Below are 144,179 nucleotides of genomic sequence, written 5' to 3'. Positions count from 1 at the left end.
TTTAGATCCCTTTTAACTGCTACATCTTTTCTCAATGTAAAACAGTCAGGGTTCAGACCAGGTCATAGCACCATCTCTGCTACCTCTATGGTTTTAAAGGATGTCATAAATTGTTTAGATACAAATGAACACTGTGCTGCCCTCTTAATTGACCTGTCCTATGTGTGGATCACACCTTACTTACTCAGAAACTCTCTACGATTGGCTTAGATCGGGCTGCATGAAGCTTGTTTGAAAATGATTTAAAAGACAGAACACAGTGTGTACTTAAATTAGGATTTCTAGATATTACAAAAGGTGTCCCACAGGGTTAAATTCTTGGTCCAGATCTTTTCACTATTTACAGTTGAAGACAGAAGTTTACACACACCTTAGCCAAATACATTTAAACTCAGTTTTTCACAATTCCTGACATTTAATCCTAGTAAAAATTCCCTGTCTTAGGTCCGTCATGATCACCACTTTATTTTAAGAATGTGTAATGTCAGAATGATTTATTTCAGCTTTAATTTCTTCCCATCACATTCCCAGGGAGGGGGGGGGGCGCGTGTGACCCCGGGGAACAGATAACAAACAGATAACAAACCCTTAAAAATGTTGGCAGAAGACTGCATGAAGCCAAATAGATTAAGGCGTCACTTAAAGACATTGCACCCCAATCACGCTGATAAGCCGCTTGAAAACATGCGGGGTCATACAATCCAGATGCCCAGATATTTATAGGCGGGAACAAGATCAATGCGGGCACCATCTAACGTACTTATGCACAAATCACATTACATTATTACATGATTTGGAAAATAACATGTTCTTGGTTTTACCAGCATTAGGTACCAACTTCAGATCAACCAAGGCTTACTACAAGGTATTAACAACAGATTGAAGATTCAGAGCCTGAGCTGCCGTAGGGGCAGTAGCGTATACAACAGAGTCATCTGGGTACAGATGAAAGTTACAGTTTTACACAGATAGACCAATGCTGCTTCTTGTGGCTGGGAGCAGTATTGAGTATCTTGGATGAATAAGGTGCCCAGAGGTGCCCAGAGTAAACTGCCTGCTACTCAGTCCCAGTTGCTAATATATGCATCTCCATTCCCATGGAGCGCTGGATGGGTGCTCTATTGGCACAGTCACCGACACTATGTTTCCCATTAACCTGAGAGTGTCAGGTAATCACAGTGAGTCTATGCAGTTCCTGCCCATTGAATCCCCTCATGCACCTGTGGTTTTTGGGTTTTCATGGCTCCAGAGACACAATCCTCTGATTAACTGGGCTACTGGTTCGATCATGGTTTGGAGCCAGTTCTGCCATGCGCATTGTCAGGGCGGCTTTATTCCCCGTCGGGTCCGGAGATGAAGAGCATGGAGAGGTACATTGAAGATTCTCTTGCTGCAGGGGGTATTCGTCCATCTGCCTAAACCCACCGGCGCAGGGTTTTTCTTTGTGGAGAAGAAAGACAAAACCCTGTGCCAGTGTATCGTCTACCAGGGCCTAAATGACAACACGGTTAAAAACTGTTTCCCTCTATCACTCATCTCCTCTGCTTTCGAGCCTCTCCAGGGGGCAACGAAGTTGGACCTTCGCAATGCCTACAATCTGGTTCAGATACGGGAAGGAGACGAATGGAAGACAGCTTTTAACACGGCTAGCGGGCACTGCCATTTGAAATGACCAATGCTCCTGCAGTGTTCCAGGACCTGGTCAACGATTGTCATGTTTTGTCTTATATTGTCTTGTCATTTTGCTTTTCCTTCTGTTCGTTTTCCCCCTGCTGGTCTTTTTAGGTTCGTTCCCCTTTTTCTCTCTCCCTTCCTCTCTCTCTTCTCTCTATCGTTCCGTTCCTGCTCCCAGCTGTTCCTATTCCCCTAATCAATCATTTAGTCTTCCCACACCTGTTCCCTATCTTTTCCCCTGATTAGAGTCCCTATTTCTCCCCTTGTTTTCCGTTTCTGCCCTGTCGGATCCTTGTCTATTGTTCACCGTGCTGTGTCTGTGTATCGCCCTGTCGTGTCGTGTTTCCCTCAGATGCTGCGTGGTGAGCAGGTGTCTGAGTCTGCTACGTTCAAGTGCCTTCCCGAGGCAACCTGCAGTTCATGATCGAGTCTCCAGTCTGTTCTCGTCATTACGAGTGGAATTGTGCTTTATTATTGTATATTTACTTTACTGGATTAAAGACTCTGTTTTCGCCAAGTCGCTTTTGGGTCCTCATTCACCTGCATAACAGAAGGATCCGACCAAAGAATGGACCCAGCGACTACAGACGCTCGTAACACTGCCGTCGAGATCCAAGGAGCCATGCTCGGCAGACACGAGCAGGAATTGTCTGCTGCTCGCCATGCCGTGGAGAACCTGGCCGCTCAGGTTTCCGACCTCTCTGGACAGTTCCAGAGTCTTCGTCTCGTGCCACCTGTTACTTCCTGGCCTGCCGAGCCTCCGGAACCTAGGGTTAATAACCCACCTTGCTACTCCGGGCAGCCCACGGAGTGCCGCTCCTTTCTCACCCAGTGTGATATTGTGTTCTCTCTCCAACCCAACACATACTCTAGAGAGAGAGCTCGGGTTGCTTACGTCATTTCACTCCTTACTGGCCGGGCTCGAGAGTGGGGCACAGCTATCTGGGAGGCAAGGGCTGATTGCTCTAACAATTACCAGAACTTTAAAGAGGAGATGATTCGGGTTTTTGACCGTTCAGTTTTTGGTAGGGAGGCTTCTAGGGCCCTGGCTTCCCTATGCCAAGGTGATCGATCTATAACGGATTACTCTATTGAGTTTCGCACTCTTGCTGCCTCTAGTGAGTGGAACGAGCCGGCGCTGCTCGCTCGTTTTCTGGAGGGACTCCACGCAGTGGTTAAAGATGAGATTCTCTCCCGGGAGGTTCCTTCAAGTGTGGACTCTTTGATTGCTCTCGCCATCCGCATAGAACGACGGGTAGATCTTCGTCACCAGGCTCGTGGAAGAGAGCTCGCGTCAACGGTGTTTCCCTGCTCCGCATCGCAACCATCTCCCTCCTCTGGCTCAGAGACTGAGCCCATGCAGCTGGGAGGTATTCGCATCTCGACTAAGGAGAGGGAACGGAGGATCACCAACCGCCTGTGCCTCTATTGCGGACTTGCTGGACATTTTGTTAATTCATGTCCAGTAAAGCCAGAGCTCATCAGTAAGCGGAGGGCTACTGGTGAGCGCTACTACTCAGGTCTCTCCATCTAGATCCTGTACTACTTTGTCGGTCCATCTACGCTGGACCGGTTCGGGTGCTACATGCAGTGCCTTGATAGACTCTGGGGCTGAGGGTTGTTTCATGGACGAAGCATGGGCTCGGAAACATGACATTCCTTTCAGAGAGTTAGACAAGCCTACGCCCATGTTCGCCTTAGATGGTAGTCATCTTCCCAGTATCAGATTTGAGACACTACCTTTAACCCTCACAGTATCTGGTAACCACAGTGAGACTATTTCTTTTTTGATTTTTCGTTCACCTTTTACACCTGTTGTTTTGGGTCATCCCTGGCTAGTATGTCATAATCCTTCTATTAATTGGTCTAGTAATTCTATCCTATCCTAGAACGTTTCTTGTCATGTGAAGTGTTTAATGTCTGCCATCCCTCCCATTTCTTCTGTCCCCACTTCTCAGGAGGAACCTGGCGATTTGACAGGAGTGCCGGAGGAATATCATGATCTGCGCACGGTCTTCAGTCGGTCCCGAGCCAACTCCCTTCCTCCTCACCGGTCGTATGATTGTAGTATTGATCTCCTTCCGGGGACCACTCCTCCTCGGGGTAGACTATACTCTCTGTCGGCTCCCGAACGTAAGGCTCTCGAGGATTATTTGTCTGTGTCTCTTGACGCCGGTACCATAGTACCTTCTTCCTCTCCGGCCGGGGCGGGGTTCTTTTTTGTTAAGAAAAAGGACGGTACTCTGCGCCCCTGCGTGGATTATCGAGGGCTGAATGACATAACGGTTAAGAATCGTTATCCGCTTCCCCTTATGTCATCAGCCTTCGAGATTCTGCAGGGAGCCAGGTGCTTTACTAAGTTGGACCTTCGTAACGCTTACCATCTCGTGCGCATCAGAGAGGGGGACGAGTGGAAAACGGCGTTTAACACTCCGTTAGGGCATTTTGAGTACCGGGTTCTGCCGTTTGGTCTCGCCAATGCGCCAGCTGTTTTTCAGGCATTAGTTAATGATGTTCTGAGAGACATGCTGAACATCTTTGTTTTTGTCTATCTTGACGATATCCTGATTTTTTCACCGTCACTCGAGATTCATGTTCAGCACGTTCGACGTGTTCTACAGCGCCTTTTAGAGAATTGTCTCTACGTGAAGGCTGAGAAGTGCTCTTTTCATGTCTCCTCCGTTACTTTTCTCGGTTCCGTTATTTCCGCTGAAGGCATTCAGATGGATTCCGCTAAGGTCCAAGCTGTCAGTGATTGGCCCGTTCCAAGGTCACGTGTCGAGTTGCAGCGCTTTCTAGGTTTCGCTAATTTCTATCGGCGTTTCATTCGTAATTTCGGTCAAGTTGCTGCCCCTCTCACAGCTCTTACTTCTGTCAAGACGTGTTTTAAGTGGTCCGGTTCCGCCCAGGGAGCTTTTGATCTTCTAAAAGAACGTTTTACGTCCGCTCCTATCCTCGTTACTCCTGACGTCACTAGACAATTCATTGTCGAGGTTGACGCTTCAGAGGTAGGCGTGGGAGCCATTCTATCCCAGCGCTTCCAGTCTGACGATAAGGTTCATCCTTGCGCTTATTTTTCTCATCGCCTGTCGCCATCTGAACGCAACTATGATGTGGGTAACCGCGAACTGCTCGCCATCCGCTTAGCCCTAGGCGAATGGCGACAGTGGTTGGAGGGGGCGACCGTTCCTTTTGTCGTTTGGACAGACCATAAGAACCTTGAGTACATCCGTTCTGCCAAACGACTTAATGCTCGTCAAGCTCGTTGGGCGTTGTTTTTCGCTCGTTTCGAGTTTGTGATTTCTTACCGTCCGGGTAGCAAGAACACCAAGCCTGATGCCTTATCCCGTCTTTTTAGTTCTTCTGTGGCTTCTACTGATCCCGAGGGGATTCTTCCTTATGGGCGTGTTGTCGGGTTGACAGTCTGGGGAATTGAAAGACAGGTTAAGCAAGCACTCACGCACACTGCGTCGCCGCGCGCTTGTCCTAGTAACCTTCTTTTCGTTCCTGTTTCCACTCGTCTGGCTGTTCTTCAGTGGGCTCACTCTGCCAAGTTAGCTGGTCATCCCGGTGTTCGAGGCACTCTTGCGTCTATTCGCCAGCGCTTTTGGTGGCCGACTCAGGAGCGTGACACGCGCCGTTTCGTGGCTGCTTGTTCGGACTGCGCGCAGACTAAGTCAGGTAACTCTCCTCCTGCCGGTCGTCTCAGACCGCTCCCCATTCCTTCTCGACCATGGTCTCACATCGCCCTAGACTTCATTACCGGTCTGCCTTTGTCTGCGGGGAAGACTGTGATTCTTACGGTTGTCGATAGGTTCTCTAAGGTTCTCTCATTCCCCTCGCTAAACTTCCTTCCGCTAAGGAGACGGCACAAATCATCATCGAGAATGTGTTCAGAATTCATGGCCTCCCGTTAGACGCCGTTTCAGACAGAGGCCCGCAATTCACGTCACAGTTTTGGAGGGAGTTCTGTTGTTTGATTGGTGCGTCCGTCAGTCTCTCTTCCGGGTTTCATCCCCAGTCTAACGGTCAAGCAGAGAGGGCCAATCAGACGATTGGTCGCATACTACGCAGCCTTTCTTTCAGAAACCCTGCGTCTTGGGCAGAACAGCTCCCCTGGGCAGAATACGCTCACAACTCGCTTCCTTCGTCTGCTACCGGGTTATCTCCGTTTCAGAGTAGTCTGGGTTACCAGCCTCCTCTGTTCTCATCCCAGCTTGCCGAGTCCAGCGTTCCCTCCGCTCAAGCGTTTGTCCAACGTTGTGAGCGCACCTGGAGGAGGGTGAGGTCTGCACTTTGCCGTTACAGGGCACAGACTGTGAGAGCCGCCAATAAACGTAGGATTAAGAGTCCAAGGTATTGTTGCGGCCAGAGAGTGTGGCTTTCCACTCGCAACCTTCCTCTTACGACAGCTTCTCGTAAGTTGACTCCGCGGTTCATTGGTCCGTTCCGTGTCTCCCAGGTCGTCAATCCTGTCGCTGTGCGACTGCTTCTTCCGCGACATCTTCGTCGCGTCCATCCTGTCTTCCATGTCTCCTGTGTCAAGCCCTTTCTTCGCACCCCCGTTCGTCTTCCCTCCCCCTCCCGTCCTTGTCGAGAGCGCACCTATTTACAAGGTACGTAGGATCATGGACATGCGTTCTCGGGGACGGGGTCACCAATACTTAGTGGATTGGGAGGGTTACGGTCCTGAGGAGAGGAGTTGGGTTCCGTCTCGGGACGTGCTGGACCGTTCACTTATTGATGATTTCCTCCGTTGCCGCCAGGATTTCTCCTCGAGTGCGCCAGGAGGCGCTCGGTGAGTGGGGGGGTACTGTCATGTTTTGTCTTATATTGTCTTGTCATTTTGCTTTTCCTTCTGTTCGTTTTCCCCCTGCTGGTCTTTTTAGGTTCGTTCCCCTTTTTCTCTCTCCCTTCCTCTCTCTCTTCTCTCTATCGTTCCGTTCCTGCTCCCAGCTGTTCCTATTCCCCTAATCAATCATTTAGTCTTCCCACACCTGTTCCCTATCTTTTCCCCTGATTAGAGTCCCTATTTCTCCCCTTGTTTTCCGTTTCTGCCCTGTCGGATCCTTGTCTATTGTTCACCGTGCTGTGTCTGTGTATCGCCCTGTCGTGTCGTGTTTCCCTCAGATGCTGCGTGGTGAGCAGGTGTCTGAGTCTGCTACGTTCAAGTGCCTTCCCGAGGCAACCTGCAGTTCATGATCGAGTCTCCAGTCTGTTCTCGTCATTACGAGTGGAATTGTGCTTTATTATTGTATATTTACTTTACTGGATTAAAGACTCTGTTTTCGCCAAGTCGCTTTTGGGTCCTCATTCACCTGCATAACAACGATGTGCTCTGTGATATCTTGAACCGGTTGTTGTTTGTCTACCTTGATAGCATCCTTGTTTTTTCCCGGTCAGCTCAAGAACATGTCCCCCACGTCCGACAGGTCCTTCAGCGTCTCCTGGAGAACCAGCTTTTTGTCAAAGCAGAAAAATGTGTATTCCATCGCTCCACCATCTCCTTCCTGCTGAAGACCACTTGAACGGATCCTTGGGAGAGGTGAGTGCTGAGAGGGGTGAAGCCAGGGTGCTGCAAAGTTTCCTGGGGTTTGCAACTTTCTACCACCACTTCATCCGGGGTTACAGCACCCTGGCTTCCCCCCTCACAGCAGTCACCTCTGCCAATGTTCCATTCACGTGGTCTTCAGCAGCTGACCGGGCATTCTCTGACTTCAAGCATCAGTTCACCACAGCTTCCATCTTAGTCCATCTGGACACGTCCCATCAGTTTGTGTTGGAGGTCGATGCCTCGGACGTTGGAGTGGGAGCCGTACTATCCCAGCGTTCTGCCCAGGACCAAAAGTTGCATCCCTGCACTTTCCCATTGCCTAAACCCTGCTGAGAGGAACTACGATATGGGAAATTGAGAACTGCTCGCGGGCAAGATAACATTGGAGGAGTGGAGGAACTAGTTAGAGGGGGCAGAACATCCATTCAATGTGTGGACTGATCACTAGAACACAACAATCCTTACGGTGGTGGAGAGATTATCCAAAGCCGCCCATTCCCCTTCCCAATTCCCCTTAGCCAAGGAGATGGCCCAGCTCATGGTGTAGCACATCTTCCGGATCCATGGACTTCCGTTGGACATGGTCTCTGATCGCGGTCCTCAGTTCCCGTTCTGGAAGGAGTTCTGCACCCTCATTGGGTCGGTGGCCAGCCTGTCCTCCGGTTTTCACCCACAGTCTAACGGCCAGTATCGGCGAGCAAGCCAATCAGGACCTGGAGACAGCTCTTCATTGCCTCGTCTCCACCAACCCCACTACCTGGAGCCAGCAACTTGTGTGGGTGGGATACGCCCGCAACACCCTTCCAGGCTCGGCCACGGGTCTCTCGCCTTCCGAGTGTTCCATGGGATATCAGCTCCGCTCTTCCCTGAGCAGCATACCCTTCCCTAAGGTCAGCATACCCTCAGTCCAGATGTTTGTCTGCCTTTGTCGCCATACCTGGAAGAAAGCCTGGTTTGCTCTTCTCAAGACCACTTCCAGGTATCGGCGACAGGCGGACTGCCACCAGACCCCTGCTCCCCATCTATCGACTCGGGCAGAAGGTATGGCTGTCCACTCGGAACCTCCCCCTCCGGGTGGAGTCTCGTAAACTTTCCCCCCATTTCATTGACCCTTTCCCCATCTCTAAAATCCTTAGCCCCTCTGCTGTTTATCTTCTGTTGCCCACCACCCTCCGCATACATCCCACTTTTCATATATCTAGAATTAAACCCTTGCCTCACAGCTCTTTATCTCCTGTTTCCAGGCCCACCCCTCTCCCCGGTCTCATTGACGGCCATCTGGCATATACCGTGAGGCGCCTCCTGAATGTTCGACCTCGAGGTAGGGGATTCCAGTACCTGGTTGATTGGGAGGGTTATGGCCCAGAGGAGAGGTGCTGGGTCCCCGCTAGGAACTTCCTGGACCCAGCCCTCATCGCTGAGTTCCGCCGCCAGTACCCTGGTCAATCAGTTATGTGCCCAGGTAGGACACCAGGTGGCGTCCCTAGTGAGAGGGGGTACTGTCACACCTGATCCTTTTTTTAACGGCCTTGACTTACTTTTTGCCTGCCCCTGGTACACAGCTCTTTATCTGCCTCTTGTGTCTGCGTCTGGGTCTTAGCAGGAGTCCTGATAACTGCATTCTTTATCATAAAGTTGGTTCGATCTCGATAAAAACAAGTAGGTCACTTCATTATTCTGTTTTTGTTAATAAAGCCTTACTCAATAAACTACCAATTTAATGAACATCATTTTTTAAAATATTTTTTTTTTCTCCCCCCATTTTTCTCCCCAATTGGTAGTTACAGTCTTGTCCCATCGCTGCAAAGGTCGAGAGCCGTGCGTCCTCTGAAACACAACCCCACCAAGACGCACTGCTTCTTGACACAACGCAAGATTAACCTGGAAGCTGCCGCACCAATGTGTCGTTGGAAACACCTGGCGACAGCATGCCCCTGGCCTGCCACAGGTGTCACTAGAGCGTGATGGGACAAGGACATCCCGGCCGGACCCCCCTCCTAACCTGGACGACGCTGTGCCAATTGTGCATCGCCTCATGGGTCTCCTGGTTGTGGCCGGCTGCGATACAGACCGGGATCGAACCAGGATCTGTAGGAACACAGCTAGCACTGTGAAGCAGTGCCATAGACCGCTGCGCCACTCGGGAGGCCTAACATCATTTATGAAATATATAAACTGAGATTACAACACTAGATCTCAGGGTTGGCTAGGCGTCCCGCTAGTGGGACAACTCCTGGTGAAGCCGGAGGGCATGCAATTCAAATAAATAATCATAAAAATTATGGATATTAAACATTTATGTACATACAAGTGTCTTATATCGGTTAAAATATTAAATTCTTGTTAATCTAACTGCACTGTCCTATTTACAGTAGGCTTTACAGCAAAATCATGCCATAAGATTGTTTGAGGACGTTGCCCCACATCAAAATATTTCTCAACCAGCACAGGTTTCATAAATTCACAAATAGCGATTAAATATTCACTTACTTTTTGAAAATCTTCCTCTGATTTTTCATCCAAACCGTCCCAGCTACAACATGTAGTGTCGTTTTGTTAGATAAAATCCTTCTTTATATCCCAAAAGTCTGTTTAGTTGGCACCATTGATTTGAGTAATCCACTCATTCAACGTGCAGAGAAAGGAATCCAAAAAGCTACAACTAAACTTTGTTAAAACAAGTCAAAATACCTTTCTAGTTAATCCACAGATACCCTAAAATGTAATTAAACTTTAATACATACAGAAAGAAGTATGTTCAATAGGAAAACGATATTAGCAGGTGCGTGTCCTATTCATTGCGTGCGCATACGCTGATTTCTAAGTCTGTGTCCCTGTATCAAAACTCTTATTCTTCCTTGTTTGGGAATAAACAAGGCTGAAACCTTGAACAAAGACCACTGACATCCAGTGGAAGCCATAGGAATAGCATACTGGGAGCTAAGATTATTTTTTTTACCTATACTAAAAAAATATATATTTCCGGTTGGTTTCTCTTTGGATTTTCTCCTACCACATCTATTGTGTTATAGTCTACAAACTTAAGAGTGTTTTCTTTCCAATGTTACCAATTATATGCATATCCTGGCTTCAGGGCCTGAGCAACAGGCAGTTTACTTTGGGCACATCAGTCAGGCAGAAATTGAGAAAAATAGACCCTACATTTGCAAATGAGACCTAGGTCTCAATGTGTTTTTCCCTGGTTAAATAAAATGTAGCAGACCAGGGGGGTTGGGTTAAAACGTTTACACAGATCAGACATGAACAGAGTATTAAAGTAATAGCTCAAAAGAAAAGAATAGGTCTCCCCCATGAGACCCTCTCCGGGATACCGTCTTCTTGGCTCCGGGTCTTGCTCTATCTTGTGGGGATCAAAAAACTGAACTCACTCCTGTCACCTCTGCAACCGTCTATACGGGAGTCCTTTCTTCTCCCACTCTCTCTCCTGTGTGCTGCCCTTCTGGCAGCTTTTTGGGATAGCTGGTGAGCAATCAGCCCTCGATTACTCACCAACTCCCAATCAGCCCTAATTAGTCCTGGCCGGAGAGCTGTCGAGTCTTGGCACGTCCAGCAGATGGAGCCATCGCCTCGTGATGTATACTCCGTCTGTCACCAGGCCTCGACAAGTCTCCCTCTGGTGGCTGACCTGCTGTATGCCACAAAAAGTTTATAAAAAATTAAGAATGTAGGGCTGAGTAAGATACTTTAAATGCCACATAGCATCCCAACTTATTCCCATCCTACCACTTCACCCTACAAACCATGCACTGCCCCAAAATATCAGGTCCCACAAAGAGTTTAAAAGCTGTGTGGATTCAAAATCAAATTATATAGGTTGCATACTCGTAATAGCATATTTTATTGCGGGTGTAGCGAAATGCTTGTGTTCCTAGTTCCAGCAGTGCAGTAATATCTAACAATTCACAACAATACACAGAGCTAAAAGTAAAATAATGGAAATAAAAATATAAATATTAGGATGAGCAATGTCAGAGTCCGGAATATAAATATACAGTACCAGTCAAAATTTGGACACACCTACTCATTCAAGGGTTTTTATTTATTTGTACTATTTTCTACATTGTAGAATTATAGAGAAGACATCAACACTATGAAATAACACATATGGAATCATGTAGTAACCAAAAAGATTGTTAAACAAATCAAAATATATTTTATATTTGAGATTCTTCAAAGTAGCCACCCTTTGCCTTGATGGCAGCTTTGCACATGCTTTACCATCCTCCAGGCGTGATGCTTGGCATTCAGGCCAAAGAGTTCAATCTTGGTTTCACCAGACCAGATACTCTTGTTTCTCATGGCCTTGGAGTCTTCAGGTTTCTTTTGGCTAACTCCAAGCGGGCTGTCATGTACCTTTTTTTAGGCCAATCAAGGAGTTGGATTAATGGTGCCTTGTGATGTCATCGGCCTCCCCCCTTGCTTGCAGAAACAATAAAGAAGAATTAGAGAACAAAAGAGGAAATGCCCACTTCCCCACTTGTGCCATGTCTTGAGGATACCTGGTCCACCTATTGAGATGTGCCTTTTGTTAAAGGGGAATTTCACCCTTTCTCTGCCCCAGCATATAGTCATTACTATGTTAAATGTTGTTATCATAAATATCACAATTATCCAAACCACAAGCTAAAACACTGGTAGAGCCAGGAAGTTTCATCTCCCTGTATATTTGTCTGCTCGTAGTGAACCACAAAATCCAGTATTCATAGCGAATGCTGATACCACCCGCAAGGTAGAGGAAACAGGAACTAGAGAAAGACAGGAGCACGGAAAATACGCTGGTAGGCTTGATGAAACTGGCAACAGACAAACTGAAAACACAGGTATAAATACACTGGGGATAATGGGGAAGATGGGCGACACCTGGAGGGGGGTGGAGACAAACAGTCTGGTTTGCGTAATATTAGGAATTTGAAATGATTTATACTTTTACTTTTGATACTTAAGTATATTTTAGCAATTACATTTACTTTTGATGCTTAAGTGTATTTAAAACCAAATACTTTTAGACGTTTACTAAAGTAGAATTTTACTGGGTGACTTTCACTTTTACTTGAGTCATTTTCTATTAAGGTAACTTTACTTTTACTCAAGTATGACAATTGGGTCATTTTTTCACCACTGGCTACAGACAACGAACACAATTGCCTTTTATCAATGGCAATTTTAATGCACAGAGATACCGTCATGAGATTCTGAGGTCCATTGTCGTGCCATTCCTCTGCCGCCATCACCTCATGTTTCAGTGTGATAATGCACGGCCCCATGCCGTAAGGATCTGTACACAATTCCAGGAAACTGAAAAAGTCCCATTCTTCCATGGCCTGCATACTCACCAGACATGTCATCCAGTGAGCTTGTTTGGGATGCTATGGATCGACATGTACAACATCGTGTTCCAGTTCCAGCCAATATCCAGCAACTTCTCACATCCACTGAAGAGGAGTGGGACAACATTCCACAGGCCACAATCAACAGCCTGATCAAGCTGCAAACCCTACCTTTTTTTAAAGGTACTGTATCTGTGACCAACAGATGTATATCTGTATTCCCAGTCATGTGAAATTCGTAGATTAGGGCCTCATGTATTTATTTAAATTGATTGATTTCTTTATGTGAACTGTAAGTCAGTAAAATCTTTCAAATTGTTGCATGTTGCGTTTATATTTTTGTTCAGTATAGTTGATTTAAAAACCAGTTAATCCAAAAATGGAAGATACATGTTGCAAAATTGCCATTTGAATGTAATATTCTATAGTCCTGTTTTCACATTAGGCAATACACTTGCACTACCCATCAAAATTGACCCATAAAAAATGTAGAAATCAAATTTCCATAATTTCTCTCCCATGTGTGATCAGATGTGTGATCATTGAAAACAGCTTTCACATTCATTGATGCAAAAACATATTATTCAGATGTAATTTCAACATAGGTTGCTTGATGTCCTCCTCCATAGAGAGTCCTAATAAAGATCTGCAATTCATTCACACCTGATGTTCTGTGTGTGTTAGGTAGGGGATGGACATTGGAAGACCTGGAGGGGAGGAATCATCACATGCCTGTTCACCATCATCAGTGGCCTGGGCTTTCTCTACCTGCTCCCTCAAAGAAACCTCAGGAGTCAGGATACCCTAGAGACCCACTTATCCACTCCCACGTCATCACACCGCACTTGACCTTTCTTAAGGCACCAATAGCAAAACATTTCAGATTTTGCCATCTGGCAAGCGGTAGCGGAGCTCCAAGTCTAGGACCAAAAGGCTCCTTAACAGCTTCTACCCCCAAGCCACAAGACTGCTGAACAATTAATAAAATGGCCACCCGGACTATTTAAATTGACTTGCTCTCCCCCTTCCTTTCTTTTTACACTGCTGCTACTCGCTGTTTATTATCTATGCATAGTCACTTTACCCCTACCTACATGTGCAAAATAACTTGACTAAACTGTACCCCGCACATTGACCTTGTTATTACTATTTTTATTGTGTTACTTTCTATTTTAATTTGACTATTTTAATTTTAGTTTATTAAGTAATTAAAAAATATATATCTTTCTTGAACTGCATTGTTGATTAAGGGCTTGTAAGTAAGCATTTCAAGGTAAGGCTGTACACCTGTTGTATTCGGAGCATTTGACAAATAACAATTTGATTTGATTTACACCTAGCATACATTTTGTTATTGTTAACATGTTTCATGTAGAACTTCAACTGCTATTTAAAAAAATCTCCATATATCATTCAAATGCTTGTTTTCCGGAGCATATCGTTAGCTACTCCATACATGGCTATATCTTTTGTAGACCTAGTGCTTCATGCTGAAAGATGAGTAATTTCCTGACATCTGATTGGTTACTGGCATTTAAAGGCCCTTTCCAGCAACCTGATAAGTTAAAATGCCTCACGTGTCGCGCAGCACTTCCTTGTTTGAAAATAACTCCCCATGAAGAATCAATGTAAAGAGAGACAAAATTAGAAAATCTCAAAGAATATACCTAGTTTGTGAATAAGAATAGGCTACCTCAGTAAGTCAATGTGAGAAAAGCAGTGAAAGAAAGAAAATAAACTCAGCAAAAAAAGAAACGTCCCTTTTTGAGGACCCTGTCTTTCAAAGATAATTATTAAAAATCCAAATAACTTCAAAGATCTTCATTGTAAAGGGCTTAAACACTGTTTCCCATGCTTGCTCAATGAACCATAAACAATTAATGAACATGCACCTGTGGAACGGTTGTTAAGACACTACTGGCGGTAGGCAATTGTCTAAGGTTTTTTCTATGTTTAAATGTAATGTAATGCAATTAAGGTCACAGTTATGAAAACTAAAGAGGCCTATCTACTGACTCCACTGACTCTGACAAACACCAAAAGAAAGATGCCCAGGGTCCCTGCTCATCTGTGTGAACGTGCCTTAGGCATGCTGCAAGGAGGCATGAGGACTGTAGATGTGGCCAGGGCAATAAATTGCAATGTCCGTACTGTGAGACGCCTAAGACAGTGCTACAAGGAGACAGGATGGACAGCTGATCGTCCTCGCAGTGGCAGACCACATGTAACAACACCTGCACAGGATCGGTACATCCGAACATCACACCTGCGGGACAGGTACAGGATGGCAACAACAACTGCCTGAGTTACACCAGGAACACACAATCCCTCCATCAGTGCTCATACTGTCCGCAATAGGCTGAGAGAGGCTGGACTGAGGGCTTGTAGGCCTGCTGTAAGGCAGGTCCTCACCAGAAATCACCGGCAACAACGTCGCCTATGGGAACAAACCCACCGTCACTGGACCAGACAGGACTGGCAAAAAGTGCTCTTCACAGACAAATCGCGGTATTGTCTCACCAGGGGTGATGGTCGGATTCGCGTTTATCATCGATGTAATGAGCGTTACACCAAGGCGTGTACTCTGGAGCAGGATCGAGCTGGAGGGTCTGTCATGGTCTGGGGCGGTATGTCAGCATCATCGGACTGGGCTTGTTGTCATTGCATGCAATCTCAATGCTGTGCGTTACAGGGCAGACACTGAACACTGGACTGACAATCACCATAGACCCCACCAACCAGGGATTCTGTAATTCTGTTATGATAGAATGTGCACACTGTGATGGTTATTGTGATGCCTTTAGGAGGAGTGTTTACTCTTCCTCCAGGCTGCAGGAGTGCTCCAGGGTAGATGTGGCGTTTTATATAAATGTGAGGATGCTTCTTTTAGCCCACGAACTTGGACTTTGTTATGCAACGCAAAAGAAAATAAGCAAAGTCCTAGGGATTCCTTCCTTGCATCTCTGCTCATATCAGAGACATGTCAGGAGAGTGATAGGTAAATAAAGAGGGAGGGAATTATTGTCATTATTGTCAGGTGACTTGCTGTGTATAAATATTTTCCCTTGTTCCAGCAAATGTAATCAAAGTGAATCAACAGAGTGATAGGAAAACATAACTATACAATGAGACTTTCACATAGGCCTATAGTGTCATAGGGGTGTAGCCTACTGTGATTATTTAGAAATTAGCTTTAAATAAAGTAAATACATGCTGATGTGCTACTATTTACATAGGGTAACATGCTGATATTTAGTCCTGCAGTTCTGACTATAATGTCGACAGACATAATAAGTACTTTTCCCCTCCATATTAGTTGCATAGATTCAGAGAGGGCTACATTCAATGGGAGTGCTACAAAGCTAATTAGAAAAGCATAAGCAGATATAGACCCAGACATAGCAGAATTGCTGAAGGAGGATGAGGATGCCATCGTGGAAATTCTTACACACTTACTCGAAGTCAATCTTAAATTAATAATTGTTTATTTGTCAGTGCACTGGAAAGGTTCCAACAAACTTAATGTGCCATAGTGAATGTCTGGCAGAAGCTCTGCCTGGGCAGTCCAGCGGTTGTGTCATGCCCTGACCTTAGTTATCTTTGTTTTCTTTATTATTTTGGTTAGGTCAGGGTGGTTTGTGTAGTTTTTGTATTGTCTAAGGTTTTTTCTATGTTTATGGTTTTTTCTAGTCTAGGTGTTTTTATGTCTATGGTTGCCTAGATTGGTTCTCAATCAGAGGCAGCTGTTTATCGTTGTCTCTGATTGGGGACCATATTTAGGTAGCCATATTCCTTGGATTGTTTGTGGTTTATTATGCCTATGTGTAGTTGCATGACACAACTAGTGGTTATAGCATTATGGTCATTTTCTTAGTTTGTGTAAGTGTTCTTCGTTTTAATAAAATAATGTATTAATCTCAAGCTGCACCTTGGTCTCATTGTTATGACGACTGTGACAGGTTGTATTATATACGGCTATACACAGACAAGTTATATTTGCATAATTATTGAATCATTACCGTTTTGTTTCATCCATGTGACAAGACCAATGCTGGTTCATAACATGTGACAGACCAATACCTCACGAGGGTTCTTTCGCTAAGCTGAGACCTTGAAACTGAGATCTTTCGTTCTTTCTCAAAACAAGATCTGGGTGTACTGAAATTGCAGCTACTGATAGTGAGGATTTGTATGGTCAGCCACTTGCATGAACACAGAAATTGGTTATTTAGAACAGCACATAAACAGAACACAGAAATTAGTTATAAGAATAGCACAATCATTAACATTTCCCTTACAATGCCATTATAGTGTCACACCCTGATCTGTTTCACCTGTCTCTGTGCTTGTCTCCACCCCCCACCAGGTGGCTCCCATCTCCCCTCATTGTCCCCTATGTATTTATACCTGTGTTTTCTGTGTCTGTTGCCAGTTTGCTTTGTTTGTCAAGCCTACCAGCAGTTTTCCCCTTGCGCCGGTCTTTAAAAAAAAAAAAAGTTTTTGTTTTCTAGTTTTCCTGGTTTTGACTGTTCTGTCTGTCCTGAGCCTGCCTGCCATCCTGTACCTTGCCCCTACCCTGAGACTGCTTGTCGTTCTGTACCTTTTGGACTCTGATCTGGATTATGGACCTCTGCCTGCCCTTAACCTGTCGTTTTGCCTGCCCGTTGTTCTAGTAATAAAATGTTTCTTTTACACTGTCTGCAACTGTGTCTTCCCTAAAATGTGGTACAAAGACATTAATGTGTCTTTTGATGGCACTTGGCACGAGAGGATTCACTTCCCAGTAAGGGATAGATGTGTGCATTGGTGCTGGTACCAGCGAGCTCTAGAAAATGGTGAAGATCCACCCAGTCACAAAAACCACAGAGGCCATATATTTTTAAGTGGTTGCACAGAAAGTGGTGCATGTATATCATAGGATGTCAAATGATAACCTTCTCAAAATAATGTTGCACGGAGGAACGCAGAATGCAAATGAATGTCTAAACTCTGTAGTATGGTCGCAATGCTCCAAAACTGTCTTCATGGGCAAAAGCCGCATTGAGGGAGCCACTGCTATATCAAATCTGATGGACAAATTGTGGTTTGACAGCACTTTGGTGACACTAGAAGCAATCCAAGAGAAGGATGAGGTGTGTTGTGAGTGCTGATGCTGCTTCAACGGAGTGTGCCAAGGGTAGGCACAGGTCTCATGACAAGGTCAAGAAAGTAAAGCGGCACCAGCAACCACTCAGAGGGCCTTACATATGGGGCAGGCATAGCTGATTAATGTTCTGCACATTTAAACAGCCAAACAAAAGCATTGTATGTGACATTGAGCAAAGTTATATTAGAATTTGCCCAAAACTGCAGATTTTCTCAACAGACCAGCATTCAAAGCATATTTTATGCTCTATTGCTTGAAACAAATGTATTAAAGGTGCTCATGAATTTGTAAAAGGTTTATTGATGTTTATTTGTCAGTTTAGAAGTGATAAATGAATAAGATATTAATGTGAGAAATTGTCTATGCTCTATTTATGGCCAGTACATTTAAATTGCATTAGCTTATCTTTAATACAGTTCTCTCTATTCCTACAAAATTTCATGAGGCATTCATGATTTGATTTCCTTTATTTATTTGATTGTTTATTGATTTAGTTGACATTGCCAATATGTGAAATAGAGTAAAAGACATGCATTCACTCTTACAATACTAATACTTGACAATGTCGGCTGGTGTCCCGCCCTGGCCTTGGTTATCTTTGTTTTCTTTATTATTTTGGTTTAGGTCAGGGTGTGACATGGGTGAAACTTGTCTAGTGGTTTTTGTATGTTTATGGGGCTGTGTCCCTTCTAGGTTTATTGTATGTCTATGGTTGCCTAGATTGGTTCTCAATTAGAGACAGCTGTCTATCGTTGTCTCTGATTGGGAACCATATTTAGGCAGCCATATTCTGTGGGTACTTTGTGGGTGATTGTTTCCTGTCTTTGTGTTCTCTGCACCAAATAGGACAGTTTCGGTTTTGCCACGTTTGTGCGTTTGTGCGTTTGTGCGTTTGTGCAGTGTTCACGTTTTCGTCTTTCATTAAAACATGTTGAGCACGAACTACGCTGCGTATTGGTCCGATCCCTGCTACACCTCCTCTTCAGAAGAAGAGGAAATCAGCCGTGACAGCTGGTTACTTTGAGGGGCTTGTTGACAGTACTTACTGTGGAAATGGCTCCACCTAGTGGGTTTTAATGGTGTCTGACGCTACTTATTTCAATGGGCCAAAATCTGGAGTGGAAAAATTTGTGCTGTAGCTCCACTCAGGATTTTGGTCACTTTAAAATCCACAAGGTCAAACAATTGATTAACTCCTACTGTGATTTATTTGGGATATATGTGCTTTGGTTAAATAGATTCTAGCTAAGTATTCTATCGGATGAATATCCCAGCCTGTACTAGCTAAACAGTCTTGTAGCTTCATGTTTGAATCCGAAAGTTCACTGGTTTGAATCCCTGAGCTGGCAAAGTGGAAAAATCTACTGTTCTGCCCTTGAGCAAGGCAGTTAACCCCCAACAAAATCTGCTCCCTGGGTGCCAATGACATGGATGTTGGTCATGATCAAGAGCGTGTGTGTGTGTGTGCAACTGGGGCTGAAGTTTTATAAAATATAATTTATGGTTCAGCTGCTATTGGCATAGAGAGACACCCACACCCTATAAGGGCTGGCAAAATCTGGCAGAGAGAGGGGAACAGGACAGGGGGCAGGACAGGGCCTGGAATCAGACTGAGTAATGACACAGTGAAATGTACCCGGATTCTCTCAGTACGCCAAGACACTTTAAATACACTATGTGACTAAAAGTATGTGGGCACCTGCTCGTCGAACATTGCATTCCAATGTCATGGGCGTTAATATGGAGTTGGTCCCCCCTTTACTGCTATAACAGCCTTCACTCTTCTTGGAAGGCTTTCCATTAGATGTTAGAACATTGCTGCAGGGACTTCCTTCCATTCAGTCATGAGCATTAGTGAGGTTGGACACTGATGAACCATGAAAAACAGCCCCAGACCGCTATTCCTCCTCCTACAGTTGGTACTATGCAATCGGCAGTGGTGGAAAAAGTTCTCAATTGTCATACTTGAGTAAAAGTAAAGATACCTTATTAGAAATGGACTCAAGTAAAAGTGAAAGTCCCCCAGTAAAATACTACTTGAGTAAAAGTCCAAAAGTATTTGGTTTTAAATATATTTAAGTATCAAAAGTAAAAGTATAAATCATTTAAATTTCCTTATATTAAGCAAGCCAGACGACACTATTTCTTTTTTTTTTATTGACGGATAGCCAGGGGCACACTCCAACCCTCAGACATAATTTACAAATTAAGCATTTGTGTTTCGTGAGTCTGCCAGATCAGAGACAGTAGAGATGACCAGGGATGTTCTCTTGATAAGTGTAAGAAGTACTTTTGGGTGTCAGGGAAATTGTATGGAGTAAAAACTACATGATTTTCTTTGGGAATGTGGTGAAGTAAAACTAAAAGTTGGCAAAAAACGACTTAAGTAGTACTTTAAAGTATTTTTACTTAAGTGCTTTACACCACTGGCATTCGGGCAGGTAGCGTTCACCTAGCATCCACCTAACCAGTATTCGTTGGTCAGACTGCCTGATAGTAAAGCGTGATTCATCACTCTAGAAAACACGTTTCCATTGCTTCATTGTTCAATACTGGTTAGCTTTACACCACTCCAGCTGACTCTTACCATTGCACATGGTGATCTTAGGCTTGTGAGCTGGTGCTTGGCCATGGAAAACCATTTCATGAAGCTCCCGACGAACAGTTATTATGCCGACGTTGCTTCCTGAGGCAGTTTGGAACTCAGCAGTGAGTGTTGCAGCCGAGGGCAGGCAATTTTTATGCGCTACGCGCATAGTTCCTGTTCTTTGAGCTTGTGTGGCCTATCACTTTGTGGCTGAGCCGTTGTTGCTCCTAGACGTTTCCCGTTAACAATAACAGCACTTACATTTGACCGGAGCAGCTTTAGTAGGGCAGAAATTTCACGAACTGACTTGTTGGAAATGTTGTGGCTCGTTGAATGTCACTGAGCTCTTCAGTAAGGCCATTCTACTGCCAATGGGCTGGTGGCTTTGTAGCATGCATTTTTATGCCGAGTAGAACCTACATGATACAGTATACTGTGGTCAATTGAATAACATTTTTGCTGAACATAGGCTTTCTGGGACTGGTTAGCCTGGACTAGATATTAGGGGTAGAAAACAAACAAGACAGTTTAGGTAGGTGGGGGGGGAGTGTTTGGGTTTAATGGTGGACACCCAACCCCTGTGATAAATATAGCCTCCACCTGACCACACAGTACACATGACTGGGCAGGCTCTGGTTTCAATGGGGGTTGACCAACCAGCGATACCCACCACCATGCAAACAAGCACTCCTCTCCCTCCTCACTGTCAACCATATAATAGCACTGATCTTTAAATAGAACTGCGTTCACTAGATGTCTTAGTAGTCGGTTTATTGGTCTGTTTTCAAAATACAGGTTGGCAAGTTTTGTGGGATTTTATACATAATTTCCCCAAAATGTCATACAGCAGTTAACATGGTGGTGAATAAAATTGTGATCATAAAGATTGTATTTATTGCGGTTTAAAAAAAAGCTGAAACAACTTGATATGATGTTCAGGATGAGTTGAAGACAGATCTTATTTATTTCTCAAAGGCCCTGTCAAAAGTGTGATTTTCCTGTTTTATATATATATATATATATATATATATATATATATATATATATATATATATATATATATATATATATATATATATATATATATATATACACACACACATAGAGTTGAAGGGGAAAGTTTACATACACCTTAGCCAAATACATTTAAACTCAGTTTTTCACAATTCCTGACATTTAATCATAGTACAAATTCCCTGTTTTAGGTCAGTTTTGATTACCACTTTATTTTAAGAATGTAGAGAGAATGATTTATTTCAGCTTTTATTTATTTCATCACATTCCCAGTGGGTCAGAAGTTTACATACACTCAATTAGTATTTGGTAGCATTGATTTTAAATTGTTTAACTTCGGTCAAACGTTTCGGGTAGCCTTCCACAATAAGTTGTTGTGAATTTTGGCCCATTCCTCCTGACAGAGCTAGTGTAACTGAGTCAGGTTTGTAGGCCTCCTTGCTCGCACATACGTTTTCAGTTCTGCCCACACGTTTTCTATGGGATTGAGGTCAGGGCTTTGTGATGGCCACTCCATTACCTTGACTTTGTTGTCCTTAAGCCATTTTGCCACAACTGGCCAAACAGCTCTATTTTTGTTTCAGCAGACCAGAGGACATTTCTCCAAAAAGTATGATCTTTGTCCCTATGTGCAGTTGCACACCGTATTCTGGCTTTTTTATGGCGGTTTTGGAGCAGTGGCTTCTTCCTTGCTGAGCAGCCTTTCAGGTTATGTCAATATAAGACTCGCTTTACTGTGGATATAGATACTTTTGTACCTGTTTCCTCCAGCATCTTCACAAGGTCCTTTGCTGTTGTTCTGGGATTGATTTTCACTTTTTCCACCAAAGTACGTTCATCTCTAGGAGACAAAACGCATCTCCTTCCTTAGCGGTTTGATGGCTGCGTGGTCCCATGGTGTTTATACTTGCGTACTATTGTTTGTACAGATGAACGTGGTACCTTCAGGCATTTAGAAATTTGTTTTTCTGAGGTCTTGGCTGATTTCTTTTGATTTTCGCATGATGTCAAGCAAAGAGGCACTGGATTTGTATGTAAGCCTTGAAATACATCCACAGGTACACCTCCAATTGACTCAAATGATGTCAATTAGCCTCCCAGAAGCTTCTAAAGCCATGACATCATTTTCTGGAATTTCCCAAGCTGTTTAAAGGCACAGTCAACTTAGTGTATGTAAACTTCTGACCCACTGGAATTGTGATACACTGAATTATAATTGAAATAATCTGTCTGTAAACAATTTTTGGGAAAATTGCTTGTGTCATGCACAAAGTAGATGTCCTATCTGACTTGCCAAAACTATAGTTTGTTGTGGAGTGGTTGAAAAACTAGTTTTAATGACTCCAACCTAAGTGTATGTAAACTTCCGACTTCAACTGTATATAGGTCCTGGATGGCAGGAAGCTTTGCCCCAGTGATGTACTGGGCCGTACGCACTACCCTTTGTAGTGATTTATGGTCAGATGCCAAGCAGTTGCCATAACAGGCGGTGATGCCAGGTGGTACATTTGCTAAAAGATCAATAATAAGAGATTTCAAAAACTCTCTGCCAATAACAGCTATTTTTCAGTTTTCCCCTTCCCACAGACCGTTCCCCGAAAGTCCACGTTAAATTATTGCTTGAGAAATGTAAGTAATTCCACAAGAGGAAGGATCAGGGTAGGATTATGCTATTGGAAATGTTATGGGGAATCATAATGGAGCTCTCTTTGTTGGATGAGTAACCCCCTCCACAAACCTGCTCCTTTGTCTCCCACCTTAAGCACTGAGCCAGAAGTTGAAACACCTTATGTTATGTTCAGTCGTGGCCAAAAGTTTTGAGAATGACACAAATAATAATTTTCACAAAGTCTGCTGCCTCAGTGTCTTTAGATATTTTTGTCAGATGTTACTATGGAATACTGAAGTATAGTTACAAGCATTTCATAAGTGTCAAAGGCTTTTATTGACAATTACATGAAGTTGATGCCAAGAGTCAATATTTGACCCTTCTTTTTCAAGACCTCTGCAATCCGCCCTGGCATGCTGTCAATTAACTTCTGTGTCACATCCTGACTGATGGCAGCCCATTCTTGCATAATCAATGCTTGGAGTTTGTCAGAATTTGTTGGTTTTTGTTTGTCCACCTGCCTCTTGAGGATTGACCACAAGTTCTCAATGGGATTAAGGTCCGGGGAGTTTCCTGGCTATGGACCCAAAATATCAATGTTTTGTTCCCTGAGCCACCTAGTTATCACTTTTGCCATATGGCAAGGTGCTCCATCATGTTGGAAAATGAATTGTTTGTCACCAAACTGTTCCTGGATGGTTGGGAGAAGTTGCTCTCGGAGGTTGTGTTGGTACCATTCTTTATCCATGGCTGTGTTCGCAAAATTGTGAGTGAGCCCATTCCCTTGGCTGAGAAGCAACACCATACATGAATGGTCTCAGGATGATTTACTGTTGGCATGACACAGGACTGATGGTAGGGCTCACCTTGTCTTCTCCGGGCAAGCTTTTTTCCTGATGCCCCATACAATCGGAAAGGGGATTCATCAGAGAAAATGACTTTACCCCAGTCCTCAGCAGTCCAATCCCTATACCTTTTGCAGAATATCAGTCTGTCCCAGATGTTTTTCCTGGAGAGAAGTGACTTCTATGCTGCCCTTCTTGACACCAGGCCATCCTCCAAAAGTCTTCGCCTCACTGTGCGTGCAGATGGACTCACACCTGCCTGCTGCCATTTCTGAGCAAGCTCTGTACTGGTGGTGCCCCGATCTCGCAGCTGAACTAACTTTAGGAGATGGTCCTGGCACTTGCTGGACTTTCTTGGGCTCCCTGAAGCCTTCTTCACAACAATTGAACTGCTCTCCTTGAAGTTCTTGATGATCCAATAAATAGTTGATTTAAGTGCAATCTTACTGGCAGCAATGTCCTAGCCTGTGCCTTGCCTTTTTGTTACATTTACATTTAAGTCATTTAGCAGACGCTCTTATCCAGAGCAACTTACAAATTGGTGCATTCACCTTATGACATCCAGTGGAACAGTCACTTTACAATAGTGCATCTAAATCTTAAGGGGGGGGTGAGAGGGATTACTTATCCTATCCTAGGTATTCCTTAAAGAGGTGGGGTTTCAGGTGTCTCCAGAAGGTGGTGATTGACTCCGCTGTCCTGGCGTCGTGAGGGAGTTTGTTCCACCATTGGGGGGCCAGGGCAGCGAACAGTCTTGACTGGGCTGAGCGGGAGCTGTACTTCCTCAGTGGTAGGGAGGCGAGCAGGCCAGAGGTGGATGAACGCAGTGCCCTTGTTTGGGTGTAGGGCCTGATCAGAGCCTGGAGGTACTGAGGTGCCGTTCCCCTCACAGCTCCGTAGGCAAGCACCATGGTCTTGTAGCGGATGCGAGCTTCAACTGGAAGCCAGTGGAGAGAACGGAGGAGCGGGGTGACGTGAGAGAACTTGGGAAGGTTGAACACCAGACGGGCTGCGGCGTTCTGGATGAGTTGAAGGGGTTTAATGGCACAGGCAGGGAGCCCAGCCAACAGCGAGTTGCAGTAATCCAGACGGGAGATGACAAGTGCCTGGATTAGGACCTGCGCCGCTTCCTGTGTGAGGCAGGGTCGTACTCTGCGGATGTTGTAGAGCATGAACCTACAGGAACGGGCCACCGCCTTGATGTTGGTTGAGAACGACAGGGTGTTGTCCAGGATCACGCCAAGGTTCTTGGCGCTCTGGGAGGAGGACACAATGGAGTTGTCAACCGTGATGGCGAGATCATGGAACGGGCAGTCCTTCCCGGGAGGAAGAGCAGCTCCGTCTTGCCGAGGTTCAGCTTGAGGTGGTGATCCGTCATCCACACTGATATGTCTGCCAGACATGCAGAGATGCGATTCGCCACCTGGTCATCAGAAGGGGAAAGGAGAAGATTAATTGTGTGTCGTCTGCATAGCAATGATAAGAGAGACCATGTGAGGTTATGACAGAGCCAAGTGACTTGGTGTATAGCGAGAATAGGAGAGGGCCAAGAACAGAGCCCTGGGGGACACCAGTGGTGAGAGCGCGTGGTGAGGAGACAGATTCTCGCCACGCCACCTGGTAGGAGCGACCTGTCAGGTAGGACGCAATCCAAGCGTGGGCCGCGCCGGAGATGCCCAACTCGGAGAGGGTGGAGAGGAGGATCTGATGGTTCACAGTATCGAAGGCAGCCGATAGATCTAGAAGGATGAGAGCAGAGGAGAGAGAGTTAGCTTTAGCAGTGCGAAGCGCCTCCGTGATACAGAGGAGAGCAGTCTCAGTTGAATGACTAGTCTTGAAACCTGACTGATTTGTGCAAAGCAATGATGACGGCACGTGTTTCCTTGTTTCCTTGTTTCCTTCCTAACCATGGTTGACAGAGGAAGAATAATGATTCCAAGCACCACCATCCTTTTGAAGCTTCCAGTCTGTTATTCAAACTCAATCAGCATGACAGAGTGATCTCCAGCCTTGTCCTTGTCAACACTCACACCTGTGTTAACGAGAGAATCACTGACATGATGTCAGCTGGTCCTTTTGTGGCAGGGCTGAAATGCAGTGGGAATGTTTTTGGGGGATTCAGTTCATTTGCATGGCAAAGAGGGACTTTGCAATTCATTTCAATTAATCTGATCACTCTTCATAACATTCTGGAGTATATGCAAATTGCCATCATACAAACTGAGGCAGCAGACTTTGAAAATTAATATTTTTGTCATTCTCAAAACTTTTGGACATGACTGTATGCCTATGTAGTGTTCAGAATCAGGTTTCAAAAGGCTAGAAGTATTTTTGGCAGCTGCAGCTTGGCGCCATGCTGTTCTGACATGGGTTGTAAAGTTGACATGGCTACCTCCTCTAAAGGGTCAAGTTGTACGGATTCCAAGCCTCTCGGCCTTTGTCAGAGCTTCTGTGATATGTTTTATTTTTCACCCTTTAGTAGAGTCACAACGTTTGATCAAACATAACAATGTGGATTTAATATAGTACATTACAGTAATTTAGTACATTTAAGGCGGCAGGTATCCTAGTGGTTAGAGCGTAGGACTAGTAACTGGAAGGTTGCAAGTTCAAACCCCCGAGCTGACAAGGTTAAAATTCTGTTGTTCTGCTCCTGAACAGGCAGTTAACCCACTGTTCCTAGGCTGTCATTGAAAATAAGAATTTGTTCTTAAATGACTTGCCTAGTTAAATGAAGGTACAATTTTAAAACATTGTTTAAAGTGTACTGTCACATCTACTCCCGTTACTCTCCTTCGGCGTTCGACGTCGCTGGTTTACTAAAAAACGGTCCTGGCATTCATCAGAGTGGGAGCTGTCACCTCTCACTGCTTGCCCTGTAAGAAGCTGAGCCTGTTATGCAGGTGAATGAGGACCCAAAAGCGACTTGGCGAAAACAGAGTTTTTAATCCAGTAAAGTTACTTTACAAACAAAAGGCATAATACTACTCGTAATGACGAGAACAGACTGGAGACTTGATCAAGAACTGCAGGTTGCCTCGGGAAGGCACTTGAACGTAGCAGACTCAGACACCTGCTCACCACGCAGCATCTGAGGGAAACACGACACGACAGGGCAATACATAGACACAGCACGGTGAACAATAGACAAGGATCCGACAGGACAGGAACGGAAAACAAGGGAAGAAATAGGGACTCTAATCAGGGGAAAAGATAAGGAACAGGTGTGGGAAGACTAAATGATGATTAGGGGAATAGGAACAGCTGGGAGCAGGAACGGAACGATAGAGAGAGGAGAGAGAGGGAGGGGGAGAGAGAGGGATAGAAAAAGGGAACGAACCTAATAAGACCAGCAGGGGGAAACGAACAGAAGGGAAAGCATAATGACAAGACAATCTAAGACAAAACATGACAGAGCCCCTGGTTTGTAGGGTTGTTCGAGTTTCTCCGGAGGGTCAACGAGGTGACGTATAGGTCACATTAACTCCCGTTCCTCCCCTCCGTCAGTCGACATTGCCTGTTTACTAACCATCGGTCCTGGCATTCATCATTCATCATTAGGTACACCAAGACTCCATCACTTCACTGATTACCTCCCCTACATTGGTCACTCCCTTCGTTCTATGCCCCAGGCAGTATTGACTATGTGTTTCATGTCTATGCGCTACTCACGTTTGTTATATTGTTCTACATTCCGTTTTATTTTTATTAAACTCACCACCTGCACTTGCTTTCCTACTCCCGGCATATACTGTACGTAACATGTACATAGATGACAGTAACATGTTTCAGGTATTTCCTAACAGGGAATATTATTGTATGTGACATTAATGGAACTCATGTCCATACTTGGGCCACTACCGTTCCTGATATACAGTGCATTCGGAAAGTATTCAGACCCCTTGACTTTTTTCACATATTGTTACAATACAGCCTTATTCTAAAAAATATATATTTTTTAAACCCTCAACAATCTACACACTATACCCAATAATGACAAAGCAAAAACAGGTTTTTGACATGTTGCAAATTTATAAATAATAAAATACGGAAATATCATATTTACATAAGTATTCAGACCCTTTACTCAGTACTTTGTTGAAGCACCTTCAGCAGCGATTACAGCCTCGAGTCTTCTTGGGTATATGCTACAAGCTTGGCACACCTGTATTTGCGGAGTTTCTCCCATTCTTCTCTGAAGATCCTCTCAAGCTTTTGTCAGGTTGGTTGGGGAGCGTCGTTGCTCAGCTATTTTCAGGGATGCCCAGAGATGTTTGATCGGGTTCAAGCCTGTGGCTGGGTCACTCAAGGACATTCAGAGCCCTGTCCCGAAGCCACTCCTGTGTTGTCTTGGCTGTGTGCTTAGGGTTGATGTCTTGCTGGAAGCTGAACCTTTGCCCCAGTGTGAGGTCCTGATCGCTCTAGAACAGGTTTTCATCAAGGATCTCTCTGTACTTTGATCCATTCATCTTTCCCTTGATCCTGACTAGTCTCCCAGAAAAACATCCCAACGCATGGTGCTGCTACCACCGTGCTTCACTGTAGGGATGGCTCTGCATCTGTCCTCGTGCTCCTAGACCTGAGTGCTGCTTTTGATACCATTGATCACCACACTCTTTGAGAGATTGGAAACCAAAATTGGTCTACACAGACAAGTTCTGGCCTGGTTTAGATCTTATCTGTCGGAAAGATATCAGTTTGTCTCTGTAGATGGTTTGTCCTCTGACAAATCAACTGTAAATGTCGGTGTTCCTCAAGGCTCCGTTTTAGGACCACTATTGTTTTCACCCAATATTTGACCTCTTGGTGATGTCATCGGAAACATAATGTTAACTTTCACTGCTATGTGGACGACGCACAGCTGTACATTTCGATGAAACATGGTGAAGCCCCAAAATTGTCTTCCTTGTAAGCCTGTGTTTCAGACATAAGGAAGTGGATGGTGGAAAATGTTCTACTTTTAAAGTCGGACAAAACAGAGATGCTTGTTCTAGGTTCAAAGACACAAAGATATCTTCTGTTGAATCTGACAATTAATCTTGATGGTTGTACTGTCACGGCTGTTGAAGGATGAGGACCAGCGTTGTGAGTGTACATTTTCTTTATTAACTTGTTATGGCTGCAATCCCGATATCAGGATAAGTATCATCAACAACCGCTGAATAGCATAGCGCTACATTCAATAAATATTACGACAAATATTTATATTCATGAAATCACAAGTGCAATATAAGAAACACAGTTTAGCCTTTTGTTAATCCACCTGTCGTGTCAGATTTTGAAATTATGCTTTTCAGCGAAAGCAATCCAAGCGTTTGTGTAAGTTTATCGATCGCACTACAAAACATTAAGTACACTTAGCATCAGGAAGCTTGGTCACGAAAATCAGAAAAGCAATCAAATTAATCGTTTACCTTTGATCTTCAGATGTTTTCACTCACGAGACTCCCAGGTACACAACAAATGTTCCATTTGTTCCATAAAGATGATTTTTATATCCAAAATACCTCAATTTGTTGGCCGCGTTATGTTCAGAAATCCACAGGAAAGAGCAGTCATGACAACGCAGACGAAAATTACATATAGTTTCCATAATGTTCACAGAAACATGTCAAACGTTTTTTATAATCAATCCTCAGGTTGTTTTTAAAATATATAATCAATAATATATCAACCGCAAATGTCTTTCACAGTAGGGGAGGGGAAAACAATGGCTGTCCAAATTCTGTTGCAAAACTCATTTGACCACTTGACGTGATGTTATCGTTCTGGATCATTAAAAAAAATAAAAATAAAAGCCTGAAACTATGTCTGAAGACTGTTGACACCTTGAGGAAGCGATGGGAAAAGGAATCTGGTTCATATCCCTTTAAATCCAGCAAAGGGAGGCTATGGAACATGGAGTTTTCAAAATAGAAGCTACTTCCTGTTTTGATTTTCCTCAGGGTTTCGCCTGCAATATCAGTTCTGTTATACTCACAGACAATATTTTGACAGTTTTAGAAACTTTAGAGTGTTTTCTATCCAATACTAATAATATGCATATATTAGCAACTGAGACTAAGGAGCTGGCCCTTTACAAAGGGCACCTTTTCATCCAAACTACTCAATACTGCCCCTGCAGCCATATAAAGTTAACTCAAAATGATGCCAAACAAAACAACACTACAAAACCAAACACTACAAAACCAAACCGTGAAGCTCAAAGGCTAGGGACATAAAAAGGATCTCTGAGGTCAGGGCGTGACAGTACCCCCCCCCCCCCCCAAAAAGAAATGTGCGGACTCCGGCCGCAAAACCTGAACCTGAGGGTCTGGCTGGGCATCTATCCGCGGCGGCGGCTCAGGTGGGAGACACAGACCCCGATCCACCGCTGGCTCACCCCACTTTGGTGGCACCTCTGGTGCGGAGATCCTCTCTGCCGACCCCGGACTGGGGACCCTCGTAGCGGGCCCCGGACTGGGCGCCCTCGTAGCGGGCCCAGGACTGGAGGCCGTCGTCTCTGGAGGCTCCGGACTGGAGAGCGTCGCTGGAAGCTCCGGACTGAAGGGCGCCTCCGAACTGGAGGGCGACTCTGGAGGGACCGGGCTGGAAGCCGTCTCTGGAGGCTCCGGGCTGGGCACAGGCACAGGCACAGGACTCACCAGGCTGGGGAGACACACAGGAGACCTGGCTCTGGGAGCAGGCACAGGACTCACCAGGCTGGGGAGACATACAGGAGGCCTCTTCCTTGGCCGAGGCACCGGATACACTGGGCCATGGAGGCGCACTGGTGGTCTCGTGCGCAGAGCTGGCACCACCCGTTCTGGCTGGATGCCCGCTTCCACCCGGCAAATGCGGGACGCTGGCACTGAGCACACCGGCCCGTGAATGCTCATCCTCGGCACAGTGAGCATCACCCTATAGCACGTGGCCTGACCAGTCACATGCTCGCCACGGTAAACACGGGGAGTTGGCTCAGGTCTCCAACCTGACTCCGCCACACTCCCCTTGTGCTCCCCCCCAAAATATTCTGGGGGTTGCCTCTCGGGCTTCCTTGCCAGCCGCGTTCCCTCATAATGTTGCCGCTCCACCTTAGCTGCCTCCAGTTCCTCCCGTGGACGGCGATACTCCCCAGCCTGCCTCCAGGGTCCCTTACCATCCAGGATCTCCTCCCATGTCCAGGAGTCCTCTTTACCGCGCAGTTTGGTCCTTTCATGGTGGGAGGTTCTGTTACGGCTGTTGAAGGATGAGGACCAAGGTGCAGAGTGGTGAGCGCACATTTCGATTATTAACTCAAAATGAAGCCAAACAAAACAATAAACACTACAAAACCAAACCGTGAAGCTCAAAGGCTATGTGCCATAAACAAAGTCAACTTCCCACAAACACAGGTGGGAAGAAGGGTACCTAAGTATGGTTCCCAATCAGCGACAACAATAGACAGCTGTCCCTGATTGAGAACCATACCCAGCCAAAACATAGAAATAGAAAATCATAGAAACACAAAACATAGAATGCCCACCCCAACTCACGCCCTGACCAAACCAAAATAGACATAAAAAGGATCTCTAAGGTCAGGGCGTGACATGTACAGTCATCTCAAATAAAACTGTGAAGGACCTTGGCATTACTCTGGGACCTGATGTTTTTTTTGACGCACATATCAAGACTGTTTCAAGGACAGCTTTTTTCCATCTATGTAACATTGCAAAAATCAAAAGGGTGTGGGCTGGGGTGAATTTAAGTATGCTTTCTCTAATTCTCTCCCTCTCTTTTTCTCTCTCTCTTTTTCTCTCTGAGGGCCTGAGCCCTAGGACCATGGCTCAGGACTACCTGGCCTGATGACTCCTTGCTGCCCCCAGTCCACCTGGTCGTGCTGCTGCTCCAGTTTCAACTGTTCTGCCTGCGGCTATGGAACCCTGACCTGTTCACCAGACGTGCTACCTTGTTCCAGACCTGCTGTTTTAAACTCTCTAGAGACAGCAGGAGTGGAAGAGATACTCTGAATGATCGGCTTTGAAAAGCCAACTGACATCTACTCCTGGTGTTGACCTGTTGCACCGTCTACAACCACTGTGATTATTATTATCTGACCCTGCTTGTCATCTATGAACATTTGAACATCTTGGCCATGTTCTGTTATAATCTCCACCCGGCCCAGCCAGAAGAGGACTGGCCACCCCTCATAGCCTGGTTCCTCTCTAGGTTTCTTCCTAGGTTCCGGCCTCTCGAGGGAGTTTTTCCTTGCCACTGTGCTTCTACACCTGCATTGCTTGCTATTTGGGGTTTTAGGCTGGGTTTCTGAACAGCAAGTTGTGACATCAGCTGATGTAAATAAATTTGATTGATTGATTGATACTGTATCTACAACATTACATGAAATAACATTTCTAAACAAATTTGGCTATTCACATCCCTTGGTCAGTTTACCTTGCACTAGCTTCTATAGGATAGGGGGCAGCATTTGGAATTTTGGATGAAAAGCATACCCAATTTCAACTGCCTGCTACTCATCCCCAGAAGATAAGATATGCATATTATTAGTAGATTTGGGCCGGAAGTTGAACAGAATTTTGACAACATTCAAGTTTGTGCTCAAATGAGAGGGACCGTTAGCCAACGTTAGCCAGTTAGTTTGGGTGATTGACTGCCGTTGTGTGGTCAGAACACTCGGATCCTTGGCGAAAGTTTCCCATGTGCGCTCTGAATATTTCCCGACAGCGAAACGCTCAAAAATGTACAAACAGACAATCTGACAACGCTCTGTAAAATTATGAATGCCCAGAACGCACTCTGAGCGCACTCCAGATTGAATTTAGGAACACACCCTTTATGACCATATTATGACAGGTTATGACAGATTATGTCAGCTGTTGTGTGAGACATATTATTGTCATAACGTGTTATGACACTGGGTGTCAACTAAAGTGTTGCCAAAGTATCTGCAGTCTATGTGTTGAGGTGGTTGGAATATGAGTTGAGAGGGTTTCCATATCCTGTGTAGTCATAGTGCTTTCGTAGCTTATGGAGTGTAAAGTTCTGTCGGTTCACATGCATCGTACAGTATATAACGGCCCTCCATTGCATAGCTGTTCCAGCTCAGACCTGGGCAGCTGTAGTGTGTGAAGAGAGAAGAGAGACATTCTCAGACACTGCTACTTGCCTCGACCTACAGCTCGACTAATGATTATGGGGAAGAAACACACTCAAAAAACACAGGCCCATTACTGCACTGTTGATATTATCACTATATCAAGTTGTAAGTTAAGTGTTGTCTGCCCATGCCAGCCCAGTAGACTCATTCCAATTTCATAATGCAACAACATCTTTAATTTAGAAAGTATATCCATTGCAAAAATCTGGATGGTCAGCTTTAATCAGAGCGACATTTAAAGATGCAGTAAGTCATGTCAGAAGGTAGCAGATTCTTTACTTAGCATCAACAGCTGCAAATTCCAATGAACCTACATCACGTTTTGAATTTCACTTTCCTTACTTTGTCTGACAACACTACTATGAGCATAGCAAATACGTTTTGTGGGTCAGAGTGCAGTATTTATTTAGTTTCATACACCAAACGTTTGCATGTTTTGCTCACTGGGTTTAGCCACAGAGGGAGCAAGGTTGCCCTGGCAAGTTCAGGGGGTTGTGTAGCAACCCGTGCCTCAGAGGGAGTCAACTTCTGCATTGCACGACAAAATCCCATGATTGGTGAATCTGTTCGGAATTAACAGCTAGAGCGACAGCTAAAATGGCTTGAAAAAATACGATTTCAGATAATAAGGAGAAGTATCTAACAAAATAACAACATTATGACATTCACTAATCATAAACTATTTACATATAATAGACATTTCGGTACATATAATTTACAATTTGTGGACAAAATTCTTACTTACTCAGTCTATAAGAGTGCTGATGAGTGATGACTGTTTAGGAATGTGTGGGAATGGGCATGGGGAGGCCAGCAAGGGGTGGGTGGCGGCAACTGGGAAAGAGCCCAATTTGGTCATCCGCTGTTGATGGTGAACATGCAGGAGACGACTGTGTAACAAGAGAAAGGGTTTTGATTCAGGGCAAGAGCATCGTGACCAGCCCACACCCTCCATATCCGCTCACGGTGGTAGTGGAGGGAGGGGTAGAAAACATGCGAACGCAATCATTTAAGCACACTTCAACAAAACAACACCGAGCTGTGCATGAGGGCCTCCGCTGACCCGCTGACCCACTGCTAAATAGCTAACAAAATGGATACCCAGACTATTTGCATTGACGTTTCAATTGTATTTTTGGACTGACTCTACAAACACTCACACACTCCCACTCCATCACACACCCACATAACACATTCATACTGAGTCTACACACATGCACACATACAATCATCACATACACTGCTGCTACTCTGATTATCATATACTCTGATGCCTTACCCCTATACATATAGTATATAGGGGTCTATTTTAACAAACCTAACGCAATGGTAAATCTATGCGCCGGCGGTTTCGCTATAGGTTATGGGGTGTGTCAGAAATATTTGTAATATTTTCACTATCACAATTATCAGCCCAATTGCTGCCGTTGGCTCGAAAGGGCTGTGAGTGTGTCCCTCACTGGCCCATCAGAATCTCAGGCATGAGTGGAATAGTGTGAGACATTTAAGAGAAAGACTGACCTTGGTTCAAATAGTATTTGTTTTCTTTCAATTACTTTAAAACTGTTGCATCACAATATTGTTATGACGATTCTCTTGAGCACTCCTGCCCGACTGAGCATTTTACTTAAATCATTTTCAGTTTGTGCTGATAAAGATTTAGTCCAAAGTTCATCATAGTGGCTTGGAAACATGATGCCATTTCAAAAGGAGGCAAATAATTAGCAGGAAAACCTTTTGTCATCATTGTGATTGACTTTAGACGCACTATAAGTTTTTCTAGCTACAGTAGCTAAGATTGAGGGGACAGCACCATATTTTAGCTAGCTAATGTTAGCATTTCTAGCTATTTTTGACAAACTTTGCAAGCTAATGGCAACATGAACATTGCATCTCTAGAGTACATTTTACAATATCATAATGATAGCAGTTATGTAGAAATGTAAATGTTTTTCCACACCACTATAGTTTAATTTAGATTAAACAGTTATCAGCCACCATTTAGAATGACTGGGAACCACTAATTCTCCGGCAAAACTATGGCTGAGGCATCTTTAGAACATTCATAATAATGGCATGAAGTGAACAAGTGACAGAGTTGCAACCCATGAATAGCCCCAAAAGCGATCTGGCCCTCCAGATAGGCGCAATCAAACACTCTTTGCTGGAAAGAAAACCAATACTAATTGAACGCAGGTCTATTTCCAACATAATGAATTTAGCATTTAGGATCATCAGCGATAGGCCTGCCTCCGTCCCTCAACAGACACATGTCCCCGCCCCCATGATTTGCTTCCAACGCTGCCAAAATGTTCTTTATGCAGATACTCTGTCTGGATGAAAACCTAACGATGAGCAAACTAGATATGCTGTTCAAAGTGTCTGCATGCGAATAGGAAAGACTAGCCACACGCACGCACACGCACACGAGAGGCCTGCATTGATATAAGGTGGTAATAAAGAGAACCAAATTCATATCATTCACTTGACATGTAAATAACATGCATTACTAATTCACATGTAATAAGCTAAACACGTTAGAAGAGAAACCTACATAAGGAAAAACAGTAGCGTTCATGGGGTAACTAACACCCTTGCATTTCGTGTAACACCCGTACTTAACTTTTTTTTACCTGCATTGGCTTTGCTGATAGCTACTTTATTGGAGACAAATGTACTTACCATGACTGAGATATGGGGTTGTCCCACCTAGCTATCTTAAGATAAATGTACTAACTCTAAGTAGCTCTAGATAAGAGTGTGTGCTAAATGACTAAAATGTAAACGTATAGGACGCCATGTGAAAAGGGAAAAGAATACCAGCTTTTTGAAACCCTTAGGCTACTCCTGACAAGGAAGGACCCCTGCTATTCATGGCATGGCTGGCAAAAGCGTTGCTCAGTTTTTTGTTGTTGTTACTTACTACTCCCAGTCCACTCCATTCAAATAAACCCTCCCACCATCATGATGTCCCATGAAAAGACTATCGCAAAAGAGTCGATTCCTCATCTCCTTGACTTTTTACTCGACTAGTCTACTCCCATTTTATAAAAAATTAATAAATTGCCGCTAAAATCAATTATTCTAGGATTGTGTTAGATACATACATCTACGATACAATAGCATGTTTCTGAATTAAAGAGCAGCTACCAGCTGTCCTTTTATTGTGTTTTAATCTTTTCATGCTTGTGTTCCAAATATCTCTAATGGTCCCCCTACATGAATTATTTATGCACTTGATATCAGAGTGCACTCACTGTTCCAAAATGGGATTTTTACGCAACAGGACAGTTCATCCACGCTAACCTCCTTCCCCAAGCACTTCCCAATTGTTTCTGCAAATCAAGTCTGCATAAATTTGCACATCTCCTGTCAAAACAGGACCTGCACACAAGTGTTCACATTTTCCATCTGGTGACCGTATCGCATTCATTGTTGTTTTCATTATTACATGATAATAACTTTGGAAATGTGTGCGTTTATGTCAAAGTAAGTGCCTTATTACATTATAATAGTTTCTGTATGTCGTGTTATGCCATTTCTACTGTAGCCCACTGTATGTATGGAGTATAATATATTTGTGTGTATTCCTTATAACCGCAGACACTCGAGGTAACGTTACTAATTTCATATAACCTTTATGGCATTATATTCAATCGTGCTTATGTAGCTATCTACATTCTTCTATTAGCTCTGTAAAACAATGCTAATTGCATCAGAGAAGTATTAGCTTGTGTTTTATTTTGAAGCTACCTTGGCCTTATGACCATGGTTTGTTTTCATTTGGCCTATTTAGCATAGCTTTGTTCTGCCCTGCACTGCCCTTGTGGAGCTCAACAGTTACTGTTTCTTACTGTTATAACTCATTAGTGATTTTGTCAATGCTATATATTATTTTTTATAGCAGTTATGTTATAAAACAAAGTTTTTTGTAATCTTGTTTTATTGCTATATCCTGATATTGTATTCTAATTACTAATAATTCCTCTTTATTCTGTACTTTCAGAAACCATACACACAAACAGTATTTGCCAATATCATAACTGGAGCAGGACACCTTTTGAGCTGAAGATTGAGGCCAACTGTAATAAAGCCTGTGTGTAGCTGGTGTAGAGGAGTCAGGCGTATTTACTCAAAATTGCACAAATACAACACAAAAATGTCAGAGCCCACAATAACGTGACGTATTACAAAACAAACAATCACTCACAAACAAACAGAGGGTTAAATAATGAACAAGTAATTGGGGAATTGAAACAGGGTGTGCAAGACAAAGACAAAACAAATGGAAAATGAAAAGTAGATCTGCGATGGCTAGAAGGCCGGTGAAGTCGACCACCAAATCCTGCCCGAACAAGTTTGGTAGCGTACACTCCTTAACTGTTGTACTGGATGAAAACACAGCAATAAAACACATAGGCCGATAGGTAATAGTCATCTATTTATTGAAGTATTGATGATGGTTGAACAACAACAACAAAAACTTGTTTTACTAGAGAGAAAAAATTGAATATGCAAAACCCATATTTCATATTCATGCAGTGATTGAACAACAACTGCATTTCCACCCCCCCACCTATAAAGGCATAGTATCATTGCAGATCACCTGTCAAGTCAGTCAGTAATTGCTACAGATAAGTTCAATAGCGCTGGAGCATATGATACTCCCCAAAGCATGGTGAAACACATAGAGGTGTGTCATAAGCTAAACACATGTACTTTGTCAACCTCCTCTGCTTCCTTTTCCTGGTGCCATTTAGGCAGACTTTGCAGTGCCTCCGTGTGCGACTACCTTGAGCCGCAGTTTGAGGGACTTTGCAGGGAAAATGCCGTGCAGTGAGGCGTAGGCGCCCTGCTACTCATGCCAGTAATATAGTATATGCATATGATTAGTATGTGTGGATAGAAAACACTCAGACGTTTATAAAACTGGTTAAATCACGGCTGTGACTATAACAGAACGTGCGTTTCATCGAAAAGTGCAGGAAAATCTGATCACTGAAAATTGGAAAATATATCCATGCGCCACTTCAACCCATTGTTAAACGTGAACCACATTAAATGGGGCCGAGGTTGCAATACCTACAGCTTCCACACGATGTCAACAGTCTTGTCATTTGCCTACGATTTGTTTCTTGGTCAAACAGACACAAGGCAGCGCAGTTCTTCTGGTCTCCGACCCGATATTTTGGTTGAGATTTACCCGGACATTATTTCCAGACGTACAGCTATAGAATATACATTGCCTCGCGATCAATTTGATCGCTTATTAACGTTTACTAATACCTAAAGTTGCACTACAAAAGTATTTCGAAGTGTTTTGTGAAAGTTTATCGTCGACTTTTTTAATTAAAAAAAATGACGTTACGTTATAAAACGCTATTTTTTTCCTTGATCACACAGTCTTCATCGATCGATATCTAGGCTATATATGGACCGATTTAATCGAAAAAAAGACCCAATAGTGATGTTTATGGGACATCTAGGAGTGCCAACAAAGAAGATGGTCAAAGGTAATGAATGTTTTACATTTTATTTGTGCGTTTTGTGTAACGCCGACTATGCTAATTATTTTGTTTATGTCCCCTGCGGGTCTTTTGGGGTGTTACATGCTATCAGATAATAGCTTCTCATGCTTTCGCCGAAAAGCATTTTAAAAATCTGACTTGTTGCCTGGATTCACAACGAGTGTAGCTTTAATTCAATACCCTGCACGTGTATTTTAATGAACGTTTGAGTTTTAACGAGTGCTATTAGCATTTAGCGTAGTGCATTTGCATTTACAGATGTCTAGATGGGATGCCTGCGTGTCGGGTAGGAGCAAGAGGTTAAAGGCACAGGCAGCTTAGTGTATGTAAACTTCTGATCCACTGGAATTGTGAAACAGTGAATTATAAGTGAAATAATCTGTCAGTAAACAATTGTTGTAAAATTTACTTGTGTCACACAAAGTAGATGTCCTAACCGACTTGCCAAAACTATAGTTTGTTAAAACTTCTCTGGGATAGGTGGCAGTATTTTCACGTCCAGATGAAAAGCGTGTCCAAAGTAAACTGCCTGCTACTCAGACCCAGAAGCTAAGATGTGCATATTATTAGTAGATTTGGATAAAACTGTTCGTTTCTAAAGTTTCTAAAACTGTTCGAATCATATCTGGGAGTATAACAACTTATTTGGCAGGCGAAATCCCGAGGACAAACCGTTCAGATTAGTTTTTTTAGGTCACTCTCTTTTCAAAGTTTTCATTGGGAATCCAGATTTCTAAGAGACTTGCAGTTCCTATCGCTTCCACTGGATGTCAACAGTCTTTAGAAATTGTCTGAGGTTTTTCCTTTCAGAAATGAAGAAGTAGCACTGTTCAGAACGAGGGTAGAGAGAAGTGTACTTTTTGTTTGAGGCACGTGACCTGAAAAGCACACTCCACTTTGTTTTCCTCCGGTATTGAACACAGTTAATACAGTCTTAAATTGTATTGATTATTTACTTTAAAAATACCTAAAGTTGTATTAGGAAAGTAGTTTGAAATGTTTGGACAAAGCTTACAGGTAATTTATGATACATTTTGTAGTCATGTTGCGCGAGTTGGAACCAGTGTTTTTCTGGATCAAATGCGCCAAATAGATGGACATTTTGGATATATATCGATGGAATTAATCGAACAAAAGGACCATTTGTGATGATTATGGGATATATTGGAGTGCCAACAGAAGAAGCTCGTCAAAGGTAATGTCACGCCTTGGTCATTGTATTTTGTGTTTTTGTTATATGTTTGGGTAGGCCAGGGTGTGACATATGTTGTTTTCATATTGGGGTTTGTATTATTTGGGATCGCGGCTGATTAGGGGTGTTGTTAGGCTTGGCTGCCTGAGGCGATTCTCAATCAGAGTCAGGTGCTTATCGTTGTCTCTGATTGGGAACCGTATTTAGGGAGCCATAGTTTCGCTTTGTATTTCGTGGGTGATTGTTCCTGTCTTCATGTAGTATTCACCAGATAGGCTGTAATAAGTTTCACGTTCCGTTCTGTTGTTTTTGTATTTAGTATTCAGTTATTTCATGTACCGCGATTCATTTCATTAAAGTCATGAGTAACCAACACACTGCATTTCGGTCCGACAGACGAAAACCGTTACAGGTAAGGCATGAATTATATCTTTATTTCTGCGTTTTGTGTCGCGCCTTGAGGGTTGAAATATGATTGTCTGTGCTTGTTTGCTGGGGTGCTGTCCTCAGATAATAGCATTGTTTGCTTTCGCCGTAAAGCCTTTTTGAAATCTGACATGTTGGCTGGATTCACAACAAGTGTAGCTTTAATCTGATTTATTGCATTTGTGATTTCATGAAAGTTTAATTTTTATCGTAATTTATTTGAATTTGGCGCTCTGCATTTTCACTGGATGTTGGCCAGGGAGGTTTAACATATCCCAGAGAGGTTTAACAAGAAATTTGTGGAGTGGTTGAAAAACAAGTGTGATGACCCTCCCACTCTGTCTGCCATATTCTCTCTTTGTTCTTGTTTCCTTATTAGGATGCTGGTGGGCGGAGTTGGGAGGGTCGTCAGCTACATGGGAAACACCTGGGCCCGGTGTGTCCCAGGATAAATACACCACTCCCCATTCATGGAGGAGACTCTCTCCATGCAGACACCTTTCTAGATTTTCTTGTGTTTCTTGGTGGCCTTTTGGTTGTTTGCTTTGGCACCTTTCAACACCCTGCATTATCACATTCATGCATGCAAAACAATCACTTACACTACTGATTACTGATTACACACACCAGTGTATATAGTACTTAGTTACTTATTTAATACATATATATATTTTGTTACTCCTTATCTCCATGTCGTCTCCCTTTTGTTACGGGCTTTAAGCCGGTTCGAGACACAAGTTTTAATGACTCCAACATAAGTGTATGTAAACTTCCGACTTCAACTGTACATACCGTATTTTATACCATCTATTGCATCTTGCCTATGCCGCTCTGTCATTGCTCATCCATATATTTCTATGTATATATTCTTATTCCATTCCTTTACTTAGACTTGTGTGTATTGGGTAGTTGTTGTGGAATGTTTAGATTATATGTTAGATATTGCTGCACTGTCGGAACTAGAAGCACAAGCATTTTCGCTACACTCGCAATAACATCTGCTAACCATGTGCGTGACCAATAAAATTGGATTTGATTTGAACAACATTTTCAGTCTGAAAGATGAGTGGATAAACAGGTTTATGTCAATCCCTGCATGTTTTTTTCAAGTCTCATTGAATGTAAGCCTACATTGAACACCACACATTGGCTGCTACTGTAGGTGTAACCGATGTGAAATGGCTAGCTAGTTAGCGGTGGTGCGCGCTAATAGCGTTTCAATCGGTGACATCACTCGCTCTGAGACCTTGAAGTAGTGGTTCTCCTTGCAGATGGGTAATGATGCTTCGTGGGTGACTGTTGTTGATGTGTGCAGAGGGTCCCTAGTTTGAGCCGGGTAGGGGCGAGGGGACGGACTAAAGTTATACTGTTACATTGATGCTGTTGACCCGGGTTCACTGGTTGCTGCAGAAAAGGAGGAGGTCAAAAGGGGGGTGAGTGTAACCAATGTGAAATGGCTAGCTAGTTAGCGGTGGTGCGCGCTAATAGCGTTTTTTAATCGGTGATGTCACTCGCTCTGAGACCTTGAAGTAGTGGTTCCCCTTGCTCTGCAATGGCTGGGTCTTTTGTGGAGTGGTGGGTAACGATGCTTCCTGGGTGACTGTTGTTGATGTGTGCAGAGGGTCCCCGGGTAGGGGCGAGGGGATGGACTAAAGTTATACTGTTTCATAGGCTGAATGATATAGCAGCAATTTCCATGTTAAAATATTATGAGATGCATTTCTTCAATTGTTTTTGATGGTAGGCCACTCTGTTAGGCCTACATTAAGATCAAATAGCAATAGCCTACTTGACCACTGTTAAAACTATCTTAAAGTGGATGCAGCTTTAGTGTTCACTGTAAATGCGAGCTGGAAGTTGGACAGAAATTTCACAACTGTTCAAGTTTACACTCAGCAGACCTGAAATTTGCTCAGTGATGAAAACATTTGAGGGAATGTTAGCCAATGTTAGCCAGTTAGCTTGGATGCTTGAATGCTGTTTTGTGGTCAGAACGCTCGGATCAACCCTACTCCTCGGCCAGGGTGTCCAGTGTATGCTCTGAACGCACTCTGGCACTCCAAATTACATTTTGAAACCCCTTTATGACCATATTATGACAGGTTATAACAAGTTATGTCACCTGTTATAACATATTATGACATGGTTATGACCATGCCATAATATGTTATGACACTGGGTGTCAACTAAAGTGTTACCAAAGTATCTGCAGTCTATGTATTGAGGTGGTCGGACTATGATGTGAGAATATTTGCAGCCTGAGCTGAGGGGTTTCTATATCCTGTGTACAGTGCTTTCGTAGCTTCTGTAGCGTGAAGGTCTGTCGGTTCACATGCATCGTACAGTATAACGGCCCTCCATTGCATAGCTGTTCCAGCTCAGATCTGGGCGGCTGTAGTGTGTGAAATGTTTGCAGCTGCAATACCAGGAGACCGAGAGACATTCTCAGACACTGCTACTTGCCTCGACCTACAGCTCGACTAATGATTATGGGGAAGAAACTCACTCAAAACACACAGGCCTATTACTGCACTGCTGAGATTATCACTATCAAGTTGTAAGTTAACAGTGTTGTCTGCCCATGCCAGCCCAGTAGACTCATTCCAATTTCATAATGCAACAACAACACAATCTTTAATTTAGAAACTGCAAAAATCTGGATGGTCAGCTTTAATCAGAGCGACATTTAAAGATGCAGTAAGTCATGTCAGAAGCTGCAAATTCCAATAAATTCCAGCTTCCAGCTGCAAATTCCAGCTGCAAATTCCAATAAAACTACATCATGTTTTGAATTTCACTTTCCTTTCTTTGTCTAACATTACCTTTAATCTAGCAAATACGTTTTGTGTATCAGAGTGCAGAATTTATTTAGCTTCATTGTACAGACGTTTGCATGTTTCTATCACGTTTTAAGTAAGACCAAAATGCAGACTGTGTCGAATTAACAATATTTATTTGTCACGTGATTTGGGTGGGCAGTCTATGTTCAGTTTTCTAGGTTTTTGTGTTTCCATGTTTTGGCTGGGTATGGTTCTCAATCAGGGACAGCTGTCTATCATTGTCTCTGATTGAGAATCATACTTAGGCAGCCTTCTTTCCCTGTTGTATTTGTGGGTAGGTGACTTTGTTAGAGGAATTATAGCCAAAGTTAAACTTCACGGTCGTTTCCTTGTTTTGTTGGCTACATTTTCTATAAATAACAGGAACATGCACGCTCTCCACGCTGCATTTTGGTCCACTTCTTACGATGCCCGTGACATTATTACAGCAAAAGGAGCAGGCAAACGACAGGTCAAGGCAGGCAGGGGTCGATAATCCAGAGTCGTGGGGGACACTACGGCAGGCAGGCTCATGGTCAGGGTAGGCAGAAAGGTAAAAACCAGGAAAACTAGAAAACAGGAACAAACAAGAGACAGGAGCAGAGGGAAAAATTTTGGTAGGCTTGACGAAACAAAACCAGCTGGCAACAGACAAACAGAGAACACAGGTATAAATACACAGGGGATAATGGGGAAGATGGACGACACCTGGAGGGGGGTGGAGACAAGCACAAGGACAGGTGAAACAGATCAGGGCGTGACAGTTTCACTCACTGGGTTTAGCCACAGAGGGAGCAAGCTTGTCCTGGCAAGTGCAGGGGGGTTGCCTAGCAACACGTGCCTCAGAGGGAATCAACTTCTGCATTGCGTGACAAATACCCTTGATTTGTGAATCTGTTCTGACTTAACAGCTAGAGCCACAGCTAAAATGGCTTTGAAAAAATATAACTTCAGCTAATAAGAAGTATCTTACAAAATAACAACATTATGTCATTCACTAATCATAAAGTATTTACATTTCAGTGCATTTGTGGACATACTTCTTACTTACTCAACCTTTAAGAGTGCTGATGAGTGATTATTGTCTTGGGATGTTGGGGAATGGGCATGGGGAGGCCTGCAAGAGGGTTGGTGGCAGGAGTTGGGAAAGAGACTCATTTGGTCAGCCCCCTGTTGAAGGTGAAAATGCAGGAGACAGCTGTGTAACAAGAGACAGGGTTTTGATTCAAGGCAAGGGCACCGTGACCAGCCCCACTCCACCCCTCCATGTCTGCTCACAGTGGGTCAGGGTTCAGTGTATGAGGTTGGGACTGGGGTGAGGGTAGACATGTGTGTGCAGGTTGGGCTGCATGCTGCTGCCATTGCCAATTGGCACAGACTGGCAGGGTTGGGCTGCCTGTCTCCCCAAGGCACTTCACCTACATTGGACTTTCTCTGCCTCAGTGTTGGTCTCCTCTTTCTTTGTCCAGGCCCTGTAACCCTGATGCAAATAGACCAAGCAGTATGTTCCGACAGGAGGACGACAATGATGCTGCCAATGGTGCTGTCGCACATTTCAAGATGTTACGTTTAATCACTGACCTTTCACCTTTGAAACAAAGACAGTATTGTCAAGATTAGAAACTTTATTATTAGACACGTTAGCTAGCTCATCTAGCTAAATTGGTTGAAGAATTGTTCTGACTAGAAAACTCTAGAACGCAATCATTTATGCACACTTCAACAAAAACAACACTGAGCTGTGCATGAGGGCACACGCCGATCCAGAGGACTGGGTGAGAGCATCTTGACTGGCAGCATCACTGCTTGGTATGTCAACTATACCGCCCTCGGGCACATGGCGCTATAGAGGGTGGTGCGGACAGCCCAGTACATCACAAGGGTCGAGATCCATGCCATCCAGACCTCTATGTCAGGCAGTGTGAAAGGAAGGACCGGAAAATTGTTAAAGACTCCAGCCAACTAAGCCATAGACTGTTCTCTCTGCTATTGCACGGCATGTGGTACCAGAGCAACAGGTCTGACACCAACAGGCTCCTGTACAGCTTCTATTTCCAAGCCATAAGACTGATCTGATAAATATCTAACAAAATGGCTACAGGGACTATATGCATTGACCCTTTCATTTTATTTTTGGACTGACTCGATAAACACTCACAGAACTCTACACACTCCCACTGACACACCAACAGACGCACACTCACACACATACACTTAATTTGCTCACACACACATAACATGCACACACATTCATACAATCATCATATCCGCTGCTGCTACTCTGATTATCATATACTCTGATGCCATACCCCTATACATACTAGAGGTCGACCGATTAATCGGACTGGCCGATTAATTAGGGCTGATTTCAAGTTTTCATAACAATTGGAAATCTGTATTTTTTGGGTGCCGATTTGCCTATTTTAATTAAAAATATATATTTTCTATACCTTTATTTAACTAGGCAAGTCAGTTAAGAACACATTCTTATTTTCAATGACGGCCTAGGAACGGTGGGTTAACTGCCTCGTTCAGGGGCAGAACGACAGATTTTCACCTTGTCAGCTCGGGGAACTAATCTTGCAAATTTACAGTTAACTAGTCCAACGCAATAACGACCTGCCTCTCTCTCGTTGCACTCCGCAAGGAGACTGACTGCCTGTTACACGAATGCAGTGAGCCAAGGTAAGTTGCTAGCTAGCATTAAACTTATCTTATAAAAAACAATCAATCATAATCACTAGTTAACTACACATGGTTGAAGATATTACTAGATATTATCTAGCGTGTCCTGCGTTGCATATAATCTGACTGAGCATACAAGTATGTAAATATCTGACTGAGCAGTGGTAGGCAGAAGCAGGCGCTTAAACATTCATTCAAACAGCACTTTAGTGCGTTTTGCCAGCAGCTCTTCGTTGTGCGTCAAGCATTGCGCTGTTTATGACTTCAAGCCTATCAACTCCCGAGATGAGGCTGGTGTAACCAAAGTGAAATGGCTAGGTAGTTAGCACGCGCTAATAGCGTATCAAACTTCACTCGCTCTGAGCCTTGGGGTGGTTGTTTCCCTTGCTCTGCATGGGTAACGCTGCTTCGATGGTGGCTGTTGTCGTTGTGTTGCTGGTTCGAGCCCAGGGAGGTGCGAGGAGAGGGAAGGAAGCTATACTGTTACACTGGCAATACTAAAGTGCCTATAAGAACATCCAATAGTCAAAGGTTAATGAAATACAAATGGTATAGAGGGTCAGTTTGCCAAGCTCAGGGCTATAATCGCTGCCAACAAAGTACTGAGTAAAGTACTAAATTCTGAATTCTTATGTCAATGTGATATTTCAGTATACAAATTTTAGGATAACGTTTAGAATAAGGTAACAAAATGTAATGACAAAATTTGGAAATAGTCAAGGGGTATGAAAACTTTACGAATGCACTGTACTCCTCTCAAACTTGATATTTCAATAAAGCTTTGGGGATTAAGATTTATTTCCAAGTGGTCTCAGGAGCCTTTATCGACAGTCTTTTTAAATGGATTTATTTAGAATTTTTACCCCCTTTTCTCCCCAATTTTGTGGTATCCAATTGTTAGTAGTTACGATCTTGTCTCATCGCTACAATTCCCATACTGGCTCGGGAGAGTCGAAGGTCGAAAGCCATGCGTCCTCCGAAACACAACCCAACCAAGTCGCACTGATCCTTCACAAAGCGCGCATCCAACCTGGAAGCCAGCCGCACCAATGTGTCGGAGGAAACACTGTGTACCTGGCGACCTGGTTAGCGTGCACTGCGCCCGGCCCGCCACAGGAGTCGCTGGTGCGCGATGACACAAGGATATCCCTACCGGCCAAACCCTCCCTAACCCAGATGACACTAGGCCAATTGTGCGTCGCCTCACGGACCGTCGCAGTTCTTCTTATTTCTATTTCTTGTGTTTTTGTTCTACTTTACTTTTTTTGTATAGTACTACTGATATTGATTACTGTATTGTTGGTAAAGAGCTTACAAAAAAGACATTTTACTGTACTTGTGCACGTGACAACTCAAAACTCATATTTATGACGTCAACAACTAGGAAATACAACATCCAGAGGAGCACTATGGCTGAGGCATCTTTAGAACATTCATAATAATGGCATGAATTGACCGAGTGACGGAGGTGCAATCCATGAATAGCCCCAAAAGTGAAAAACATGCCCATCTGGCCCTCCAGATAGGCTCAATCAAACACTCTTTGCTGCAAAGAAAACAAATACTAATGGAACGCAGGTCTGCTTCCCACACGATGGATTTAGCATTTGATATTATACGCCAATCTATTTTCATTCCTCAAATGTGTATTCACTTGAATTCTTATCCCTTGATGCTTGTCTCGTCATGAACTGCAATGCCGCCTAAAACACGTCCTCCTTGGTATTCGAATGGTATTTCCTCACATGAATACGGGAAAGCCAACATCAGAGAAAGGGAGACCAGCATATTCATCTTTGTAAGTGAGGCAGATTACGTTGGGTCTCTTCTAACATATCACCGGAAAGACTTCCCTGACAGACATGACCGTCAGGATATGGATCTTCCAATCTTTCTTTGACAGCACCTCTAGCCATACAGTGGCCATAAAAAAGCCCTGAACAAGACTGGGTCAGAGTAGACTTTGTTTGAAAGTTTTCATTGTCCTTTTGCTTTCTTTTTACAGTGAAGCATAGTGGTGACAGTATCATGTTGTGGTGAGGTTTATCATTGGCAGGGACTTGGAAACAAGCCCAGACTTGAATCCAATCGAACATCTCTGGAGAGACCTTAACATTGCTGTGCAGTAACGCTCCCCATCAAACCTGTGCTTGAGAGGATTTGCAGAGAAGAATGGGAGAAACTCCCCAAATGCAGTTTGCCAAGCTCAGGGCTATAATCACTGCCAAAGGTGCTTCAACAAAGTACTGAGTAAGGGGTCTGAATTTCGCTGGAATCAATTATTGTAGGATAGTGTTAGATACATATATCTATAATACAATAGCATGTTTCTGAATTAAAGAGCAGCTACCAGCTGTCCTTTTATTGTGTTTTAAATGAATGTTTTTAAAAAAGCAGCTAAGCTGACGTATTGATTAGCCTTGATTATTTTAGTTTTGGAGTTGGAGTCAAGAGAGTCATTTCCAATTACTCTGCTAGCAGGAGTCGGGAGTCGACTGCAAAAATCTTGGATGGAATCCAAAAAACACCAGATCCCTCCACAGGCACTATGGCAGGGGGACAGGGGAGGGGTGGGAGGGGTTCAGAGGGTGAGTGTGCAGCTGCAGCCTCGTCTTGGATGACTAAGATGTAAATCCAGTCCTTCCGTAAAGTAAACTGTGTATCAGAGACCGTCTTGGGCCAATGAGAGACCGGAATGCAGTAAAATGGGCAGCCAATGGCTGCGTGTCTGCCCGGTATATAAGCTGAGGGCAAGGACCTTCAGAGTTGGGTGACCTCTATATTTTGGCTCTGGTGAACAGGATCTGATCCCAAGGACTGTTACTTTTTTTCTTGTCTGGTGTGCAGGTAACTCAATGTTGCGCTTTGTATGAATAGCTAAAGCTTTGGGAGGCCAGGTTGGTGGTTTTGATTAGTTGGACTTGGAAAAGCTTCTGAGCAAAACATTTTTGGGGGGGAGAATAGGTTTACAACATGTCATTTTAGAGTTAGCTAAATCATTTTTGGGGGGGAAGTGCTTTACCTCTCCTGCACATGTAGCTACTTTTCTTTTGTCTTTCTTTTGTCTTTTAATTGTTATCATACATAAAAAATGAATAGGCTTAACGATGCAAAATCAATAATGTAAATGTACATATGGGGCATTCTGGAAAGGTTCCAGATCAGTAGAATATTTGACAGCATATTTTAGTAGGAGTCTGATTCTCTTGGCTCGTTTGACAAAGACCGATTCGTTTTCAAAAATTAAGTTGTGAAGTTGTGAACTTTTGCAAAGTTTTATAAGGTTTGTTTCAGCAAATGGTTCTCTAGTGTGGATACTGAGGTAAATAAGTAAGTGTCTCACAATCCGATACAGTATGAGGCGTCTAAACATCTCTGGAACAGGTGTAAAATGTCTAGCAGTTGCTTTCAGACAGTTACTGTAACAGTCACATCCTTTTAATTGCCTTTGGACATGGGTATGTGATGCAACAACTGTGTCAATACTTACGGCCAGATGTCCCAGCATCGTCCGGGTAATAGGGGAGGGTTTGGCCGACCGGGATGTCCTTGTCCCATCGCGCTCTAACGACTCCTTGTGACATGCCGGGTGCCTGCAAGCTGTCTTCGGTTGCCAGTTGTACGGTGTGTCCTCTGACACATTGGTGCTGCTGGTTTCTGGGTTAAGCGACCAGTGTGTCAAGAAGCAGTGCAGCTTGGCAGGGTCGTGTTTCGGGGGATGCATGGCTCTCGACTTCACCTCTCCTGAGTCCGTATGGGAGTTGCAGCGATGTGACAAGACTGTAACTACCAATTGGATATCACGAAAATGGGGTAAAAGTTTAAAAAATAAATAAAAAGAAATACAATTTGTGAATTGGTAAATGACCTATCAAGTATAGTGAATACAATTCAATTAATGAGTTGGTCTTTAAAATCAATTGACCCTTGTGTTAAGAACTATAAAAAACAAGAGGGGCTAGAAAGGGTAATGGCACGACAGCCAGTTGGTCTCTCTGATGGATAGGACCCAACGTGTTGAGTGATCGCACTGTAGGGTATGGGGCTATATTGTGAAGGGGGGGGGGGCTCTTTTTGCGTGAGTGGACGGTGTGGAAATATGTTCCATACATAAGGGAGGAAGGTAATATAGGTTAGGGGTGGAATGTTAGAGGTTGGGGTGAGGGTGTTTAAATATATCCCAACAAACGTGCTTCTCCCGCTTATCTATTCCAAACCGAATCATGACACAGTGGACGGGGACATTGACTGACGTTTGTAACTAGGATATGGGTATACACACCAATAAGAGTTTTTGCAGCCGTTTTACTGAGTATCCCCCAGTAATCTTTTAAACGTTGGCCGTCTTTTACATTAAACGTCTTTTAAAGTAAGTTTCGCTGGGCCTGAGACAGAGCACTCCTTATAGACTCTACTCCACTGTCAGTGTCAGGGAACTTCATTTCAGATAGGTTAATATTAGGTTTTGTGGGTTGATTTCTGTGCAAATAGACATTAAAGATCTAAAGATTTCCTATTTTCTTTCTCCCCTGCAGTGTTAAACACAATCATGCCTTTCGGTAACACCCACAACAACTTCAAACTCAACTTTAAAGTTGAGGAGGAGTACCCTGACCTCACAAAGCACAACAACCACATGGCCAAGGTGCTGACCAAGGACATGTACGCCAAGCTGAGGGACAAGCAGACCCCCTCCGGCTTCACCCTGGATGACGTCATCCAGACCGGTGTTGACAACCCTGGTGAGTGACATACATTTCCCACACACCCCCGGAGGATAGTCACTAACCGCCGCAAACACACAATACACCCCTGTCAAAGATAAAGCTGAGCAGGTATCAAAACCCTACAACAGTCTGCACAACCAAGTTAGCGCTCTAAGAATCAATCGATCGTAATACCATTGCAATTAAAACATATACAAATAATACATGCTATTTAGCAGATGCTTATATCCCATTAACAGTCAAGACATACTAATTCCACAACCATACATGATACTAGATTTGCAGGTTACCTTATTAAATATTCAGCATACATTTCACATGTATTCAATATGCAGCATACACCACAGAGTGGTATATTAATGTTTGTACTCTGTAGACCTGCTGGCTTCTTACAGTCACTTCTCTCTCTGTCTTCAGGTCACCCCTTCATCATGACCGTTGGCTGCGTGGCTGGTGATGAGGAGTCCTACGAGGTCTTCAAGGATCTGTTGGACCCCATCATCTCAGACCGTCATAGTGGTTACAAGCCCACAGACAAGCACAAGACCGACCTGAACTTCGAGAACCTGAAGGTAGGGCTTTGTATACATTTGTTGGACATGTTTTCTTGGTTTCATTCTCGATTAAGTGTAGAATGGAAAGATGGCAAAAGGTATCTCTGCAGCACATAGGAGGTTGGTAATCACAGACTTGTTGAAATGTTCAGGTCTAAAACTCAGTTGTGACCTTGTTTCTGTGTAGGGAGGTGATGACCTGGACCCAAACTACGTCCTGTCCAGCCGTGTGCGTACTGGCCGCAGCATCAAGGGATACACCCTGCCCCCCCACAACAGCCGTGGCGAGCGCAGAGCAGTGGAGAGACTGTCTGTCGAGGGTGAGTCACCCAGCTATCAATAGCTACATATGCATCCATAGGATTGTTCATGAAGCTAGGCAGTAAAACTAACAAAAGGGTATTTATCGGAAATTGAGATCCGAATTCTTAATTAATTGGAAATGGAGGTCAAAAGTGAATCCTTAGTTGCAATGACTTGTGCATGGTGTCAAATAACCCCATGCAGGAGATACCATGTTAAGAGTGAGGGGAAACTGAGGGTTTTCTGTCTCTCCAGCCCTGGACACCCTGGATGGTGAGTTCAAGGGAAAGTACTACCCCCTGAATAAGATGACCGATGCCGAGCAGGAGCAGCTGATTGCCGACCACTTCTTGTTTGATAAGCCCGTCTCCCCCCTGCTGCTGGGCGCTGGTATGGCCCGTGACTGGCCCGACGCAAGAGGAATCTGGTGAGTAACCCGAGCACAGGCCCACACCAAAACAATACTGTTTGTGGAACCAGATGGTGTATTGTGCAGAACATCCCACAATGTATGGTGGTGATGCGTCATGTGAAACCCTGTCCCTCCTTTCTGAAGGCACAACGATGCCAAAAGCTTCTTGGTCTGGGTGAATGAGGAGGATCACCTGCGTGTCATCTCCATGGAGAAGGGTGGCAACATGAAGGAGGTCTTCAGACGCTTCTGCGTTGGTCTGAAAAGGGTACGTTCTTGTACTCAAACCATTTTGATATGGCCCAAAAACACCCCTAAAACAATGGAAATACATGAAACCGCAGAGAGACAAAGACAACAATGTTGATATAGGGTTGTTTCTCTTACCTGACAGATTGAGGAGACTTTCAAAAAGCACAACCATGGCTTCATGTGGAACGAGCATCTCGGCTATGTGCTGACCTGCCCATCCAACCTGGGAACCGGCCTGCGTGGTGGAGTGCACGTCAAGCTGCCCAAGCTGAGCACACACGCCAAGTTCGAGGAGATCCTGGGCAGGCTGCGTCTGCAGAAGCGTGGCACAGGTACACACACGCACAACAAAAAAACACATCCAGAACAGCTGCTGATATATTCAACTCTAATTCGTCACAGATCACAGCTGTCTTTCCCTTTCACAACAAAACATGTAAAAGGAACAGAGATTAGCATGAGCGAAAGCTATTATGAAATAGCCATGTCCCACAGCTGTTAAGACATCTATTGATTGAGTCTGTATTTAGTTGACATCTGGATAATTTATAGTATCAGTAGTGATGCAGAGATGGTCTGAGACAAACACTTACACTCGCCTCTCTCCCCATTTTCCTTGCTCTCTCCAGGTGGCGTGGACACCGCCTCCGTGGGTGGAGTGTTCGACATCTCCAACGCTGACCGTCTGGGCTCCTCTGAGGTGGATCAGGTCCAGATGGTGGTCGATGGTGTCAAGCTCATGGTGGAGATGGAGAAGAAGCTGGAGAAGGGAGAGGCCATCGACGGCATGATCCCCGCCCAGAAGTAAAGAGTTGTTGACGTCACTATTCATCTTTTGTTTTTCTATTGTCAAGTCATGTGAAATCGAGCCAACCAACTACCGCGCAGAGGAAACTGATGGTCGCTCTAGAGACTCTTGACTGCTGCTCACATCTTTTTCTTCGGCCTTTTTCTTTTTCTCCTTTTTCTTCCTTTTCTTCCTTCAGACGTTTTTTTTCCACTTCTCTCCTGTTCAGTCAGTAACATCCGGGGATCAGTCTCCACTACAGTCGGCTTGCCTGACAGATGTGGCGTCACCTTAATTTGAACTTTGGTTCTAAAAAGTTACCATTTCAATTGTGATTCAATAAACCTGGCCCCATGAACCAAAACGGATGTCAACATGGCTTGGTCTTTCTTGGTCATACACAAATCAAATCAAATCAAATGTTATTTGTCACATACACATGGTTAGCAGATGTTAATGAGAGTGTAGCGAAATGCTTGTGCTTCTAGTTCCGACAATGCAGTAATAACCAACAAGTAATCTAACTAACAATTCCAAAACTACTGTCTTATACACAGTGTAAGGGGATAAAGAATATGTACATAAAGATATATGAATGAGTGATGGTACAGAGCAGCATAGGCAAGATACAGTAGATGGTATTGAGTACAGTATATACATATGAGATGAGTATGTAAACAAAGTGGCATAGTTAAAGTGGCTAGTGATACATGTATTACATAAGGATTCAGTAGATGATATAGAGTACAGTATATACATATGGATATGATATGAATAATGTAGGGTATGTAACATTATATTAGGTAGCATTGTTTAAAGTGGCTAGTGATATATTTGACATCATTTCCCATCAATTCCCATTATTAAAGTGGCTGGAGTTGAGTCAGTGTCAGTGTGTTGGCAGCAGCCACTCAATGTTAGTGGTGGCTGTTTAACAGTCTGATGGCCTTGAGATAGTAGCTGTTTTTCAGTCTCTCGGTCCCAGCTTTGATGCACCTGTACTGACCTCGCCTTATGGATGATAGCGGGGTGAACAGGCAGTGGTTCGGGTGGTTGTTGTCCTTGATGATCTTTATGGCCTTCCTGTAACATCGGGTGATGTAGGTGTCCTGGAGGGCAGGTAGTTTGCCCCCGGCGATGCGTTGTGCAGACCTCACTACCCTCTGGAGAGCCTTACGGTTGTGGTCGGAGCAGTTGCCGTACCAGGCGGTGATACAGCCCGCCTTATTAATGCATTTGAGCCAATTGGTTGTGTTGTGACAAGGTAGGTTGGTATAAAGAAGATAGCCCTATTTGGTAAAAGACCAAGTCCATATTATGGCAAGAACAACTCAAATAAGCAAAGAGAAATGGCAGTCCATCATTACTTTAAGACATGCAGGTCAGTCAATTCTGAAAAGGTAACCTGAAGGCAGTTGATGTTGAAGGCCTCAACAGTTGATGTTGAGATGTGTCTGTTACTTGAACTCTGTGGGCTGAAATTTCTGGCTGGTAACTAATGAACTTACCTCTGCTGCAGAGGATAAGTTCATTAGTTACCAGCCAGAAATTTCAGCCCACAGAGTTCAAGTAACAGACACATCTCAACATCAACTGTTCAGGGGAGACTGTGTGAATCAGGCCTTCCTGGTTGAATTGCTGCAAAGAAACCACTACTAAAGGACACCAGTAAGAAGTAGAGACTTTCTTGGGCCAAGAAACACGAGCAATGGACATTAGACCTGTGGAAATCTGTCCTTTGGTCTGATGAGTCCAATTTTGAGATTTTTGGTTACAACCGCAATGTCTTTGTGAGACGCAGAGTAGGTGAACGGATGATCTCTGCATGTGTGGTTCCCACCGTGAAGCCTACAGTTCCAAAAAAGGGCTCCCCCGCCTCTAAATTCCCAATGTAACCCCAGGTTGAAACTTGACTAGAGAAGGGGTAAAGGTTGAGGAGGAGGGGTGACGCTAGGGGAGGGGTGAGGTTTGAGGAGGAGGAAAGACAAGATTCATTATATGTCTGTGTTCTGTAGGACTAGTATTGTTCTCCAATAAGGGATCCTGTCATGGGGCAGAGCATACCAAACTGGACTGCTAATCGTGCAGAAACTAAAATGGCCAGAATATGGCTGTGTGTCTGCCTGGTATTTAAACTGAGGCAAAGACCTTCAGAGTTTGTTGTGGCTCTGATGAACAAGATCTGATCCCAAGGACTGTTACTTCATTCTTGTCTGGTCTTCAGGTGGCGTAGCCTAGTGGTTAGAGCGTTAGACTAGTAACCAGAAGGTTGCGAGTTCAAACCCCCGAGCTGACAAGGTACAAATCTGTTGTTCTGCCCCTGAACAGGCAGTTAACCCACTGTTCCCAGGCCGTCATTGAAAATAAGAATGTGTTCTTAACTGACTTGCCTGGTTAAATAAAGGTAAAAACAAAAACAAAAAAGGTAAAATCCCAACTTGTCATTTGTCCCGCAGTCACCTCGTCACTGTTGACATTGAGACTGGTGTTTTGCGTTTTACTATTTCATGAAGCTGCCAGTTGAGAACTTGTGAGGAGTCTGTTTCTAAAACTAGACACTCTAATGTACTTGTCCTCTTGCTCAGTTGTGCACCGGGGAATCCCGCTCCGCTTTCTATTCTGGTTCGAGCCAGTTTGCGCTGTTCTGCGAAGGGAGTAGTACACAGCATTGTACGAGATCTTCAGTTTCTTGGCAATTTCTCACATGGAATAGCCTTCATTTCTCAGAACAAGAATAGACTGATGAGTTTCAGGAGGAAGGTCTTTGTTTCTGGCCATTTTGAGCCTGTAATCAAACCCACAAACGCTGACGCTCCAGATACTCAACTAGTCTAAAGAAGGCCAGTTTTATAGCTTCTTTAATTAGAACAAGGTTTCAGCTGTGCTAACATAATTGCAAAAGGGTTTTCTAATGATCAATTAGCCTTTTAAAATTATAAACTTGGATTAGCTAACACAGCCTGCCATTGGAACACAGGAGTGATGGTTGCAGATAATGGGCCACTGTACGACTATGTAGATATTCCATAAAAAATCTGCCATTTCCAGCCACAATAGTCATTTATAACATTTACAATGTCTACATTGTATTTCGGATCAATTTGATGTTATTTTAATGGACAAAATGTGCTTTTCTTTCAAAAACAATGACATTTCTCAGTGACCCCAAACTTTTGAATGGTAGTGTACTTAATTAGTTATAGGCGTCACGTCAATGTGACAGTTGTAATTCATGCAGCACCTTGTGTTACGATCGCAGATTTTAGAGAAACAACAAATGTCGGTACATATAAGTGTCTTCTATCGGCTGAAAGCTTAAATTCTTGTTAATATAACTGCACTGTCCAATTTATATGAGATATTACTGCAAATATCTACTGTTTGAGAAGAGCTCCTAACAACGAAACACTTTTTTCACCGTGATAGGTTTGATAAATTCCCCTCTGAAGGTGAAATGTGTACTGACATTCTGGAATCTTGCTCTGATTTATCATTCAACGGGTCCCAGAGATAACATGATGTGTTGTTTTGTTAGATACAATAATTTTTAATATCCTAAAAAGGTCCATATAGCATGCACGATCGATTTTGTATTTACACTCGTTCAATTTTCAAAAAAAGGAATCTGTGAAAATCGAATTCTAAAGATTGTTTCAACCAGTCAAATCACATTCATATTTATTCCTCAGAGATCCTAGAACGTAACCAGACTTCACTATATCATTGGGGGTGTAGTATATCCTATAGGACACCAAATTTGATCAGAGAGCGACGCCTTCATGGCACGCCGATGACACGGGCGGTCTTCACTTGATCAACTGTAATTGTGTCAAATAAGCACCAATCGGGGTCAAACAAAGCTAGACAGATAGCCAATGAGCAGGGTTTTACGGGGGTATCAGGAAACCCCATATCTGTCGCAAAATGTAGCTGCTAAACTTGTGCGACAGCAAGCCTTTTCCTTTTGGACAAATAAGAATAATAATAAGAATATGGAGAGTTATGAAGTTATGAAAACTGGGTGTTTTGCAAATGTTGAACTTATAATATGGCTACTAATACTGGAAAAGCTAAATCAAAGTCCAAGTATACAGATTTGTTGATATTCTTACAGAAAAATATGTCAATGTAAATGTCTCCTTCATGATTTGCCCAAGTGTACCTGGGTGACTTCACACTAAATGTCATGTAGTTTGCTCATACTTCAAGTTATCCGTCTGCACATGCCCTCTTGTCGACACCATTGGAATTACAACCAAAGTGATGGCTAGACCTTTCTGTTGCATTTCAAAGATGGTGGTAGAAAAAATATGGTCGTTTTTTTCTTTATATTTTCTTCTACCAGATCTATTGTGTTATATTCTCCTACATTCAATTCAAATTTCCACAAACGTCAAAGTGTTTCCTTTCAAATGGTACCAAGAATATGCCTATCCTTGCTTTATGGCCAGAATTACTGGCTGTTAGATTTGGGTATGTCATTTTAGGTGAAAATTAGAAAAAAAGGGGTCTATCCCCAAGAAGTTTTTAAGTATCAAAAGTTAGTGTAATTGCAAAAATAAACTTTTTACAAATGACTTCTATTAGGCAATACAAACGGCACATTTTTCTTGTTTTTTATTTATTTATGGATAGTCAAGGGCACATTCCAACACTCAGACATAAATTACGAATTAATAATTTGTATTTCGTGAGTCTGCCAGATCAGAGGCAGTAGCAATGAACAGGGGTGTTCTCTTGATAAGTGTGTGAATTGGACCTATTTCATGTTCTGTTAAACATACAAAATGTAACGACTACTTTTGGGTGTCAGGGAAAACGCATGGAGTATAAAGTACATTTTCTGGGGGGGGAATGTAGTGGAGTAAAAGTAGTCAAAAATATAAATAGTGAAGTACAGATACCCGTAGTACTTTAAAGTATTTTTACTTAAGTACTTTAAACCACTGGCATTCTGGAAAAATTGGTTTGAGTTTAAAATCAATTGATATTTGAAAATATCTTATAGGCTACGTGTCAGATTCTCTTGACACATTTGACAATGAAAATGCTGATAGGGTGATCACACTGTAGAGTAGGGAGCTACAAATAACTGTCAAAATCAAGGAAACATCAACATAGTGTCTTAATAGGGTGTGGGGCCACCACGAGCTGCCAGAACAGTTTCAACGCACCTTGGCATAGATTATACAAGGGTCTCGAACTCTATTGGAGGGATGTGACACCATTCTTCCACAATAAGTTCCATAATTTGGCATTTTGTTAACGGTGGTGGAAAATGCTATCTCAGGCCCCGCTCCAGAATCTCCCATAAGTGTTCAATTGGGTTGAGATCTGGTGACTCAGACGGCCATGGCTTATCGTGAAACATAAGCAAGTTGAGCAGTCTTCGTCACTGAAACTCCTGCGAGACGTACCAACAATCACACCTATTTCAAAGTCACTGAGACCTATTCTTCTAGCCATTGTAGCCCAAATAATGGGCAACTGGGCCTGCTCAGCATTTTATACAAGACCCCAAGCATGATGGGATGTTAATTTCACACCTGCGTGGAAGCACTTGCTTTCAATATACTTTGTATCCCTCATTTACTCAAGTTTTCCTTTATGTTGGCAGTTACCTGTATATTGTAAAGTGAAGGGGGGCTGTGTTTGTTCTCCTTGCATTGTGAGTGTAGTGTATGGGGTGAATATGTATACTAAACAAAAATATAAACACAACATGCAACAATTCTGGTAGAAAACATGCAAAAACATCTGTCTATTGAAATAAATGTATAAGGTCCTAATCTATGGATTTCACATGACTGCGAATACAGATATGCATCTGTTGGTCACAGATACCTTAAAAAAAGGAAGGGGCGTGGGTCAGAAAACCAGTCAGTATCTTGTGTGACCGGCATCATGCAGCACGACACATCCTTCGCATTGAGTTGATCAGGCTGTTGATTGTGGACTGTGGAATGTTGTCCCACTCCTCTTCAGTGGCTGTGCGAAGTTGCTGGAAAATTGGCGGGAAATGGAACACACTTTGTACACGTAGATACAGAGCATCCTAAACATGCTCAATGGGTTATATGTCTGGTAAGTATGCAGGCAATCGAAGAACTGGGACATTTTCAGCTTCCTTGCGACATTGGGTCATGCATTATCATGCTGAAACATGAAGAGATGGTGGTGGATGGATGGCACGACAATGGGCCTCAGGATCTCATCATGGTATCAGTGTGCATTGAAATTTCCATCGATAAAATGCAATGGTGTCTGTTGTTGGTAGCTTATGCCTGCCCATACCATAACCCCACCGCCACCATGATGCACCCCATTCATAACGTTGACATCAGCAAACCGCTCGCACACTCAACGCCATACACACTGTCTGCCTGGTACAGTTGAAACAAATATTCATCTGAGAAGAGCACACTTCTCCAGCTTGGCAGTGATGGTGAGCGTTTGCCCACTGACGTCTGTTATGACACCGAACTGCAGTCAGGTCAAGACCCTGGAGAGGATATTGTTTAACAGTTTGTGCAGAAATTCTTTGGTTGTGCACACCCACAGTTTCATCAGCTTTCCAGGTGGCTGGTCTCAGATGATCCCACAGGTGAAGAAGCCCGATGTGGAGGTATGTGGTTGTCCTGGGCTGGGCTGGCGTAGTTACACGTGGTTTGCGTTTGTGAATTCTGTAAATCGACATAGGAGGCAGCTTATAGTAGAGAAATTAACATTAAATTGTCTGGCAACAGCTCTGGTGGGCATTCCTGCAGTCAGCATTCCAATTGCACTTTCCCTCCAAATTTGAGACATCTGTGGCACTGTGTTGTGTGACAAAACTGCACATTTTAGAGTGGCCTTTTATTGTCCCCAGCACAAGATGCAGCTGTGTAATGATCATGCTGTTTAATCAGCATCTTGATATGTCACACCTGTCAGGTGGATTGATTATCTTGGCAAATGAGAAATGCTCACTAACAGGGATGTAGACAAATGTGTGCTCACAATTTAAGAGAAATATGCTTTCTGTGCGAATGGAACATTTCTGGGATCTTTTATTTCAGCTCATGAAACATGGAACCAACACTTTACATGTTGAGTTTATATTTTTGTTCAGTGTGTGTAAGTGGACAAAGGGAATAAAGGGTAGGGTTGTTCAAGGGAGGGGTTGAGTGTGAGATAGTGGTAAGGGGACTGAAGAGAGGATTATGTATGGTGGGTGGAATGTTGAAGAGGTTATGAGGTCGGGGGTGAGGGTGTTAAAAATATCCAATGCATAAGTGCTCCCCCTTAACTATTCTGAACAACTTGACACAGTGCACATGGATATTGACTGACGTTTGTTACTAGGATACCGTTTAGTCTTTGCAGCTGTTCTATTGAATCTCCTCAACTGTCAGTGTCTGGGAACATTCTTGATAGGTTACTATTATATTTGGTGGTTTCAAAGCCATTCAGTGATTCCTAATGTGTCTATACGATGCTGTTTTTTCTGTGCAAATTATGGACAATAAAAATCTAAAGATCAAAGAGGTTTTGTTATTTTTTCCACCACAGTGTTAGAAACGCAAGCATGCCTTTCGGTGACACCCACAACAACTTCAAACTCAACTTCAACGTTGAGGAGGAGTACCCTGACCTCACCTAGCACAACAACCACATGGCCAAGGTGCTGACCAAGGACATGTACGCCAAGCTGAGGGACAAGCAAACCTCCTCCGGCTTCACACATGATGACCGCATCCAGACAGGTGTCGACAACCCTGGTGAGTGCCACACATCTCCTATACACCCCCTGAGGATAGACAATAACCACCTCAAACACACAACTCTCAAAAGTAGAACTGAGCAGATATCCCTACAATAGTCTCCACAACCATTGTAGCCTGCTGAGCTGAAGCTTAGGCATCAATCAATCATAATGCCATCGCTTAAGAGATACCAATACCATAATATATAATATAGCCTAGACTATGGTTGCAAAAAAAAACATTTACAATAAAGACATATTGACATAGTAAAATAAATAAAAGTGTGTACATTTAAATATATATATATTTAATGCTGAAACCCTCATATTAAACACCAATGGTATCCACTAAGTTGACGGTTTATATTTAGGTAAAAAAAAATTTACGGCTTTGTCATTCTAATTAAACAAAATTATAATAATCTTAGTACATTTTACATGCAGTGATGTAGTGGTAAAAAAAAGTGGGTAAACTCTTATTGCCGGTCGGGGTTAAAAATACAGTGGTTAAAATTTATAGGAACAAACTGCATTTACTTACATTTACCCTCCACTACACCACTATTTACATGTGATAAGGCCACACAGAGGTCCAGATTTAAATACAGACGCCTGTGATAATCTGAAGTACCCAAAAAGGCCACTAGATCTGATATCTGATAAAATAAAATGGAAAACAAATGTGAACGTTACCAAAATTCTTTCCAGTAATACCCTCCCTTTGCAACCCTGGATGAAGTGGTAGGAGTTGGTGCTGCCTGGGAGATGATGTAGCCTATAACCAAGACTGCACTGAGTGGGATGGACACAAGAACCCAGTTGAAGAGTTTCAAGAGTTTCAATAATGCAACATTGTAATAGAGGTGAAATTGGTACACTGTCTGTTCATAGTGAAAACCAAACTCAAACTGAGGAGAAATGGCCAACTGTCAGTTTTAGCGGGAGTCATTGCTTGTGAGTTTCTGAGCCGAAAACGGGAAGCTCGCAAAGGTATTTGCAGGTTTAACATATGCACAAGCTGCAACAAAGTTTGTGGGCGTTTAGTTTCATACAATAGATATCTGCTCTCATATCCATGTTAGCGAATATAATATTGCAGGGACCATCAACTAGAATCAGCCGTGAGCCAATTTTTTTCTTGAGCAGATGGTTGTAACATAATTACAAATAATTTGTAGACTGCATATTGACCGCAAGAAGCCCAAACATATATAATATTTGACTAAAACATAACCATTTCAAACCGTGCTTATATTTGTATACACTCACATGTCTCTATTATGTGTAGGAATACTTGGGAACAAATTTCCCGAAATGGATATAACTTGGAGCTGATTTGCTGGTGTCTTTACAGTCTTTTATGTCCAACAATTAAATCAATTAAAAAATTATATATTTTTTGCTCAGAAAACATGGGGGGCCAAATAAAATCACAAGCGGGCCAAATTCGGCTGACGGCCCACCAGTTGGGGAATCTTGTAATACTGTATGTGTAACTTGCATTTTACATATCACACACTTTATCACACACTTTCTTGAAGTGTTGCATATTTTTACAACACAGAGTGGTATATTAAAGTCAGTAAGCCTACTCCGTAGATGTGCTGCCTTCTTATCCTCCTCTCCTCTCTCTGTCTTCAGGTCACCCCTTCATCATGACTGTTGGCTGCGTGGCTGGTGATGAGGAGTTTTGATGAGGAGTCCTATGAGGTCTTCAAGGATCTGTTGGACCCCATCATCTCAGACCGTCATAGTGGATACAAGCCCACAGACAAGCACAAGACCGACCTGAACTTCGAGAACCTGAAGGTAGAGACTTTCCTCTGACATGTTTTATGAGTTTCATTCACTATAGGAGGAGTACTGCTGAGCAAAATTAGTGTGGAAAAATGTTGAATCTTCTTTTCAGGACATAGGGGGTTCGGAATCACAAACTTGTTTGAGCCACTTCAAATGTTCAGGTCTAAAACTCAGTTGTGACCTTGTTTCTGTGTAGGGAGGTGATGACCTGGAACCAAACTACGTCCTGTCCAGCCGTGTGCGTACCGGCCGCAGCATCAAGGGATACACCCTGCCCCCCCACACCAGCCGTGGTGAGCGCAGAGCAGTGGAGAGACTGTCTGTCGAGGGTGAGCCTCCCATCTACCAATAGCCACATATGCAATAACAGGATTGTGCATGAAGCTACGTAGTAAGGTGAGCGAAAGGGAGTTTATTGGAAATATAGATAAGGCTCGTATTAACAAAGTGCTGATCTCGGCTACATGTTTTCCTCCAGAAACAATATGATTATGGATAGGAGTGGGAGGATGGTAGAACATAATATTTAATGGGTTTTTCTGTGTCTCCAGCTCTAAACACCCTGGTGTGTTCAAGGGAAAGCACTACCTCCTGAAGGGCATGACAGATGCCAAACAGGACCAGCTAACCAATGACCACTTCTTGTTTGACAAGCCCCGTCTCCCCCTACTGTTGGGTGCTGTTATGGCCCGTGACTGGCCCGACTTTAGAGGAATCTGGTACCCAGAACACAGGACCATTTCCTTTTCTTCCTTCTGCCATTTTTTCTCACCTTTCTCCTATTCAGTCGGTAATGTCTTGGGATCAGCATCCACTGTAGTCGGGCTTGTCTGACAGATGTGGCATCACATGGATTGTTAAAATGTATCAGTAAAAGTTATCATTGAAACTGTGGTCCAATAAACCTATCTCCATGAACAAATACAGACACTCTTGTCGTATTGTCTCACACTACACTAATATATATATATTTTATTTAACTAGGCAAGTTGGTTAAGAACAAATTCTTATTTACAATGACAGCCTACCACAGCCAAACCCGGACGACGCTGGGCCAATTGTGCGCCGCCCTATGGGACTCCCAATCATGGCCGGATGTGATACAACCTGAATTCGAACCAGGGACTGTAGTGACACCTCTTGCACTGAGATGCAGCAAGTTAGACCACTGCAACACTCGGGATCCCTAATATATCAACATTACAATTTCAAAAGGGTTTCTAGCTTTCTAACCATTTACAAAGTTTCTGTTACTCTGTGAATAGTTGAAAATTAACACTGGCAAACACTGCCCATTGTTGTATTTACTCTTCACTGGCGTCAAGTGTTACAACTAATCTGCATCAGAGGAAATGTAAACTCTAATAGTGACTACATTTGAACAGTATAGGGTGTAAACGTGAAATGTTACATACAAAACCAGCTCTGTGTAAATATTTTGTCTCTAATAGAATGTACTTTTTAACACTGTAGGGTGTAGAATATACTAAAAGTTAAAGGTGCTGTTGTTAAGACAGTGTAGCACTTGCAGGGTATTCGAAGTGTTGTTACGAAGTAGCAAGGGCACGTTGACGCTCACAACCTGGAGTAAACATTTATATAGCTTTGTGTGGTGGTTGTGTGTTTGCTGGGTGGTAGGTAAAGATGTTTCCCAAAAGCCTCACTGTCAAATGAAGTTATTATCTGTAGTAAGATCAACAGCAAGAATCAATTGATGATCAATCATGCAGCAAACATAGAAATCCATTAAACAAACAAAAAACAAAGAAACAATGGCAACATCTGTGAATTTAATTGCTTGTCCGCTCCATGTTTCTCCCTTTCTCTCTAGACCAAAAGCAACAGGGCTTTTGGGTGACACAATCTCACATTGTTTGTTTCTGAAGGGGTCAAGGGGTGTACAGAATTAGGCGTCCAGGTCAAAATGTGTCTCTTCATCCGTTTCATTGGCCTCTATTGCATATTACATCATTTCCAAAAATAAACAGTTCTAGCATGACAATGTACATTATACTTAAATACTGAGCCCCTGGGGTCACAATACTGTGTCCAACAACCACCACTGACAGTCTCTTATAGGCATACCAGCACACATTGAACTATCTTTCTGCAATTCACAGGTTTGTATTATATTCCACCTGGAAACAATGTCAGCCCATCATGTTTTTCCCTTCACCATAGCATGTTCATCAACCAGATGCTTTACTTTCATTCTGTAAAGACTTAAACAGACGTTACTATTGCTTGAACGCACCCAAGGTTTTCCTGTCAGATCTGCCTGATCTGTTTATCAGGGATAGTGTGAATTGAAACATCAATTTAAAATGTCAGAATTTGCAACAACACATTAGACACATTTTACATTTTGTTATACGGGTGGAGAAAATCTGAGACTTGTGAAGTACGTTTCTGAAAATCCAGTGGATAATCCTTTTAAGTTACAATTGCAGAATTCAGGAAGTAAAATTGTCCAAATTGAACCAATTTCCCTGTAAGTAATAGAAGATTGACTGAAATCATTGCAATTGGCCAAAAGCCTGCCATTTGTACTTGGTACCATTTCTCTGTACCATATATATGTCCAAACACTGACTGCATTTTATGAATAATGGATATGAATCATTTCAACCCCCCCCCTCTCCCTAAAACCCAAACTTTGAAGTCATGCAAGATTGCAGGTTGGTATTGTTCCACATTGTCATTGACAGAAACTGCTTTAAACTAGAAGTACTTCCCTTGCTCTAGCTATAAATAAACCTTGAGCTCTAAGATATATACTATATTCATATATTTTCTATACAGCCATAAACTGGCTGATATAAATGCAGATTTTTTATTACGATATTATTCTAAAAAATAAATAAAGTACCTGTGCAAATATCAACAAATTGAAGTGTTCACATTTAAGACATTGGCGCCCTCCAGTGGCTCGTTGTGGGCTTTGCCCGAGATTCCACTGGAAGGAGCTGATTCAAGTCAAAGCAAAGTTCATCAAGGTCTATATTACCTAATGCTAATATACACCACAATGTTATAGGACATAGGACTGACCCTCCTCAGGCCCGTGAATCTATCTGTCTGTACTGTTGAGGGCTGTGTATTGTTGTAGATTAGTATTGCTCTCCTCTATAGGGGATCCTGTCATGTGGCAGCGTAGCAGACAAAACGGCACTGAGGAGGTTCTGAAGAGATGATTTAACGAAGTGTCTTTGAAGTGGATGACAGCTGGGAGTGTTTTCGAAAAACAAAACAAGAGGAAGATTGCAAAAACAAACGGACATACGGACAGTAAAAACACTTGTGGTGAAGATTGAAAAAAAAGAGATCAAAAGTTAAATGACCACGTTGTTCTGACTGGTTATATCACCATGAGCAAAAAGCCATAACTGAGATCGAGAGTATTACCAGTAAATAATCAGGCAGAAATCTTGTAGCCTACATGAACATCATAGTACATCATTCATTCTTATCAGGGGGGAATGTGAGGAAGCATTTTTTAGCTATTTTCCAGCATTGAACATGTACTATGTGCATAAGGGGTGCAAGAGGGAAAACACAGCATCCCAGTCACACTGCCTTTAAGGCTCTCTCTCTCTCTAAATGACTCATCTGTGTGTCTATGCATAACCCCGACACCTCACAGCAACCCACAGTCATCAACAGTAGACAACAGTAGATCTGAAGATAACCAGTGCCAAAATGCTAAAGGGTGTCAGAGTTGAGGCACCAGCGTGTGTAACAGTAGGAATGGGATTGGACGGTTGCAGTTACCTCAGGGGGAAAAAATGGATTTTCACCTTCAATGTTGAGAGATAGCTGAAGATAAAATGTCAGGGCACGGAATAGAATCCAAACAAAATTGCATTGCATCACATTGAAAGAAATATGACTTTTTCCAAAACAGATCTGGATCAAGTATTATCTCTATTTGAGTTTCTATATTGAGTTTCTCTGAACTATGTAGCCTATTTCAGTGGGCAAATATTGTTAAAAAAATAATACTGAAATACTCTCTTTTTGCCCAACGTTTAGGGCAGAGTATCTAAGGGTATTTGAAATGTTAAATAATAATGTATTTCAACCCAGGTCTGTTCCAGATTTGGTTCACTATGAAGCCTGACAGCTTTGCATTTTGGCAAAGCCATGTGGCTTTCAAGGGCACAATGTTCTGCACTGAACTGGTTTTGCATTGAAACAAAATTGTTTTCCCAGTCACCCTTTTAGTCATTAGACATTAAGTTAAACTATTTTATGCTGAGGAACAACTCACTGTGCAACTGTTTCATGACTTGAATTCAACTCTGTTCAAGAAAGGTGAAAGGGAGAGATCAAACCGTGAGAGGTAGGGGATAAAATGCTTAGAAATGGCTTGATATGATTATTGATGATGACCAGTGCCAACACAGACATTGATCCCAGCCAATCAGAGGGATAAAATACCAATTTGTAAGTCGCTCTGGATAAGAGCGTCTGCTAAATGACTTAAATGTAAATGTAGTATCTCCGGAACAGGAATTTGGCAAAGGAATTACTTTCCAAGGGTGTGTGCAGGAAACCAAAGCTACAGATAGCTAGAGGTTTGAAGGTGAAAAAATGTATTGCGTTACGAACCACAGTTTTGATCTACAGTGCATTCGGAATGTTTTCAGATCCCTTGAATTGTTCCACATTTTGTTACGTTACAGCCTTATTCTAAAATGGATTGAATAAAACATTTTCCTCATCAATCTACACACAATACCCCATAATGACAAAGCGAAAAACAGGTTTTTATACATTTTTGCAATTGTATTAAAAATAAAAAACTGAAATATTACATTTACATAAGTATTCAGACCCTTTACTCAGTACTTTGTTGAAGTACCTTTGGCAGCGACTACAGCCTAGATTATTTTTGGGTATGATGCTACAAGCTTGGCACACCTGTATTTGGGGAGTTCCTCCTATTTCTTCTCTGTAGATCCTCTCAAGCTCTGTCAGGTTGGATGGGGAGCGTCGCTGCACAGCTATTTTCAGGTCTCTCCAGAGATGTTCGATCGGGTTCAAGTCTGAGCTCTGGCGGGGCAACTCAAGGACATTCAAAGACTTGTACCGAAGCTGCTCCTGCGCTGTCTTGGCTGCATGCTTACACGGAACCCAAACCGGCTGGGCGTGTGCGCCATCGTGCGTTATCGTGCATACATTTATTTTGTCCCCCTACACCAAACGCGATCACGACACGCAGGTTAAAATATCAAAACAAACTCTGAACCAATGACATTAATTTGGGGACAAGTCGAAAAGCATTAAACATGTATGGCAATTAGGCTAGTTAGCTTGACCTTGCTAGCTAATTTGTCCTATTTAGATAGCTTGCTGTTGCTAGCTAATTTGTCCTGGGATATAAACATGGAGTTGTTATTTTACCTGAAAGGCACAAGGTCCTCTACGCCGACAATTAATCCACACATAAAACAGCCAACTGAATCATTTCTAGTCATCTCTCCTCCTTCCAGGCCTTTTCATCGTTTAATTTATATGGCGATTGGCATCTAAACTTTCGTAGATTTACCACGACAACCGGCAACAGTTCATCATTCAATCACCCACGCGGGTATAACCAATGAGGAGATGGCATGTGGGTACCTGCTTCTATAAACCAACGAGGAGATGGAAGAGGCAGGACTTTCAGAGCGATCTGCATCAGAAATAGAAAGCCCTTGGCATCGCAGACGCTCATTGGTGCACGCGAGCAGTGTGGGTGAAATAATGGAATAACATATATTTCTAAATGTATTTTGCGACACTCGCGCACGCGGCGTGTCCGGTCTAGTCAGCATGTTAGGATCGTTGTCCTGTTGGAAAGTGAACTTTTTCCCCAGTCTGAGGTCCTGAGCGCTATGGAGCAGTTTTTCATCAAGGATCTCTCTGTACTTACTTTCCTTCATCTTTCCCTCGATCCTGACTAGTTTCCCAGTTCCTGCCGCTGAAAAACATCCCCACAGCATGATGCTGCAATCACCATGCTTCAACATAGGGATGGTGCCAGGTGTCCTCCAGAATTGGCGCTTGGCATTCAGGCCAAATAGTTTAGGTGCCATTTGGCAAACTCCAAGTGGGCTGTCATGTGCATTTTACTGAGGAGTCGCTTCCGTCTGGCCACACTACCATAAAGGCCTGAATGGTGGAGGGCTGCAGAGATAGTTGTCCTTCTGGAAGGTTTTCCCATCTCCAAAGAGGAACTCTGGAGCTCTGTCAGAGTGACCATTGGATTCTTGCTCAGTTTGGTCGGGTGGCCAGCTCTAGGAAGAGTTTTGGTAGTTCCAAACTTCTTCCATTTAAGAATTATGGAGGCCACTGTGTTCTTGGGGACCTTCAATGCTGCAGACAATTTTTTATAGCCTTCCCCAGATCTGTGCCTTGACACAATCCTGTCTCGGAGCTCTACGGACAATTCCCTCGACCTCATGGCTTGGTTTTTGCTTTGACATGCACTGTCAACTGTGGGACCTTACATAGGCAGTTGTGTGCCTTTCCAAATCATGGCCAATCAATTGAATTTACCACAGATGGACTCCAATCAAGTTGGAAAAACATCTCAAGGATGATCAATGGAAACAGGTTGCACCTGAGCTAACTTTAAAGTCTCATAGCAAAGGGTCTGAACACTTATGTAAATAAGTTATTTCTGTTATATTTGTTTTATACAAATGTCTCAAAACCTGTTTTCGCTGTGTCATTATGGGATATTGTGTGTAAGATTGATGAGAAAAAAATCAAATGTTTTATCCATTTTAGAATGAGGCTGTAAAAGTTTTAAAAATGTGAAAAAAGTCAAGGGTTTTGAATACTTTCCGAATGCACTGTACATAGATTCAGTTTTCGTATTGGCACTGATATCTAAAATGGAGCATGATATGTACCAAAGTGTATACTGCCTGATATTATACATTAACATAATAGCTTATTATGGTGTTTGGTTTGTACAATACTACAAAAGTGAAACCTATATCAGTCCAGTTTATTTATGGCATATGCAGTAAGACTAACTGAGATTGATTCATGATGTGTCCGAGATAACATCCCCACCGTACTACCTTTTTCAGTTGATGATGTTAGTGGAAATGGATGTGAAGGTTCCCATTGGCTGGTTCAAAGTGTCTTGTCAACTTCTGTCATTGCCCAACAATCCAATCCCGCCTACACTGTGTGCACAAATAGAAAAACAGAGTGACCTTTGATGCCGCTTGTCAAATCATTGAGTTAACTGTCTCCATATTTGTGCATATCGTCCACAGAAGTCCTTGGATGATCACTTCATCAGTATCAATGTTCAAATGGGAGAAGAAAGGGCAATACATACATAGATGTAGGATCTTAATTTGAGCCAGTTAACTACAGCAGGAAACTAATCCTGCAGCAACAGGAAATGCGAATTATTATGTGGATTATAATTAATGGAAATGTTTTATGGGTTGGTACATTTTTCGTAAGGGAAAATAAAGTCTGAAATTTTGAAGTGGAAATGACAAACTTCAGAAGCCTTTTTAAACCTCAAATACACTACAAGTTTTACATTTCCTGTATTGCAGGAAAGTTATCCTGCGACAGGGTGATCAAATCAAGATCCTATATCTGTACTGTGACACGCGTCCAAGACGGCGAAACACGAGAAATGTTTTCGAGAATGTTTTTGATGTTGTCGGTACGGAGTTGGTGATCGTTAAAAAAGACAATGATACCAATCATAAAAGTAATAGTCATTATGGCTAGAGTTAACAGTAAAACATTTTAAGTTGGATTCCTGTCTGATCAGGTTCCAGTGGGTGAAGCTGTTCAGTTGTAGTGGTGAGAGGGACGCGGGGGGTACATTTGGGTCTGGGTGGTGTGGCGATGGGGGCGGGTGGTTAGGTTGAGTCTGGTGCAGAGGGGGGTAGGGCTATAGCCACGTAAGAGACAGGGGCAAATGTATTTTATCTTGAGTCCAGCCCCACATCGCTCTTTCTCTGTATTTCTCTTTCCATCCTTCTCAACCCCCATTATATTCAGAGTTCGAGGTCCTTTGAGATTTGCATGGCGATGTCCCGGAAAACGAGCGGTGCTCCCCAAAGTCGTGTATAGCGCACCCCGTTGGAAGTCTTATTGTTGGAGGCACCACCCCCCCGCGGAGAGGTGGCACACCTCTGCCTTGAAGGCCACGCAACCGCCGGATGCCCCGTGGGTGCAGGAGAGCAGGAAGGGGCCGACGTGGTGGACCTGGCAGCCGCAGCCCCGTGCCGCCTCCCGCAGAGCCAGCACCACCTCCGCTGGGTCCCGCCGCCCCCGGGGTACCCTCAGATTCCAGCCACATCCGATGGCCCAGGGCTCGGCCGCTTTTTGATGCCCAGGTAAATGGCGACTGGTGACCAGAAAGGGAGAGCGACAGAAAAAAAGAAGGAGAAAGGACAGAGTGGTGGGAGAGTAAAAGAAAAAGGAGGAGAGAAGAGTTGTTAGAGGGAAAGGGGTGGGTAAGAAGAAAAGAATGTGAGAATGGGTGGTTGAATCTAGTAAAGGCCCAATGCAGACATTTTTATATCAATATCAAATCATTTCTGGGTAACAATTAAGTACCTTACTGCAATATATTTCCATTTTTTTAGCAAAAACATATTTCTCAATCAAGAATTTTGCTAGGAGTGGGGAGGGGGAAATTGAACAATAGCTGTATTGGCAGAGCGGTTTGGAACTCTATTCGTTTTAGGTCTCTTTACCAATTTACCGAATGGTGCAAGCAAAAACTCCAGATGATGCAAGCCTGTTGATTAGAAGGTCCTGTGTATATTGTATTTTCAACCAGCAACTATCAGAAGATAACACTGATCAACATTTTTGACAGCACTGGGCCTTTAAATGTAAGAATGAATTTTCAGTTAATGTGAGCAAGTTTACTGTCTGAAACTTGACAACAACCTAACACGGTTATGTTGGGGTTATAGATGAGGTGACAAAGGGTTGCCGGATATACTGACCTTGTGACATATACTGACCTTGTGACCGCAGATCGGCAGATTCCCTCAGGTTCATTTGTGACCCTGCGTAGAGAACACACACACACAAACACACACACACACACACACACACACAATTAAATGGGGAATCAGAGAGGTGTTTTATGGGAGATGCAGTTCCATGTCCACCAAGTACACAGAGAGAGTCACCATCAATACACAATACTTTGAAGCCATTCAAAAAGAAAGGAAAGGAAATCATAGAGTAGGACGAGCAAATGACAACAGCGACAAAAAACTCCAGGTATTCATCGGTTGTACGTTGCGTCACAATATTGTTATATAAGTTCTATATTGAGGGCTGACTTCCGAGTGAACATTCTACTCAATGCATTGTCAACTGCCATTGATTAACATTTCTAAAGGAGGCAAATAATTAGTAGGAAAACCTTTTGTCGTCATTGTGATTAGAGGTCGACCGATTAATTAGGGCCTATTTCAAGTTTTCATAACAATCGGTAATCTGCATTTTTGGACACCGATTATGGCCGATTACATTGCACTCCACGAGGAGACTCCGTGGCAGGTTTGACTACCTGTTATGTGAGTGCAGCAAGGAGCCAAGGTAAGTTGCTAGCTAGCATTAAACTTATAAAAAAACAATCAATCTTAACATAATCACTAGTTAACTACACATGGTTGATGATATTACTAGTTTATCTAGCTTGTCCTGCGTTGCATATAATCGATGTGGTGCCTGTTAATTTATCATTGAATCACAGCTTACTTCGCCAAACGGGTGATTTAACAAGTGTATTCACGAAAAAAGCACTGTCGTTGCACCAATGTACCTAACCATAAACATCAACCATAAACATCAACGCCTTTCTTAAAATCAATTACACAAGTATATATTTTTAAACCTGTATAATTAGTTAATATTGCCGGCTAACATGACTTTCTTTTAACTAGGGAAATTGTGTCACTTCTCTTGCGTTCAGTGCAACAGAGTCAGGGTATATGCAGCAGTTTGGGCCGCCTGGCTCGTTGCGAACTGTGTGAAGACCATTTCTTCCCAACAAAGACAGCCAGCTTCGTCAAACGGGGGATGATTTAACAAAAGCGCATTTGCAAAAAAAGCACAATCGTTGCACGAATGTACCTAACCATAAACATCAATGCCTTTCTTAAAATCAATACACAGAAGGATATTTATTTAACCCTGCATATTTAGTTAAAATAAATTAATGCTATTAGGCAATATTACCTAGGGAAATTGTGTCACTTCACTTGCGTTAATTGCACGCAGAGTCAGGGTATATGCAACAGTTTGGGCTGCCTGGTTCGTTGCAAACTAATTTGCCAGAATTTTACATACAGTAATTATGACATAGCATGGAAGGTTGTGCAATGTAACAGCAATATTTAGACTTATGGATGCCACCCGTTAGATAAAATACAGAAGGTTCCGTATTTCACTTAAAGAATAAACGTTTTGTTTTCGACATGAATGTTTCTGGTTTTGACCATATTAATAACCTAAGGCTTGTATTTCTGTGTGTTATTATATTATAATTAAGTCTATGATTTGATAGAGCAGTCTGACTGAGTGGTGGTAGGCAGCAGCAGGCTCGTAAGCATTCACACAGCACTTTCTTGCATTTGCCAGCAGCTCTTTGCAATGCTTCAAGCATTGCGCTGTTTATGACTTGAAGCCTATCAACTCCCAAGATTAGGCTGGCAATACTAAAGTACCTATTGGAACATCCAATAGTCAAAGGTATATGAAATACGAATGGTATAGAGAGAAATAGTCCTCTAATAACTACAACCTAAAACTTATTTCCTGGGAATATTGAAGACTCATGTTAAAAGGCACCACCAGCTTTCATATGCTCTCATATGCTCTTCATAGTTCCCGGAATCTTCTGTACTTTTTGTAATTAAAAGGTCATCTGTGGCAATCTATGGTAATTAGGATGAGTTTTTTTGATATATAGTATTCATTTTTTGTTGTCGATCTGTGTCCATATTGTCCATGAGTTTCTAATGGATAGACCATATGGTTCAAGAGAAAATAGCCAAATTAATGAAAAAAGCATATAATTAACAATTGCATTATTTTCAATTAACTCTGCAAATCTTACAACTATTGACTTTTTTCACAACTGCCACCATTTTGGCGCATAAATACTTACAATAAAGACATATTGACATAATAGAAACTGATCGCCGGCCGCGGTTAAAAAAATACAGTGGTTAAACTGTACAGGAACAAAAACATATGGCTAAACTGCATTTACTTACATTTACCCTCCACTACACCACTGTTTACGTGTGATAAGGCCACATAGTTCCAGAGGTAATTAGAGACACCTGTGATAATCTGAAGTATCAAAAACGTCACTACAGTAGATAGTCATCTGATAAAATGCGCACAAAAAAATGGAATAGTTTACTGGTAAACTTTGAACGTTTCCGGTAATATACCCTCAATTTGCAACCCTAATTCCACCACACAGCAAAGATAATCCTCATGCCCGGGAATCAAATGTCATTCAAAATAAAAATAAAACAAAGTAGATGGAGTCACAAGAAGACCTTATCCACTACGATGGTGCCCCTGGAACAAATACTTATTTTAACAGAAGCCCAATGTATTATAAAGGCTACATAACAATTTCATAACAATGCCATAACAGATGTCATAGGTGTCAGCTTATGACAAATGCCTTTACACTGTCAAAATGACACAGTCTAATGTTTACTGTAGATTAGCCAATCGTCTAGCAAAACTGCCATAGATAATTCATGGTTTGTGTCGTGACAGTTTAAAGTCAGTTGCAGCAAGTCAAAACGGTTTATGACACGTCATTGTAATGACAGTGTTATGTAGCCCTTATGATGCAGCATTCAAGTAAAGTGTTACCCCCAAGACAATAGATGACAACCCTGCACAAGGGTATGCCAAAGGATTTAACCAAAATGCAGAGAGCTGCATAACAAAGACAAGTGGGAAGACAGGCAGGCAGGCATACAGGTAAGTACTAGGCAAATTAGACAGGTTGGTAAGACATAGACAAACAGGTAGGAATGCAGACAGACAAAAATAAATGTAACAGACAGGCAGACAGATAGGTAAGTAAACAGGCACACAGTCAGACAGGCGCGCGCACACACACATACACACACAAACACACACACACACACACATCATCAGTAGGTTAGGCAGGCAGACAAGCAGGCAGACAGAAGCTAGTATCATGGGAACTTACTAACTGTTTTTGATCCCTGGGGAAGGGTACAACCCGAGACTGATTTGTTTGAGCCCTGGCGCTTAGAGGGGTCAAGATTGACCCTGATGTACAGAAAGGAAGAGGAAGAGCAAGAGAGAGAAATAGAAAAAATAAAGGGGAGAGGAGGAGGGGGAGAAAGAGAAAATAATTGAATCATGGCCAAGGGAGTGGTGGATAACAGGGCAGCTGTAGTTGATTGGCATGGAGGAAGCACATGCTTCCTTACATTATATATACGGTACCAGTCAAAAGTTCAGACATACCTACTCATTTATGAGTTTCTCTATTTTTACTATTTTCTACATTGTACAATAATAGTGAAGACGTCAACACCATGAAATAACACATTTGGAGTCATGTAGTAACCAAAAGAGTGTTCAGAAATTAGAATATATTTTATATTTGAGATTCTTCAAAGTAGCCACCGTTTGCCTTGATGACAGCTTTGTACACTCTTGGTATTCTCTCAACCAGCTTAATTAGGTAATCACCTGGAATGCATTTCAATTAACAGGTGTGCCTTGTTAAAAGTTAATTTGTGGAATTTCTTTCCTTCTTAATGAGTTTGAGCCAAACAGTTGTGTTTTGACAAGGTAAGAGTAGTATACAGAAGATAGCCCTATAGCCCTAAAAGAAGATAGCCCTAAAAGACCAAGTCCATATTATGGCAAGAATAGCTCAAATAATCAAAGAGAAATGACAGTCCATCATTACTTTTAAACATGCTTGTCAGTCAATGCGGAAAGTTTCTTCAAGTGCAGTCGCAAAAACCATCAAGCGCGATGATGAAACTGGCTCTAATGAGGACCGCCACAGGAAAGGAAAACCCAGAGTTACCTCTGCTATAAAGGATAAGTTCATTAGAGTTACCAGCCTCAGAAATTGCAGCCCAAATAAATGTTTCACGGAGTTCAAGTAACAGACACATCTCAACATCAACTGTTCAGAGGAGACCACGTGAATTAGGCCTTCATGGTCGAATTGCTGCATAGAAAGCACTACTAAAGGACACCAATAATAAGAAGAGACTTGCTTGGGCCAAGAAACATGAGCAATGGACATTAGACCAGTGGAAATCTGTCCTTTGGACTGATGAGTCCAAATTTGAGATTTTTGGTTCCAACCACTGTCTTTGTGAGATGCAGAGTAGGTGAACGGATGATCTCAGCATGTGTGGTTCCCACCGTGAAGTATGGAGGAGGAGGTGTGGGGGTACTTTGCTGGTGACACTGTCTGTGATTTATTTAGATTGCAAGGCACACTTAACCAGCATGGCTACCACAGCATTCTGCAGCGATACGCCATCGCATCTGGTTTGCACTTAGTGGGACTATCATTTGTTTTTCAACAGAACAATGACCCAACAGACCTCCAGGCTGTGTAAGGGCTATTTGACCAAGAAGGAGAGTGATGGATTGTTGCATTAGATGACCTAGCCTCCACAATCACCCAACCTCAATCCAATTGAGATGATTTGTGATGAGTTGGGCCGAAGGGTGAAGGATAAGCAGCCAACAAGTGCTCAGCATATGTGGGAACTCCTTCAAGACTGTTGGAAAAGCATTCCAGGCAAAGCTGGTTGAGAAAATTCCAAGAGTGTGCAAAGCTGTCTTCAAGGCAAATGATGGCTACTTTGAAGAATATAAAATATTTAAAAAACACTTTTTTGGTAACTACATGATTCCATATGTGTAATTTCATAGTGTTGATGTCTTCACTATTATTTTACAATGTAGATAATAGTAAAAATAAAGAAAAAACCTTGAATGAGTAGGTGTGTCCAAACTTTTGACTGGTACTGTATGTGATTATATACACTGCTCAAAAAAATAAAGGGAACACTTAAACAACACAATGTAACTCCAAGTCAATCACACTTCAGTGAAATCAAACTGTCCACTTAGGAAGCAACACTGATTGACAATAAATTTCACATGCTATTGTGCAAATGGAATAGACAACAGGTGGAAATTATAGGCAATTAGCAAGACACCCCCAATAAAGGAGTGGTTCTGCGGATGGTGACCACAGACCACTTCTCAGTTCCTATGCTTCCTGGCTGATGTTTTGGTCACTTTTGAATGCTGGCGATGCTTTCACTCTAGTGGTAGCATGAGATGGAGTCTCCAACCCACACAAGTGGCTCAGGTAGTGCAGCTCATCCAGGATGGCACATCAATGCGAGCTGTGGCAAGAAGGTTTGCTGTGTCTGTCAGCATAGTGTCCAGAGCATGGAGGCGCTACCAGGAGACAGGCCAGTATATCAGGAGACGTGGAGGAGGCGGTAGGAGGGAAACAACCCAGCAGCAGGACCGCTACCTCCGCATTTGTGCAAGGAGGAGCAGGAGGAGCACTGCCAGAGTCCTGCAAAATGACCTCCAGCAGGCCACAAATGTGCATGTGTCTGCTCAAACGGTCAGAAACAGACTCCATGAGGGTGGTATGAGGGCCGACGTCCACAGGTGGGGGTTGTGCTTACAGCCCAACACCGTGCAGGACGTTTGGCATTTGCCAGATAACACCAAGATTGGCAAATTCGCCACTGGCGCCCTGTGCTCTTCACAGATGAAAGCAGGTTCACACTGAGCACATGTGACAGACGTGACAGAGTCTGGAGACGCCATGGAGAACGTTCTGCTGCCTGCAACATCCTCCAGCATGACCGGTTTGGCGGTGGGTCAGTCATGGTGTGGGGTGGCATTTCTTTGGGGGGCCGTACAGCCCTCCATGTGCTCGCCAGAGGTAGCCTGACTGCCATTAGGTACCGAGATGAGATCCTCAGACCCCTTGTGAGACCATATGCTGGTGCGGTTGGCCCTGGGTTCCTCCTAATGCAAGACAATGCTAGACCTCATGTGGCTGGAGTGTGTCAGCAGTTCCTGCAAGAGGAAGGCATTGATGCTATGGACTGGCCCGCCCGTTCCCCAGTCCTGAATCCAATTGAGCACATCTGGGACATCATGTCTCGCTCCATCCACCAACGCCACGTTGCACCACAGACTGTCCAGGAGTTGGCGGATGCTTTAGTACAGGTCTGGGAGGAGATCCCTCAGGAGACCATCCACCACCTCATCAGGAACATGCCCAGGTATTGTAGGGAGGTCATACAGGCACGTGGAGGCCACACACACTACCGAGCCTCATTTTGACTTGTTTTAAGGACATTACATCAAAGTTGGATCAGCCTGTAGTGTGGTTTCCACTTTAATTTTGACTCCAAATCCAGACCTCCATGGGGATAAATTTGATTTCCATTGATACTTTTTGTGTGATTTTGTTGTCAGCACATTCAACTCTGTAAAGAAAAAAGTATTTAATAAGAATATTTAATTCATTCAGATCTAAGATGTGTTATTTTAGTGCTCCCTTTATTTTTTTGAGCAGTGTATAATAGCTGAGGCCAGGGAGAGCTGGGTAAGTCCAAGGAAAGAGGTTGTTCTTGGTCAAGCAAGCCAAGGTAAAAAAGTATTTAGCTCTGTTTCCAATGTCAGGACCCAAGGCTGTGACCTGTAACGTTTTGCAATGGAGAATGAATATCTGTGATCTTCTTGAACAACTTCAGGTAGTAGGCCTACCTCCCCTGTTTCCCATTCTAAACATGACCCTGATCCAAGACAACCTGCTTGTGAGTTTTGAGGTAGGTGTTACAGAGGTGACTTTTACAGAGATGACTGTTACGGAGGTGACTGTTACGGAGGTGACTGTTACGGAGGTGACTGTAATGGAGCTGACTGTAACGGAGCTGACTGTAACGGAGCTGACCTCTTACCTGCGTGTGAGTTTGGAGGTGAGTTTGGTAAAGAGGTTGGAAGTGGCGCGGCTGCGGGCGTGCGGCAGTGGACTGGCGTCGTGGTGGGACAGCGTGGGGGAGGTGGGCGGGGCCGAGTAGACGGGCGGGCCCCGGTCCCTCAACTGCCCCCCGTGAAAAGTGCTCCGGATCGTGGAGCCCCGTGTCAGACGGCAGCGCTCGCCAGAGGAGGAGGCCCCGGCCCCGGAGATGCTCAGGGTGGAGGGGGAGGAGGGGGGTAGGCGGTGGGACAGCGAGCTGGAGGAGAGAAGCAATTAGAATTAGACAAATGTTACAGTCCACACAAAGTGGACATTTGTCTTTGGCTTCACAATAACATGGTTGACATAAAAAATAAAAAACAACACTAAAAATATCATCATCAGCGGACATGAGAGGACATCTTTTCGAGAGTCTCTCACTCGCTTTTCCTCTCCCTCCCTTGTCCTTCCATGTCCTTTACCTGTTCTCCTTGCCATTCTGCATCAAGGAGTGTCTGTCGGTGCTGGAGCGGTCCGTGCAGACGTATGTGTTCCGGCGGGTCATAGCACTTCCCGGGATATTGTTCTGGGAAAGTAGGAGGGAGGGATCAGAACAAATGTCCAAATCAGACATTACCATAGTTACAAGTTGTCACTGCATACTACCAGAGTGGAGTACTCAATGGCTGTTTCCAAATGTTCATACTTGTGTTCTACATAGAAGGCTGATTGGGAATGTGAAAATATAATGTTTTATAGTATGTGAAATGTTGGCTGCTTTAAAGTTGGTCTCCTTAGTTGCTACATCCATTTTTTTCTCTTTTTTTTGGCACCATACCCCATCGTATCCCATCAGAACCTAAAATACAAGCTTATTTTTCTCCAATGTTCGTAAACAATGTCAAATTAAACAAACAATTTATAGCCTCAAAACATTTTTAAAACTATCATTTTGATATCATGGATGGTCAGTCCTTGCTTCCATAGCTCTAGTCTATGAATTTGAGAGTGGTTTCATTTCTCCAGGTCCATCCCTCAGCTTTTTACCAAAATACAGGCAGGGTGACCGCTTTGTTATTGTTTCAATTAAGGATTCTAGTTTTAAATGCCACGATGGATAAGAGCGTCTGCTAAATGACTTAAATGTAAATGTAAATGTCATACTAATTTCGGCTTCTCATCTCGTAAGATTTCGGTGCACACTATTGAGAAAGAGAATAGTCTTTTCAGACCCATGTATGTGTGACAACAGCTGATAATCAAACAAGGGGGTGCACTGCGCAAAAAATGAATGAACCCAATTGCGCACTAGATGGCGCCTTCTCAGTATGCGTGCGCCTTGTATGTTGACATATATTTCTTACTGCATACATTTGAACTAAACATGATGTTCTAAATTGTATGGAGTAAGATTAGTACACAGAATGTAGTTTTAGTAAATAGTAGGTGAGACATATTTTGGGCACGGCCTTTAAACTAGAAAATGTTACATTTAAACCTATGTGTACTAACAGGAGTCGTATAGCTAGCGACCATTTTCTAACCTAGAGTGCATCTGAAACGGCACCCTGTTCCTCGTATAGTAATGCAGTAAAGGCTTTGCCTTCCTATTATATGTTTTGTACTGTGGACAGTGTGCACTTGATTCAACAGTCGTAGCACAGGGAAGGCAAATTATTCCCATTTTGAACCATTTCATGTGTCTGACAGTAGAACTCCGCCTACCCGGCAGACCCAGAGAGCAAATCAAGAGCACCTATAGGCTTACCACTGGCCAATCAGATATCTCAGATCATCGTGTCTACACAGCCTCGAGCGCACAGCAAAGTTGATACTGTGAGATTTCAAATCTTTTAAAACCATGACTAGAGAGAGACTGTTTTTAAGAGTAAGTTCATGTTTAAGTTGTTATTCAACACTGTCAACACTTCGATCACAACTTTTATAAGCCATAAAATGTGTGTTCCCTCTACTTCCACTCACGTTACAACAAGCACTACAGCTGCAATGAATGAGCATAGAAAAGTGTTCCGATAAGCTTGCCTTGTTATTATTAGCGGCTTGTGTCTTTTTCAATACCAACGAATATTTCACTTTCTTTGGTCATAGGTGTAACAACATGAATGTGTACATGTGTCATGTTTTGTCATTAATTATCATGTCTTGTCCCTGTGCTTCCCCTTCTATTCGTTTCCCTCTGCTGGTCTTATTAGGTTCTTTCCCTCTTTCTATCCCTCTCTCTCCCCCTCCCTCTCTCACTCTCTCGCTCTCTCTTCTCTCTATCGTTCCGTTCCTGCTCCCAGCTGTTCCTATTCCCCTAATCATCATTTAGTCTTCCCACACCTGTTCCCGATCCTTTTCCCTGATTAGAGTCCCTATTTCTCTCCTTGTTTTCCGTACCTGCCCTGTCGGATCCTCATCTATAATTCACCGTGCTGTGTCTATGTTTTGCCCTGTCGTGTCGTGTTTCCCTCAGATGCTGCGTGGTGAGCAGGTGTCTGAGTCTGCTAGGTTCAAGTGCCTTCCCGAGGCAACCTGCAGTTCTCGATCAAGTCTCCTGTCTGTTCTCGTCTTTACGAGTAGTATTATGCTTTTTGTTTTGTAAAGTTTCTTACTGGATTAAAAACTCTGTTTTCGCCAAGTCGCTTTTGGGTCCTCATTCACCTGCATAACAGAAGGATCCGACCAAGGAATGGACCCAGCGACTACAGAGGCTCGTAACACTGCCGTCGAGATCCAAGGAGCCATGCTCGGCAGACACGAGCAGGAATTGTCTGCTGCTCGCCATGACGTGGAGAACCTGGCCGCTCAGGTTTCCGACCTCTCTGGACAGTTCCAGAGTCTTCGTCTCGTGCCACCTGTTACTTCCTGGCCTGCCGAGCCTCCAGAACCTAGGGTTAATAACCCACCTTGCTACTCCGGGCAGCCCACTGAGTGCCGCTCCTTTCTCACCCAGTGTGAGATTGTGTTCTCTCTCCAACCCAACACATACTCTAGAGAGAGAGCTCGGGTTGCTTACGTCATTTCACTCCTTACTGGCCGGGCCCGAGAGTGGGGCACAGCTATCTGGGAGGCAAGGGCTGATTGTTCTAACAATTACCAGAACTTTAAAGAGGAGATGATTCGGGTTTTTGACCGTTCAGTTTTTGGTGGGGAGGCTTCTAGGGCCCTGGCTTCCCTATGCCAAGGTGATCGATCCATAACGGATTACTCTATAGAGTTTCGTACTCTTGCTGCCTCTAGTGACTGGAACGAGCCGGCGCTGCTCGCTCGTTTTCTGGAGGGACTCCACACAGATGAGATTCTCTCTCGGGAGGTTCCTTCCAGTGTGGACTCTTTGATTGCTCTCGCCATCCGCATAGAACGACGGGTAGATCTTCGTCACCAGGCTCGTGGAAGAGAGTTCGCATCAACGGTGTTTCCCTGCTCCGCATCGCAACCATCTCCCTCCTCTGGCTCTGAGACTGAGCCCATGCAGCTGGGAGGGATTCGCATCTCGACTAAGGAGAGGGAACGGAGGATCACCAACCGCCTGTGCCTCTATTGCGGATTTGATGGACATTTTGTTAATTCATGTCCAGTAAGAGGCCAGAGCCCATCAGTAAGCGGAGGGCTACTGGTGAGCGCTACTACTCAGGTCTCTTCATCTAGATCCTGTACTACTATGTCGGTCCATCTACGCTGGACCGGTTCGGGTGCTACATGCAGTGCCTTGATTGACTCTGGGGCTGAGGGTTGTTTCATGGACGAAGCATGGGCTCGGAAACATGACATTCCTTTCAGACAGTTAGACAAGCCTACGCCCATGTTTGCCTTAGATGGTAGTCATCTTCCCAGTATCAGATTTGAGACACTACCTTTAACTCTCACAGTATCTGGTAACCACAGTGAGACTATTTCTTTTTTGATTTTTCGTTCACCTTTCACACCTGTTGTTTTGGGTCATCCCTGGCTAGTATGTCATAATCCTTCTATTAATTGGTCTTGTAATTCTATCCTATCCTGGAACGTATCTTGTCATGTGAAGTGCTTAATGTCTGCCATCCCTCCCATTTCTTCTGTCCCCACTTCTCAGGAGGAACCTGGCGATTTGACAGGAGTGCCGGAGGAATATCATGATCTGCGCACGGTCTTCAGTCGGTCCCGAGCCAACTCCCTTCCTCCTCACCGGTCGTATGATTGTAGTATTGATCTCCTTCCGGGGACCACTCCTCCTCGGGGTAGACTATACTCTCTGTCGGCTCCCGAACGTAAGGCTCTCGAGGATTATTTATCTGTGTCTCTTGACGCCGGTACCATAGTGCCTTCTTCCTCTCCCGCCGGGGCGGGGTTCTTTTTTGTTAAGAAGAAGGACGGTACTCTGCGCCCCTGCGTGGATTATCGAGGGCTGAATGACATAACGGTTAAGAATCGTTATCCGCTTCCCCTTATGTCATCAGCCTTCGAGATTCTGCAGGGAGCCAGGTGCTTTACTAAGTTGGACCTTCGTAACGCTTACCATCTCGTGCGCATCAGAGAGGGGGACGAGTGGAAAACGGCGTTTAACACTCCGTTAGGGCATTTTGAGTACCGGGTTCTGCCGTTTGGTCTCGCCAATGCGCCAGCTGTTTTTCAGGCATTAGTTAATGATGTTCTGAGAGACATGCTGAACATCTTTGTTTTTGTCTATCTTGACGATATCCTGATTTTTTCACCGTCACTCGAGATTCATGTTCAGCACGTTCGACGTGTTCTACAGCGCCTTTTAGAGAATTGTCTCTACGTAAAGGCTGAGAAGTGCTCTTTTCATGTCTCCTCCGTTACTTTTCTCGGTTCCGTTATTTCCGCTGAAAGCATTCAGATGGATTCCGCTAAGGTCCAAGCTGTCAGTGATTGGCCGTTCCAAGGTCACGTGTCGAGTTGCAGCGCTTTTTAGGTTTCGCTAATTTCTATCGGCGTTTCATTCGTAATTTCGGTCAAGTTGCTGCCCCTCTCACAGCTCTTACTTCTGTCAAGACGTGTTTTAAGTGGTCCGGTTCCGCCCAGGGAGCTTTTGATCTTCTAAAAGAACGTTTTACGTCCGCTCCTATCCTCGTTACTCCTGACGTCACTAGACAATTCATTGTCGAGGTTGACGTTCAGAGGTAGGCGTGGGAGCCATTCTATCCCAGCGCTTCCAGTCTGACGATAAGGTTCATCCTTGCGCTTATTTTTCTCATCGCCTGTCGCCATCTGAGCGCAACTATGATGTGGGTAACCGTGAACTGCTCGCCATCCGCTTAGCCCTAGGCGAATGGCGACAGTGGTTGGAGGGGGCGACCGTTCCTTTTGTCGTTTGGACAGACCATAAGAACCTTGAGTACATCCGTTCTGCCAAACGACTTAATGCCCGTCAAGCTCGTTGGGCGTTGTTTTTCGCTCGTTTCGAGTTTGTGATTTCTTACCGTCCGGGTAGCAAGAACACCAAGCCTGATGCCTTATCCCGTCTGTTTAGTTCTTCTGTGGCTTCTACTGATCCCGAGGGGATTCTTCCTTATGGGCGTGTTGTCGGGTTGACAGTCTGGGGAATTGAAAGACAGGTTAAGCAAGCACTCACGCACACTGCGTCCGCCGCGCGCTTGTCCTAGTAACCTCCTTTTCGTTCCTGTTTCCACTCGTCTGGCTGTTCTTCAGTGGGCTCACTCTGCCAAGTTAGCTGGTCATCCCGGTGTTCGAGGCACTCTTGCGTCTATTCGCCAGCGCTTTTGGTGGCCGACTCAGGAGCGTGACACGCGCCGTTTCGTGGCTGCTTGTTCGGACTGCGCGCAGACTAAGTCGGGTAACTCTCCTCCTGCCGGTCGTCTCAGACCGCTCCCCATTCCTTCTCGACCATGGTCTCACATCGCCCTAGACTTCATTACCGGTCTGCCTTTGTCTGCGGGGAAGACTGTGATTCTTACGGTTGTCGATAGGTTCTCTAAGGCGGCACATTTCATTCCCCGCTAAACTTCCTTCCGCTAAGGAGACGGCACAAATCATTATCGAGAATGTGTTCAGAATTCATGGCCTCCCGTTAGACGCCGTTTCAGACAGAGGCCCGCAATTCACGTCACAGTTTTGGAGGGAGTTCTGTCGTTTGATTGGTGCGTCCGTCAGTCTCTCTTCCGGGTTTCATCCCCAGTCTAACGGTCAAGCAGAGAGGGCCAATCAGACGATTGGTCGCATACTACGCAGCCTTTCTTTCAGAAACCCTGCGTCTTGGGCAGAACAGCTCCCCTGGGCAGAATACGCTCACAACTCGCTTCCTTCGTCTTCTACCGGGTTATCTCCGTTTCAGAGTAGTCTGGGTTACCAGCCTCCTCTGTTCTCATCCCAGCTTGCCGAGTCCAGCGTTCCCTCCGCTCAAGCGTTTGTCCAACGTTGTGAGCGCACCTGGAGGAGGGTGAGGTCTGCACTTTGCCGCTACAGGGCACAGACTGTGAGAGCCGCCAATAAACGCAGGATTAAGAGTCCAAGGTATTGTTGCGGCCAGAGAGTGTGGCTTTCCACTCGCAACCTTCCTCTTACGACAGCTTCTCGTAAGTTGACTCCGCGGTTCATTGGTCCGTTCCGTGTCTCCCAGGTCGTCAATCCTGTCGCTGTGCGACTGCTTCTTCCGCGACATCTTCGTCGCGTCCATCCTGTCTTCCATGTCTCCTGTGTCAAGCCCTTTCTTCGCACCCCGTTCGTCTTCCCTCCCCCTCCCGTCCTTGTCAGAGCGCACCTATTTACAAGGTACATAAGATCATGGACATGCGTTCTCGGGACGGGGTCACCAATACTTAGTGGATTGGGAGGGTTACGGTCCTGAGGAGAGGAGTTGGGTTCCGTCTCGGGACGTGCTGGACCGTTCACTCATTGATGATTTCCTCCGTTGCCGCCAGGATTCCTCCTCGAGTGCGCCAGGAGGCGCTCGGTGAGTGGGGGTACTGTCATGTTTTGTCATTAATTATCATGTCTTGTCCCTGTGCTTCCCCTTCTATTCGTTTCCCTCTGCTGGTCTTATTAGGTTCTTTCCCTCTTTCTATCCCTCTCTCTCCCCCTCCCTCTCTCACTCTCTCGCTCTCTCTTCTCTCTATCGTTCCGTTCCTGCTCCCAGCTGTTCCTATTCCCCTAATCATCATTTAGTCTTCCCACACCTGTTCCCGATCCTTTTCCCTGATTAGAGTCCCTATTTCTCTCCTTGTTTTCCGTACCTGCCCTGTCGGATCCTCATCTATAATTCACCGTGCTGTGTCTATGTTTTGCCCTGTCGTGTCGTGTTTCCCTCAGATGCTGCGTGGTGAGCAGGTGTCTGAGTCTGCTAGGTTCAAGTGCCTTCCCGAGGCAACCTGCAGTTCTCGATCAAGTCTCCTGTCTGTTCTCGTCTTTACGAGTAGTATTATGCTTTTTGTTTTGTAAAGTTTCTTACTGGATTAAAAACTCTGTTTTCGCCAAGTCGCTTTTGGGTCCTCATTCACCTGCATAACAACATGAGGCAGAAATAATGCAGTGCGACTTGAGTTTCATCATCTGCTGGAAAAATGTGTTTCCTTTTCTAACAGGGGGGAGGAAGAGCAGAGGTTTTTTAAAGTCATGTTTAAATTAAATCTGAGAGGTAGAGCTCGGCTTGCATTTTGACTCAGAAAGTGATCTTGACTCAGAAAAGGCTGGTGAGCACTGACTTAGGGAACAGGGGGCCATTTCAAACGCAGAGCTTGAAACATAAATCTTTGCTAGCATCCTAAATGGCACCCTATTTTCTGTATAGGAATGCACTATTTAGGAAATAGCACAGGAGATTGGTGGAACCTTAATTGGGGAGGACGGGCTCGGGGTAATGGCTGGAGCGGGATGAGTGGAATGGTTGATGCCATTCAATTTGCGCCGTTCCGGACATTATTATGAGCCGTCCTCCCCTCAGCAGCTTCCACTGGGGAATAGAGTTCCATTTCAAATGCAGCCCTTTTAACGCCCCCCCCCCTTCCCAACACACCATTCCTACCTCACTGTTTCTCACTGTGGTGGCCGTCATCTCCTTGCGGCGGTCGGGGATCTCTGACTTGTTGGGATTATTAGCACTGCTGACCATGGGGCTGGAGGGGGGCAGCGAGCGACTGCCCATCACACTGCAGCTGGCCTTACGCGGTGGCATGCGCCCCTCCCGCAGCTCCCGGTCACCTGTGCTGGTGGGGCTCCGCTTGGGGTGCATGACGGGCATGGAGGGCCCGCCTGAGGGGCGACCACACATGTTAACACTGTCACACAGACACAGAGACATATACACACACGTGCACACACAGGCACGCACACATATACACTCGTGTGTACACAGGCACGGACAAAGACACATATGCGCACGCATGCATGCACCCATACACACACTTAGTCAGTGGCCAGGACAGGAGCTGAGTATATGGGGCAGATATGAGACCAGGTGAGGAAAGGTAGAGTACAGTGAAATCTACAGTAGAAGGGTTAGGGTTCGAGTAGAGTAGAGGATAAAGTGGAAGGTACAGTGAAATATACAGTAGAAGGGTTAGGGTTAGAGTAGAGTAGAGGATACAGTAGAAGGGTTAGGGTTTAGAGTAGAGGATACAGTGGAAGCTACAGTGAAATATACAGTAGAAGGGTTAGGGTTCGAGTAGAGTAGAGGATACAGTAGAAGGGTTAGGGTTCGAGTAGAGTAGAGGATACAGTAGAAGGGTTAGGGTTCGAGTAGAGTAGAGGATACAGTGGAAGGTACAGTGAAATATACAGTAGAAGGGTTAGGGTTCGAGTAGAGTAGAGGATACAGTAGAAGGGTTAGGGTTCGAGTAGAGTAGAGGATACAGTGGAAGGTACAGTGAAATATACAGTAGAAGGGTTAGGGTTCGAGTAGAGTAGAGGATAAAGTGGAAGGTACAGTGAAATATACAGTAGAAGGCACAGTAGAACTCTCACAGAAGTCACTGTGCCGCCGCTGCCTGTGATAGGTGGAGGTGCTGCGCTGGGTCTTGCTATGCGAGGAAGAGGAGGAAGAGGAGCCTGCAGTGGCCGAGGAGTGTTTGTTGGTCCCATTGGTGATGGGGCTGGGCCGGATCCGTGCCAGGGACAGGGTACTGGCCAAACGAGACTCGCTGCCATCCTGTTACCAAGAAAACCACCTCCTTTTAGCCTGCTGCATGGACTGAATATGAAGCCACCAAGAGCATTGTGGCATTATGTGTACCGGTATGCTGTTTTTCATCAAATTCACATAATATGGCTATATAAATATCAAAATACCTCTTTTGTTAAACACATTCTTACCTAATTCAAGCATACATACTGATTACTAGGGCTTGCTGTGTATTTCTGTATAATAGATTGATATCTTGTGCTGCCATCTGGTGGCCAGGCCCAGACATCTCACCTCATTCTTGAGGCCCAGCAGTAGATAAGTGGCGGTGACCTCATTGTACTTCTGGTTGAGCAGAGCGTCCTTGATCTCCTCTGGAGTGAAGCCCATCCCCACCATCACCTCTGAGGACCACAAATGAGGGGAGATGAGGAAAAAGAAGGCCGACATTTTGGAAATAATTTTAAGCTAATGTTCCTGCTGAATTTCAGGAACAGATTTCAACTAGTACTTAAAGATACATATATCTGAAATGCGTTTCATGAGAATGTCAAATTGGCATGAAATGAACTGTCTAAAGATGTCATGAGAGCCAAAATGCACATTGCCCTTAGAGCCAAAATGGTGGATGGCAACCCAGTGGCCTGAACATAGCTAGCTCACCTATGCGACTAGTGTCACTGTAGTCCTCGACAGGCTCTATATGGGGCTTCAGGGAATCCTCATCATACCCTGCGTTTATCCACTTGTCCTTCATGACTTGCTGTGGCATCACAACAAGATTCAATGTTAGAAAGTAAAGTTGGAAATTGTGTGTGCATGTGTGATTGTGTGTGTGTGTATATGTTTGTTTGTGTGTCAGTGGAGGCTCCTCAGAGGAGGAAGGGGAGGAACATCCTAGAAATCCTAAAAATAGAGAATTGGTTTTAGATAAAACTATACTACATATATTCACGTCACCAAATAACTGATTGTTTTGCAATGAAGGTCTACAGTAGCCTCAACAACACCCTCTAGGTTAGCACCCTTGTGTAGCTGGAGGATACTATTTTCCGTCCTCCTCTGGGTACATTGACATCAATACAATGGTTTTCAACCCCTTCCATAGACTTACAAAGTAATTATGATGACTTCTGGAGAATGTCATCCAACCTATCATAGAATGAATCTAGTACTGAAAGCATAAGCTACAGCTAGCTAGCAATGTAGTGTATGAAGTGGGGTAAGTAGTTGACTCAAAGAGAGAGAAAGACAATACTTGAACAGTTTTGAACAAATTAATTTCTTCAAAGTATAAGGAGAAGCAAAGAGAGAGACGTAGCTATATTTTCTCATATTTTTTTCTTATTATTATTCATGATTAAGCCCCAGATCAGTTGGATGCAGGCAAGAGTGTGCAAGATGGTATTAAATGTGTCACTGTCTGTCACCTTGATTACTCCAATTTGATTTGATTTGGTGTGGAAAATTGTATTTGATTTGGTGTGTGTATGTGTTGGGGTGTTGGGGATGTAGGTGATATTCATGTTATGGTGGTTTGGTGCTTTATTACATGTTGGGCTATTAGTGTGTGACATATACTGCTGTTATTATTCCCTTTTTACACTACTGAGACAAGCCAAACCGAGCTGTACTGGGATGGCATGGTTACGAATCCACTATAATTGCTGAATCTATGTAGCAAAGGTCAATGTGAAAAGAAAATATCCAAGCCAGATCAGTACGGTTTGGGATGGTCCTATTGTGTGAATCAGGCATTGGTGTTGGGGGGTTGGTCCTCCTCACATCTAGGGTGCAGCGCTTGGTAGGGTTGAGCACCAGGAACCGGCGTAAGATCCCCTCGCAGTCGGTGGACATGTAGAAGGGCACGCGATACTTTCCCCTCAGGACGCGCTCACGAAGCTCCTGTGGGCAGTGACAAACACACATGTTTTTAAGCACACGACGAACACACACTAAACCTACACTGTCAAGCACAGATCAAAAACACATTGCAAGCACACACCAAAAACAAGTTGTCAAGCACACACCAAAAACAAGTTGTCAAGCACACACCAAACATGTGTTGTCAAGCACACCAAATACATATGAAAACATAAATCCTTCCTGTTTGGCCCTGTCCGGGGGTTGTCCTCGGATGGGGCCACAGTGTCTCCTGACCCCTCCTGTCTCAGCCTCCAGTATTTATGCTGCAGTTGTCATGCAGGTGAATGAGGACCCAAAAGCGACTTGGCGAAAACAGAGTCTTTAATCCAGAAAAGTAATTCTACAAACATAAGACATAATTCCACTCGTAATGACGAGAACAGACTGGAGACTCGATCAAGAACTGCAGGTTGCCTCGGGAAGGCACTTGAACCTAGCAGACTCAGACACCTGCTCTCCACGCAGCATCTGAGGGAAACACGACACGACAGGGCGATACACAGACACAGCACGGTGAACAATAGACAAGGATCCGACAGGACAGGAACGGAAAACAAGGGAAGAAATAGGGACTCTAATCAGGGGAAAAGATAAGGAACAGGTGTGGGAAGACTAAATGATTGATTAGGGGAATAGGAACAGCTGGGAGCAGGAACGGAACGATAGAGAGAAGAGAGAGAGGAAGGGAGAGAGCAAAAGGGGAACGAACCTAAAAAGACCAGCAGGGGGAAAATGAACAGAGGAAAAGCAAAATGCCAAGACAATCTAAGACAAAACATGACAGTACCCCCCCACTCACCGAGCGCCTCCTGGCACACTCGAGGAGGAATCCTGGCGGCAACGGAGGAAATCATCAATGAGTGAACGGTCCAGCACGTCCCGAGACGGAACCCAACTCCTCTCCTCAGGACCGTAACCCTCCCAATCCACTAAGTATTGGTGACCCCGTCCCCGAGAACGCATGTCCATGATCCTACGTACCTTGTAAATAGGTGCGCTCTCGACAAGGACGGGAGGGGGAGGGAAGACGAACGGGGTGCGAAGAAAGGGCTTGACACAGGAGACATGGAAGACAGGATGGACGCGACGAAGATGTCGCGGAAGAAGCAGTCGCACAGCGACAGGATTGACGACCTGGGAGACACGGAACGGACCAATGAACCGCGGAGTCAACTTACGAGAAGCTGTCGTAAGAGGAAGGTTGCGAGTGGAAAGCCACACTCTCTGGCCGCAACAATACCTAGGACTCTTAATCCTGCGTTTATTGGCGGCTCTCACAGTCTGTGCCCTGTAACGGCAAAGTGCAGACCTCACCCTCCTCCAGGTGCGCTCACAACGTTGGACAAACGCTTGAGCGGAGGGAACGCTGGACTCGGCAAGCTGGGATGAGAACAGAGGAGGCTGGTAACCCAGACTACTCTGAAACGGAGATAACCCGGTAGCAGACGAAGGAAGCGAGTTGTGAGCGTATTCTGCCCAGGGGAGCTGTTCTGCCCAAGACGCAGGGTTTCTGAAAGAAAGGCTGCGTAGTATGCGACAATCGTCTGATTGGCCCTCTCTGCTTGACCGTTAGACTGGGGATGAAACCCGGAAGAGAGACTGACGGACGCACCAATCAAACGACAGAACTCCCTCCAAAACTGTGACGTGAATTGCGGGCCTCTGTCTGAAACGGCGTCTAACGGGAGGCCATGAATTCTGAACACATTCTCGATGATGATTTGTGCCGTCTCCTTAGCGGAAGGAAGTTTAGCGAGGGAATGAAATGTGCCGCCTTAGAGAACCTATCGACAACCGTAAGAATCACAGTCTTCCCCGCAGACAAAGGCAGACCGGTAATGAAGTCTAGGGCGATGTGAGACCATGGTCGAGAAGGAATGGGGAGCGGTCTGAGACGACCGGCAGGAGGAGAGTTACCAGACTTAGTCTGCGCGCAGTCCGAACAAGCAGCCACGAAACGGCGCGTGTCACGCTCCTGAGTCGGCCACCAAAAGCGCTGGCGAATAGACGCAAGAGTGCCTCGAACACCGGGATGACCAGCTAACTTGGCAGAGTGAGCCCACTGAAGAACAGCCAGACAAGTGGAAACAGGAACGAAAAGGAGGTTACTAGGACAAGCGTGCGGCGACGCAGTGTGCGTGAGTGCTTGCTTAACCTGTCTTTCAATTCCCCAGACTGTCAACCCGACAACACGCCCATAAGGAAGAATCCCTCGGGATCAGTAGAAGCCACAGAAGAACTAAACAGACGGGATAAGGCATCAGGCTTGGTGTTTTTGCTACCCGGACGGTAAGAAATCACAAACTCGAAACGAGCGAAAAACAACGCCCAACGAGCTTGACGGGTATTAAGTCGTTTGGCAGAACGGATGTACTCAAGGTTCTTATGGTCTGTCCAAACGACAAAAGGAACGGTCGCCCCCTCCAACCACTGTCGCCATTCGCCTAGGGCTAAGCGGATGGCGAGCAGTTCGCGGTTACCCACATCATAGTTGCGTTCAGATGGCGACAGGCGATGAGAAAAATAAGCGCAAGGATGAACCTTATCGTCAGGCTGGAAGCGCTGGGATAGAATGGCTCCCACGCCTACCTCTGAAGCGTCAACCTCGACAATGAATTGTCTAGTGACGTCAGGAGTAACGAGGATAGGAGCGGACGTAAAACGTTCTTTTAGAAGATCAAAAGCTCCCTGGGCGGAACCGGACCACTTAAAACACGTCTTGACAGAAGTAAGAGCTGTGAGAGGGGCAGCAACTTGACCGAAATTACGAATGAAACGCCGATAGAAATGAGTGAAACCTAAAAAGCGCTGCAACTCGACACGTGACCTTGGAACGGGCCAATCACTGACAGCTTGGACCTTAGCGGAATCCATCTGAATGCCTTCAGCGGAAATAACGGAACCGAGAAAAGTAACGGAGGAGACATGAAAAGAGCACTTCTCAGCCTTCACGTAGAGACAATTCTCTAAAAGGCGCTGTAGAACACGTCGAACGTGCTGAACATGAATCTCGAGTGACGGTGAAAAAATCAGGATATCGTCAAGATAGACAAAAACAAAGATGTTCAGCATGTCTCTCAGAACATCATTAACTAATGCCTGAAAAACAGCTGGCGCATTGGCGAGACCAAACGGCAGAACCCGGTACTCAAAATGCCCTAACGGAGTGTTAAACGCCGTTTTCCACTCGTCCCCCTCTCTGATGCGCACGAGATGGTAAGCGTTACGAAGGTCCAACTTAGTAAAGCACCTGGCTCCCTGCAGAATCTCGAAGGCTGATGACATAAGGGGAAGCGGATAACGATTCTTAACCGTTATGTCATTCAGCCCTCGATAATCACGCAGGGGCGCAGAGTACCGTCCTTTTTCTTAACAAAAAGAACCCCGCCCCGGCCGGAGAGGAAGAAGGCACTATGGTACCGGCGTCAAGAGACACAGATAAATAATCCTCGAGAGCCTTACGTTCGGGAGCCGACAGAGAGTATAGTCTACCCCGAGGGGAGTGGTCCCCGGAAGGAGATCAATACTACAATCATACGACCGGTGAGGAGGAAGGGAGTTGGCTCGGGACCGACTGAAGACCGTGCGCAGATCATGATATTCCTCCGGCACTCCTGTCAAATCGCCAGGTTCCTCCTGAGAAGTGGGGACAGAAGAAATGGGAGGGATGGCAGACATTAAACACTTCACATGACAAGAAACGTTCCAGGATAGGATAGAATTACTAGACCAATTAATAGAAGGATTATGACATACTAGCCAGGGATGACCCAAAACAACAGGTGTAAAAGGTGAACGAAAAATCAAAAAAGAAATAGTCTCACTGTGGTTACCAGATACTGTGAGAGTTAAAGGTAGTGTCTCAAATCTGATACTGGGAAGATGACTACCATCTAAGGCAAACATGGGCGTAGGCTTGTCTAACTGTCTGAAAGGAATGTCATGTTTCCGAGCCCATGCTTCGTCCATGAAACAACCCTCAGCCCCCGAGTCAATCAAGGCACTGCATGTAGCACCCGAACCGGTCCAGCGTAGATGGACCGACATAGTAGTACAGGATCTAGATGAAGAGACCTGAGTAGTAGCGCTCACCAGTAGCCCTCCGCTTACTGATGAGCTCTGGCCTTTTACTGGACATGAATTGACAAAATGTCCATCAAATCCGCAATAGAGGCACAGGCGGTTGGTGATCCTCCGTTCCCTCTCCTTAGTCGAGATGCGAATACCTCCCAGCTGCATGGGCTCAGTCTCTGAGCCAGAGGAGGGAGATGGTTGCGATGCGGAGCAGGGAAACACCGTTGGACGCGAGCTCTCTTCCACGAGCTTGGTGACGAAGATCTACCCGTCGTTCTATGCGGATGGCGAGAGCAATCAAAGAGTCCACACTGGCGGGAACCTCCCGAGAGAGATCTCATCTTTGACCACTGCGTGGAGTCCCTCCAGAAAACGAGCGAGCAGCGCCGGCTCGTTCCAGTCACTAGAGGCAGCAAGAGTGCGAAACTCTATAGAGTAATCCGTTATGGATCGATCACCTTGGCATAGGGAAGCCAGGGCCCTAGAAGCCTCCCTACCAAAAACTGAACGGTCAAAAACCCGAATCATCTCCTCCTTAAAGTTCTGGTAATTGTTTGAACAATCAGCCCTTGCCTCCCAGATAGCTGTGCCCCACTCTCGAGCCCGGCCAGTAAGGAGTGAAATGACGTAAGCAACCCGAGCTCTCTCGCTAGAGTATGTGTTGGGTTGGAGAGAGAACACAATATCACACTGGGTGAGAAAGGAGCGGCACTCCGTGGGCTGCCCGGAGTAGCAAGGTGGGTTATTAACCCTAGGTTCCGGAGGCTCGGCAGGCCAGGAAGTAACAGGTGGCACGAGACGAAGACTCTGGAACTGTCCAGAGAGGTCGGAAACCTGAGCGGACAGGTTCTCCACGGCATGGCGAGCAGCAGACAATTCCTGCTCGTGTCTGCCGAGCATGGCTCCTTGGATCTCGACAGCAGTGTTACGAACGTCTGTAGTCGCTGGGTCCATTCTTTGGTCGGATCCTTCTGTCATGCAGGTGAATGAGGACCCAAAAGCGACTTGGCGAAAACAGAGTCTTTAATCCAGAAAAGTAATTCTACAAACATAAGACATAATACATAATACGACATAATACGAGAACAGACTGGAGACTCGATCAAGAACTGCAGGTTGCCTCGGGAAGGCACTTGAACCTAGCAGACTCAGACACCTGCTCTCCACGCAGCATCTGAGGGAAACACGACACGACAGGGCGATACACAGACACAGCACGGTGAACAATAGACAAGGATCCGACAGGACAGGAACGGAAAACAAGGGAAGAAATAGGGACTCTAATCAGGGGAAAAGATAAGGAACAGGTGTGGGAAGACTAAATGATTGATTAGGGGAATAGGAACAGCTGGGAGCAGGAACGGAACGATAGAGAGAAGAGAGAGAGGAAGGGAGAGAGCAAAAGGGGAACGAACCTAAAAAGACCAGCAGGGGGAAAATGAACAGAGGAAAAGCAAAATGACAAGACAATCTAAGACAAAACATGACAGCAGTAGTTTATGTGTCGGGGGGCTAGGGTCAGTTTGTTATATCTGGACTACTTCTCCTGTCCTATTCGGTGTGCTGTGTGAATTTAAGTGTGCTCTCTCTAATTCTGTCTTTCTTTCTCTCTCTCGGAGGACCTGAGCCCTAGGACCATGCCTCAGGACTACCTGACATGATGACTCCTTGCTGTCCCCAGTCCACCTGGCCGTGCTGCTGCTCCAGTTTCAACTGTTCTGCCTTATTATTATTTGACCATGCTGGTCATTTATGAACATTTGAACATTTTGGCCATGTTCTGTTATAATCTCCACCCGGCACAGCCAGAAGAGGACTGGCCACCCCCTGGTTCCTCTCTAGGTTTCTGCCTAGGTTTTGGCCTTTCTAGGGAGTTTTTCCTAGCCACCGTGCTTCTACACCTGCATTGCTTGCTGTTTGGGGTTTTAGGCTGGGTTTCTGTACAGCACTTTGAGATATCAGCTAATGTACGAAGGGCTATATAAATAAATGTGATTTGATTTGAAATGGTCAAACACAACAGGCCAACCCAGACCCCACCTCTCCCCACACACGCGTATACAGTGTACACAGCATGTCTCCCAGACTCCAGACGTCCACCTCTAACAAACACACACCTTGAGGTTCTGCCCATCGAAGGGCAGCGATCCTGACACCAGCGTGTACAGTATGACCCCCAGGCTCCAGACATCCACCTCGGGCCCGTCGTATTTCTTCCCCTGGAACAGCTCCGGGGCGGCGTAGGGTGGAGAGCCACAGAACGTGTCCAGCTTGTTGCCCAGTGTGAACTCGTTGCTGAAGCCGAAGTCGGCGATTTTGATGTTGGCGTTGGCGTCCAGCAGGAGATTCTCGGCCTGGAGAAGGGACGGGGGGAGGATAGGAAGAGGGTAGGGTAAGGGTAGGAAGAGAAGGAGGGAGGGGTGGAAGAAGGCATGGAGGAAAGGGATGGAGGGATGAAGGGAGGAGATGGAGGGGGAGAAATAGAGCATGTCATATTGGATTTTAGGCTATAGGATATACAATGCTCAAAAAAATAAAGGGAACACTAAAATAACACATCCTAGATCTGGTTGAATGAAATATTTTTATTAAATACTTTTTTCTTTACATAGTTGAATGTGCTGACAACAAAATCACACAAAAATGATCAATGGAAATCAAATTTATCAACCCATGGAGGTCTGGAATTGTAGTCACACTCAAAATGAAAGTGGAAAACCACACTACAGGCTGATCCAACTTTGATGTAATGTCCTTAAAACAAGTCAAAATGAGGCTCAGTAGTGTGTGTGGCCTCCACGTGCCTGTATGACCTCCCTACAACGCCTGGGCATGCTCCTGATGAGGTGGCGGATGGTCTCCTGAGGGATCTCCTCCCAGACCTGGACTAAAGCATCCGCCAACTCCTGGACAGTCTGTGGTGCAACGTGGCGTTGGTGGATGGAGTGAGTCATCATGTCCCAGATGTGCTCAATTGGATTCAGGTCTGGGGAACGGGCGGGCCAGTCCATAGCATCAATGCCTTCCTCTTGCAGGAACTGCTGACACACTCCAGCCACATGAGGTCTAGCATTGTCTTGCATTAGGAGGAACCCAGGGCCAACTGCACCAGCATATGGTCTCACAAGGGGTCTGAGGATCTCATCTCGGTACCTAATGGCAGTCAGGCTACCTCTGGCGAGCACATGGAGGGCTGTGCGGCCCCCCCAAAGAAATGCCACCCCACACCATGACTGACCCACCGCCAAACCGGTCATGCTGGAGGATGTTGCAGGCAGCAGAACGTTCTCCACGGCGTCTCCAGACTGTCACATGTGCTCAGTGTGAACCTGCTTTCATCTGTGAAGAGCACAGGGCGCCAGTGGCGAATTTGCCAATCTTGGTGTTATCTGGCAAATGCCAAACGTCCTGCACGGTGTTGGGCTGTAAGCACAACCCCCACCTGTGGACGTCGGGCCCTCATACCACCCTCATGGAGTCTGTTTCTGACCGTTTGAGCAGACACATGCACATATGTGGCCTGCTGGAGGTCATTTTGCAGGGCTCTTGTAGTGCTCCTCCTGCTCCTCCTTGCACAAATGCAGTAGCGGTCCTGCTGCTGGATTGTTGCCCTCCTACGGCCTCCTCCACGACTCCTGATGTGCTGGCCTGTCTCCTGGTAGCGCCTCCATGCACTGGACACTACGCTGACAGCCACAGCAAACCTTCTTGCCACAGCTTGCATTGATGTGCCATCCTGGATGAGCTGCACTACCTGAGCCACTTGTGTGGTTTGTAGACTCCGTCTCATGCTACCTTTAGAGTGAAAGCACTGCCAGCATTCAAAAGTGACCAAAACATCAGCCAGGAAGCATAGGAACTGAGAAGTGGTCTGTGGTCACCACCTGCAGAAACACTCCTTTATTGGGGGTGTCTTGCTAATTGCCTATAATGTCCACCTGTTGTCTATTCCATTTGCACAACAGCATGTGAAATGTATTGTAAATCAGTCTTGCTTCCTAAGTGGACAGTTTGATTTCACAGAAGTGTGATTGACTTGGAGTTACATTGTGTTGTTTAAGTGTTCCCTTTAATTTTTGAGCAGTGTATTATAGATAAGTACACCTGAAACACTGGGAGAAGAAGTGACTCACATTCCGTCTGTCTGTGTTTATGTTCAAGGATGTAAATATCCAATAATAATCACAATACCTGTAAAACTTCAATTAATAGCCCGGGCGTTTATTTGCTTAAATCACTGAACACAACAGTCGCTTATTAGAGACACACTTCTAGTTGAGCCAGGGGTATATTTCCTTATTGCGCAAAGCTTTTCCTCATTTGCATAGTTATTTGTTTAACACTCACTTCCCTCATTTTATTTAATGTCTTAGTTTGCTGCACTCATGTGTTATTGGTTACACACACACATTTATTTTGTCTTGCCTCTATTAAAACCTTTTATTTTATTTAATTGACAATAATTATTCCCCTCTTTGACTGTGCATTTTTGGCAGTTTTAACTTTCGCCATTAGATATGTGTTTGTCCCACCTAGCTATTTTAAGATGAATGCACTAACTGTAAGTAGCTCTGGATAAGAGTGTCTGCTAAATGTGACCCGTTTCAGGAAACTAGGAGTATATCGCAAGTCACGACTTCACAGGAGAGCCATTTTAACGTTTATTTTTATCAAAATGTGTTTTTTTGTAGAAATGCCTTCTGGAACATGTTAACTTTCATGTGCCTTGATAACAAACTTGTATGACATCTGTAAATACAAATAAAATTGTTACATTATGAGCCTTATTGGTTAAGCCATGCCACAGAAAAAGACAGAAACCTTCCCACTAGTAATGATTGGCTGAGATAATGAGCGGGCTGGACATGCCGAGAGAGGAGTTCCGATTGGTCTGCCATATAGAAGGCTTGTGTCTATTTAGCTGGTCAGTCTGTGTTGGTAATCCTGTTGAAAGTGGCTTTAAAAACATGTATTGTGTAGTGGAGCTGCATAAGTGTTGCTCTCCACTTTCTGGAGGATCAAGTTTTGAAATCAGTGGAATTAGTGTATGATAGCTAAAGAAATGGAGAAAACCCTTGCCTCTGGATTACATCTTCAAACTAAGGGCAACCGTGGCATGGTATCCATGACAGGGAGACTCGTCCATCATATATGATGATGTATACGGGTAGGATAGTCTAGCGTTAGCTAGCTACATTTTCAGATATTACACATTTCTAATTTTGACAGAAAGTGGTTTCATTTCAAGCTATAGTGTACTGTTAACATTAGCTGGCTGGCTCCCTAGCTAGCAGACATTATTATTTGTATCCCAGCGCAGTTTGCTTTTCTAGTTAGAGACTAATGTTAGCTAGCTAACATTGAACCTGGTTGGTTAGCACCCAGCATATTCATGCAGGGTAGTAACGACATGATTTGGCACTATGTTCATTGTTGTTTAACTAGCTAATGTTAGCTGGCTGGATTGTTAGCTAATGTTACGTGACATGTGTGATCTTACACGTTGTTTAACTAGCTACATGTCTTAAGCTAAAGTGTACTGTTAGCTAGCTAGCTAATGTTAGGTGGCTGGCTCCTTAGCTGATGTCATTATTTGTATCCCAGAGCCGTTTGCTTTTCTAGTTAGAGCCTAATTTTAGCTAGCAAACATTGAACCTTGTTGGTTAACTCCCAACATATTCATGCAGGGTAGTGATGACATGATTTGGCACTATGTTCATTGTTTTTTAACTAGCTAACTTTAACTGGCTGGCTCGTTGGCTAACGTTACGTGACGTGTGTGATCTTAAACGTTGTTTACTTTGTTTACCTAGCTAGCTAGCTACATGTCTTAAGGCCGGTGTCAGTAAACGTCTGCAAAAAAGAGATGGGTGGGGCTAAAGCTTAAGAGGGTGTGAACGGTGCTGAATGAGTATAGACAAAAAATAGCTCTTCACTAGATACCAAAACATTCAAAGGCCATTGTCTCAAAAGTGAGTTTACAAGCTTTTCAATCAAGCTCTACAGAATGTCCTCATTCTTACCTTCAAGTCTCGGTGGACAATGTTCTTCATGTGGCAGTAGTGGACAGCAGACACGATCTGGAGGACAGAAAAACAGGTTAGCAGACAGACGAACAGACAGACAAACAGCCAAATAGACAGACAACCTGACACAAAGACATATAGTTGAAGTCGGAAGTTTACATACACTTAGGTTCTACTCATTAAAACTTGTTTTTCAACCACTCCACAAATGTCTTGTTTACGAACAATATTTTTGGCAAGTTGATTAAGACATCTACTTTGTGCACGACACAAGTAAGTTTTCCAACAATTGTTTACAGACAGATCATTTCACTTAGAATTCACTGTATCACAATTCCAGTGGGTCAGAAGTTCACATACACATACAAGTTGACTGTGCCTTTAAACAGCTGGGAAAATTCCAGAAAATGAAGTCATGGCTTTAGAAGCTTCGGATAGGCTAATTGACATCATTTGAGTCAATTGGAGGTGTACCTGTGGATGTATTTCAAGCCCTACCTTCAAAGTCAGTGCCTCTTTGCTGGGAAAAATGGGAAAATCAAAAGAAATCAGCCAAGACCTCAGAAAAAAATGTGTAGTCTGGTTCATCCTTGGGAGCAATTTCCAAACGCCTCAAGGTACCACATTCATTTGTACAAACAATAGTACGCAAGTATAAAACACCATCGGACCATGCAGCCGTCATACCGCTCAGGAAGAAGACGCGTTCTTTCTCCTAGAGATGGACGTACTTTTGTGCAAAAAGTGCAAATTAATCCCAGAACAACAGCAAAGGACCTTGTGAAGATGCTGGAGGATACAGGTACAAAAGTATCTATATAAAGAGTAAAATGAGTCCTATATCGACATAACCTGAAAGGCCACTCAGCAAGGAAGAAGCCACTGCATCATGAGGAAGTAAAATTATGTGGATATATTGAAGCAACATCTCAAGACATCAGTCAGGGAAGTTAAAGCTTGGTCGCAAATGGGTCTTCCAAATGGACAATGACCCCAAGCATACTTCCAAAGTTGTGGCAAAATGGCATAAGGACAACAAAGTCAAGGTATTGGAGTGGCCATCACAAAGCCTTGACCTCAATCCTATAGACAATTTGTGGGCAGAACTGAAAAGCGTGTGCGAGCAAGGAGGCCTACAAACCTGACTCAGTTACACCAGCTCTGTCTGGAGGAATGGGCCAAAATTCACCCAACTTATTGCGGGAAGCTCGTGGAAGGCTACCCGAAATGTTTGACCCAATTTAAACAATTTAAAGTCAATGCTACCAAATACTATAAACTTCTGATCCACTAGGAATGTGATGAAAGAAATAAAAGCTGAAATACATCATTCTCTCTGCTATTATTCTGACATTTCACATTCTTAAAAGAAGGTAGTGATCCTAACTGACCTAAGGCAGGGATTTCTTTACTATGATTAAATGTCACGAAATGTGGAAAAACTGAGTTTAAATGTATTTGGCTAAGGTGTATGTAAACTTCCGACTTCAACTGTACACAGACAGACAGACAGACAGACAGACAGACAGACAGACAGACAGACAGACAGACAGACAGACAGACAGACAGACAGACAGACAGACAGACAGACAGACAGACAGACAGACAGACAGACAGACAGACAGACAGACAGACAGACAGACAGACAGACAGACAGACAGACACAGACAGACAGACAGTTTAGCGGCCAGCCAGTCAGCTAGCAAGCCAAATGGAAAAGAAAGACAGAAAGACAAACAGAGCGGCAGACAGACAAGACAGAGATGTACAGACAGACACAGATAGAAAGTTTAGCGGCCAGCCAGACAGTAAACTAGACAAAGACAGATAGACTGACAAACAGACAGACAGATATGCAGTATAGTCGGCATATACAGGTATGTGAGGCACAGTGGTCGTCATACCTGCCGAAATTTGGCTCTGGCTTCAATCTCCTTCATTCTCCCATGAGATACGAGGTAGTCAAACACTTCACCTGAAAAAAAGAAGAGTGGTCAACATGATTATGAAGGAGATATGTGGCAAAATATGTTTCAATACATTATAATGTACACTCAATCTTGTTTCAACAATTTCCTGGCTCCATATTATACTCGTACTGTACTCGTATTGTACTCCATATTTTATTCTTAGAATATTCTGTATTTCCAACCATCATTAACAGTTATTAAACTAATATGTTTCCAGTAGCTAATATCAAAGGCCTAACAGTAATGTTGTCATGACAGAGACTGTGGGGCTGTGGCCTGCTGCCTCCTATATTCTATCCTAATGACATTTCATGCTGGTAGAAATATTTTCCCTGGCCACTAAAACCCCAGTCCTAAGCTATAAGCCTATTACCACACTCCCCCCTACATTTATCATATCATATCATAGAACACCAAAGGTAAAATATGCAACATTATGTTATGTTTACATACACATACAGTAGGAGTACATAATGAACAACCGTTGCATTAGGTTGTGATTTTGAGTAATCTCCATTGGTTTATTTATACTTTCCCCCCTGTTAATCAAACACAAGCTAATCAGCCATTACGGAGAGACAGTAGCTAAGTCTATTGAAACAGACAGGAAGGCAGATGCACCCACCTCCACTGGCATACTCCATGATTAGATAAAGGGTCTTATCCGTCTCAATCACTTCGAACAGCTGCACTGTAGTAGGCAAAAATAAAATCAGATTAAAAAGAATACATTAATAAAATCCCCTATCATTAAAAAACACAAATCTCTGTCTCGGCCTGCTAAATACGATGGGGCATGACGCCGGTTTAGTCTAATGGCATTTATTTTTTTTCATCTTTAGAAAATCCTGTTCCCTACCCCCCTTGCCAACCCAGCCCTGGGCCCTCTATCCCCAACCCTGGGCCTACTGTAGCTAGCTACTATATGTGCAAGTAGTGTAGTGTATCAGTCTATTAAACACAGTGAGAGGCTGAGACAAAAGCCACCCATCTGGGTAGATGAGACAGGAATGGACCATTTAGACTACACATGTTATTACACTGAGTATACAAACATTAAGATCACCTGCTCTTTCCATGACATGCACTGACCAGCTGAATCCAGATGAAAGCTATGATCACTTATTGATGTGATTTGTTAAATCCACGACAATCAGTGTAAATGAAGGGGAGGAGACAGGTTAAAGTAGGATTTTTAAGCCTTGAGACAATTAAGACATGGATTGTGCATGTGTGCCATTCAGAGGGTGAATGGGCAAGACAAAATATTTAAGTGCCTTTGACCAGGGTATGGTAGCAAGTGCCAGGATCAAAAACTGCAACATATTAACATAAACAAACACACACATGCACACACACTCACACGCAAGAACACACGTACGTACGTACGCACGCACAAACACACACATACTTACATACAGTGTATTCAGAAAGTATTCAGGCCCATTTACTTTTTTCACATTTACTTTGTTACATTACAGACTTATTCTAAAATTGATGAAAGTGTTTTCTTTCCTAATCAATCTACAAACAATACCTCATAATGACAAGCAAAAACAGGTTTTTAGAAATGTTTGCAAATTTATAAAATAAAAAAATACTGAAATATCATATTTACATAAGTATTCAGACCCTTTACTCAGTACTTTGTTGAAGCACCTTCAGCAGCGATTACAGCCTCGAGTCTTATTGGGTATGTCATGTGCCTTTAACTGAGGAGTGGCTTCTGTCTGGCCACTCTACCATAAAGGTCTGATTGGTGGAGTGCTGCAGAGATGGTTGTCCTTCTGGAAGGTTCTCCCATCTCCACAGAGCATCTCTGGGGCTCTGTCAGAGTGACCATTGGGTTCTTGATTATCCCCTTGATCAAGGCCCTTCTCCCCGGTTTGCTCAGTTTGGCCAGGCAGCCAGCTCTAGGAAGAATCTTGGTGGTTCCATTTAAGAATGATGGAGGCCACTGTGTTCTTGGGGACCTTCAATGCTGCAGAAATGTTTTGGTACCCTTCCCCAGATCTGTGCCTCGACACAAACCTGTCTCTGAGCTCTACGGACAATTCCTTTGACCTCATGGCTATGTTTTTGCTCTGACATGCACTGTCAACTGTGGGACCTTTATATAGACAGGTGCGTGCCTTTCCAAATCATGTCCAATCAATTTAATTTAACACAGGTGGACTCCAATCAAGTTGTAGAAACATCTCAAGGATGATCAATGGAAACAGGATCTACCTGAGCTCCATTTCGAGTCTCATAGCAAAAGGTCTGAATACTTATATAAATAAGGTACTTCTGTTTGTGATTTTTAATACATTTGCAAAAATGTCTCAAAACCCATTTTTGCTTTGTCATTATGGGGTATTGTGTGTAGATTGACAAATTAATTTAATCCATTTTAGAATAAGACTGTAACATCACAACATGTGGAAAAAGTCAAGGGGTCTGAATACTTTCCGAATGCACTGTATAACAGATTCTTAAATATAGGCCCTTACCTATGTTTGGATGATTTAAACCTTTCATTATCCGAACCTCTCGAAAGAGCTGTGAAATATAGAAGGATGTGTGTTAGAAGTGAATAGAATACAAATAATATATTCATATGGGGTCTTGAACTGATAGTAGATGTTATAGCAATGTGTACAATTTGTTTTTTCAACATTTGCTGTAGGTCTACACTTTGTCATAAAGCAGAAGATGAAATTGGAACCATTCGTCTGGCTCATCTGGCTCACAATAACTTTAAGGCCCCTTAACATAAAGACCATCGTTCCAAATCAGCAGCAACTCCCCCACGTCATCTCGTCAGAATCAGAAAGAAGATAGCATGATAAGCTTCTCTATCCTCTTTCTTCAATCCTTCTCCTCTTTCTATATGTCTCTCTCTCCCGGTTTCCTCCTTCTTAATTCAATCCCTTATTTTCTCAGGTTTTTCCTCTGGCATTGCCCTACGTCACTGTTGCCATAGCAACCCTGCTTCTCCAGCTGTGCCAGAGGGAATCACGGGATACGCCGATGTGTCTCGTCGTCGTTGTCAAGAAATCCCAGAATTCCACTGACCAAACACGCCCCAGCCCAATCGCTACCACAATCTCCCATCTGACCTACTGTCACTGATATACTACTAACAGACAGTATATAGGGTGAATTTACAGATACATTTGATTTGGTCAGTTGTATACCCATCTTGTGAGACTGCATAACAGGCCAGGTTATGCTAATATGGGCTCTTTCATGTTTTCTGTATTGAGGATTTTCTCTAGACCACGGGTATGTAAAGTAACCTGCTATCATCGCTGGCCAATTGTAGAGCGCTCTTCCCTGTCCCTACCCAATCCCGGCCCTCTTTTGGCAATCTAGGCCCAATCCAATAGATAGCAAGTGTTTTCTGTGACAATGGCCCAATCACATTGTTTGGTCTCATGCAGCCACCCAATCAGTGTCCTCTCTCGCACAGCCGTCCAATCGAAGATAAGCGAGAGAATTGAGGAGGATTTATGAATGAAGGCATAGGCCTGCATATGATGACAGATCCTGGTAAGACATGCCATCCAGGCAAGAACATTGTAACTCAAGGGAAAGACATAGTAGCCATGAATTAGAACCTAGACAGTGGCCAGACGAAAGATCATCAATTTGAATTATCCTATACTGTATGTCCTCAAAGAGATAAAATGTACAACAGATCAAAACGAAAGGGAATAGGTCCAAATGTTATAAGATAGTAGGAGTCATAATTTAAAGCCTTATAGATTATATGTATAAAATAATACATTCCTCACCATATGGAGAGTGAAGCTACATTTTATTTTTATTTACATTTCATTTTATTTTTACTCATTATAGCATTTTGGATTTGAGATCAAATTATGAGGAGACAGTACATTATGCCACTTTTTATTTGAGGGTATTTTCATATCGGTTTTACCATTAAGCCACGAAAAGCACTTTATCTATCTACACAGCAAACCGGGGAACATTCCTAGAACATTTCCTAAGATTCTCATTAAGTTCTAGTTTTTATCATTAGGATGATAAAATCCCATTCAAAGAATGTTTTCGCTAACAATTATTACTTTTATTCATGTTTTTAATTAAATATTCTTGGAATGTTCTCCTAACATTCACTAAAATGTTGATCACATGTTACCACAGAACATTCACTTAAGGTTCTCTTTAGGTTAACAGGGAAAATAATAACACAATGTTCCGGCAATGTTCTTTAAACATACTGCCGCAACAAAATGCGGGAGCAATATTAGTGGTTACAGGAACATTTTGCTAATGTTGATGGATATGTTATTCAAACACCCATAAAAACCAGCAGGGATTATTCCTACAATAGTCTCATAAAGTTATAGTGTGACATTATAACATGATGGTTCCATTATAACATGATGGTTCCAAAAAGTTCCCTGAACTGCAATAAATGTTGGAGTTGTTAAAAAAAACATTCCTGCAATATTCAGCTAATGGTGATGGAGACATTACTAATAACACCAATAACAACAAACATGAAACAATCCAGTAAATTTGTGTAATAATGTTGACGTAACATTATATGAAGTTACCAAACTTTTATACAAATGTAATTTCAATCTTCTTTTTTTATGCTATCTGAATTGTTAGTTACAGTCTTGTCCCATTACTGCAACTCCTATATGGATTCGGGAGAGGCGAATGTCGAGAACCATGCGTCCTCTGAAACACGACCCTGCCAAGCCGCGCTGCTTCTTGACACACTGTTCGCTTAACCCGGAAGCCAGCCGCACCAATGTGTCGGAGGACACACCGTAAAACTGGCGACCGAAGTCAGCGTGCATGCGCCAGGACCGCCACAAGGAGTTGCTAGAGTGTGATGGGACAAGGACATCCAGGCTGGCCAAACCCTCCGATGCTGGGCCAAATGTGCATAGCCTCATGAGTCTCCAGGTCACGGCTGGCTGCGACACAGCCTGGGATTGAACCTGGGTCTGTAGTGACGCCTCACGTAAAATTGTAAGAGCTTTCATTGTCTCTTCCTTGTCATGCAATATTGAGGGAGAGAACCTCTGTAGAACAAAGGGAGTCCTCCCGCCAATACTCCAACATCAACTGATTGCGGAATGAAACAATATTTATCTTTGTCCAAACGGTTGGAGTGGTTGAAGAACAATTATGTCAGATCAGTTGTGTTTTGGGATCCCATGAAGGACAGTATAAGAACATAACTGTATCTCTGAATGTGTATATTTCCCAGTGATCAGATTCACATCCAAATGTTGGGGAGCTGATATGATTAAACATGAAACTATTTGTGAGAAGATGTAATGTGATGTTAGCCTTCTAAATTAGATCATTGTTTTTTTATATGAAGTCTTAGCCAAGTCATTGGCCACACCCACGTGAGCACAGATGTTACGTCGGCGTCATGGAACGCCCCCCTTTTCCCAAAGTGCATAAAACCCACTTCTGACAAAATTTACATTAGACCAGAGAGCCAGGCACTGTAGCTACATGTTGGAATGGTTGGCAATTTAAATATAGACCAGACAGCGTGAAGCGGTGGCTACATGGCTGAGAAATGGTTTAAAGACTACAATACCAGGAAATGGTAAGCACCTCAAACTCTCAAGTGAAGAAGACTACACAGGAACATTCAGTCTGTTTAAATACGGTTAGCCTAGGAAACTCGAACCAAAGTATTTATTCTAGTAACCTCGACCAAGAACCACCGGGTGGCACTTCAAAAATATCCATTCTAAAAGAACATTTCCCTATCCAACGACCATTGGTACATCTGGAAGATACATTCTAACAGACAAAACCACAGACTTTCTTTCGAATTTCACCCTAGACGGACCGGCAATATCAACAGAGAGACTCCAAAGGCATACAATTGTAAATATATACAGTGGTTCCTACATTAAAAGTTGTAAGCTTGCACCGCGGGTCTTAGAGCTACCCAGCGTCACGGCTTCATTGCTCCAGACCACCACAAGGGGAAGTTAGAGCACTCATTATGCATTTGGGTCCCAAGGTTTTTATATAACCAAAAATATTGAGTGGTTTCAATGACGATATTTGACGCGAGTCACCCGTCCTTGGGCGAAGATGGCTGACAAAATGTACAATTGAGAGGAATATGTTAGTTAATGTAGAGAAAAAGGTTTGTGCATATTTGTCATAAAGTTAATTTACTAAAATCGCTATTTAGCAAGTTATCTGACTAGCTAACATTAGCCAGCTAACTAGTGTTGGGAGAATGAATTTGTAATTCGTGTTGTTTAATGTTTTAGGGACTCCTGAGAAAACCAGCAAACCAGGCTGTCGTCTTGTGAAACAGTGGATGTAAAGAATCTAGCTAGCTAAAGCATTTACTGCAAATTGAATGCACAATTGTGTAAGCTTGCCTTGCAACATAGCTAATTATTTATTTGCTTATTGTGTAGTGGAGAATAAAAATAACTGCATGCCTATGGATGTGTAGCTAGCTACAGTATGTAGCTGATCTGTGTATGGACCCTAAAACGTTTGGTATGAATATTATTTCAGAACCTATCTATGAACCTCAGCTATCATAGTTGTTGTATCAACTTCATTGCTATGCAGACGACACACAATTAATCTTCTCCTTTCCCCCTTCTGATGACCAGGTGGCGAATCGCATCTCTGCATGTCTGGCAGACATATCAGTGTGGATGACGGATCACCACCTCAAGCTGAACCTCGGCAAGACGGAGCTGCTCTTCCTCCCGGGGAAGGACTGCCCGTTCCATGATCTCGCCATCACGGTTGACAACTCCATTGTGTCCTCCTCCCAGAGCGCTAAGAACCTTGGCGTGATCCTGGACAACACCCTGTCGTTCTCAACTAACATCAAGGCGGTGGCCCGTTCCTGTAGGTTCATGCTCTACAACATCCGCAGAGTACGACCCTGTCTCACACAGGAAGCGGCGCAGGTCCTAATCCAGGCACTTGTCATCTCCCGTCTGGATTACTGCAACTCGCTGTTGGCTGGGCTCCCTGCCTGTGCCATTAAACCCCTACAACTCATCCAGAACGCCGCAGCCCGTCTGGTGTTCAACCTTCCCAAGTTCTCTCTCGTCACCCCGCTCCTCCGCTCTCTCCACTGGCTTCCAGTTGAAGCTCGCATCCGCTACAAGACCATGGTGCTTGCCTACGGAGCTGTGAGGGGAACGGCACCTCAGTACCTCCAGGCTCTGATCAGGCCCTACACCCAAACAAGGGCACTGTGTTCATCCACCTCTGGCCTGCTCGCCTCCCTACCACTGAGGAAGTACAGTTCCCGCTCAGCCCAGTCAAAACTGTTCGCTGCTCTGTCCCCCCAATGGTGGAACAAACTCCCTCACGACGCCAGGACAGCGGAGTCAATCACCACCTTCCGGAGACACCTGAAACCCCACCTCTTTAAGGAATACCTAGGATAGGATAAGTAATCCTTCTCACCCCCCTTTATGATTTAGATGCACTATTGTAAAGTGACTGTTCCACTGGATGTCATAAGGTGAATGCACCAATTTGTAAGTCGCTCTGGATAAGAGCGTCTGCTAAATGACTTAAATGTAAATGTAAACTTCAAGTCTGAATGGCATTAATGAAGCCTATGTGTAACCGGTGTGAAATAGCTAGCTAGTTATCGGGGTGCGCGGTAATAGTTTCAATCGTTGACGTCACTCGCTCTGAGACCTTGAAGTAGTTGTTCCCCTTGCTTTGCAAAAGCTGTGGCTTTTGTGGAGCGATGGGTAATGATACTTCAAGGGCTGTTGTCGATGTTTGCCTCAGGGATTCATTTTTCGTTTTTCTCTGAAAAGAAACAGCATAATATGATTCTAATTAATTAAGCCAAATTAACTTAAAATCAATCCCATATACTATGTTTTTACAAAAAAGGTTTTAAATTCTCTGGTAATGGCAATATGGAATACTATCAAATGCTCCTCAAAGATGCCCTCTGATGGTCAAACTAGCAATAACTTGTAGTAACAGAAGAAATGGCTGAGAATTAAATGACGTGCCACAGAATGCTGCAGCAGCACGCAGGGTGTGACGCAGTATGACGCAACTTTTAGAGGAGGAACCATGGTACATTGCAATTATTTTCAAATGAGCGGCCGTCCATGTGCAAAGTATTAACATTTCTATGATCATAGTTTTCAGCTGTGTGTACGATAGTGAAGTCCTTTGTCTTTTCTCCTGCTCTTTATTACATGCCCCTGCCTTTTCAATTTGTGTAACAAGTCATCATATCGGTTTAGTCCACTAGGGACTTTTCATTGCAGTATGTAGTAATCAATGTGTAACCTATTCTGTTTGTGTTTATGTAATTCTGTGTGATTATTTAGTTAATTAGTAAATAAATAATTAAGCCAATTTGTATATCGCTGATTCATCATTTATGCTAAGGTTCATGCAGATATCCAAGGATTTTGCGACATTCAGAATTAGACTGATAGAAGATAAAAAATTAATGAATGACTGAATGATGACTGAAATGTATGAGATATTTATATCTTTAGAGTTCATTTGGAAATCGGTAACTCATTAAACAAACTTTTTCCGTGGTGCTCCAAGATTGTTGATGAGTTAATTATTACATGAGTAATTTAACCATCATAATAATTAAACATAGTTATCGATTTGTTAAAACAATCATCATCACATTAATGATAGCCAAGACACGACACATTGAAATTACAGAGGCATTTGTGGAATATTAGGTTTCTACATAGTCTCATTAAGGCCCTATAAAATACATTTTCTTGGTTTGCTTTTTCCAGGTTTTAGAGTTTTCCTTCTTTACGTCTACCAGAAGGAGGTTATCATTAGCATCACTAATGGCTGCACAAAGTGGTAGACATATGATAAGTGCAAACTGCACATCACACACACAGACAGGAGCAATCCCGTACAGTGCCTCTTCAGAAAGTTGCAGGAAATACAAATCACTGATTCATTCTGTTCATGTCTTATATTTTTTATTTGATTTAACTAGGCAAGTCAGTTGAGAACAAATTCTTATTTACAATGATGGAATACCGGGGAAAAGTGGGCAAACTGCCTTCTTTAGGGGCAGAACGACAGATTCTTATGTTGTCAGCTCAGGGATTCGATCCAGCAACCTTTCACTTACTGGCCCACACTCTTAACACCTAGGCTACCTGCCGTCCCCGATATACATGGGCATTATAAATAATGCTTTGAATTGTTTGGGCTAGAAACCATACATTTTCGATGTAGCCTAGTAATGGAAAAGGACATTGAAAACAACGCTACAGTGAAGCCTATACACTTTAGTGTCCTGCCTGCCACTCTACAAACTGTTTAGATGTATTTGCAGTTTGTTTTGGCAGGGTTTTGGATCATGTCTTGTCCAATAGTAACTGAGTAGTGAATAATGTCAAGTCATTTTGGAGTAACGTTTTCTGTCAGTGAGAATAGAAGAGGTTTCAGACACTTCTACATTCATGTGGATGCTGCCATGGATAGGAAGAATTGTGAATGGGTCATGAATAAGGATGGGTGAGAATTTTACAAAGGCATAAAGACCATACCACCCCAAAAAATGCTAACCTCCCTTATTATTGGTAATGGTGAGAGGTTATCATATTTTGGTGTAGCCTCTGAAACTTACTCATCATTATTCATGATCCATTCATGTTGTTTCTTTATCATGATGATATCCTCAAGATCAATTGAGAATAATTCAGTAACATATTCTCTCCTCACTTAGAAATACAATTACTCCAGATATCATTCACAATTTAGACATGATCTAAAACACAGCAAAAACAAACTTCATATACACTGCTCAAAAAAATAAAGGGAACACTAAAATAACACATCCTAGATCTGAATGAATGAAATATTCTTATTAAATACTTTTTTCTTTACATAATTGAATGTGCTGACAACAAAATCACACAAAAATGATCAATGGAAATCAAATGTATCAACCCATGGAGGTCTGGATTTTGAGTCACATTCAAAATGAAAGTGGAAACCACACTACAGGCTGATCCAACTTTGATGTAATGTCCTTAAAACAAGTCAAAATGAGGCTTGGTAGTGTGTGTGGCCTCCACGTGCCTGTATGACTTCCCTACAATACCTGGGCATGCTCCTGATGAGGTGGCGGATGGTCTCCTGAGGGATCTCCTCCCAGACCTGTACTAAAGCATCCGCCAACTCCTGGACAGTCTGTGGTGCAACGTGGCGTTGGTGGATGGAGCGAGACATGATGTCCCAGATGTGCTCAATTGGATTCAGGACTGGGGAACGGGCGGGCCAGTCCATAGCATCAATGCCTTCCTCTTGCAGGAACTGCTGACACACTCCAGCCACATGAGGTCTAGCATTGTCTTGCATTAGGAGGAACCCAGGGCCAACCGCACCAGCATATGGTCTCACAAGGGGTCTGAGGATCTCATCTCGGTACCTAATGGCAGTCAGGCTACCTCTGGCGAGCACATGGCCCCCCAAAGAAATGCCACCCCACACCATGACTGACCCACCGCCAAACCGGTCATTCTGGAGGATGTTGCAGGCAGCAGAACGTTCTCCACGGCGTCTCCAGACTCTGTTACGTCTGTCACATGTGCTCAGTGTGAACCTGCTTTCATCTGTGAAGAGCACAGGGCGCCAGTGGCGAATTTGCCAATCTTGGTGTTCTCTGGCAAATGCCAAACGTCCTGCACGGTGTTGGGCTGTAAGCACAACCCCCACCTGTGGACGTCGGGCCCTCATACCACCCTCATGGAGTCTGTTTCTGACTGTTAACCAGACACATGCACATTTGTGGCCTGCTGGAGGTCATTTTGCAGGGCTCTGGCAGTGCTCCTCCTGCTCCTCCTTGCACAAAGGCAGAGGTAGCGGTCCTGCTGCTGGGTTGTTTCCCTCCTAAGGCCTCCTCCACGTCTCCTGATGTACTGGCCTGTCTCCTGGTAGCGCCTCCATGCTCTGGACACTACGCTGACAGACACAGCAAACCTTCTTGCCACAGCTCGCATTGATGTGCCATCCTGGATGAGCTGCACTACCTGAGCCACTTGTGTGGGTTGTAGACTCTGTCTCATGCTACCACTAGAGTGAAAGCACCGCCAGCATTCAAAAGTGACCAAAACATCAGCCAGGAAGCATAGGAACTGAGAAGTGGTCTGTGGTCACCACCTGCAGAACCACTCCTTTATTAGGGGTGTCTTGCTAATTGCCTATAATATCCACCTGTTGTCTATTCCATTTGCACAACAGCATGTGAACTGTATTGTCAATCAGTGTTGCTTCCTAAGTGGACAGTTTGATTTCACAGAAGTGTGATTGACTTGGAGTTACATTGTGTTGTTTATGTGTTCATTTTATTTTTTTGAGCAGTGTACTTCCAATGAGTTTGCAGAGTCACAAGCTTGACGCAGTCATTGTGTGCAATGGATATGGGACCAAACATGGGGCCAAATATTAAACTATAATACACTATAATGGAAAACTGTATGTAATACAGTCATTTTTGGTGTTATCAACATCCACATACTCTGAAACGTTTTACTGCAACATGCTGTAAATTGTGACAGAGTGCTCGATTCGGTCTCATGAATTTTGAATGGTGTTTTGTATATTGGATAAAAGTAGAGACTCAGAGCTACAAAATTTTATTTTCATCTCAAATCAGTATGGGTGGCCCCAGCAGGAATCAAACTCACTATGATGACACTAGGAGCTCATAGAGACTCAGTTCTTGATAATGTCTATGTCATTAATCCACATACTGTATGAGATGGTCCCATAGTCAAGCAAAATCATGATGTGAAGCTGAACGTAACAGACGTTCTCCCAGTCCAGCACTATCTTCCCCACATACTGTACATACACACAGCACCATTATGAACAATTACTTCATCCTTGATTGGCTCTTTCCGGTCTGTTCACTTCATGGCCCCTGGCATGTGTGACGCCACAGAGCCGAGAGAGAGAGAGAGAGAGAGAGAGAGAGAGAGAGAGAGAGAGAGAGAGAGAGAGAGAGAGAGAGAGAGAGAGAGAGAGAGAGAGAGAGAAGAGAGAGAGAGAGAGAGAGAGAGAGAGAGAGAGAGAGAGAGAGAGAGAGAGAGAGAGAGAGAGCGAGAGAGAGAGAATCTACACACAATACCCCATAATGGCAAAGTGAAAACAGTTTTTCAGAAATGTTTGCTAATTTCTATATTTTTTTTCAACTTAAATATCTTATTTACATAAGTATTCAGACCCTTTTCTATGAGACTTGAAATTTATCTCAGGTGCATCTTGTTTCCCAAAAAATTAGGAATGTGCAAACATTTCTACAAACCAGTTTTTGCTTTGTCATTATGGGGTATTGTGTGTAGATTGATGAGGGGGAAAACGATTTAATCCATTTTAGAATAAGGCTGTTAGCTAACAAAATGTGGAAAAAGTCAAGGGGTCTGAATACTTTCCGAATGCACTGTATATGTATTTATGTCAATGTGTTTTCTGTTTTTCTCTTTACTACTCTGAGTAGTGCACGTTTGTGTTGCATGTTAAATGCTGCCTCGTCGTGAGTGACCTGTGAAATATTGAACTAATGTAAATTAAAATTCAGCATTGTAAGTGAGGTAGTTGGATGATCAAGAGACTTGGATGTGATGAGTCCAGGGTTTTTCCTGCATAGAGAATTCTTAGACGTGCTGACTGCAACTACTGCCTAGCCGAGTTACCACCTACCCCCTTTTTTTGGTCAACGGCTCTGTTCCAATATCTATATACCAAAATGAGGCAATATCGCCTTTCAAATACTTGTATTAATTATAACACAGAAATGGATAACCCCTCCACAGTTTTCTTGATCTTAGCCTATCTAGTAATTTTAGAATCACCCAAGTTTGGTAGCCTATGCTGTTGGATTAACTTTATGGTCATGGTTGTTCATGTGGTGGTTACAATGCCACAAGAGCAAACATGTTTGGTACAGGCATAGACATCATTTTTAGATGCAAATCTGATTATATACATTGTTTGATTATTAAAATATAAGCCTGAAGTTCACTTTAAAGTTGCGTTTATCTTTCTGAGGGCTAATCGGGGACATTTTTGGGGACAACTTCAGCCGGGGACAGGCCACCAAAATCTGGGAATGTCCACAGAAATCGGGGACATCTGGTCACCCTATTTCAAAGCGGTGTGCTAGTATGGGACATTGGAACATAGCCCAATAGTCAATGGACCCTGATTGTCAGTCATTTTGCAAATATCACCTTAAATTCATGCACAGCAAACCCTGAGCATCCATTGTGGGGCTTCCATTTATGCACAGGAACAACAAGCCTGTTTGTCCATCAATCGGAATCTATCCATAACTTGCTAATGAGCATCAAAGTCCTTCACAGTTACACACCTCAGCATTCCCAAAGATACACTTACAACGCCAACTACAAAACATAATAGCTGCTTTCACAACAACAACAACAAATCTCGTCTGAACGACTTAGTATCTAGTTCGAACCATTTAGTAAAATAAAATCACTCAAACGAGATACTAAGTCGTTCGAACAACGTATTATCTTGTTCAAACGACTTCATTGTTCTTTATTAGGTCTCATTTGTTATGCAGCACCAGTTGTGCTTGTCAGACCATTGCTGCAGCCATTTAAAGCAGGCGTGCTTTTGAATGCCAGCGCATGTAAGTGAGTCAACAAGTTTTCATGGTTTTACCTATTTGACTTCAGATTCTGATGTTTATCCAGGTTTATCCAAACGTCAAATTTGGACTTTTGGAGCAACCTAGAAATTTGACATTTGGAGAAACATGGATAAACATCCGAAACTGAAGTCAAATTGGTTAAACCATGAGATCTACATACTTTGGCATTCAAAAGCAGCCCTATTAAAGAACTGTCAATGGATGGAATCAGTGAATGAACGGCTGCAGCAATGGTCTGACAAGCACAACTGGTGCTGCATAACAAATGAGGCCTAATTAGACAATATAACAATTAAGTGGTTCGAACGACTTAGTGTCTCATTTGAATGACTTAGCATCTTGTTTGAACAAATTTTTGATTATGATTTTATTAAACTTAGTCTATCAAACGAGATACTAAGTCATTTGAATGAGATACTAAGTTGAACGAGACACTAAGTTATTTCGGACAAGATAATTCCAAGAGTCTACTTTTCTTTTTTGCCTTTGGCTTCAGGGCTTCCATATAAATGCTACAGTAAATCCCCAAAAACACTAGAGTAAATACTACAGTATATTACAGTCTGAAAAAAGTACAGTAAATACTACAGTACACTACAATCAGCAAAAACACTAAATTAATTCCTATAGTATACACTACATATTTATTTTACCACATTTATACTATAGTTAACTGTAAATACTTGAGTGTACTACAGTATACTACAGTAAATACTACAGTGAATACTACAGCAAAGTACACAAAAACAGTATACTATAGTATGTGGGCAGTCAGGTACAGTGAACTCCAAAAGTATTGGCACAGTGACACATGTTTTGTTGTTTTGGCTCTGTACTCCAGCACTTTGGATTTCCTATTATTCAGTGAATATGAGGTTAAAGTGCAGACCGTCAGCTTTAATTTGAGGGTGGTTTCATGAACTGCACCTTTTGTACATAGTCCTCCCATTTTACGGGACCAAAAGTATTGGGACAAATTCACTTATATATATATTAAAGTAGTAAAAAGTTAAGTATTTGGTCACATATTCATAGAACTCAATGACCACATTAAGCTTGTGACTCTACACATTTGTTGGATGCATCTGCTGTTTGTTTTGGTTGTGTTGCAGATTATTTTGTGCCCGATATAAATAAATTGTAAATAATGTATTGTGTCATTTAGTAGTCCCTTTTATTGTAAATAAGAATATAATATGTTTCTAAAAATGTCTACAAATAATGTGGATGCTACCATGATTACAGATAATCCTGAATGAATCGTGAATAATGATGAGTGAGAAAGTCACAGACACACAAATATCATACCCCCAAGACGTGCTAACCTCTCACCATTACAATAACAGGGGAGGTTAGCATTGTTTGGGGGTATGATAATTGTATGTATCATTTCAAATCCAAAATGCTGGATTACAGAGCCAAAACAACACTGTCACAATGCTTTTGGAGCTCACTATAATTATGCAGTCAACTTATCCCCCTTCGTCCTTCCATCTAGTCATCCAGTCATCGGCCCATCCATTCAGCCAGTCATCCTTCCATCCAGTTACAACCAGTCAACTCGTCATCCAGCCACCCAGTTACAACCAGTCAACTCGTCATCCAACCACCCAGTTACAACCAGTCAACTCGTCATCCAACCACCCAGTTACAACCAGTCAACTCGTCATCCAACCACCCAGTTACATCCAGTCAACTCGTCATCCAACCACCCAGTTACAACCAGTCAACTCGTCATCCAACCACCCAGTTACAACCAGTCAACTCGTCATCCAGCCACCCAGTTACAACCAGTCAACTCGTCATCCTTCCTTTCAGTCAGTTAACCAGTCATCCAGTCTACAGCATCTGCCAAACAGTATCACGTCTCTCGAGACCGGCCAGGGACCACTGTGCCTGCATCTGCTCTCTCACTCTCTCTTTTTCTCGAAACGGGAGACCATAGTAGCCACGCTCCACAAAAGCTATGATCCTGTTGCAGGTATCCAGGTACTTCACTTTAGTAAATTCAGTCATTGAATCAACTCACAATCAACTGACTCAAAGGGCCCCCTGCCTGCTTGTGTGAGGCTTATGGTGTTCCCACTCTGTGTAATGTCACTGGATAAGGCAACTCAGTATAACAGATTATTGTGAAATAGACACAAATTGCTTATTGGTAATTTATGACAGGCACACGAAACAGTATATTTTTTGTTGTGCAGTACAAAATGTTGTATACAATGCATTTCAATCACAGATAAAGACATTAGGTTACTTAAGACAAAATGTATTTTTATTTATTTATTTTTTATTTCACCTTTATTTAACCAGGTAGGCTAGTTGAGAACAAGTTCTCCTTTGCAACTGCGACCTGGCCAAGATAAAGCAAAGCAGTTCGACACATACAATAACACATAGTTACACATGGAATAAACAAACACACAGTCAATAATACAGTACAAAAAGTATATATACAGTATGTGCAAATGAGGTAGGATAAGGGAGGCAAGGCAATAAATAGGCCATGGTGGAGAAGTAATTACAATATAGCAAAATGGTAGCTGTGCAGAATATACACTGCTCAAAAAAATGAAGGGAACACTAAAATAACACATCCTAGATCTGAATGAATGAAATATTCTTATTAACTACTTTTTTCTTTACATAGTTGAATGTGCTGACAACAAAATCACACAAAAATTATCAATGGAAATCAAATTTATCAACCCATGGAGGTCTGGATTTGTAGTCACACTAAAAATTAAAGTGGAAAACCACACTACAGGCTGATCAAACTTTGATGTAATGTCCTTAAAACAAGTCAAAATGAGGCTCAGTAGTGTGTGTGGCCTCCACGTGCCTGTATGACCTCCCTACAATGCCTGGGCATGCTCCTGATGAGGTGGCGGGTGGTCTCCGGAGGGATCTCCTCCCAGACCTGGACTAAAGCATCCGCCAACTCCTGGACAGTCTGTGGTGCAACGTGGCGTTGGTGGATGGAGTGAGTCATCATGTCCCAGATGTGCTCAATTGGATTCAGGTCTGGGGAATGGGCGGGCCAGACCATAGCATCAATGCCTTCCTCTTGCAGGAACTGCTGACACATTCCAGCCACATAAGGTCTAGCATTGTCTTGCATTAGGAAGAACCCAGGGCCAACCGCACCAGCATATGGTCTCACAAGGGTTCTGAGGATCTCAGCACATGGAGGGCTGTGCGGCCCCCCCAAAGAAATGCCACCCCACACCATGACTGACCCACCGCCAAACCGGTCATGCTGGAGGATGTTGCACGCAGCAGAACGTTCTCCACGGCGTCTCCAGACTCTGTCACGTCTGTCACATGTGCTCAGTGTGAACCTGCTTTCATCTGTGAAGAGCACAGGGCGCCACTGGCGAATTTGCCAATCTTGGTGTTCTCTGGCAAATGCCAAACGTCCTGCACGGTGTTGGGCTGTAAGCACAACCCCCACCTGTGAACGTCGGGCCCTCATACCACCTTCATGGAGTCTGTTTCTGACCGTTTGAGCAGACACATGTACATTTGTGTGGGTTGTAGACTCCGTCTCATGCTACCACTAGAGTGAAAGCACCGCCAGCATTCAAAAGTGACCAAAACATCAGCCAGGAAGCATAGGAACTGAGAAGTGGTCTGTGGTCACCACCTGCAGAACCACTCCTTTATTGGGGGTGTCTTGCTAATTGCCTATAATTTCCACCTGTTGTCTATTCCATTTGCACAACAGCATGTGAAATGTATTGTCAATCAGTGTTGCTTCCTAAGTGGACAGTTTGATTTCACAGAAGTGTGATTGACTTGGAGTTACATTGTGTTGTTTAAGTGTTCCCTTAGTAGAGATAATGGGGTGCAAAGGAGCAAGATAAATAAAAAAATACAGTATGGGGATGAGGTAGTTGGATGGGCTATTTACAGATGGGCTATGTACATGTGCGGTGATCTGTGAGATGCTCTGACAGCTGGTGCTTAAAGCTAGTGAGGGAGATATGAGTCTCCAGCTTCAGTAATTTTTGCATCTCCTTTCAGTCATTGGCAGCAGAGAACTGGAAGGAAAGGCGGCCAAAGGAAGAATTGGCTTTGGGGGTAACCAGTGAGATATACCTGCTGGAGCGCGTGCAAGGGGTGGGTGCTGCTATGGTGACCAGTGAACTGAGATAAGGTGGGGCTTTACCTAGCAGAGACTTGTAGATGATGTGGAGCCAGTGGGTTTGGCGACGAGTATGAAGCGAGGGCCAGCAAACGAGAGAGTACAGGTCGCAGTGGTGGGTAGTATATGGGGCTTTGGTGACAAAACGGATGGCCCTGTGATAGACTGCATCCAGTTTGTTGAGTAGAGTGTTGGAGGCCATTTTGTAAATTACATCGCCGAAGTTGAGGATGGGTAGGATGGTCAGTTTTACGAGGGTATGTTTGGCAGCATGAGTGAAGGATGCTTTTTTGCGAAGTAGGAAGCCGATTCAAGAATTAATTTTGGATTGGAGATGCTTAATGTGAGTCTGGAAGGAGAGTTTACAGTATAACCAGACACCTAGGTATTTGTAGTTGTCAGAACCGTCCAGAGTAGTCATGCTGGACGGGCGGGCAGGTGCGGGCAGCGATCGGTTGGAGAGCATGCATTTAGTTTTACTTGCATTAAAGAGCAGTTGGAGGCCACGGAAGGAGAGTTGTATGGCATTGAAGCTCGTCTGGAGGTTAGTTAACACAGTGTCCAAAGAAGGGCCAGAGGTATACAGAATGGTGTCGTCTGCGTAGAGGTGGATCAGAGAATCACCAGCAGCAAGAGCGACATCATTGATGTATACAGAGAAGAGAGTCGGCCCGAGAATTGAACCCTGTGGCACCCCAATAGAGAATGCCAAAGGTCCGGACAACAGGCCCTCCGATTTGACACACTGAACTCTATCAGAGAAGTAGTTGGTGAACCAGACGAGGCAATCATTTGAGAAACCAAGGCTGTTGAGTCTGCTGACAAGAATGTGGTAATTGACAGAGTCGAAAGCCTTGGCCAGGTCAATGAATACGGCTGCACAGTAATGTCTCTTATCGATGGCGGTTATGATATCGTTTAGGATCTTGAGCGAGGCTGAGGTGCACCCATGACCAGCTCTGAAACCCGATTGCATAGCGGAGAAGGTAAGGTGGGATTCGAAATGGTCGGTAATCTGTTTGTTAAATTGCCGTTCGAAGACCTTAGAAAGGCAGGGTACGATAGATATAGGTCTATAGCAGTTTGGGTCTAGAGTGTCATGACTGCGGCAGCTTTCCAATCTTTGGGAATCTCAGACGATACGAAAGAGAGGTTCAACAGGCTAGTGATAGGGGTTGCAACAATTTCAGAACAAGAGGGTCCAGATTGTCTAGCCCGGCTGATTTGTAGGGGTACTGGTAGGAGAGAGGTTGGTCGGGAAGGATGGGTGGGCATATAACGTGAACATTTAGCAACCCAAAGGCTGTGTGTTCGAATCTGGATAACTTTAGAATTTGAACAAATTAGCTACTTTCTAACTCATTATATTACTTTTGAGCTCATTTTCAACCACTTAGTATGTTAGCTAACCATTCCCCTAACCCTAACCATAACCCTTTAAACTAACTCCTAAACCTAGCCCTTTAACTACTTAGCTAGTATGTTATCTAGCCCTAGCCCTAACCTTAACCCCTAACTCCTAAACCTAACCTTAACCTCTAACCCTAACCTTAACCCCTAGCCAAGCTAACGTTAGCCACCTAGCTAGCCTAGCTAACATTTAAAAAAAATGCATTTGTGTAACGTACATGAATGTGTTATGAAGAAAGAAAATTATGTAATACACACAAAATGCGTTGTGATGAAAAGCATGTAATTACACACTAAAATGTGGACTTTTTGTGTGCCTGTCACAAATTTCAAATAAGTCATTTGTGTCTATTTCACATTAATCTGTGATAGTGTGATGGGGTAAGGAGGGCTTTTATTATTATTATTATTTTTATTTTTTTCTCCACCTTTATTTAACCAGGTAGGCTAGTTTAACCAGGTATGCATTTATTAAGTGTTCATTAAGCGTTTATTAAGGTCATGTCCACTGTGACTGATAAAACACAGATTGATTTTTAAAGAAAAGTAAATTGCCAAGACTCACCTTTTGTAGGCTGGTTGGATTCAACTGAGTTTTGTCAATTATTTTTATTGCAACCTGGAGGAGACGTGAGGAAAACTTTTTACAACATTTTACAAAAAAAGCACAATGAGAAGATGGAAACAACCCAGTAGTAAACCATAGCTTTCCCCAACAAGCTTCAAGTATGAAAATTAATATCTCTATTCACATTCATTATTTTCCTATCCATGGCCAGACGCCCCAGAACCAATGTCCCTATTCCTATTCCTCCCAACCCTCTATTTTAGCATTGCACCCATCTATACTCTAATCATTGACCCCAGGAAGACAAGGGGTTGCTTAGGCCAAAGATAATGGGGAACCATCTGAATAAAGAAGAACCACAACTACAGATCCCCTCCATCCACTTCCTACCCCCACCATTCACTCTACCCCTATCCCTACCCAAGTCTCATCTCTCTACCCTATATCCCAAGCCCCCCCACCCAATCATTAAAACAGACCAATACCAAATCAACCCCTAGACTTTATACCCTATGCACTTGTGGAGATCTGAGAGAATTTACTTGGTATAAACAATATGGTGAAGCTTCCAGCTATGCTGGATCTAGGGGTCAATTTGGGATTAGGCCTCATGCATTCATCCATGCTCTAACACACTACCATGGAAATGGACACTATTGCATCATATTTCTGCTTTCTAAGACCACTACCCTTCCTCTGCATAATATCCCTTACCCAACAACCCCCCACCCGCCACCCTCCCCATGCCACAGCCTCACCTCCTTGCCCGTCAGGATATGGCGGGCCAGCTTGACCTTGGCGAAGTTGCCTTTGCCGATGGTCTTAAGCAGGCGGTAGTTGCCGATGTGCGGAGTCTCGTCAGAGCAGGAGGCGATGGAGTTCCTGCAGCGGGCGCCCAGTGAGCGGCTGGACAGGCTAGTACCCTTGTCTGAGCGACTGGCGGCTAGAGACACATGCTGGGGGGAGAGGAGAGAGGGGAGAGGGGGTCACCACCAGCGCCCCCATTACCACTACCATGCAAAGCCTGGGAACTCCAAGACCCTTTTCAAAATAGGGTTCCACCCGAACCATACTTAGCACGCTCTGATATTTTATTTTCACATTTCCTTCTCCAGTACGGTTTTACCAACTATGGTAGATGCATAACAAGGCCATCCCAGTATAGCTTGGCTCAGCCTAGTGGGGTGAAATGATACAAGACAAACTCAGAGACCAATTGCTATTTTACACTACTGTACCAACTGCTGACCTGAACCACACTACTGAGCTGGCTCGGATTAAAGGATTTTTGTTTTCATATGGCGCCTTCCAGCACGGTGTTATGCTGGTGAATGAGGACCCAAAAGCGACTTAACAGAAACAGAGTCTTTATTCCAGTCTTAAACAAAAACGATAATCCTGGATATTATCTTAGGTAAATACAAAACAGGAAAACTGAAATCCTCTCGTCAGTAGAGAGGAACGACTGGAGACGCGACCACAGACTGCAGGTCGCTTCGGGAAGGCACAGGCCGTAGCTGACATAGACACCTGCTCACACGCAGCATCTGAAGAAGGCAAAAACACGACAGGGCGGAACAAGGACACAGAACAGCAAACATCAAACAAGGATCCGACAAGAACAGAAGCGGAAAACAGAGGGAGAAATAGGGACTCTAATCAGAGGGCAAAATAGGGGACAGGTGTGAAAGAGTAAATGAGGTAGTTAGGAGAATGAGGAACAGCTGGGAGCAGGAACGGAACGATAGAGAGAGAGAGCGAGAGAGGGAGAGAGGGAGGGGGAGAGAGAGGGATAGAAAGAGGGAAAGAACCTAATAAGACCAGCAGAGGGAAACGAATAGAAGGGAAGCACAGGGACAAGACATGATAATCAATGACAAAACATGACACACGGTTTCAGCACTAACTATGGTGGATGTGTAACCAGGCCAGTACAGTTTGGCTTGGCTCAGCTCGGCATGGTCGTGTTTAAGGTACCACTGTACACTACTGGACTGGTCTGCTATTATAGCATGGTGGCTCTGGCTCTCTAATATGGCAGGAAATGACTGAGAGTGAACTAATCTAACTAAGATAATGTCACATCAGTGTTGTTGCTCATAGGCAGGGGGTTAAGTGCCTGAAAGCAACACCGTGGACTTCTGGTACACCATAGTTCTTCACTGAAATGATATTCAAATTTGGAATATTATCGTTGATTTGGACATCGTCATGCCTGGGTTGCGTGCAACGGGGCATAATGTTGTGGAATGTTCCACACCGTTTGTCTACTGATCATGGACCTAGTATAGCTTAGTGTATAGAAATTCATGAGATCATTCATTTCCAGGTGAACATATGAATATGTCCTGAAAAATACTACTATTCATAGAATATCTTGTCTGATCTCTCTGATAACTGGGACAAAGGTACAACTGTATGAGGTGACTAGTCACATGAGCCCTACAACTACTGAGCTAGTTTTCATAAAACCAGGGTTTGAGTGTTTGCTTTAGACTGCGTCGAGTGCCATTTCGGGAGGGTTTGCAGTGTTCTATTGGTTCCATTGCAAGAGGTAAGCTCAATCAAGCACAGCTAAAGTATTTTAAATAATTTCAAATAGAATTTGAACCCAGGTCTGGTATGCATGGCATGCTGGTAGGTGCTCCCTCCCAGAACCCAATAGCTTTCGACCTACGTTCTGTGAAGATTTAGTCCAACGCTTGAGTTATGGCTAATTTTAAGTTAGGTAGGCAGCAAAGCGTAATTTTTTTTTTTAACTATGTGTTTTTTACAGGAACATAGATACATGTGTTTTAGTAGGATGCAGCTCCTTGTCATGTGACCAAACAGAAGCAGGGCCCAAAGCAGAGGGAAACAGATACCAGAGAAAGGACAGAGAAAAACAAAGAGAGCGAGAGAAACAGAGAGAGAGGCAGGGAGAGAGAGAGAGAGAGAGAGAGAGAGAGAGAGAGAGAGAGAGAGAGAGAGACACAGAGAGAGAGAGAGAGAGAGACACAGAGAGAGAGACACAGAGAGAGAGACACAGAGAGAGAGAGAGAGAGAGAGAGAGAGAGAGACACAGAGAAAGAGAGAGAGAGAGAGAGAGAGAGAGAGAGAGAGAGAGAGAGAGAGAGACACACAGAGAGAGAGACACAGAGAGAGAGAGAGTGACACAGAGAAAGAGAGAGAGAGAGGGACACAGAGAAAGAGAGAGAGAGAGAGAGAGAGAGAGAGAGAGAGAGAGAGAGAGAGAGAGAGAGAGAGAGAGAGAGAGAGAGAGAGAGAGAGAGAGAGAAAGAAAGCATATGCAGACACAGTGGTCCCTGTCTGGCCTTGAGTACAGAGTATCTTTCCCAACGTTTTTTCCTTTATTTCTCGTGCCCTCTCTCATCACCTCTTTCTCAAAACACATTGGAAGAGAAGATCAGAGGGGAGGGACCTTGGATCTTATCCTCCAATGCGGTTTGAGGAAGTGAGGCAAGAGAAAGCAAGGAATCAAGGAAAGATAAAATGAGGAGGAGACTATGTACTGGATGCACACAGGATGAGGAACTTTAGAGTAAATCTTCTTGGTGATTTCGGACTGATGTACAGTGCCTTCAGAAAGTATTCAGACTCCTTGACTGCTTCCACATTTTCTTAGGTTACAGCCTTATAATGACAAAGCAAAAACAGGTTTTTGGACATTTTAGCAAATTTCTAAACAAAAAAATCTGAAATATGATATCTACATAAGTATTCAGACCCTTTACTCAGTACTTTGTTGAAGCACCTGTGGCAGTGATTACAGCCTTGAGGCTTCTTGGGGATGATGCAACAAGCTTGCCATACCTGTATTTGGGGAGTTTCTCCCATTCTTCTCTGCAGATCCTCTCAAGCTCTGTCAGATTGGATGGGGAGTGTTGCTGCACAGCTAATTTCAGGTCTCTCTAGAGATGTTCGATCAGGTTTATGTCTGGGCTCTGGCTGGGCCAATCAAGAACATTCAGAGACTTGTCCCGAAGCCACTCCTGCATTGTCTTGGCTATGTGCTTGGGGTTTTTGAACCTTCACCCCAGTCTGAGGTCCTGAGATCTCTGGAGCAGGTTTTCATCAAGGATCTCTCTGTACTTTGTTCCGTTCATCTTTTCCTCAGTCCTGACTAGTCTCCCAGTCCCTGCCGCTGAAAAACATCCCCACAGCATGATTCTGCCATCACCATGCTTCAACGTAGGGATGGTGCCTGGTTTTCTCCAGCTTGGCATTCAGGCCAAATAGTTCAATATTGGTTTCATCAGACCAGATAATCTTGTTTCTGAGAGTCTTTAGGTGCCTTTTGGCAAACTCCAAGTGGGCTGTCATGTGCCTTTTACTGAGGAGTGGCTTCCGTCTGGCCACTCTACCATAAAGGCCTGATTGATGGAGTGCTGCAGAGATGGTTGTCCTTCTGGAAGGTTCTCCCATCTCCACAGAGGAAATCTAGAGCTCTATCTGAGTGACCATCGGGCTCAACTCCCCAGATTGCACACCTTGGCCAGATGACCAGCTCTAGAAAGACTCTTGGTGTTTCCAAACTTCTTCCATTTATGAATGATGGAGGCCACTGTGTTCTTGGGGACCTTCAATGCTGCAGAAATGTTTTGGTAGCTTTCCCCAGACCGTTGCCTCGACATAATCCCGTCTCCCTCCGTGCTCTACGGACAATTCCTTCGAACCCATGGCTTGGTTAGTAGTGCCTTTCAAAATCATGTCCAATGAATGTAATTTACCACAGGAGAATTCCAATCAAGTTGTAGAAACATCTCAAGGATGATCAATGGAAACTGGATACACCTGAGCTCAATTTCAAGTCTCATAGCAAAGGGTCTGAATACTTAAGTATAGGTATTTATGTTATTGTTTTTTTTAAATAAATTTGCAAAAATGTCAAAATACCAGTTTTCACTTTGTCATTATGGGGTATTGTGTGTAAATTGCTAAGGATGTGTTTTTTAAATCAATTTTAGATTACAGCTGTAACGTAACAAAATGTGGAAAAGGTCAAGGGGTTTGAATACTTTCAGAATGCACTGTATATGTATACATTTGTACATTCCCACCTTCAATGCCTAAAAACTCTCTATGGTGAGATGACTATGAATGTGAACTTGACTCAACTGGCTGTTGTTGATTCAGGATCATTACGAGATGATTCTAAGACATTATAAAGGGGTCGTACATGCTCATGATAAGCATTATAATGGGATACTTTAAGTAAAGTTTTACCATGAGGTTTACTCTTGGTACACAGTTCACCGTCCATCCCTGGCCTGGCCCACCGTCGTCCTTCCCTGCAGTCAAATCACCAAATCGCCCTCTAGTGGCCTCATGGGTGGATAGTTATTAATATTTTTAATAATTCCATAATTAAATCTTAAGGATCCACCCTTTTTTTAAATGTTTTTGCCTAAAATGGCATAAACAAATCTAACTGCCTGTAGCTCAAGACCTGAAGCAAGGGTATGCATATTATTGATACCATTTGAGAGGAAACACTTTTAAGTTTGTGGAAATGTGAAATAAATGTAGGAGAATAACACATTAGATCTGGTAAAATATAATACAAAGATGTTTTTTTTTTGTACCATCATCTTTGAAATGCAAGAGAAAGGCCATTATGTATTATTCCAGCCCAGGAGCAATTTAGATTTTGGCCACTAGATGGAAGCAATGTATGTGCAAAGTTTTACTTGATCCAATGAACCATTGCATTTCTGTTCAAAATGTTGTATCAAGACTGCCAAAATGTGCCTAATTGGTTAATTAATACATATTCAAGTTCATAACTATGCACTCTCCTCAAACAATAGCATGATAAATTGGACAATGCGGTTTGATTAACAAGAATGTAAGCTTTCTACCAATATCAGATATGTCTATGTCCTGGGAAATGTTCTTGTTACAATCTCTTATTAACCTCTACAATCTCATACTTATCACATTAGCCTACGTTAGCTCAACCATACCGCGGGAGACCCAGAGATCCTGTAGAGGTTAATAAAGATACTCTTTTAAAACAGTTTTGTTATATTTAAAATGTCTATGATGTACGTTACCAGTCAAAAGTTTGGAGACACCTACTCATGCAAGGGTTTTTCTTTATTTTTACTATTTTCTACGTTGTAGAATAATAGTGCAGAGATCCAAACTGTGAAATAACACGTGAAATCATGTAGTAACCAAAAAAAAGTGTTATATTTTATATTTCAGATTCTTCAAAGTAGCCACCATTTGCCTTGATGACAGCTTTGCACACTCTTGGCATTCTCTCAACCTGATGGTTTGGGATGAGTTTGACCGCAGAGTGAAGGAAAAGCAGCCAACAAGTGCTCAGTATATGTGGGAACTCCTTCAAGACTGTTGGAAAAGCATTCCAGGTGTCGCTGGTTGTCATCAAGGCAAAGGGTGGCTACTTTGAAGAATATAAAATATAAAATCTATTTTGATTTGTTTTAATACTTTTTTGTTTATTACTTGATTCTATGTGTGTTATTTCATAGTTTGGATGTCTTTACTATTATTCTACAATGTTTTGTGGGTGGGGGGGGCTTGTATAATTCCCCTGCCTCACCATTCCCAACTGGACTGAGATGAAGGAACATGAGAGGGGTGGTGATTGGTGAGAGTAGAGGAAGAGGGGATATGGAGTGTGCCCCAACTGGCACAATATTCCCTTTAAAGTGCACTACTTTGGAATAGAGACAATCTGGTCAAAAGTAGTTAACTATACTGAACAAAAATATAAATGCAACATGTAAAGTGTTGGTCCCATGTTTCATGAGCTGAAATAAAAGATCTCAGAAGTTTTCCATTTGCACAAAAAGCTTCTCTCTCTCAAATGATGTACACACATTTTTTTACATCCCTGTTAATGAGCATTTCTCCTTTGCCAAGATAATACAACCACCTAGTGTCACGAATATTACCGAAGGTGACTCCCCTTCTTGTTCGGGTGGCGCTCGGCGGTCGTCGTCGCCGGTCTACTAGCTATCGCCGATCCGTTGTTCTGTGTTCCTTTAGTTCTGTCTAATTGGTAGCACCTGTTTCTTGTTTGGTTGTTAGGGTAGGGTTACATATAGTCTGTTCAGCCCGCTTCTGTTTCGTGCGGGCTTGTTCGTCTGTTTTGTTGGTTGAGGGTATTTTGTTTGCATTTGGGTTTCACGCTGTCCGTTTATATTTCTGTTCATTTGTGTTTCCACTTTTGTTCATGTTATGTTTCCGGGACATTAAAGTGTGTTTTTTTCCCACATCTTTTGCTCTCTGCGCCTGACTCCACACCTCATCACTCATTTACCGTTACACCTGGCAGGTGTGGCATATCAAGTAGCTGGTTAAACAGCATGATCATTACACAGGTGCACCTTGTGCTGGGGACAATAAAAGGCCACTCTAAAATGTGCAGTTTTGTAACAAAGCACAATGACACAGATGTCTCAAATTTTGAGGGAGCGTGCATTTGGCATGCTGACTGCAGAAATGTCCACCAGAGCTGTTGCCAGACAATGTAATGTTAATTTCTCTACCATAAGCCACCTCCAGCATCATTTTAGCGAATTTGGCAGTACGTCCGACCGGCCTCACAACCCAGACCACGTGTAACCATGCCAGCCCAGGACCTCCACATCGGGTTTCTTCAGCTGAGGGATTGTCTGAGACCAGCCAAACATACAACTGATGAAACTGAGAAGTATTTCTGTCTGTAATAAAGCCCTTTTGTGGAGAAAAACTCATTCTCAGCAGGGGCGCAGCCATGGGTGGGCCTGGAAGGGCATAGTTCCACCCACTTGGAGCCAGGCCCACCAGGGTACTGCGCCCCTGCTCAGTCATCTGAAATCCTTAGATTAGGGCCTAATTTATGTATTTCTATTGACTTATTTCCTCATGTGAACTGTAACTCAGTAAAATCATTGAAATTGTTGCATATTGCATTTATATTTTTGTTCAGTATATATCGTGAAGAAGCCCATTTGGCTCTGGTCAAAAGTAGTGCACTATATGGTGAATACGGTGCCATTTGTAATGCGGTCATGGTCTCCACACAAAGAATAATAACAGATTGCTTCATCAGACAGGTCCTCAATAAACACACATAATTTCAGCAGAGAAATTAGTATTTATGGAATCACATTTAATGAGAAACCCCCAAAGTGCATATTAGGCTATGCATATTAGATAGGCCTTCATAGATAGATGGAGATACAAAAATACTGTACACACACACACACACACCACACCACACCACACCACACCACACCACACACACACACACACACACACACACACACACACACACACACACACACACACACACACACACACACACACACACACACACACACACACACACACACACACACACACACACACACTGTACATATCCATTGTTGCTTGTGCAGGCCCTACTGCTACTGGCTACAGTGGAAGCTGTAGCCTAGCAGATGGCGCTCCGCTGTTACACCCATAGCCCTGGATAGTACGCCGCTATACCCAGCAATGGATAGCATTTTGCACAACATTGTATGCAATAATCGAAAACAGTTATCTTAAAGACTTTTCTCGTTTTTATTATTCCGAATGGTTGTAGGTGCGACAGTATGCCAATCATAACGAGGTTTCACCACACAAGGGGAATACACGGGCAATAAGTGACATCACTATATATACAGCTATAATAAGAGGTGACGGTTCTTAGTATGAGCTTCTGCGTATATCCACGGAGTGTTACCGTATGTGGATGGATTCATCTTGGGCTGTTTTCCTACCGCCATCAGCTCTTTTGCTGTTTAGACGTTATAAGGATATGGCCCATTTTGAGATAATCTGCTATGCTAAATTTCCACCCACTCTCATAACCAGGCTCTTTTTTTAACAACCAAAATGCACACCCTGTAATAATTAGGCCTATGCATTACAAATAAATATGGTGAATGCAAAGCCTCATGTTATGAACCATATTTCTATACTCTACATAGGATGTATAATTTCTGCATAGACACTCAAATTATGGGGATAATTATTGCACTTACATGGTCCGTGCCCCTGTCGTTTCCAGACGGTAATGCAGAACGAGAAGACATTTTCCCTGAGTTTTTCCCGAATTACTGTATGTTTGCGTTTATATTTACAGGATCAGGCTCCACTAATAATAACATCCGACATTGGCAGTTCCGCAGCTGCGATCACGTCCCAATCAACCTGTTTATTCTCCAACCGGCGAAGCCGTAGTCGAGAGGAGACTTCTACCTGTCATGGCAGCAGTAGCCAACCGATATCTGGGGTGTCTTCAAGCAAGCTGCATTTCTCTGGCAAAATTCGCTCAATTCGGTAATTTTGCACCAAAAGCAACGCAAACCCACGATTTAACGTCAATTATGGACTGAAACTGTGTGATGTTTGGCCCCCACTGTTTCTCATTTCGGCATTTCGGCATATAAAACAAATATACGGCTTTGGGATGAGCGTCTCCGTTTATCATAATAATAGGCGACTGTTTAATCTATCAATTCCCCATCGCTTTGCTGCATGCAACCGACGACGATTGCATTAATCCGCGGGAAAACAGAGGGTATCTTGCATGAAAAACGCCGTATTGTTCATAACCCTGATGGCTGCGATGCGCCACTTCTCGCGTCAGAGACGCTGACTGACACATCCACCGACCAAAAACGCACATACGAGCGTAAAGTTGAGCGTAAAAGAAACCTACCCAAAAACGGAAGATGGAAAGTCTGTGTTTAAATCAGTGACGCATTTTCAATATTTCTTATACACAGTAGTGGTTAGCTATAGCCTAAATCCGTATTTAGATAGATAAACAAATAACTCACACCGCCACGCTTTCCAACTCACCCATCAATTTTTACAGTCTTCTCCCATCCAAAGACAGCACTCCAGAGCTGGTGCACAAATTGGGATTCTTTTAGGCTACAGAAATAACAATATATGTCAAAATCGAATGAAATCCGTAGCCTGGTTAATTTTCTTATGATATGAAGATTCATGTGAATAAATTATTCCAAAAAGGTTTAATTAATTGGACAGACAGCATTGTAGACTTGAACTATTCTAATTACAATTGTGTATTTGCAGATCAAATCAGAACTAAGCCTTGTGTGGCCTATAGCCTGATATTAAACAATAGTTTTACAGTGTATAATTGAGAAGTGAGGGGATTTGAATGTTTGCACATCTAAATCATATAAAGAAAACATATTTTATGTGTTATACAATCACAGTTGTGAGTAGACTATGGAACAATGTGTAAGTACACGATTATAAGAGTCAAGCTGCCTATGTAAGAGCAATGTTGATATTTTAATTTGTGCATCATGCACTGACTGAGTAGGCTAAATATTCCATATGTATTGTTGTGATTTAGGGGTGTGACTGGGGGTGCAGTTGGGGCATGTTCAGCTGTCCCAGAGAAGGATAGGATCTAACAGTTAACCCTCTCTCAGTCAAAGAGTTACAAAATTCCTCCAACCAGGGTTTTGGGAAGTTACCTTATTTGGTAACTCTACAGTTGTTTATACCTTATGTTACTGATTAGTGTCTTGTAATGAGCAATGATCACTAAAGTTCCCTCCCTCAAATCTACCAAAGACACAGGATGGGAATATGTCTGTATGTAATATTGTATGTGGACAAGTATTATGTCACAGTGCTATTATGTCACAGTGCAAGTATTATGTCACAGTGCTAGTGAATGATACTCAACCTGTCTTCATCATAAGGGAGGTTTCTGAGTCAAAGGTGAACAAGGTGATTAGCTCACTAAAGAACTCTAAAGCCAAAGATGTGTTTGGGATGGACTCTACCTTTCTTAAAAACTACAAAGAGTCACTCATTGGCCCCATTACTAAGGTCACCAACACATCTATTGGTCTCGGTGTGTTTCCAAGGGTATGGAAGTCGGCCATAATAACGGCCATCTTTAAATCAGGCGACCCTGCTGACGTGAGTAACTACAGGCCCATTAGTATACTACCTGTAGTGTCAAAGGTTGTTGAAAAGTGTGTAGCAGAACAACTGATTGCCCATCTCAACAACAGCCCCTTCACATTACACTCCATGCAGTTTGGCTTCAGAGCGAAACACTCCACAGAAACGGCCAACTGCTTTCTTCTGGAAAATGTGAAGTCCAAGATGGACAAAGGGGGTGCTGTTGGGGCTGTGTTTCTGGACCTAAGGAAGGCTTTTGATACTGTTAACCATGAGATTCTCATCACAAAATTGTCCAAGTTCAACTTTTCCCCTGATGCCTTGAGATGGATGAAATCATACCTTGAAGGCAGAACTCAGTGTGTCAGAGTGAGCAATGAGCTGTCGCCCACTCGTAGCTATGATGTGGGCGTGCCCCAAGGGTCAATACTGGGGCCCCTCCTGTTCAGCCTGTACATTAATGATCTGCCTTCTGTCTGTACTGGGTCTGAAGTTCAAATGTATGCAGATGATACAGTGATATATGTGCATGCAAAGAGCAAACAACAAGCTGCACAAGAACTCACTACTGTAATGGCCCAGGTTACAAAGTGGCTCAGTGACTCGTGTTTGCATCTCAATGTGAAAAAAACTGTTTGCATGTTCTTCACAAAGAGGGCAACAGATGCTACTGAGCCAGATGTTTATGTGTCAGGGGAGAAGCTTCAGGTGGTATCCGATTTTAAGTACCTTGGCATCATACTTGATTCCAACCTCTCTTTTAAAAAGCATGTGAAAAAGGTAATTCAAATAACTAAATTCAATCTAGCTAATTTTCGATTTATACGAAATTGTTTGACTACAGAGGGAGCAAAACTGTACTTCAAATCTATGATACTCCCCCACTTAAAATACTGCCTGACTAGTTGGGCCCAAGCTTGCTGTACAACATTAAAACCTATTCAGTCTGTCTACAAACAGGCTCTCAAAGTGCTTGATAGGAAGCCCAATAGCCATCATCATTGTCACATCCTTAGAAAGCATGAGCTCTTGAGTTGGGAAAATCTTGTGCAATACACCAACGCATGTCTTGTATTCAAGATCCTTAATGGCCTGGCTCCCCCTCCACTCAATATTTTTGTTAAACAGAAAACCCAGACATATGGCAGCAGATCCACAAGGTCTGCCATGAGAGGTGACTGTATAGTTCCCCACACTAAGGAAAAGCACCTTTAGTAAATCTGCATTCTCTGTGAGAGCTTCCCATGTCTGGAATACACTGCCATCAGAAACACAGGACACCTAACTGCAGGAAGGCCATAAAGATCATCAGACACACATAAGAGACTGCACCACATATCACACTTTCACAAAATGCTTGAAGACATGGCTAAAGGTCAATCAGATGTGGTGTCAGGAAAATAACCTCACACTCAACGTCAACAAAACTAAGGAGATGATTGTGGACTTCAGGAAACAGCAGAGGGAACACCCCCTTGTGAACATGGTCCCTAGCTGTGTGTTGCCGCTTTCCATGTTGTCTGTTGTCTGTAGCTTGTGAGGTGTGGAAACACTTTGTTGCTTTTATGAATTTTGTCTTGCTGATTTTTGTCCTATGTTGCTCTGTCTGTATGCTATGTCTTGCTTGTCCTATGTTGCTATGTCTTGCTTGTTCTATGGTGCTATTGTCTATATTGTAATTGTTTTTAATAACCTGCCCAGGGACTGCGGTTGAAAATTAGCCGGCTGGCTAAAACCGGCACTTTTACTGAAACGTTGATTAATGTGCACTGTCCCTGTAAAAATAAAATAAACTAAACTAAATAAGGAGGGTGGCAACAGCAGCCGGAAGGTTGCTGGTTCTAGCCAAGGGCCAGCGATTAAAAAAAAAAAAGGGAATTGATCTGATAGCGGTGCTGATGTCCAGCCTGACCACATTAAACAGACATAGGATATGTTGCGTACATTTGTATCCCTCCATTTAGTATGATATGTTATGTTAAATTACGAATGCATGACTGGTTACTTAAAGTGATGCTCCAGTGATTTTGTATAATTTTAGCCAGTAGTTTTGAAAGTAGTGCTCACGAGTCAAAACGGGTCATAGAAAATTGTGCACAATTGTGTACCACTTTATCCATTTCATATGTTACCTCCTGCACGTTTTTTTTGCAATTCTTATGATATGTTACTAATTCCAATTCATACAAGAATTTGTAAGTGCTTAAAATCCCAGACTGCATCTTTCCTTAATTAAGACATAAACAAAACGATGATATTGTACGATGGATCAGGTAAGAAGTATTTGTATAATATTTTACCACCACTATTCCATTCATAACGTAAGGTAACATATTATACTAAATGAAGGGATACAAATGTACATCCCAAATCCTACGAATTGCCTTGAGGCCAGGTTGTGGTATCTGATCCCAGGTACAAACCAATGCCATTGTGCCCTTGAGCAAGGCACTTAAACCTAAATTGCTCTCCATCCAGCGGTGCTGCGCAGCGGCTGACCCTATGCCAGGCTCGAGTCAAAAGTAGTGAACAGGGAATAGGGTACCATTTGGGGAGTAAACCATCTCAAAATGCAGCTTGGTCGATCAGCACATGGTCTGTCAGCATATACTAACCCATAAGTTTGGTGATATTGGTGCTAGAGCAACCAATAGGAAGATTGGGATCCTTTCCTATTCAGGTATGGGCCTTGTTCAAATACTCATAACATGCATCCTTCCTCCCTTCCTCCCTTGAGCTTATGTGAATTGGTGGAATTAATATAGTGGAAATCTTGATGTTAGATTGGTGATAAGCCATTGCTGTTAGATCAGTGATTACTTCAAGGAAGGGCGAAAGGATGGAAGGAAGGATGTATTCAAACAGGTCCTTCCTCTAACCAGCAGGTGCCCAAGCCTGTAGTGCTTCACAGTTTCCAGCAGATGGTAGCAGTGTGTTGCTTTTACTTTCTACTGCCAGAGAACCAAGTACCATCTGACTGGCTGTCCCATCATTTCTGGGCATGTATTCACAAAGCTTCTTAGAGTATGAGTGCTGATCTAGGATACATTTCCCCTTTTTAGATCCAAATGAATAAGATTGTATGGGCATGGAGGACCTTCATATTGTGATGTCAGATCTATAGCTTGTGGTGTAAATGGCTCTGTCTGTTGTGTGACCTGTCATCTCTGTCATGTTGTCTGAAAATGTTGATTATAGATGTTTACATCTGGGATTAGGGGAGGGTTTGACCAGAAGGCTTTCCTTGGCTCATCACCCTCTAGAAACTCCTTGTGGTGGGCCGGGCACCTTCAAGCTGACTTCGGGCATAAGTCGAACGATGTTTCCTCTGACACATTCGTGCGGCTGGCTTCCGGGTTAAGCGAGCAGAGTGTTAAGAAGCCGTATGGATTGGCGGGTCATGATTTGGAGGATGCATGTCTCGACCTTCAACTCTCCTGAGCCCGTTGGGGAGTTGCAGCGATGAGACAAGATCGTAACTACCAATTGGTATATGAAATTGTAACAATGTAACAGTGTTGCTCCTGTCCTGGGCTTGAACCAGGGACCCTCTGAACACATCGACATCTGCCTCCCATGAAGCATTGTTACCTATGGCTCCACAAAAGTAAAGGCACATGCAGAGCAAGGGAAACAATTACTTCAAGGTGTCAGTGAGTGAAGTCACCAATTGAAACGCTACTAGCGTGCAACGGTAACTAGCTAGCCATTTCACACCAGTTACATATAGGCTATCGTAATTGATCAGCAGGAAATCCTGTGGATTTGTGGCTTTAAGTGACAATAAAAGAGAAACATAATTCTGTTCATTTGGAGGGTCATAAAAATGTTGTTTTTTTAAAATGAGATTTTAGGTGTATCACACTGCAACAACTTTGGAAATAATTGATTTAGCATCCTAGCCTTTAATGCTATACTCTGCCTCTTCTAGCCTCTGGGTAGCGACAATGAGCTGTGTAATATCACTACAAGCCAGACTGGTGTAAGCATTCAGCAATGCATGCAGTCCCTCGCTGGATTAACAAATATTCACATCAATACATCTTAGCATTCTTAGATAAGAGCGACAGAGAGGAAGACAGAGAAGAGGAAAAAGGGAATGAGAGAGAGAGGGAGAAAAAACACAGAGAGGAGAATACCTTCCAGTTGCGGATACAAAAGGAGAAGATGAGTAGGCACCCGTCTCAAAGGTCTTGTGGTCTCATTGTAAACTGTGGAAGAGCTTTGCGGTTGTGTGGAATCAGAGTATTCACCCCCAAATGGCTGTTCCGGTGCCATTTGGGACGAGGTACCAGAGGGATGAGGCGGCAGGGCCGTGTGGGGACTGGGGAGGATGTCATGTTAACAAGGTCAAACCACAACTTCCTAATGATGAAAGATGGAAGGGGGTTCACACAGAGGTGACAGGCGTCACAGAGAAATCATACGGTCCATATCTCTCCAGGGAGAGCATGATGTCCCTGCCACATGTTTGGGACTCATTTAGCAATGAATATTATTCTGTAAAAACACCCTTCCACAGTAAATTAGCCAAATGTTCATGTTGTACGATGTACCCTCTTCTGCCTGGTAGCAACCTGGACACATGCGCTGCTGTATTTGTTTGTTTACAGCAGTAGGTCTACTACGATTCCAAGACAATTTTCCCCCTATACTATCCTAAACCCTATACTTTCCTTTCTTTTCTTATCCCATCCTATCCTTTCATATCCTATTCTATACCCTATACACTCCTTGCTTATCCTATCCATTCGTGTCCTATCCTATCCTATGATTAGGGACTGTCTTGATGTACTGCATGTTCAACAATAATCATGTTGACTCACAATAGTGAGCTTTATCGATAAACCACAACAATACATGTAGTCTACATTTTGACAACAACAATAAAACCTGATAATGAGTCCCGGCGGTATTCATTAAGCACCAAACTGAAGACAGCGGACTGAAACAAGGAGGGGAGGGGATTATATCTGTCTGTCAATTACAGATTAAAAAGGAATACCCAGCCATGATCTGTCCAACGATGCCTCTCTACCAGACAAACTCAATGCGTGCTTCGACAAAAATAACAATGAGCCGTGCATGAGGGCCCTTGGCGACACAGGGGACTGGGTGATATTGCTCTCCGAGGCCGACCCGAGGAAAGTTTTAAATCAGGTCAATACTCTCAAGGCCGCGGGACCGGATGTTATTCCAGGGCGCATTCTCAGAGCGTCCCCTCCGGTACTCCCTGTTCACCCATGACTGCGTGGCAGCGCACGACTCCAACACCATCATCAAGTTTGCTGACGACATAGATGTGATAGGCCTGATCGCCAGTAACCATGAGACAGCCAACAGGGAGGAAGTCAGTGACCTGGCAGTATGGTGTCAGGAAAACAACCCCTCCCTCCACGTCAGTAAAACCAAGGAGCTGATAGTCGGGCTGCAGTGGAGTGGGTCGAGCTGTCAAGTTCCTTGTGTCCAAATCACTAAGGACTTAAAATGGTCCACACACACAGTTCTACAGCTGCACCATTGAGAGCATCTTTACTGACTGCATCACTGCTTTGTATGGCTACAGAGGGTGGTGTGGACAGCCCAGTACATCACTGCGCCCAGCTCCCTGTCATCCAGGACCTCTATATCAGGCAGTGTGAAAGAAAGGCCAAGAAAATAGTTTGACTCCAGCCACCCACGTCATAGACTGTACTCTGCTTCCGTACAGCAAGCAACAAGTCTGACACCAGCAGGCTCCTGAACAGCTTCTATCCCCAAGCCATACGACTGATAAATAGCTAAGAAAATGGCTACACAGACTCTCTGCATTGACCCTTCTATTTTATTTTTGACTTTTGCACTGACTCTATGCACACTCACAGGACAACACACTCACACTGACACTCCAACACACACACACACACACACACACACTTAATTTGCTCACACACACAACACGCACACACATTCATACTGACTCTACACACAAGAACACACACTCACATACAATCATCATATACACTGTTGCTACTCTGTTTATCATATATCTCCTGACGCCTAGTTACTTTACCCCTATACTGTACATATCTACCACTCCAGCATCCCTGCACATTGTAAATATGGTATTGGCACTGACCCTGGAACTGACCCTGTATATAGCTTACTTTTCTTGTGTTCTTCTTCTTCTTTCTGTTTCTCGTGTGTCTTTGTTCTACTTCACTTTTTTAAGTACTAGTGATATTGATTTCTGCATTGTTGGGAAAGAGCTTGCAAGAAAGACATGTACATGTGACAATAAAACATGAAACTAAGAAACAATCAGTTTTGTTTTCCGTTGTAAAATATTTTGTTACAGTGTGCCCTAATGAATACAACCAAGTAGTAGTTCCACGTTGGCTGACTTCAGCGAGGATGCCAAAAAGTTCCATAGGTCAGCATGTCTCCACAGGAGGTGGAAGTGGCAAGCTGAGTGCATGGTGCTCTCAGCTCGGGGATCTCCGATAAGGATCACACTGGGGGTCTAATGCTGTGTGTTTACCCTTGATTCTACCTCAGGTTTGGGCTTCCTGCAACGCCTCGAGAGAGCAGGGAGCACAACCTTGCTTACGTAAATAAGGCAGGGGGAGAAAAGCACACAGAGCCAAAGGTGAGACCCTGTTGCTATATTTCAAGACAGCCACCATTGTTTGTGTTCCAGACTTCTTTCTTGTCATGTAAAGTAGCTTCCGTTCCTGGGATCGGATCGCGCCAATAAATGTGTTGTTCTGCAGAAACAGACACATTTTTTGGAGGGAGGTGAACGATAAAAACAAAATACAGTGGGGGAGGCCCCTTAGAGAACAACTGTCTTTATTGTACTCTTTGTCTAGCTATTAGCTCCATTTGTTCACAACTCTGACACTTCACCCAAAGCACCTTTAAAGTAAAAGTCACATTTAGGAGGGGTAAAAAGAGGATATCTTTCACAATACAGACATATTTGCTGTACAAGTGTAGAATATTAATTTGCCCACTATTGTCGTAGCTAAATAATCCTGCAGCAAAAATATTTTAACGTTTAGTCCACAATGTTGCTCGATCAGCAGTTAGGCTATTAGCTGGACAAAAGTAGCGAACATGAAAAGTGCAATGTTAATATAACCATGTGCTATGATATTTTCTTAACCAAGAGGGAAGGTGGCAATTTTCAGTTGTGAAGTAAAAAATACAAATTGGATAAATGCACATGCTTTGAACTTGGCTAATGGCAATTGGCTAATGGCATACAAGCTGTGTCCACCATAAACTAAATCATGCTCACTAACAAATTACAGTGTTCAAAATCCATATTAATAGATTATGTTTTAGAAATAATGTTTTGTTGTTGCATTTAAAGGAATAGTCCACTCAAAACCACAAATTCCTATGATTTACATAGTTAAATAATATAAATACAGTACCATTCAACAGTTTGGACAGTTTTCTTTATTTGGACTATTTTCTACATTGTAGAATACTAGTGAAGAAATAAAAACTATGAAATAACACATATGGAATCATGTAGTAACCAAAAATGTGTTAAACATCAAAATATATTTTATATTTGAGATTCTTTAAAGTAGCCACCCTTTGCCTTGATGACAGCTTTGCACACTCTTGGTATACTTGACGGGTACTGTAAATGGATGAGTGTGTTCCAGACAAGTGTGCCCATACCATCTATTGGCTGATCTGGAGTGCAGGTAATTGTTTTTATAAGCTTTATGAAATGTGATGGTGTGTTATCCCCTATCTCCAGTGACAGAACTATATAGCTATAACACGTTCCTACACAATTTCCTGATTTCACAGACCGATCACATAGAAGTTAAATCATGGTGAAAATTGTTATTTTACCCGCTGAGATAACATAGACTTTCACCAAATTGACAGGCATTTCAAGAGGTCAGCATGTGGGAGAAGTCGGAGGTCAGGGATGATAGACAAGTTTCCCACTAGTAATTACCAGTTGGAGGGGTGTTCAAGTGGACTTTTCCCAGTCATATGTGGTAAATACCACCTTTCCACTTTGTTAGGAACACCGGGTAAGACCAGTTTTCAGTGAATTTATGTAAATCGGGCAGGACAATTCTCAGCAACAAAAGAGTCATCAAATTAACATCCTACATCTGTAGTAGGAGTGTTAATCAAATGTACAAATGTACAACATTTTTTGACAACGTAATAAACCAGCTCACATCAACAAACACAAATCTAATAATCACGTGTCATTAGGTTCCTTAGATTTAGGAAAAGGCTCTCAGACTGCTACTCTTCCTTACGACTTGGCAGTGACTATCACAATATCACTTTGCTTACAGGCTCACATACTATATCTTTTAGTATATCTTTCCTTTTAGTAAAAACTCAAATACCCGACTAAGTGTAAAAGTGAGAACTATAGCCCCCTAGCATGGCCCATGGACTTCCCCTTATGATCTATAATGAAAACACAGCCATTGAGGATGTCAGTTTGTCCACCCTGTTTTCCATTTAAAGGTCTGACAGCACAGTCCCTGGAGTTATAGGCCTACTCGGGCAGATTATAGGCAGACTATCACATTCAACCTGTAAAGGATCCCTTTTAGCCCATCCATCCTATTAAAAATTGGCTGAAGACAGAAACAGATAACTGGGATCCATTTAGTTTGTCCAGACAAGCAAAATGCTTGTCTTTCTAGCTCCAACAGTGCAGTAGTATCTAACAATTCACAACAATACACAAATCTAAAAGTAAAAGAATGGAATAAAAAATATATACAAATATTAGGACGAGCATGTCTGAGTGGCATTGACTAAAACACAGTAGAATACAGTATAGACAATGAAATGCGTTAAACAGTATGTAAACACCATTAAAGTGACCAGTGATTCCATGTCTATGTACATAGGGCATCAGCCTCTAAGGTGCAGGGTTGAGTAACCGGGTGGTAGTTGGCTAGTGATGGCAATTTAACAGTCTGATGGTCTTGAGATTGAAGCTGTTTTTTTAGTCTCTCGGTCCCAGCTTTGATGCACCTGTACTGACCTCGCCTTCTGGATGGTCGCAGGGTGAACAGACCGTGGCTCGGGTGAATGATATCCTTAAGGATATTTTTGGCCTTCCTGTGACATTGGGTTCTGTAGGTGTCCTGGAGGGCAGGCAGTGTGCCCCCTGTGATGCGTTTTGCAGACCGCACCACCCTCTGGAGAGCCCTGCGGTTGCAGGCAGTGCAGTTGCCGTACCAGGTGGTGATACAGCAAAAGTTTATTAGGTTATTAGGGGCCAAGCCAAATTTCTTCAGCCTCCTGAGGTTAAAGAGGTGCTGTTGCACCTTCTTCACCTCACTGTCTGTGTGGGTGGACCATTTCAGATTGTCAGTATTGTGTTCAACTTCTCCACTTCAGTCCCATCCATGTGAATAGGGACGTGCTCTCTCTGCTGTTTTCTGAAGTCCACGATCAGCTCCTTTGTTTTGTTGATGTTTTTTTTGTCGGTCCCTTGATTGGTGACCCTCGCCGCCGACCCAGGCCTACTAACCCCAACAAAGGGCCCACCTGGACTGAGGGGTGCCTCACGACTGAGGAAGATCAGGACCGAGGGATAGCTCGGGACAGAGGGAACTCGGGACTGAGGGGAAGCTCGGGACTGAGGGGAAGCTCGGGACTGAGAGGAAGCTCAGGCAGGTTGATGGATCTGGCAGATCCTGGCTGGCTGGTGGTTCTGGCAGATCCTGGCTGACTGGCAGTTCTGGCAGATCCTGGCTGACTGGCGGATCCTAGCTGAATGGCGGATCCTGGCAGACTGACGGATCTGGCAGATCCTGGCTGACTGGCAGTTCTGGCAGATCCTGGCTGACTGGCAGTTCTGGCAGATCCTGGCTGACTGGCGGATCCTGTCTGAATGGAGGATCCTGACTGGTGGATCTAACGGATCCTGGCAGACTGGCAGCTCTGGCGGATCCTGGCTGACTGGCGGCTCCTGGCTGACTGACTGGCGGCTCCTGGCAGACTGGCGGCACTGGCGGCTCCTTGCAGACTGGCGGCACTGGCGGCTCCTTGCAGACTGGCGGCACTGGCGGCTCCTTGCAGACTGGCGGCACTGGCGGCTCATTGCAGACTGGCGGCACTGGCGGTGCTGGGCAGACTGGCAGCACTGGCGGCGCTGGACAGACGGGCGGCTCAGGCGGCACTGGGCAGACAGGCGGCTCAGGCGGCGCTGGGCAGACAGGTAGCTCAGACGGCGCTGGGCAGACTGGCGACTCTGATGGCACTGGGCAGAAGGGAAGCTCTGGCGGATCCTGGCAGACTGGCGGATCCTGGATGACTGACGGATCTGGCAGATCCTGGCTGACTGGCAGTTCTGGCAGATCCTGGCTGACTGGCGGATCCTGTCTGAATGGAGGATCCTGACTGGTGGATCTAACGGATCCTGGCAGACTGGCGGCTCTGGCGGATCCTGGCTGACTGGCGGCACTGGCGGCTCCTGGCTGACTGGCGGCACTGGCAGCTCCTGGCTGACTGGCGGCACTGGCGGCTCCTGGCTGACTGGCGGGACAGGCGGCTCCTGGCTGACTGGCGGCACTGGCGGCTCCTGGCTGACTGGCGGCACTGGCGGCTCCTTGCAGACTGGCGGCACTGGCGGTGCTGGGCAGACTGGCGACTCAGACGGCGCTGGGCAGACTGGCGACTCTGATGGCACTGGGCAGAAGGGAAGCTCTGGCAACGCTGGAGAGGAAGGCTCTGGCACCTCTGGACTGAGGGGCTCTGGCGCCTCTGGACTGAGGGGCGGGAGCTCTGGCAGCACCGGACAGGCGGGAGACTCCGGCTGCGCCGGAGAGGAGGTAGGCTCTGACGGCGCTGGACAGACGGACAGCTCAGATGGCACTGGGCAGACGGACAGCTCAGGCAATGCTGGAGAGGAGGAAGGCTCTGGCAGCGCTGGACAGAGGAGCTCTGGCGCCTTTGGACTGAGGGGCGGAAGCTCTGACAGCGCCGGACAGGCGGGAGACTCCGGCTGCGCTGGAGAGGAGGAAGGCTCTGGCAGCGCTGGACAGAGAAGCGCTGGCGCCACTGGACTGGACTGAGGGGCGGAAACTCTGGTAGTGCCGGACAGGCGGGAGACTCCGGCTGCGCTGGAGAGGAGGAAGGCTCTGGCAGCGCTGGACAGAGAAGCGCTGGCGCCTCTGGATTGGACTGAGGGGAGGAAACTCTGGTAGTGCCGGACAGGTGGGAGCACCTGTGTTGATGGGACGGAGAGACAGCCTGGTGCGGGGTGCCGGCACTGGTGGTACCGGGCTGGGGACACGCAGCTCAGGGCGAATGCCTTGCATACACATATGTTTTTCAAGCAGAAGACTATGATCAATAATGTCAAAAGCTGCACTGAAGTCTAACAAGACAGCCCCCACAATCATTTTATCATCAATTTCTCTCAGCCAATCATCAGCCATTTGTTTAAGTGCTGTGCTTGTTGAGCGTCCTTCCCTATAAGCCTGCTGAAAGTCTGTTGTCAATTAGTTTATCGTGAAATAGCATTGTATCCAATCAAATCAAATCAAATGTATTTATATAGCCCTTCGTACATCAGCTGATATCTCAAAGTGCTGTACAGAAACCCAGCCTAAAACCCCAAACAGCAAGCAATGCAGGTGTAGAAGCACGGTGGCTAGGAAAAACTCCCTAGAAAGGCCAAAACCTAGGAAGAAACCTAGAGAGGAACCAGGGTATGCGGGGTGGCCAGTCCTCTTCTGGCTGTGCCGGGTGGAGATTATAACAGAACATGGCCAAGATGTTCAAATGTTCATAAATGACCAGCATGGTCGAATAATAATAAGACAGAACAGTTTAAACTGGAGCAGCAGCACAGGCAGGTGGACTGGGGACAGCAAGGAGTCATCATGTCAGGTCGTCCTGGGGCACGGTCCTTGGGCTCAGGTCCTCCGAGAGAGAGAGAAAGAAAGAGAGAATTAGAGAGAGCATATGTGGGGTGGCCAGTCCTCTTCTGGCTGTGCCGGGTGGATATTACAACAGAACATGGCCAAGATGTTCAAATGTTCATAAATGACCAGCATGGTCAAATAATAGTAAGGCAGAACAGGTGAAACTGGAGCAGCAGCACAGGCAGGTGGACTGGGGACAGCAAGGAGTCATCATGTCAGGTAGTCCTGGGGCATGGTCCTAGGGCTCAGGTCCTCCAAGAGAGA

At 43.9% G+C, this 144,179-nt stretch overlaps 2 protein-coding genes and 1 pseudogene across 5 annotated transcripts; 2 read left to right on the top strand and 1 right to left on the bottom strand.

Moving 5' to 3' along the window:
* Nucleotides 1–48,254: 48,254 nt before the first annotated feature.
* On the top strand, nt 48,255–52,966 carry LOC123999625 (creatine kinase M-type-like). The gene is made up of 8 exons (XM_046305561.1): nt 48,255–48,410; nt 50,099–50,305; nt 50,708–50,862; nt 51,032–51,164; nt 51,403–51,574; nt 51,704–51,827; nt 51,954–52,143; nt 52,441–52,966. Exons 2-8 carry the CDS (start codon nt 50,113–50,115, stop codon nt 52,617–52,619), a joined length of 1,146 nt encoding a protein of 381 aa, XP_046161517.1. The 5' UTR covers nt 48,255–48,410; nt 50,099–50,112; the 3' UTR covers nt 52,620–52,966.
* Nucleotides 52,967–60,165: 7,199 nt separating this feature from the next.
* Nucleotides 60,166–65,336, top strand: LOC123999768 (annotated as a pseudogene).
* Nucleotides 65,337–69,640: 4,304 nt separating this feature from the next.
* mark4a (MAP/microtubule affinity-regulating kinase 4a) lies at nt 69,641–130,453 on the bottom strand. 4 transcript variants are annotated; one of them, XM_046306189.1, is made up of 18 exons: nt 130,080–130,453; nt 121,812–122,009; nt 121,051–121,104; nt 103,737–103,785; nt 101,870–101,935; nt 101,179–101,249; nt 99,272–99,328; nt 95,366–95,602; nt 89,034–89,153; nt 87,912–88,011; nt 87,543–87,652; nt 87,092–87,275; nt 86,154–86,380; nt 78,655–78,758; nt 78,174–78,449; nt 74,384–74,466; nt 71,130–71,192; nt 70,321–70,519 (listed from the first exon to the last, which is right to left on the bottom strand). In XM_046306189.1, the coding sequence occupies exons 1-18, from the start codon at nt 130,128–130,130 to the stop codon at nt 70,455–70,457; spliced, it is 2,115 nt and encodes a 704-aa protein (XP_046162145.1). In that variant the 5' UTR covers nt 130,131–130,453; the 3' UTR covers nt 70,321–70,454. The 4 variants fall into 4 exon arrangements, with proteins under 4 accessions (XP_046162142.1, XP_046162143.1, XP_046162145.1 ...); XM_046306190.1 differs by having other exon boundaries at nt 71,148–71,192; XM_046306186.1 differs by lacking the exon at nt 74,384–74,466 and having other exon boundaries at nt 69,641–70,519.
* Nucleotides 130,454–144,179: the final 13,726 nt, after the last annotated feature.

Source organism: Oncorhynchus gorbuscha, linkage group LG16 (assembly GCF_021184085.1).
Source record: "Oncorhynchus gorbuscha isolate QuinsamMale2020 ecotype Even-year linkage group LG16, OgorEven_v1.0, whole genome shotgun sequence".
NCBI classification, from domain to species: domain Eukaryota; kingdom Metazoa; phylum Chordata; class Actinopteri; order Salmoniformes; family Salmonidae; genus Oncorhynchus; species Oncorhynchus gorbuscha.
This window is presented reverse-complemented; position numbering and strand designations above follow the sequence as displayed.

Coding starts and splice junctions, on each gene's coding strand:
- LOC123999625 (XM_046305561.1), top strand. CDS start 50,113: ATGCCTTTCGGTAACACCCACAACAACTTCAAACTCAACTTTAAAGTT. Junction 50,863..51,031: donor TGAACTTCGAGAACCTGAAG/GTAGGGCTTTGT, acceptor GTTTCTGTGTAG/GGAGGTGATGACCTGGACCC. Junction 51,575..51,703: donor CCCGACGCAAGAGGAATCTG/GTGAGTAACCCG, acceptor TCCTTTCTGAAG/GCACAACGATGCCAAAAGCT.
- mark4a (XM_046306186.1), bottom strand. CDS start 130,130: ATGTCTTCTCGTTCTGCATTACCGTCTGGAAACGACAGGGGCACGGAC. Junction 89,154..95,365: donor TCGATGGGCAGAACCTCAAG/GTGTGTGTTTGT, acceptor CACTGCCCACAG/GAGCTTCGTGAGCGCGTCCT. Junction 78,759..86,153: donor CCACAGTGAGAAACAGTGAG/GTAGGAATGGTG, acceptor CTACTTTCCCAG/AACAATATCCCGGGAAGTGC.